Below are 144,179 nucleotides of genomic sequence, written 5' to 3'. Positions count from 1 at the left end.
GTAAATGTGAAGGACTTTTTGTCTGATGTTTAGTGTGATGGAATAAAAATTGGATCAATTAGGGTGGTGAATGACCAGCGGTGAGGGACACATGCATAGGATAGAGACTATGGCTGTAGACATACTGGTAGACTTACACCAAAACTTGGACGGGGGGCAGAAATGCAACATCTCTCTGAAGTTCTAATATGAAACTTGCCTCTGTGCAGAGGGCCAGCCAGCCTTTCAGCTAGCACATTGACGTCACTGGCAATTGCGGCTGCTCATGACCTTTGAAAATGAAACCATTTATTTCAGTGGTTAAAGATATCTGTACGTGTCTAAAGCTTTGTTCTGTCTCAAATTTTAGGTGCGTCACAAACATACATTTGAGGCAGGAAAGCATTATCAACCCATTTTACAAATCGGTAAAGTGAGACTTGCCCTGGTCACAGAACAAAGTCAGTGGCAGAGCTGGTAATAGCTCTCCTAAGGTTATGTCTACACTGCATTGTAAGCCCAGGGTTAGAACTCAGACTCAAGCCTAACCCCTCTCCTGTCTACATACACCATGCTAACGCAGGGCTCAGACCTAGATCCAAGGACCCCATGGGGAAGGAGTTAAGCAGGAACCCAGGGTTCAAGCCCTATTGCTTTGCAGTGTAGATGCAGCTCCGCTCTACTCGTGATCTGGGGAGTCTGCCAAAAGTATTCCACAATCCCATGATCTGACTTTCTTGGTCCTCTGGACAGTCAAGATTTTCCACACTGCACCATGAACAAAGGGCTAGAGCAGCCACATTTCGGGAGAGTGCTAGGAAGTCTGGGATATGGGTGGTTGAACTCGGGCCTGCATAATTCAGTGTAGCTGCTGAAGCCCCAGGTTGGGACCCATAGTTCAACAATTCCTAACCTGGGCTTACAAATGAGTGTAGACACTCAAGCCTTAGGTTAACAAACCCAGAGTCTGCTAACTCAAGTTCTAACCCTGGGCTTATGTTGCAGTGTAACCATACCCTATGAGACTTGATGACTGGCTCCTGGCTCCAACCACTAGGGATTAACTGAGTTGGAGCATGGTTTTTGGAAGAACACTGGCCTTCCGCATTAGCATGACTGGCCCTGCAATGTTCTTCATGACCTTCAGAAGAATTGGGGCCTAATTGGCTCATGATGACCAGGTGGCTACACCTGGGAGCAATCAGGTTCCAGTGATGTTCCTCTAGTTGATTAGCGGTGGAGCGGCTGTGGTAGGAGGAGGCTGTTGGAAAGTATAACAAGGAAGTTGCCCTAGGCAAAGAAGAGCTCTCTCCAGGTAAGTTCTGTGGCTGTGCAGGAATGAGGAACCTACAAGAGGGGAAAAATAGGCCTCTGCAGGGGGAACAAACCCTGAAGGAGGACTCGGGTTCACAATAAGGGCCTCCAAAGGGCAGGGCTGCCCAGAGGATTCAGGGAGCCTGGGGCAAAGCAATTTTGGGGGCCCCTTCCCATAAAAAAAAGTTGCAATACTATAGTAACATGTATTTGGAAATGTAATAAATAATCAGTGAAATACATTCAAAAATTAATTTTTAATAATTTGAAAATACACAAAATACATTATTTAAAAACATGAAATGCTTTAATGGTATGTATACATTTGCAGTTACATAATGGGCTGTCGCTGGGTGATGCTGATGGTTGATGCCAATGGGCTGTCGCTGCCTGGGGGTGGTGCTACTGTTGCCCAGAGCTGGGTGGGGAGCTGGGCTCTGGGTCAGGGAGTGCCCATCTCAGAGGGGCTGGGCTCAGAGCTGGGGGTCAGGGCTGTGGGGGGGATGGGGTTGGGGGGTGTCCGGTTCAGAGTGGCTGGTCTCGGATCTGGGGTGCGCGGCTCAGAGGGGCTTACCGTGCCGCCTCCCCCGTCTCCCAGAGCCTCAGCGAGCCGCGTCCAGGAGCTCCTGCTGCTCGGCCCACCAGAGCTCGCAGCCCCGCCCCCTTACCACGCGGCTCCGAGTGGGAGGATCTCGGGCCCCACCCGAGCCACGCTGCTGCAGCGCTGTCCAGGGCTGCTCCTGGACGCGGCGCACTGAGGCACTGGGGGATGGGGGGAAGCGGAGGCGGGGGGGGGGGAGCCTCTGACATTTTTGTGGGGCCCTCTGCAGGGCCCGGGTCCTGGGGCAAATTGCCCCACTTGCCCCCCTCTCTGGGCGGGCCTGCCAAAGGGCTGTCAGAGACCCTGGGGTAGGGTTGCTTGGTGTTCAGTTTTTGACTGGAACACGTGGTTGAAAAGGGACCCTGGTGGCTCTGCCTGGGCTGTTAAAAGTCCAGTTGGCCACTGCGGTCGACTTTGCGCGGCTCCCGGAAGCAGCAGTGCATGTCCCTCCAACGCCTTGGTGGAGGGGCTGCCAGGGGGGCTCTGCACATTGCCCCTGCCTGCAGTTGCTGCAGCTCCTATTGGTAGGGAAGCAGGTGTGAATCTGTTGCGCTGTGGCCATGGCCAATGGGAGCTGCTGAGCCAGTGCTCAGGACGGCACCTGCGGGTGGGAGGGGCAGTGCATGGAGCCCCCCATGCTGTTCCTCCACCTAGGAGCCAGAGGGCTATATCGCAGCTTCCCGGGAGCTGTGTGGACTTCCTCCGTCCCCGGGAAATGCCAAGGCAGCGCTGATGAGGCTGCTAAGGGGCTGCTTCAGGTTGGTGTTTCCTGGAGTCCCTGTTTGAACTGCATCAGCCAGAGCTGCCCAGAGCCTGCACCCCAACCCCCTGCCCCAGCCCTGAGGCCCCTCTTGCACTCTGAGCCCCTTGGCCCCACCCCCTAGCCTGGAGCCTCCTCCTACATCCAAATCCCTCATCTCTGGCCCCACCTTGCAGCTAGGGTGACCAGACAGCAAGTGTGAAAAATCGGGACAGAGGGTGTGGGGTAATAGGAGCCTATATAGGAAAAAGACCCAAAAATCGAGACTGTCCCTATAAAATTGGGACATCTGGTTACCCTACCTGCAGTCCCAGCCCAGAGCCCCTTCCTGCACCCTGAACCCCTCATTTCTAGCCCCACCCCAGAGCCTGCACCCCCCCAGCCTGGAACTCTCACCCTCTCCTGCACCCCAACCCCAGCTAAAGCACCCTCCTACACTCCAAAACCCTCTGCCCCAGCCCGTAGCCCCTTCTGCATCCCAAACCCCTCATCCCTTGCCCTACCCCAGAGACCACACCCCCAGCCAGAGCCTCACCCACACCCTGAACCCTCATTTCTGGCCTGGGTAGTCCCTAGCCAGGGGCCTCCATTTCAGCCCCTCTGAGCTCTCTGGGGTATGTTTACACTGCAATTAAACACCCTGCTGGCCTGGCTCAGCGGACTGGGGCTGTAACACTACTGTGTAGACATTTGGGCTCTCTGAGTCCCTCCCACCTCGGGAGTCTCCGAGCTTGGGGTTCAGCTAGCCCAAACTGCCCCACAGTGAGCCAAAGTCAGCGGACACAGGGCAGCCAGCTGTAATTGCTGTGTAGAGACACACCCCACGCCTCCTCTCCACAAGTGGGACACAACAGCTGCTCGCCTAGGTGGCTGTGCAGGCCAGTCCCTCCCTGCAGGAGGGGCATGGAGGTTAATGTGTTTTTGGGCATGTCTCTGTCGGTGCATCCAGGGGCAGTGTACTGGGGCTAGTCTGGCCTCTGCCACTGAGGTGGCCACTGTAACCCATCCAGTCAGCGGGGCACATCAGGAGCCATGCCTGCAGCCAGATATTGCTGTGCACACAGCCTGGCACTTCACACTGGTGGTGCCCACCGGAGTCTGCAAAAAATAAGTGGGTCATATGGTCTGATGGTGCTAACACCACAGGCAGCACAAAAGGGGTCTGGCAACAGGGAATGCATGGTTTCACTAGGACTGATGTTCTTGAAACAGAAGAGCTAGTCCCTGGTAATCTCCCTCACGCCCATATACAGACCATTTATGTTTCAAATAAAAGACAACTTGGAAATTATAGGAGACAGTTTATTTTTAAGGGCACCTCCCCAATGTTTTATTTGTGACACACACTCGTATACAAATAACACATTGTATTACAGGGCACAATCCTTTGCATGATTATTGGTGTATACAAGACAATATTTATTGATTTGATGTGTAATGTGGAACATTGGGCACCGAACAAAGATCAGGTGGTCACGCTGCGTGTCACATTCTAACATTCCCTCAACCTACTTTGGCACAAATCTGGGACTCGGTACAGGTGAAAAAACTTGAAACAAAGAACACTAGAAAATCTATTGGTTAGCTGGATGGTAAAATAGGGAGAGGTCAGTTTCTGTAGCATGAATTACATTTTATGCAACCTCACCTTCTTAACATTAAAGAGCTATAATGAATTCATAAAATAACATCAGTGCAATATTAAACTTGTATATTTAAACAAGTGTCAGGAAATGTTAACATTAAGATTCCCATAACATTAATTTGTCCACATTGCATATATTGTCTATTAAAGCATACATTACATTTACACAATTAAACTAGTCATTAAACCTGGAACAGCGTCACTTTCCCCTCTGGCTAGACAGCTGATTGTCAGGTAGGGAAGGAGTCAGTCGGTGGCTGCAGCACTACTGGATCTCCTACCAGGACAGTGGGCTGAAGGCAAGGAAAGCCATGCTCCTGCAATAGTCTCTTTAGTCTAACTCATTGTGAGTGGGACTCTTTTGGGGGGGCAATTAATTTCACAATAGTGTTTAGAATCTTTCCCTGGTGAGGTGAAGGGCATTTGAATCACACATTCCATCTCCCACATTCAAACTGTTGCAGCTCCCGACCTTCTCCTGGTGCCTGCTTGGGCCTTGCAGCATAGGCGCCAACTCTGTGGGTGCTCCGGGGCTGGAGCACCCACGGGGAAAAATTGGTGGGTTCTCTGCACCCACCGGCAGCTCCCCACCCCGCCTCAGCTCGCCTCCGCCTCCTCCCCTGAGCGCGCTGCCGCGTCCTGCTTCTCTCCGCTCCCTCCAGCTGTTTCGCGTGGCAAGCAGTGGGAGGGAGGGGGAGGAGGAGGAACGCGGCGCTCGAGGAAGGGGCTGGGGCGGGGATTTGGGGAGGGGTCAGGGGGGCGCGAGCACCCACCGGTGCCAAGGAAAGTTGGCGCCTGTGCCTTGCAGTGAAAGTGAGCGAGGGGGAGAGTGAGCGACTGAGGGAGGGGGATGGAGTGAGTGATGGCGGGGCCTCAGGGAAGGACAAGGGTGTTTGGTTTTCTGCAATTAGAAAGTTGGCAACCCTACCCCAACCCTGGGGGAAGGTAAACAGTTGGGAACTCCTGTCAGTAAGCTCCAGGAAGGGCGCTGGTGTCTATCCTAGAACAGAGAGGCAGACAGTCTGAGCCTGGCTGAAGAGGAACAAGCGTGTGCTGGTAAAAAGAAAGTTACTTGCCCCCCCTAGGGAATCTAGCTCTCCAAGAAAGATTAGCTAGACTAGAGACTGAAAGCCAGTGTGAGAAAGGACCAGAGCCATTGAGTTTGTGAGCCAAGAGGGGCTGCTGGCTATTTACTGATGCGAAAGGGGGAAGGAGAAGAATAAGACTGGTAAGGAACAAACAGAAGCCATGGATTATGTCTTTATGTTGATTTAGTGGTTGTTGATCAATAGTGTCCCCTGAATAAAGGATTGACTGAGGCAAAGCCCTGGGCAGAGTTTGATTTATATGATGGGGGAAACTGAGGCACAGCACAGGGCTTGGCTGGGACAACTCTCATGGTCAGTCCGCTTCTTTCTTCCTTTCTCTGTCTGCTTGGCATGTGTTACATGGGGATGTTCTAGGACTTACTGTACCAGCAGCTACCTAAAATCCCAATAGTTTAAATAACTTTAAATATTGTAAAAAGAACAGGAGTACTTGTGGCACCTTAGAGACTAACAAATTTATTTGAGCATTCGTGGGCTACAGCCCACTTCATCGGATGCATAGAATGGAACATATAATAAGAGTGTATACACACATACAGAGAAGATGCCATACCAGCTCTAAGAGGCTAATTAATTAAGATGACCTATATCAGCAGGAAAAAAAACTTTTTGTAGTGATAATCAAGATGGTCAATTACAGACAGTTGACAAGAGGTGTAAGGATAGTTATCATAAGGAAATAGATTCAAGTAGTGTAATGACTGAGCCATTCCCAGTCTCTATTCAAGCCAGAGTTATCGGTATCTAATTTGCAAATCAATTCAAGCTCAGCAGTTTCTCGTTGGAGTCTGTTTTTGAAGTCTTTCTGTTGCAAAATTGCCACCTTCAGGTCTGTTACTGAGTGGCCAGAGAGGTTGAAGTGTTCTTCTACTGGTTTTTGAGTGTTATGATTCCTGATGTCAGATTTGTGTCCGTTTATTCTTTTGCTTAGGGACTGTCCGGTTTGGCCAATATACATGGCAGAGGGGCATTGCTGGCACATGATGGCATATATCACATTGCCTAGCCACTCGGTCCCTTGTCTGTAGCAGTGCATGGGATTTTTCTGTCCTAAGTGCAGGACTCTGCACTTGTCCTTGTTGAACCTCATCAGATTTCTTTTGGCCCAATCGTCTAATTTGTCTAGGTCCCTCTGTATCCGATCCCTACCCTCCAGATATGTACCACTCCTCCCAGTTTAGTGTCATCTGCAAACTTGCTGAGGGTGCATCCATGCCATCCTCCAGATCATTAATGAAGATACTGAACAAAACCGGCCCCAGGACCGACGCTGGACCACCAGAACCCCTGCTGGAGCTGGGATTGAGTTCCATAGACAGTGTTACATTTATCTACCTAGGTTGCAAGCAGAGTTCAAACAGTCATAGCAAACTGGACACTCTTCATTCTGGAGGCAGCAAGACTTATGGACTTCATCAAATATCTCACTTATGGATGCAAACACATCTTTGCACTGAGACAAAGTTCAGGCTCTAACAAAGCTGTATTACCTGTGTAATGATCTTGGGGTTCAATAAACAAACTGGAGAGCTTCTGTAGTGAGCTTCTGCACACAGCCCCCTCATAATTTTTAGCTCTGGTTAGGGTACTCACATGGGATGGGGGAGACCCCCAGTTCAAGTACCCCCTCCACATGAGGAGGGGAAGAGATTTAAACAGGGATCTGCCACCTCTCAGGTGAGTACCCTAGCCACTGGGCTACGGAACACTGTTATGTGGGGTCCGTCATTCTCTCCTGCTGAAGCTGTTCCACTGTGGATACATTTTAAAAAATTAATTGGAGCCGAGGGCCTGGATCCTGGGATTCTCACAGAAGTGCTCTAATCACCAGGTTACAGATCCATTGTCATGCTTTCTCTTTCTCTGGCCCAATGACTTATTTATCCACAGTGGAAAAGCTTCAACAGGAGAGACAGAGACCCTAGATCAGAATATCCAATAGCCCAGTGGCTAGGGCAGTGAGAGGTGGCAGATCCTAACCACTGGGTTCAAAGCTATGAGGGAAGTTGTCATGGTCTTTTCTCCTTACTCTTCCCCCCACACTTGTGTTTTTTATAAGCTTCTCTACAGGGGCCCAATCAGGTAAGTGAGCTTAGAACTTGCCTACCAGATCAGGTGTTGCAGATGCGTTAGGCAGGGAAGATAGATGTTCCTCCCAATTTATGCATAGGTCTGAGGCTTAGCCAACTGGATGCATGGCGTGGGGCTGTGTTATGCATGCTCAGAAGCAGAAACATAGGTGCCTGGGGAACTTTTACTGAAAAAATTTAGGCGCAGAACACTTTTAGATGCTTACAGGGCTTGGGGACAACAGAACAGGGTGAATACCAGTGGGGTTGAATCTGGGATTTAGGCACCTCAAGTGGCAGTTAGGTGCCTAAATCCTTTTGTGAATCTAGCCCCAAATAGTAAATGTTAAAGATGTAACATCTGAGTAGTGGTTATTACCAGTGTTTTTCTCTTTGAAGTGGAGTTCTACTCTGATACACTGCAGTATGGGGTTCAACATGCATTGTCTCTCAATGGCTCCATATCAATTTTGCTTAGTTAAGAGTCTTCAGAAATGCCAACCCTATCAACTCAGCCTGGGAAAAAACAGACTACTCTCTGGCTCAGCATCCGCGCCACTAGTAAATATAGCATAGGCCCAATTCTGCCCTCAGTTACATTTGTGCAAACTCCATTGTCCTCACCGAAGACTTTTCTGTGGTCAAAACTTCTTGAAAAATCCTGAAATGATAATGAAAAATAGTGGGTGGAAAAATCATGATTTCCACACCCAGGACTCATTTTCTGACCAACTGAGGACAACAAAGTTACATAGGCATAACTGAATGCAGGATTTGGCCTTGCATTTAATAATTCTGTTAATGTGTGAGCTAGAATAGAATCCAAATCAACCTCCCTTAGTTGTATAAGCTCCGCTGAGCTTTCAAAAGTAGTAAAAACTTAGCCCCTGATCCAGAAAAACACACATGCTCAAGTAAAGTAGGACCTTATTTCCACAGGTGCCAGTGTCCTCTGGATCCTGGGGGTGCTCAAACCCCTGCTCTGCCCCAGGCTCCACCCCACCCCTCTCCCAAACCCACATCCCCACCCTGCCGCTTCCCACCCAGTTCTGTTCCTTCCCCTGAGCGTGCCCCGTCCCTGCTCCTTCTCCCTCCCAGTGCCTCCTGCATGCCACGAAACAGCTGATTGCCATGGGGAGGAGGCACTGGAAGGGAAGAGGAGTTGATCAGCGGGGCTGCTGGCAGGCAGGGGATGCTGGGGGCAGGGGAGGGACAGGTGGGTGCTAAACACCTACTAATTTTTTTTCCATGGGTGCTCTAGCCCTTGAGCACCCACAGAGTTGGCGCCTATGCTTATTTCTGTCACTAACATAAACAGACAGGAGAGCCAGATCTGATGAGTGAGAAATTGCTATTTTTGAACCGCTTTTCAGAGCTGAACCACAGTTTACGATGACAAATTACATTCACTGGTCCTCCCTCACAGAACACTCACTGAGATTCAGTTCTGCTGATCGTGAAACATTAAAATCACAGCGTAGACTGAAAGGGTTTCCCCTTTGGGTTTCATCCCAAATGGAATGAATCTAAGAAGGCTGACTAATATGAACTAATAAATAATAAATAGTTACAAGACACCTCGACACACTTTATTCCATCTATAAGCATGTCTCTCCCACATGCAATTTTAAATGAAATAGGGGGAAAGATTTGACTTGTATTCTGTCACCCTAACAATGCTGTTCCAACAGCATTCCTGTTCAGGTGAGAGCTGCCAGCGTGTGTCTGCTGGTGAACAGTAATTTGCTGTCTGCAGAGTGGCTCTCTGAGTAGTGCTACAGTAAGCTGTGCACAAAGAAGCTGATCATTCCATGCTGTTCCGTAAACATCTTCACACTTTTTGAAGGTGACCTTTGATATTAATTATCCCATTCTCTCCACATTGTCATGTCTGTATAAGATCTGTTTGGTTTGATTAAAGAACTTACTTCGAGATTTCTTTTAGTTTCTAAATGGCATGTGCAGTAATTGTATACTGATATGGTATTCAGTTATAGGAAATAATTCAAACATAAGGGGTTTTATCTCCACAACAATCAGGGTGGACTACAATTGGGAGTGGACCACATCCACCCTGACTGAATTGACCTTGTCAACACTGGTTCTCCACTTGTGAGGTAACTTCCTTCTCTTTATGTGTCAGTATATTTATGCCTGCATCTGTAATTTTCACTCCATGCATCTGAAGAAGTGGGGTTTTTTTACCCACGAAAGCTTATTCCTAAATAAAATCTGTTAGTCTTTAAGGTGCCACCAGACTCCTTGTTTTTTTAGTACAACCTAATTTCTTCTGTGAGGGTAAGTAAGAAAACTGCACATGACAGGTGTGTGACCTATTGTATAGATGATGATTAAAAGGAATGTAGTTGGGTGACTAGTAACTAATATTAGAACAATATGTAGAGTACTGGTAAACACAGCAAAAAGGAAATGAGTTTTGATTCATTCACATTATATAAGGTCATTGTGGGTAGCTTCTTAATTTTAAGTCAAAATACACATCTTGATCTGTGTAAACATTAATATCTTTGTCATCCTGTGGCAGTTCCTGAAACAAGCTGGCAGAGATGAAAACAAGTTTCCTTGTGTATAACTGTTTGTGAAATTAAATATCTTGGTCTTACTGAACAAAATAAACAGTGACTGTGCCACACAGCCAGTGTGGCAAATGAGAATAAATAAATAAGCAAGAATGTAAGAACATAAGAACGGTCATACTGGGTCAGACCAAACGTCCATTTAGCCCAGTATCCTGTCTTCCGACAGTGGGCAATGCCAGGTGTCCCAGAGGGAATGAACAGAACAGGTAATCATCAAGTGATCAAGCCCTGTCAGCCATTCCCAGCTTTTGGCAAACAGAGGCTAGGGACACCATCCCTGCCCATCCAACTTCACCTTCCTATTGCAGCCTTGTTCTAACTAACGAAAACCCATGCCATCTCTAGGAGGGATATATCGGAATTACTTCATATAACTCTGCAGTGAAACACAGCAGTTGTTTCAAAGTGCACAGCAATAGAGATGGATGGGAAATGATTTTCCCATACCATGAAAATGTCTCCATTTTCCATTAGGACAAAACAAAACCAAGTTATTTTGATGAATAACTAGAGGGGGAGACCCCAACCCAGAGTAGCCAATAGCCCCATGGTTAGGGCACTCTCTTGGGATGTGGGAGATCCGGGTACCACTGAGCTACTGCCTGGTCTGGGAAGGTGCAGGAACACACCCTCCCCCTACCATCCCAGACTTGAGAAGTCTTTAATTGAAACTGGTATGCTCCCATGAAAGTTTTGGTTTCAGTGAAAAACTGTTTCATAAAAAAAATTCCTGACCAGATCCTACACTACACAACAGATTAGGATCAGAAGTGAAGACTGGAAAGAGATGAGGAGTGCCTCGCATCAGTCTACAACCTCACCAGTAGCTGAACATCTGATTCAACTCCTACTGAAATCAATGGAAAGACCCCGACAGGGTCTGAACTGACTCCCACTGAAGTCTGAGTAATGAGCAGTGAGGGAATCCAATTAGATGCTTCTTGACTAGAAAGCTGGTGGCTGTGTCCAGAAGGGGGGTGAAAATGGGGAATTTTAGGAGTTCAGCAAATATAATGGACAACTTTTAGTGGGAAAACAAGAGAACATTACAACCTGGTGCCAGGGGATTTTGGTTCATGCTTTCTCTGCTGCTGAAGAAGTCTTGAGCTACACTGCTTGAGAAACCTGGTACTGCTATCCAATGTATTGTGCACATTTATGAAAAATCAAACCTGGGTAGGCTGGTTTTAGTTTAGCATTGAACGGGAAATAGGTCATTGCACTTACTGCCTTCTTTCAGAAAATTGACCAGGAAGGCAGATAATGGAAATTTAAAAACAATCTCTGATTGGGGAAAAAAAGTGTTTAGGACCAAGTCACTATTTTCTTTCCCCCCATTTTATAGTGATAAATAGAACAGAGATGGGGAAAAATCTGTTAGAAGTTAGATCCAGGATTGTTCCCTACTGGAGATATTCTAGTGTTCTCCGGTCTAGGGCTGCTCGTGTACGCATACTCACACTAGCTCTCATCAAGGACAGCAAGAATGAGTATGTGTACATGAGTTGAGGAATTTCCCCCCCTAGCTTATACAGTATATAGACGTAGTATCAGAGGGGTAGCCGTGTTAGTCTGGATCTGTAAAAAGCAACAGAGGGTCCTGTGGCACCTTAAAGAGTAACAGATGTATTGGAGCATAAGCTTTCGTTGTGAATATGCACTTCGTCAGGCGCATGTAATGGAAATTTCCAGAGGCAGGTATAAATATGCAGGCAAGAATCAGTCTGGAGATAACAAGGTTAGTTCAATCAGGGAGGGTGAGGCCCTTTTCTAGCAGTTGAGGTGTGAACACCAAGGGAGGAGAAACTGCTTCTGTAGTTGGATAGCCATTCACAGTCTTTGTTTAATCCTGATCTGATAGTGTCAAATTTGCAAATGAACTGAAGCTCAGCAGTTCCTCTTGAAGTCCACATCCTTGGCATTAACATTCTTTAATTGTTTGTAGATTGGTATCCTTTAGTGTTCATTGTTGCCTAGCTAATATTCTTATTTTACCTTTTGAGTCTTTTCTCCTAAATCAGATAATCTTTGTTGATGTTCTCTGATCAATATCAAATTTGTTACTATATTGTAGGTTCATGCACACCAGTATCAGAGGGAAAAGGACTATTACCTTGTTGATCTGGGAAATGTTACACAGCCCAAATCTGCATTAGCCTTTTTGTGCACACATCCCATTGGAAATACATACGTAACTTGCAACCCTTATCATTCTGTCAGGTCTTTCAGTATTAATACTTTCTAAGTTTCTCCATCCCAGTGGTGGTTACCTCCACTCCCATGTTAAATTCACTTTCAGCCCATTACTAACACTGCTCCACAGCCAAAATGCTTCTGAAATTAATGTAGTCAAACTTTACTAATTCTGGGTCACTGAGAACGAAAATTGTGCTTAAAATTGTTGATTGGCTCTAGTTTTCAAGATATGCTATTGAGTCAGTATATACGACCCTTGACTTGGGAATGGCGGAGGTTAAGTGAGTTATAAAGGGAAGGGATCTCAATTTAAACCAGAAATGACTAAAATACATCTTTGACTGGATCTATGAATAAATCTATGACTGGGTTTGGACAGTACTTGCTTTTTAGGCAAAACAATGAATGATGCAATCTGAAGCTGGTATTGCGTCATACATGATATGAATTGCATCATGTTATTCCTAGAAGTCATGGATGATGCAATCATAACGAAGCTTACATCACTCTGCTGAACAAATTGCCCTATATCGGCTCTAGAAATCATACAGTGTCGTGCTCTCTTATTTGTCAGTGTTTGATTTTGCAAAGGGACACATTTCTGTTTAGCCAAAGTGAGCAGAGATGCCTCGTACTTGTGTGAACAGTGCAGATAACTTCTGCTATGTTTGTGGTGAAGTGACTTTTGCATCACAAAAACGCAGTATAACCACTATGGTTAAGAAAGCCTATCACCTTTATTTTGGCTGCAAAATTGGAGATCAGGACAAGAGGTGGGCCCCACACATATGCTGCAACATTTGTGCAACAAATCTTCGCCAGTGGTTGAACAGGAAAAGGAAATCTATGCCTTTTGCGGTGCCAATGATTTGGAGAAAGCCAACAGATCATATCAGCAATTGTTACTTCTGCATGGTGCCTCCAGTTGGGAAAGGTGTGTCAAAGAAGAAAAAGTGGACATTCCATCAGCTATATGCCCAGTACCCCACGGAGAAGGACTGCCGGTTCCTGATGCACCAGAATCATTCTCACTTGAGTCAGACGAGGAAGAGGAAGAGGATGAAACTTCTGGTCCTGAACCATCAATGTCACAGGACCCACATTTTCTCCCATCCTCCTCCTCTGAACCACACCTTATAACACAAGGTGAACTGAATGACTTTGTCAGAGATTTGGAACTACCCAAGAGTAAGGCAGAGCTGTTGGGCTCCAGACTACAGCAGTGGAATCTCCTGGCAGATGATGTTAGGGTTTCCATGTTCCGTGATCGTCAAAAGGATCTTGTCCCATTCTTCTTCATGGAAGGTGATCTTGCAGACTATTGCTGGACAGTGACAAGAGATGCTCCATTTAATGAATACAAAAGACAAGCCAAGAAGCGCCGAGTAGACACTGAATAGGACTAAATTATGTACATAATAGTTTTTTGCCTTTTGTTTCATAATAAATTTTATTTATATAACCCTTGTGCTGATTTTTAAAGTGTTACATAAACAGGACAGGTGAAATATTATCATGTAAAGCAACCATAAACACATGTAAAGACCTAGGTTTACAATTTATGATTAAAACTCTACTATCTACACAATATACATAGACATAAAACGTAAAAACTTAAATATCTTAGAAACAGTAGCCAATCAGTTGTTTTAATTGTCATACTTGAATTCAGCACATCAAAATACATAATAAATAGCACATTTTATCTCTGAAGCAGATGACTTCTCAAAAATTGTAGACCAGTGTAATCTCTCTAGGTCTCTTAATCTTCCTTCTCTCCTTGTGTTCTACCTCTTCCCAATTTAGTATCAGCTGTGAGTTTCATTAAAGTAGGGTATAGACCCTCGCTGTCAGACAGGGCTGGCTCCAGCTTTTTTGCCACCCCAAGCGGCGAAGTGGAGGAAAAGAAAAAAAGAAAAGTGCCGCGATCGGCGGCACTTCAGTGGTAGCTCTTCATTCTTCGGCAGCAATTCGGCGGTGGGTCCTTCGCTCCAAGAGGGACTGAGGGACTCGCTGCCGAATTGCTGCTGAAGACGCGGACATGCTGCCCCTTTCCATTGACCGCCCCAAGCACCTGCTTTCTTTGCTGGTCCCTGGAGCCGGCCCTGCTGTCAGATCTTGTAATCAACATGTTCAACAGGCATGCTGAGTGAACACTGTTATAAAAAATGCAAACACCTTATGTGCCAAAATAATTCGTGGTATGACTCTACCTTCAATGAAGTTACACCAGGGGTACACTTGATCTGGAGCTAAGGATGTGACTTTATTCAGATAACTACAGTAAATCAATTAGTATTAATGTCAAGGATTTTAAAAATCCAACAATTCCATATGATCTGAAAAGTTTCCACTTCTAAGTGCTGCGGCTTCCCGTGAAGTGAAGGCTCTTGGGACAAGATAAGGCGGGCTTTGATTTCAAAACAGAAGCTGTAAGTAGATTGAAGGCTAGTAAAGGTAAATATCCCCAAATGGTCATTGTCATATATAAAGTTTTCCACACTTTACCTACTCAGCTGACGAAGTTAAAATAAAACAGCCAGATCGTTTAGCTCACCTCTGGCAGTTAATGAGGTGAGTCATGCTTCTGCTTGAATAGGTTTCTTATAATTCATGGCAAAACACATACATTATGTTGCAGCAGGTACATGCTAAGGGTCTGATTTTCAGAAGATCCAACCATCTACAACTCCAGTGAGAATCAGTGGGAACTGTAGGTGCTCAGTACCTCGGGGGTGGGGGGGAAATTCAAACCTTATGGACCTGCGCCTGTAATCACTTAAGCATGCAGATAACTATGCTTGTGTGAGCAGGGTCATTAAATTCAGTGAGATGCCTCAATGAGCAAAGCTACTAACATATGTGTTTGATGGATTAGGTCTAGTACATTTCAGTCCACAGCAGCTACTGCAGATTTTAGTGGGGTTGCATTAGATATGAATTAGGCCAGAATGTCCCACTCTATTTAAAATGTAACTCACACAGCCAAAAGGTAAACCCTTCAGATGGCTTTGTAAATATTCCAACTCTTGTGATACATTTATCTTGCTTGTGACGGGTTATAAATACACTTTATCCAGACATTAAGTTTATAGAAACTCGGGTTTGAAAGCAATTGAAATCAGGTGATTGGTCATTAATATTTTACACTCTATATTCAATTAAATGTTATGAAATTAACAATAAATTGTATGTGCAAGGGCAAAGACAAAGTTTCTTAATGTTTATTTAAGAACAAACAGGAAAATAATACCTGGGCCATGCTTAGTAATTAATCCTCATAACTATCATAACTCAGGGTAGAGGATCAATTCCTTTCTTCCTTTCAATATCCTCTAGCTGCAAACAGACCACCTGCCAGAGTTTTGCTCTTCTGTAACATAATTAAGGGGGGGAGGGAGGGGGAAGTATAACTTTCTCACCTTCATCCAGGAAAGCTTTTTTTAGTAGGCAGTATCTAACATTTAAGGTAGTACAGGAATTACTGCTAAGCACATAGACCATCATACTGCAAAAACTTGTCACATGAATGAAGTTATGCATGTGTTTAAGTCCCATTGAAGTTATAGGAACAATTTAGCTGCATAAAGTATTTGCTTTGCTGGGTGTAAGCCATTATACAGTAGCTGTGCCTAGATAAGAGAGGGGAAATTGCTTTTATAGTGAGCCAGCCACTCCCAGTCCCTATTCAAGCCCAAATTAATGGTGTTAAATTTGCAAATGAATTGTAGCTCTGCAGTTTCTCTTTGAAGTCTGTTTTTGAAGTTTTTTTTGTTGATCCTGAGAACAATTAAGCATATACATAACTTTATTCACCTGTGCAATCCAATTTCCATGGGACTACTCACATAAACACACACCTGATGGACTTTCCTGTGAACCTGCTAACTAGAGTATGGGTAATGGCTTCTATTATGACTAAGCGAAGCATGCATGGACATGTGACTTGCCCACATAACTCCAAACACTATCTTGTTCCCTGTAATTTTCCACAGTGAGAAGAATGGGTTTCCCTTCACTTGGCAGAAGTTATAAAAATTGCTTCTTTCCTGCTCAAACCTTTGAACTATGAATTTATACTAATGGGAGTATTCTAACCAAGGGACTGAGAACTTTCCAATGATTTGGAAGCAACCAGACACTTAATAAGCCAGCAGTTTATTCCATCACTGCTACAAGCCTGAACCAAGAACTTTGCAATTGTTGTATGTATTTGACTCCTTTAGCCAATTTTAATTCTCACCTTTCTTTCTTTATAAATAAACCTTTAGATATTAGATACTAAAAGATTAGCAACACCGTGATTATTGGGTAAGATCTGAGTTATATATTGACCTGAGGATGTGGCTGGTCCTTTGGGATCAGAAGAACCCTTTTGTTTGATGAAATTGGCTTTAAATAACCACTCATCATTAAGTCTAGTGTCTGGGTGTTGAATCCTGGACTGGAATATCTAAAGAGGCTGCATTTCTGACTTCTTGTTAGCCAGTGTGGTGAGACAGAAGTTTACTTTTGTTGCCGGATTGATATATCTCATGGAAGAATAACCACTGGTTTGGGGGGGTGTCTGCCCTTTTTCCCAGCAGCTTGTCCTAAATTTGTTGTTCTCAGTTGTGAGAATAGCACATTGGAAAACATAATCCCAACTATATATATAAAATGATGGGGTCTAAATTGGCTGTTACCACTCAAGAAAGTGGAGTCATTGTGGGTAGTTCTCTGAAAACATCCACTCAATGTGAAGCGGCAATCAAAAAAGCGAACAGAATGTTGGGCATCATTAGGAAAGGAATAGATAATAAAACAGAAAATATCATATTGCCTCTATATAAATCCATGGTATGCTCACATCTTGAATACTACGTGCAGATGTGGTCAAAAAAGATACTCAAAAAAGATATATTGGATTTGGAAAAGATTCAGAAAAGGGCAACAAAAATTATTAGGATTATGGAATGGCTGCTGTATGAGAGATTAATAAGACTGGGACTTTTCAGCTTGGAAAAGAGACGACTAGGGGCGGGGGGAATATGATAGAGATCTATAAAATCATGACTGGTGTGGAGAAAGTAAATAAGGAAGTGTTATTTACTCCTCATTACACAAGAACTGGTGGCCACCAAATGAAATTAATAGGCAGCAGGATTAAAACAAATAAAAGGAAGTATTTTTTCACACAACGCACAGTCAACCTGTAAGACTCCTTGCCAGAGGATGTTGTGAAGGCCAAGACTATAACAGGATTCAAAAAAGAACTAGATAAATTCATGGAGGATAGGTCCATCAATGGCTATTAGCCAGGATGGGCAGGGACCAAGTCCCTAGCTTCTTTTGCCAGAAGCAGGAAATGGGCGATGGGATGGATCACTTGATGATTACCTGTTCTGTTCATTCCCTCTAGGGCACCTGGCACTGGCCACTGTTGGATGACAGGATACTGGGCGAGATGGATCTTTGGTCTGACCTAGTATGGCTGTTCTTATGTGACCCACGGAGGCACGGTGACAAACTCAATGTGTGGACACTCTTATTATGGAATAAGAGCACCTTCCCCTGTCCTCCAGTTAGTTTAAATGGATTAAGATAATTCAGAATAAGGCACTTTTATTCTGGAATAAGAGCAGCCACATATGGATTTAATTAGGTGTAATCAGGGTCAGGATGAGCTCTACCCTGACATCTGGTGGTGAATTATGGCGAGTGTGGAAAAGAACTCCAGGGGCTGATCTGGTTTGCATAGGCACACCCACCCGCCTGGCATGAAACAACAGCAACTGAAAGTGGTTACTTTGGCTGGTGTGGGATCCCCAGTTTCTCTGTTATTGGGGCAGGAAGAATAAAGTATTGTTACCCTGATTCTGTGAATCAAGGCCAGTGGAACTGTTGTATGACAGAAGGACTCACCATTACCTAAGTAGCACTTGCTTGACAAGGAGCATGGGTTACAAAACCCACTGAATTGAGAGAGAGAGAGAATGGAACTGGAATGTATGCTGCCTCTCTTTTTATTTGAGAGCTTGAAACACCGATTGCACCACTGCCTCTCTCCACTGTTGAATGTCAGAGCCACCTTTGATTCTATTAGGAGTCTAGTTACAGACTGCTGAGCTGAATTCACTTTGGGCCAATGGTGTACCAGCACTGGGGCTCCCCTACTATGAGCTGAAATCACAAAAGAGCTAAAGTTATTAAGAGCTGAGATCACTGAGTGCTGTGTTAACTAGTGGGGGTGCCTGAAGCTATATTGCTAAGCAGCTGGTGGAGCAATTTGCGGGGATGACTGGAGGAGCAGCGAGTGGAGCCTTGCGGGGATGGTTGGAGCACCCCAAGGAACGGCAAGCGGAGCTGTTTGCGGGACGGCTGGAGTGGCTCACAGGTCGGTGAGCGGAGCAGAGCCGTTTGCGGGGACGGCTGGAGCGACTCACAGGTCGGTGAGCGGAGCAGCTCGTAGAGCAGAGCAGTTTGTGGGACGGCAGGAAGTGGACTGGCTCGTGGTGAAGGCTGCGGTGGAACCCCACGGAGAGATGGCTGGCTGGCCTCGGATCATGTAAGATGCCCCTTAACACCCTGTGTCCCCCCCTTTTACTCTGGGGCTGCACTGACCAGGGACAGAGACTTTGGGGGTTCTTGGACTTTTGGGACTTTGGGTGGTTGCTCGACCCAAGAGACTTTGGGGGTGTTGGACTTCGGGGACTCTGGGTGATTTTGGGTTGCTGGATTTGTTGTACTTAAAGTACTGCACAGGATCTTTTCAGGGGGAATAAGGCAGAACGCCACATTTATTAGTAATACATGTATTCATTAACCCTGTATTATATGCATATAATATATTACACTTACACTCACACACACACACACACACACAAACCCATTCCGTCTTGTTGTTACCAATTAGTTGCTCCCCTTAACTTCACTGGCCAGGTGAGTTAGATGGGGGAGGGGGTGGAGCCGGGCTTCTGCCGATCCGGATCGATGCTCCCATGTTGACAAGACGAGACCCGGGGGTCCTTTGCAAGACATCTCACTTTTATAGCAGCTTTTCTCTTATGCAAATCTATACCAGATTCAAACTCTGTGTCTGTGTCCATTGGTTCTTTGTGCTGCTTTTTTTTGAGTGTTGTCCCAATGCTGCAAAGAGGGTGTTTCCAAAAGAAGGTGCTTGCTTCTAACCCCGGAGGCCGTCAGTATGTCTGCTTGTCTTTAATGAGCCCACTTGACACGTTTTATTGTCCTTGGGTCTGGCTCCCAGCCCCTCTCCAACAGTTGAGGCTGTCTGGAGGTGCTGCCTTCCATGCCTTGCTCATCCACACCTCATTCATTCAACAGGGCAATTGATTAAGAGTGGGGGGGTGAGAGCTCTTGTTCTACTGCTAGCAAAAAGAAATTTTCTTCTATCTTATTCTATCTTTAGGGGCTATAATATTATACCAAGGGCAATGCAAAGTTTCTAAATGAGGCTTTGATACAAAGTTCCATGAAAACAGAGGTTACAAGTGGGTAGACCCACCACAAGGTTATATGAAGAGGCACAATGTAAAGTCATATGAAAATTATCAGAGATTGATCTACAGATTCAACTACCAAAGGGAAAGGACACAGCCCAATTTGCTGGGGTGGGTCTTTTGCTCATGGTTTGTGTTATGAATCCTGTTTGTGGTGTTTTTCCAATTTAATGCTGATGTCATTTACCTCATGTTATTAAACATTTTCTGCTACACTCAGACTCCGTGCTTGCGAGAGGGGAAGTATTGCCTCATAGAGGCACCCAGGGGGTGGTATGTAATTGTCCCAGGTCACTGGGTGGGGGCTCGAGCCGGTTTTGCATTGCGTTATTGAAACGGAACCCCTAGATACAGAACCCGGCCCTTGTTGTTGCCAACTTAGATGGGCAGAAGAGTTACATAGGAATAGTTAATCAGCTTTAAACTCACATCTTAATTTATTCTGAATACATTTTCATGCATGGACAAACCCTAATTTTTAATATTAACATTATTACTTGTTTAATACCGATAATATACTTCTTACTATGCACAACAGATAAAGACAGCAGCTACCCAGAAGAGCTTACAGTCTAAGCCAGGGATCGGCAACCTGCGGTCCGCCAGGGTAAGCCCCCTGGCAGGCCGGGCTGGTTTGTTTACCTGCCGCGTCTGCAGATTCGGCCGATCACAGCTCCCACTGACCGCGGTTCGCCACTCCAGGCCAAAGGGGGCTGCGGGAAGTGGCGGCCAGCACATCTCTCGGCCCACGCCGCTTCCTGCAGCCCCCATTGGCCTGAAGCGGTGAACCACGGCCAGTCGGAGCTGTGATCGGCCAAACCTGCAGACGTGGCAGGTAAACAAACTGGCCCGGCCCACCAGGGGGCTTACCCTGGCGGGCCACGTGCCAAAGGTTGCCGATCCCTGGTCTAGGCAGACGGGCCTAAAGAAGGAAGGACAAACTAGGAAAGAACTGACAAGTTATTTCCATCCCACATTTCTCTGTAGAGCTTTTGTGTGCAGCACAGAAAAAGTGAATATTTGGAAGGGATTTAAATGAGGAGATATAGTGATGACCTTGCAAACCCAGGACTGGGATGATTTTCCATGCATAGAAGCAACAGGGGAAAAAGGCATGGAGATAGGAGTGAGGAAAAAAGAACAAACATAGACTCATAGACTTTAAGGTCAGTAGGGACCATTATGATCATCTAGTCTGACCTCCCGCATGATGCAGGCCACAAAAGCTAACCCTACCCCTTTCCCTTGACTCTGCTGTTGAAGTCCCCAAATCCTGTGGTTTAAAGACTTCAAGTCGTAGAGAATCCTCCAGCTAGCGACCCCCGCCCCATGCTGCGGAGGAAGGCGAAAAACCTCCAGGGCCTCTGCCAATCTACCTGGAGGAAAATTCCTTCCCGATCCCAAATATGGCGATCAGTAGAACCCCGAGCATGTAGGCAAGATTCTCCAGCCAGACCCTCATTGGCCATTGATACTATTTACCAGCGATACCAGGATCCTAACAAAGGCAGTCAGAGCCAAGGGTCAGAGCAAGGGAAAATCTGAGGCTGGGAGTAGCAGAGGAGTTCATAGTCAGGTCCAGGTCAGGGTCAGGGTCAATACCAAGGGTCAGAGTCCAAGTCAGGTTTCAGGGTCTGAGTCAGGAGGCAAAGTCCAAATCAAGCTGATGTCAAGCCAGAAATTCAAGACCAAAGACCAGTTATGGTGGCTACAGAAGATCCACACGGTTGCCTGGAATGCCCCTTGGGTTTATATAGGGCAGGGAGCCAATCAGGAGCCATGAGGCTGCTGTCTGTCAAACCCTTAAGGCAGAACATCCCATGGGCTGTGTCCACAGCCGGTCATGGAAAGTGGAGCACAAATTGGTTACAAGTGCTGCTGTGTGGCAGCCTGGAGCTGTCTACTGCCTGATTGCTCTATAGGCCTGGGTTCTAGATCTCTAAGGCCTAACAAAACAGGCCATTAAGACTGCCAGAGCAGAATGGTTGTGGGGAATAGGGCATGGGTGGCACGTGAACCACCTGTTGGTGGAGGTTAGCCCCTGGCTCCACCCCTTCTGCCCAAGGCCCAGCCAGTCCCCCAGCCCCAAGCTGCCCGAGTGCCCCCAGTGCCGGAGCTCTGGGCCGGCAGCATGGCCCTACCACCCCCAACCCCAGAACACTGGGCGGGTGGTGTGGCTCTGGTGTCCCCAGCCCCAGTGCTGGGCAGGCGGCGTGGCCCCAGTGCCCCCAGCCCTGGAGTGCCAGGTGGCGTGGCCTGAGCCACCCCAAGTTCCAACTGCAAGCCACTCTAGTCCCAGGCGGGGGGAAGAGCGGGAAGCCAGAGGGCATCTGGGGTGGAGCGTGGGTGGGGCCACACCGGGTTGTTTGGAGAGTTTTAGCCTCCCCTGGCCTGTGATACCCACCCCCCATGGAATAGGGCTAGCCATAGATACAAGCAAAGCAGATTGTCATTTGGATCTCTGCATACAGTTCAAGTTCAGTCACTGATGGACTGGCATATCTTACCCTCTGGCAATTGACCAATGTCATGACCATATTACTCATTCCAGAAGAAGAAGTCACCAAGGCTGATAACCTTCATCTTTTCTGCCTGCCTGAGCCCTCACAAATTGTTAGGTTGGCCTTGCTTATTGGTATAAAAGCATATCCTATATATTATAATACCACAGGACAGGAACAGTACAGTTATGGAAGAGTGAACCCAATTCTATTTCAAATTGGGGGATTATCAGCAAAATAGCTAAGTATATACCACTACTTTTATACCAGGTACTTTTACTTTTTATATTTCATGAGCCACACAGAAACCAATTTAGCTTTCTGATTGCAGGCTGAATTTGCAGTTAGAAATAGAATTTTAAACTTGATAACAATGTGGATTTCATCTGCAAACTACTGAGATGCAATAAATGCCAACTTTAAGATAACTACAAAATGCCAAATTTAAGAGTAACTCTTTAAAGTAAAACTGCACTCTAAATGTGGGGAAAACTCTTATCTGTTTCAATGGGGTTAGGATTTCATCTTAGGTGTTTTGTAGAGCCAGTCCAAAATATGGGAAAATCTGGCATGAAAATTTTTGTGAAAAATTTGTCCCCTTTTTGTTGGAAATTTTTAATATCATGAAGTTTATTTTAGCAGCTTTAGTGTTTTTATTTTAGACAGACATACACCATTTCTGCAACTTTTTCAACAAAAGGCTCATCTCAACAATAGACTCTTATTCTTACACAGAGCTAAAACCAATGCTTTTGCCAATGACAAGCCCAATTATGTGATATGGTGAGTGACAGGCTTAAAATTGGCTGGTGTGCTCTGTTATGGTGCATGTGTATTTTTCTCTAGACTGCTAAACACAATGGTTTGAGAGAACTGCTGAACATGTTGCTTGGTTCTGCTAACTGACCCTCCCTCGACCATACCGGATCTAATTGCAGAACAGTCCCTGCTCTGACGTGTATATAATGGATCAAGTATGGTGAATGCCAGAAGGAGGAACAGAAGAATGAACTCCTCCCCGTGGCACAAAAACAAGAGTATAGCGTCCGTTCTTCCACCAGTCAAATGGGAGAAATGAAGGCACGTCCCATTCCTCCCCCAGCAACCAGAGGAAAGCACTAAGGAATATAGGCAGGCCTCTTGTTATTTTAATCAGGAGTAAATGATTACAAAATATTACACCGCCGGTATAGTTTTATGCTTCTTAAACAGCAGAATGAGGTGGACATAGTTCCTGGGCAGCGCTGCGGATAAAAATTAATCTGTACTTTTTTTGTGTTTGTACCATTTCCACTGGGATGGGGACAAAGAGAAAATAGTTTGCGCTGGCTAAACACTGGTTTACTTATTGTACAGTGTGTAGTGCAGAGCTAAATGTTCTAGTTCCTGCTGATGGCTGTGTGATAAATAGAAGTGTAATTAAAGAGAGCGAATGCTGGTACCAGGAAGTACACATTGTTCCGATAGCCTGCACCGCAGAGGTTTGGAGAGAATGCTAGTAGGGGAGTATTTTTGATCAGTGTTGGCTCATGTTTGGCAGAATAAAAGAACTCACATACAATCATCTCCACCAGGAAAGAGCATACATTAGCCTGCTACTCACTAGCTCTTGTAACACCGACCATCATGAAATCCTATTTCCCTCCCTATTAAAAGTAGTAAACCCAAGCACAAAAAGGTGGGAAACAAACAGCAGAGAAGCACAGGTGCATGCACCACCCAGCAGGTAGTGACAATAAAACAAAGTCTTGAAAGAGACCTAGAAGCAAAAGCCACCCCTCCTTTATTCAGTACCCAGGGGCTATTAAGTAGTTGAAAATCACAACTATGCCATTACCATCTGCATCTTGATGTTGGTGCGATTCTATGCTGCTACAATGAGGGACCCATTTTTCAGGATCGAGACCAAAATTCTGTTGTTTTAAAGAGACAAGGTGGGTGATGTAATTCATTGAACCAACTTCTGTTGGTGAGAGAGACAAGGTTTTGATTTTGCACAGAGCTCTTCTTCAGGTCTGGATAAGGTACTCAGGCCTTGGCTACACTCGGGAATTCACAGCGCTGCTGCGGCAGTGCTGTGAAGCGCGAGTGTAGTCGTGCTGCCAGGGCTGCGAGAGCTCTCTCGCAGCGCTGTATGTACTCCACCTCTCTGAGGGGAGTAGCTTGCAGCGCTGCGAGCGAACATGCAGTGCTGCAGGCTCTGATTACGCTGGCGCTTTACAGTGCTGCACTCGCTGCGCTTGGGGGAGAGGGGGCGTTTTCACACCCCTGAGCGCAGCAAGTTGCAGCGCTGTACAGCGCCAGTGTAGCCAAGGCCTCAGAGTGTCACAGCTAAATACCAGGGAACAGATAGTTAGAGTATAAGGAGTTAACATGTTGTAAGAGATCATTCAAGGTGAAGTGGGCAATTATCACATTTCCAGTTGTAGGACATAGGAGGGCTAGTTTGTTGATTGTAGTAATTTGCCATAAATCCCATGCCTTTAAATCCATGATTTTTAGTGTCTAGCAAAGTTATGAATTTAAGCTCTCAGGCTCATCTTCTGAAAGTGTGCAGGTTTCCTTCAAGGATGAGGACTGATAGGTCAGATATAGAGAGATGGTTTTGTGAAAGGTGTTTGCCCACTGATGGTATGTTGTTTTTGTCTTTTACCATTTTCCTGTGTGAGTTCATTTGAGAGCATAGCAACTGTCTGGTTTCACCCAAATAGTTGTTATTGGGGCATTTAGAGCACTGGATGAGATGCACCACATATTGTGATATGTAGGTTTAGGACCCATGGATGTTGAAAGGTGTTTTGTGGGGGGTGTTGATCATTGTAGCAGTAGAGATATGCTGCAGGTTTTGCATCTGTTGTGGCGGGGTGTGGTAGCGCTTTGAGCTGGTGTGTCCTGATCTGTGGGGAGCTTGCTTTTGATTATGAGCTTGGTGAAGTTTGTTATGTGAAGGCCAGAAGAGGGGGTTCAGGAAAGATTTATTTCAGGATGTGCTCCCCATCGAGTATGGGTTATCATTCTTTAATATCTCATATGTGTTCCAGTGTTAGATGGTAGGTGAAAACTAGGGGTGTGCAGTCTGAGGGATTTTTTTCCTGAATTGAATCATGTTGTCTTGGGGTATTTGGGTGGCCCATGCCATGATGCAACCTACTTCTCTGTCAGAGTGGCCTTGTTTGGTGAAGCAGGTCTTAAGTGCGTTAAGGTGCATACCCCAGACTTTCTCCTCAGTGCATCGTCTGTAGTATCTGAGCGCCTGGCTGTAGATAGATGTCTTGGTGTGTTATTGGATCTGTGAAGGTAGGTGTGGTGATTCCTTGGTTTCTTGTATACAGTTGTCTGTAGAGTTCCATTGATGAAGCTGATCATGGTTTCCAGGAAACTGATGCTGGTGTGGGAGTATTCTAGGGAGAGTTTGATGGATGGGCAGTGGTTATTAAGAAGCTGTCGTGGAAATCTATGAGGAAGTTTAGGCCATCTGTCCCGAGGATGAAAATATAATCTATGTATCATTGGTATATCATTGCATTTAAGGCAGTGATATACCAAATTTCACTAAAGCATGTTAAGGAATTTCAAGAGTCTTCTCTTAAAATTCTTTTTGCAGTACCAGGAACTTGAGCTCATGCTTTAAATATGTTAAGTCCACTTATCACAACTTTGGCTTGTTTAGTTTTGTGCTCTTTTGTGCAAAGCTGTAACTGTTTGATATTCATATGTGACTTCCTTATCATTTGTCTGGATTTACCTACTGGTCTATATCAGTATTTTGGCTGCAACAAGTCATTAATGATTTACAGTTTTCTGATTTAAGCTATATAGTTTATCATGGAATTAAAACAATGTCTGATTCTCGATAAATGAACTGTTGTAACTGATGTAGACAAGGGACATAAAAGCTTGAATGATAACAGTATATACTAAAATACGAAACTACTTTGCACTTCAGTAGCATATTCCATTTAAGAATCTCTGAGCTCTTTACAAATATTAATATTAAAACTTTGTCTCCAAGGGTGGTAATATTTTGGACTAATTTTGGTTGTTGGGTTGTTTGTAGGTGCTGGGTGGTTGGTGACCTGTGATATACACGAGGTCAGAGTATGGATCTGGTGGTCCCTGCTAGCATTATAATGTATGATTCTATAAATTAAGTATCACAATAACTTTGTAGGCAGGTATTATTAACCCCCATTTATGAGTGGGAGACTGCTGCACAGAGAAGAGAGTTGCTCCAAATCACGCAGCAAGTCTTTAACAGAACTGGGGGGGGGGGAACACTGCTTCCTGTCATGTTTTAGCAGAAGACCATACTTTCCTGCCACAAAACATCTCTGGTTTCACTGGTCTACAATTTTTGAGAAGTCGTCTGCTTCAGAGATAAAATGTGCTATTTATTATGTATTTTGATGTGCTGAATTCAAATATGACAATTAAAACAACTGATTGGCTACTGTTTAAGATATTTAAGTTTTTACATTTTATGTCTATGTATATTGTGTAGATAGTAGAGTTTTAATAATAAATTGTAAACCTAGATCTTTTCATGTGTCTATGGTTGCTTTACATGATAATATTTCACCTGTCCTGTTTATGTAACACTTTAAAAATCAGCACAAGGGTTATATAAATAAAATTTATTATGAAACAAAAGGCAAAAAACTATTATGTACATAGTTTAGTCCTATTCAGTGTCTACTCTGCGCATCTTGGCTTGTCTCTTATCACTTTCCAGCAATAGTCTGCAAGCATTGATGGGCTCCATTTGCCCTGATAGCGTTTCTCCATTGTTGCAATGTCCTGGTGAAATCACTCACCGTGCTTGTCGCTCACTGCTCCGCAGTTCGGTGGAAAAAAATCTAGATGAGAGTGCAAAAAATGTATCTTTAGTGATATGTTGCAACCAAGGCTTTTGTATGCCTTGAGGAGGTTTTCCACCAACAACCTGTAGTTGTCTGCCTTGTTGTTTCTGAGAAAATTTATTGCCACTAACTGGAAGGCTTTCCATGCCGTCTTTTCCTTGCCACGCAGTGCATGGTCAAATGCATCATCTCGAAGAAGTTCACAAATCTGAGGACTAACAAAGACACCTTCCTTTATCTTAGCTTCACTTAATCTTGGAAATTTTCCATGGAGGTACTTGAAAGCTGCTTGTGTTTTGTCAATGGCCTTGACAAAGTTCTTCATCAGACCCAGCTTGATGTGTAAGGGTGGTAACAAAATCTTCCTTGATTCAACAAGTGGTGGATGCTGAACACTTTTCCTCCCAGGCTCCAATGACTTTTCCTCCCAGGCTCCGACGAGTGGCCAGTCTTTCTTGATGTAGTGGGAATCTCTTGCACGACTATCCCATTCGCAGAGAAAACAGCAGTACTTTGTGTATCAAGTCTGCAGACCAAGCAAGAGAGCAACAACCTTCAAATCACCACAAAGCTGCCACTGATGTTGGTCATAGTTTATGCACCTCAAAAATTGTTTCATGTTGTCACAGATTTCCTTCATATGGACTGTATGACCAACTGGAATTGATGGCAAAACATTGCCATTATGCAGTAAAACAGCTTTAAGACTCGTCTTCGATGAATCAATGAACAGTCTCCACTCATCTGGATCGTGAACGATGTTGAGGGCTGCCATCCCACCATCGATGTTGTTGAAGGCTACAAGATCACCTTCCATGAAGAAGAATGGGACAAGATCCTTTTGACGGTCACGGAACATGGAAACCCTAACATCATCTGCCAGGAGATTCAACTGCTGTAGTCTGGAGCCCAACAGCTCTGCCTTACTCTTGGGTAGTTCCAAATCCCTGACAAGGTCATTCAGTTCACCTTGTGTTATGAGGTGTGGTTCAGAGGAGGAGGATGGGAGAAAATGTGGGTCCTGTGACATTGATGGTTCAGGACCAGAAGTTTCATCCTCTTCCTCTTCCTCGTCTGACTCAAGTGAGAATGATTCTGGTGCATCAGGAACCGGCAGTCCTTCTCCGTGGGGTACTGGGCATATAGCTGATGGAATGTTTGGATAATGCCCAGTCCGCTTTTTCTACTTTGACACACCTTTCCCAACTGGAGGCACCATGCAGAAGTAACAATTGCTGGTATGATCTGTTGGCTCTCTCCAAATCATTGGCACTGCAAAAGGCATAGATTTCCTTTTCCTGTTCAACCACTGGCGAAGATTTGTTGCACAAGTGTTGCAGCATATGTGTGGGGCCCACCTCTTGTCCTGATCTCCCATTTTGCAGCCAAAATAAAGGTGATAGGCTTTCTTAACCATAGTGGTTATACTGCGCTTTTGTGATGCAAAAGTCACTTAGCCACAAACACAGCAGAAGTTATCTGTACTCTTCACACAAGTACGAGGCATCTCTGCTCACTTTGGCTAAACAGAAATGTGTCCCTTTGCAAAATCAAACACTAACAAATAAGAGAGCACGACACTCTATGATTTCTAGAGCTGATATAGGGCAATTTGTTCAGCAGAGTGATGTAAGCTTCGTTATGATTGCATCATCCATGACGTCTAGGAATAACATGATTCAATTCCTATCATGTATGACGCAATACCAGCTTCAGATTGCATCATTCATTGTTTTGCCTAAAAAGCAAATACTGTCCAAACCCAGTCATAGATTTATTCATAGATCCAGTCAAAGATGTATTTTAGTCATTTCTGGTTTAAATTGAGATCCCTTCCCTTTATAAATCGCTTATCCTCCGCCATTCCCAAGTCAAGGGTCGTATATACTGACTCAATAGCATATCTTGAAAACTAGAGCCAATCAACAATTTTAAGCATCATTTTTGTTCTCAGTGACCCAGAATTAGTAAAGTTTGACATCATTTATTTCAGAAGCATTTTGGCTGTAGAGCAGTGTTATCACATGCAGGTGCTCAGTAAAATAATACAGCAATTAAAAAGTCTGGCACTAACCAAACTTTGGACAACACTCGATGAAAAAGTGATCCAGAAGGACAATTGGTCCATAGATCTTCTTTCTTCAGTAGAGAAATTATCAATGGAATTCCAAGATTCCATTATTTCTGGATTGGCATTTGATCTTTTTACAAGTTCTAAATGTCTCCTTATACAAGCTTCAAGCATCTAGACTGATAGTTTGATTCCATTGAAATCAGTAAGAGTGTTGCCACTGACTATGCAGGGGCAGAACTTCACTCCTAGTTTCTACTTGTCAGAAGTTATCCTTATTCAGGAACTGGTAGTTTTCATTTTACTGGGTTTACTTTTATTTAGCTTTTTAGAATATTTGTCTGAGTATGTATCACTGATGCCAGTGAATTTGCTCCCATAGTAATTAATTAGAACTGACAATATTGCTGTTTTGATTGAGATTAATTCAATTTAAATTCCAGTTGCTTTCTTTTATTTAAAACACATTTTAAAAATTCACTTTTCAAATAACATTCAAATGTGCACTGACTCTGCATCAGAGGTCAGATTTACTGGTGCATTCCAGTTGTATCAAGCCACTCTGACACAAAAGTAGCCATAATTGACCAATTATGCTGAATTAATGGCTGCTTTGCCTTACTGGAGTAGAACAGAGCAGCCAGAGCATATCAGTGAAAATGGCCCCAATTATTTGTAAATGTATATGATACATACAAGTTGTTCAATGTTTGTTTTCTTTATAATAAACACCAGTATTTTGATTAAGGTTGCAGGCTTTGTTCTGTTCTCAGTTACAACAATGAACACTGAATTTCAATGGATGTAAACCAAGGACATTGTTTGAATTTTTATTCAGTCTCGTTTTTCTAGTTTTAGATAATAGATAAGCTGCTCACCAAGGCAGCCTTAGTGGTATGTACGTAGAGAAAAGGAAAGGTTGCTTATGACGACTCCTGACAGTATTGTTCTTCCAGGGCAGGGTGAGAGGAGTTTCATCCCCACCACCCTGCGATATTCTTTGCCTCTGAAAATTGAAAGCCTCTAAGATCTCCATCCTACTCTTTGGTATAGCTGTGGGATTTACTTTTGAGAATGCCCTTTGGTTTACTTTTATTCTAATATTTAAGGAAAAGCTATGGCAAAAAGGTGGGTCTTGACCTGAAAATGGCAAGGTTATATTCTTCCTGATTTTCTTTGAAGCAGTACTTGGCGGCCTGGGGCCTGCTATTGAGAAGTCTTTACTTCAGGCTCTCTTGAGTCTTAACCTAGACTCTGTTAAACATGTGTGCAAAATTCAGCAGTGATGTAAAGAGTGGAGTAAGTTAAAAGTTGGCTGCAAGTTGATTAGCAAATTAAGTAGGTATTAAGATAATGTAACCTGTATTGCTTTGATGATCAATGGACATGCGAAATGAATGTAATGTGCATGCTAAGAGTATGTCACAAAAAAGGCATGAAACAGAAGAGTGTAAGACATAGTAGGATGATGGCCTATATTGGCATCTCTGAAAAATCAGGCCACTTGTTTGTATGCCTAAATATGAATTAAAGTACCTAATATTTGGTATACATGTTTAAAAATATTGGCCTGTATATTTGTAAATAATGGAGACTAAATGGGATGCTGATAATTTAGATTTCACCTATATAAATGAGAGGGAGAGTCTGGCACAGTTACTGTTGCTATGGGTCAGGTCTGGTCACCACTTTCCACTCAGGATAAATGTAAAGAAACCATTGTAATCAGGTGGTTGAAACAGCCTAGCAGTAGCATTCCAAAACACAGGCACATGGAAAAGCTGAGTAAATGCTCAGTCATGTGACCCAAGGGGTTTGGTCTGTTTGTGAGGGCCCAAGGAGAGACAAACAGAGCACACACAGAGAGAGAATGCAAACTGGACACAGCCTGGAAGCACAGAAATGGAACTGTGAGATAAAGCAAAGAGAAAAAGCTTTTTGGGTATATAGTGTTGGCTGGAAAGGCTGCCTTGGTCAGCAAACAAAGGAACTGGTTCCTTCTTTTTGGTTCTTTCTGCATTTGGGAAAACAGGATTTTGTACATTTCTTGTAAATAAACAAGATTTCATCAAAGGTACCAGCCTTCAGCCACAATTTCTCATCCCAACTGGAACAGCCCTCAGGGCCCTGAACTGTGACCAGCTGCTTGGGTCAAAAGGGATAGCAACATATTCTTTGATTGGATACATTCCCTCGATTCTAGATATCTGACCAATTGATTGTTACTAGAAATGTTACATTTTTCTTGAAAAACTCTGAGAGAATATGTCGACATCTCACTGGCCCAGATCCTCAAGTGATGTAAATCGATGGAGCTCTACTAATTTCAGTAGAACTGCATTGAGTCACTCCAGCTGAGGATCTGGTCCATTACTTGTTCATTCACAAAGCAACATGGACACCAGTTAAAATGTTTAAAGCTGTTCTGTCAAAAATATGTCGTTCCTGGACAGGTCAGACAACACAGGTCATTCTTGCTTTTATGCTGCCCCTTCACCTGTTTGTTCTGCCCCCTAAGGTGGTTGTACTACTTTGGAAACACCTGTACAGATGCACAATACATATTTACACACCGACACAGATATAAAACGTAAGGGTATCTTACACCACCAACTACAACAATCTGTAGTTGTCAAGTAAATTGTCTGGGCAAGCCCAGATTGAGAACTAACACTTAAAGAAATACTCTTAGGTACAGTTATTAGAATACACCTACCCATTTCCAAAATTTTCTTTGGGGCAATTATTAGAATATACCTGGTGATTTCCAAATTTCTCTCTTTTTTTAAAAATAATGTGATTAAACATATAACTGGACACAATGACAATGTAAAATTTTGAAGAAAAGCAGGGTAAACAAGAATTGAATGTCTAAACGTAGAAAAAAGTTTTTTTTTTTTTTTTTTTTTTTAAATACAAACTATTAGGCCTTCTTTATACATCATAAAGAAACCAAAATGGACAAAATCCCATTTTACAGGTCACCTTTAACATGTGTCATTTTGCTGTGCAGTTTCTTGGGGAGAAGAAAAGGAATATGCAGAATGCCATCAAGAGCAACCATCCCACTCCAAATCCATAGGCTGCCTGTGCAGAGCCATCCATAGTGTTGGGGGAAAGGGAACATGTCACAGAACTAGGATTCTAGAGGAATCAGAAAGGGGGAGGGAAAGTCATTATGGCTGTAGGTATAGATTGATCATATATGTCCTTTACGGTGAAATATAAGGCCCAAATCCTCTAATTGGATCCACACTGGCAAACATCTGTGTGGATCCATATGGTCTCTATTTGGGATCTGTATGGGTGCAAGGATGATTCTGAACCTAAGATTTCAAGACATGTCTACACTCTTGTCACATTCAGACATGTTTTTATACCATTGGGGCAAAATAAATGTGTCCCTTTAAATAAACAGGTGCTGCCAGTCCTAATTTTAGGGTCCATCTTGCATTCTTTATGCACCCAAAACAGCCAGCCATTTCAAGGAAAGTGGGAAATGTCCCTTTGTCAAACAAAAGAATGACAATTAACACTGTGCTAAAAGAAGAACAGGAGTACTTGTGGCACCTTAGAGACTAACAAATTTATTAGAGCATAAGCTTTCGTGGACTACAGCCCACTTCTTCGGAAGCTTATGCTCTAATAAATTTGTTAGTCTCTAAGGTGCCACAAGTACTCCTGTTCTTCTTTTTGCGGATACAGACTAACACGGCTGCTACTCTGAAACCAAACACTGTGCTAGTTTCTATATGCTGTAAATAACAGGAAGAGAAACCAGGCTTTTCAACTTGGAGGTCTGCGAAATTCCTCTCTCCCACTAGATAAGATGTTGTTATTGACTTAACAGCAAGGAGAGATGTCCAGACTTAAAAGAACAATTCATAGACCTCACATAGTAAAAAGTGAAGCATTTAAGTGTCTTATTAGTAATATAATGTAAAGAGTTATTAGTAATGTAACTTATTTCTGGAAGGTCACTTAAGTCACAGTTTCAAGACCGATAGAACCCACATCTAATCGAAGCCATTTTGGACTCTGATTTAAAAGGGTTCAGCATACGTTTTCCAAGAACCCAATGACCTATTTGCGAAATTCCTGGAAGGCAGGGAAGTCAAACTAAGGGCCCGGAGCTGCGGGAGGTGGCAAATAGCATGTTGCAATGCACTTAACATATGCTAATGCAAATGACAGAATAACGTATAGAGGAACTAGAGACAAATAAATTTCCCGGGGCAGATAAATTACTGAACTTTAGAAGGAAGACAGCTAAAAAAAGGAGCAATCTTCCTCCATATCCTCCTCAGGTGTGAGGCAAGCTAATTAACGATCATTCTTCGTCCTTTCCAAATGCAAAAGGCAGCCCATTAAAAGCAAAGGGCGGAGACGGTGAGGTGTCAGGAAGGGCTCTGATCTTTCCTGGGATGAGTGCGCTTTGCAAATCGCCCGGGGGTGGAAGAAGTAGCTACACGTGGTTGCTCGCTAGGAGAGGACCCAAGTCACAGGACCACCTGCTGCACCCGGCAGGGTTCCTGGTGTCGCTGATCCCAGGCGCTCCTCCAGCTGAGCCCTCGCCTGCCTTCTCAGAGAGGAAACCCTGAGCTCCCACTCGCCTGCAGAGGGTTACACCTGGCACCAGGATTTAACTCACCGGTGCAGTGCGGCTGTAACGAGAGCTGGGCTGTTCCAAAGGCTGAAACACAAACACCTGCACAGCCCAGGGAAGGCGAGAAGGGAGCCACAAAGCCAGTCGGTGGCTCTCTGTGTTTCTTTAATCGCACCAAAATACGCATTTAGCTTCAGCCGTCAGGGCGCCTTATCCCCCCCTCTTCAAAGATCTCGCAGCAAGCCCCTCCCCGCCCCGGAGCAGTGGGGACGCGTTACAAACCACCGGCCTTAACACCCCCCGGCAGCAGCCCGGGCGCCCTAGGCGGGAGAGCTGGCTGGGGCAGCCCGCGGGGAGCGGCTGGCTGGTTTTTACGCCCCGGGCATGAGCTGACTGGTGCTCGTCGCCTGGCCGGCTGCAGCCCCTGGACTCCCTGTCTCCGGCCCCCTCCCCGAGCGCGGTGTGTCACCCGCGCCTGGAATCCCGCCCCGGCTCCTGCCCGCGCCTGGGGGGGGGCGATGAAGGGGAGGGCAGTGACTCCGCACCACGCCGCCACCTGCCCCTTTGGCAGCCGCTCCCTCTCCCCCCGCCAGGCTCCTCCCCGCCCGCGGCCGCCGCTCTTTCCCGGCGCGGCTGGCTCTGGGCAGGGCAAGGGGCGCAGTCCCGGCTCCAGGGGAGCAGCAGCAGCTGCGGGGCAAACTCCACAGCTAGCCCGGCCCGGCTGGAACAGGAGCGCGGCGGGCGCCCCTGGGCTCGGGAATCCCGCCCCACCGCGGGTTAGAGCAACCGGGGAGGCTTCCCCGCGGCGGCCGGCGGTGAGTGGGTTGCGGTGGCTCTGGGGGTGGGCGTGTGACGGGGGCTCATCGACCCCGCCCGCAGCCAGCGGCGACTCGTGTGTGTCCTTGGCAGGGATTTGGCAGCTCTCTTTGGAAACTCGCTTTCAACGTATTGGCTGGGTCGAAGGCAGCGCCTCGGGTGGCCCCGGCGGCATTGCCAATGCCGAGATCCCAGCCTTGGAATTGCATGCCGGCTCCGGTCGGTAGTGGCTGGAGCAGGTTCGTCCCTTGGCTGGGATAGTGGGGGTGGGAAATCAGCACAGAATGTAGTTAGTGGGTGGTTAGATATTGCCGAAAAATAACCCTGCCCATATGCAGGGTGTTGGGAAACCATTCAAGAGCCCTGGCTCCCCTGGGAGTTTATGTGGAACAGCAAATGTCGCCTTTCCAAAGGGATCTTTTGATGCCCCTTCTAGTCCCCCTTATATGACAGCTGGTGCTTCATAAATAACCCATCCTTCATGCTAGGCAGGTGTCTCAAAAAGCGGTGTAATTAGACAAGGATGGGATGGCTTTTGTTTCTAGGATCACAAAGGAAATGAGAGAGTTGTTACCTGCCTTGTCTTAGCTGGTTGAAATTTGGCAGCTTTAGGCTCATCTTGATGTTCTCGGGGAATACAGATCGTATGTGAACATAGAACTGGGTGCTAGGAACTCTTGAATTTTGCAACAGACTTGCTACCTGCTATTGGGCGATTCATGTAGTTGCTCCATGCCTCAGTTTCCCCATCGGTAAAATGGGGATAACGGATATTTCCCTTACAGGGGTGTGGTGAGGCTTTACTTAGCAAAACACTTTGAGGTCTTTGGATGGAAAGCATGATGTAGTGCAAAACAGTAACGGGCATCCTGATCACTGTATGTAATAGTAGTGTCATTAGTCGATATGGTGTCTTAAAGGAAAAAAAGACACTTCCTTATATTGTAATCATTTCAGAGGAACGTCTAATTTATGAAATTGTGCAAATAGTCTTTACGCATGTGAGTAGCTCATTGGTTTCAGTGGGGCTACTAACAAGTGTGACTCAAATGAGTAAGGATTGAAGCATTAGGCCCTAAATTGCTTAGCCACCCACCACTGTATGTCCTTGCCCACCACACACATCTCTTGGGTACCACAGTGGTTGGTGAGCACAATACACAACCCTGGATAAATACATTTTCCCATCCTCTGTCCCACAGTAGGTAAGAGGAATGGGAAAGCGTGAGTGAATACTGTGGATGGAATAATAGAGTACTTTGATATCCCTGGGGAAAAAAGGCCATGAGTGCTCTACAAACACTAAATTAAACCTCCTTATAACTCCTGAGTAAATATTATCTACCTTTCACAGTTGTGGGGGAGGGGAACTGAGGAACTGAGAGATTGAGCAATTTGTCCAAGGTCACGCTGAATGGCTGTCAGAGGTGAGAATAGCTCAGAATTCTTTACTAGTCCTGTAACCTTCTCATTCAATATAAAAATACGTTGATATTGCTATATTTGTACAAAAGACCCCATTTCTGGGGACACATTTCCTGCATTTTCAGCTAAATTTATATAAAGTAATTCTCCCCACCCCCAAACTATCTCATCTCTTCCCCCCACCCCCCACCTAGCCCAATTTAAAAATGGATTCCAGGGGTGAAATTTTTGCTCCCTTTGAAGTCAATAGCAGAACTTTCTTTGATCTCGGAAGGGCCTGGATTCACCCCTGGGTTTTTCAGCAGTAGACCAAAAAGAGACAAGTATATTCCAACTTAATTCTTTTAAATATCCAGTTTTTAATCTCTCTTATTCATTAAGTGCTAACAATGTCACTAGCTCTGTAGAAAGCATGAAATGACAGTCCTTCTTTTGCAAGCTTATATTCTAACAGACCTAGAGGAAATACCAGCACAATTGGGAAACTCAGAGGCGGGAACAACTCTGAATTTTGATTTCAGTGGTTTGTTACTTCAGATGAGCATCACAAAAGAAATGATGCTGTAGAGGTAGATGAATGAAGATAGGGAATTTGCTATAATCATTGCCGTTATACAAACGTGTATGGGACACTGTCATAGGAAAAACATAAATTCAAATTAGGTTGGGCTAAAACATAAAAGCCAAGAAATACAAATTAAGTAAAGTAAACACAGGCTGAGAAATGTAACATTTAATTTGACAATTTTGTCCTTCCTGTGTGTCAGTATAATTTTAAAAACTATTAATATAGATCAAATATAGCACAGTAGTGCTACCAGGAAAGCCCCCACCAACTTTAAATAGCAGGTTAGGGTGTTGGCCAAGGTAACTTTTTGGAGGAACCCACCATCTTTAAGGTCCCAATCCTTCAAGCTGATGTTCATGGATGAGCCCCTACTCCCATGTATGGTTCAAGTAAAGTCAATGGATGACACATAGATGCAGGGGTCTGTACATGCAGAGCAAGTTGCAGGATCAAGGTAATAAATTTGCCACCTGTGGTGGTGGCATAATTAATCATAAATAGAACAGAGCACATTTATTTGGATTTAGCCTGTTTTTCTGCTCCTAAAATATGCACTAGTAAATGACAATTACTGATTACCTATTTATTGAATGTATTCAAATATTCTTGATTTTTTTCACTGCCCCCCATGCTTCCCATTTCTGGATTCCTTGTTTGGAATAGTATTGCAAGGCCAATAGAGTTGCATGGTATTGTTTCTGTTCCCTACCAGAATGAGCACACAAGTACTTCTGGCATGAACACTGGCTGTTGTGTGTGATGGGTTGTTCTTTTGCTTAAATTGGACGTTTAACTGGACTTTGCTACTGCCATATGGCTCTCTAGTTCCTCCCTGTGGCACTTAGTTGGAGGGGGCAGAGTTCTGGTAATGTACATGTGCAATATAAATAGAACCATTTCCATTTTGCATGATGCAGAATAGTTCAGCAGTTTAACGACGTCCCAGAAAATACTCTGGTCTGGAACAATCAAGGAACACAGGAGGAGCATTTACATTTTATTGGCAAAAAGAACAGGAGTACTTGTGGGACCTTAGAGACTAACAAATTTATTTGAGCATAAGCTTTCGTGGGCTACAGCCCACTTCTTTGGATGCACAGAATGGAATATATATATATATATATATATATATACATACACACACACACACACACACATACAGAGAGCATGAAAGGTAGGAGTTGTCTTACCAAATCTGAGAGGCCAATTAAGTAAGAGAAAAAAACTTTTGAAGTGATAATCAAGATAGCCCAGCACAGACAGTTTGATAAGAAGTGTGAGAATACTTACATGGGGAGATAGATTCAATGGGAATGGCTGAGCCATTACAAACAGTCTCTATTTAAACCTAAATTGATTGTATCTAATTTGCATATCAATTTCAGCTCAGTTTCTCCTTGGAGTCTGTTTCTGAAGCTTTTCTGTTGCAAAATTGCCACCTGCAGGTCTGTCATTGAATGACCAGACCGGTTAAAGTGTTCTCCTACTGGTTTTTGAATGTTATGATTCCTGATGTCAGATTTGTGTCCATTAATTCTTTTGCGTAGAGACTGTCCGGTTTGGCCAATGTACATGGCAGAGGGACATTGCTGGCACATGATGGCATATATCACATTGGTAGATGTGCAGGTGAACGAGCCCCGGATGGTGTGGCTGATGTGATTAGGTCCTATGCTGGTTTCCCTTGAATAGATATGTGGACAGAGTTGGCATCGGGCTTTGTTGCAAGGATAGGTTCCTGGGTTAGTGTTTTTGTTCAGTGATGTGTAGTTGCTGGTGAGTATTTGCTTCAGGTTGGGAGGCTGTCTGTAGGCGAGGACTGGCCTGTCTCCAAAGTCTGTGAGAGTGAGGGATCATCTTTCAGGATAGGTTGTAGATCCTTGATGATGCGCTGGAGAGGTTTCAGTTGGGGGCTGAAGGTGACAGCTAGTGGTGTTCCCTTATTTTCTTTGTTGGGCCTATCTTGTAGGAGGTGACTTCTGGGTACTCGTCTGGCTCTGTCAATCTGTTTTGTCACTTCAGCGGGTGGGTATTGTAGTTTTAAGAATGCATGATAGAGATCTTATAGGTGCTTGTCTCTGTCTGAGGGATTGGAGCAAATGCGGTTGTATCTTAGAGCTTGGCTGTAGACAATGGATCGTGTGGTGTGTCCTGGATGGAAGCTGGAGGCATGTAGGTAAGTATAGCGGTCAGTAGGTTTCCGGCATAGGGTGGTATTTATGTGACCATTGCTTATTAGCACAGTAGTGTCCAGGAAATGGACCACTTATGTGGATTGATCTAGGCTGAGGTTGACGGTGGGATGGAAATTATTGAAATCATGGTGGAATTCCTCAAGGGCTTCTTTTCCATGGGTCCAGATGATGATGTCGTCATGAATGTAGTGCAAGTAGAGTAGGGGCGTTAGGGGACGAGCGCTAAGGAAGCATTGTTCTAAGTCAGCCATAAAAATGTTGGCATACTGTGGGGCCATGCGGGTTAGCTGTGACTTATCGGGGATAGTGTTCCTGAAAGCTTGTAGTCCATCTTTGTGTGGAATATTGGTGTAGAGGGCTTCTACATCCAGAAAACACCATCTGGGCCACTATGGATGTAGAAGCCCTCTACACCAATATCAAACTGTCTGTACTGGGCTATCTTGATTATCACTTCAAAAGTTTTTTTTCTCTTACTTAATTGGCCTCTCAGAGTTGGTAAGACAACTCTCACCTTTCGTGCTCTCTGTATGTGTATATATATCTCCTCAATATATGTTCCATTCTATGCATCCGAAGAAGTGGGCTGTAGCCCATGAAAGCTTATGCTCAAATAAATTTGTTAGTCTCTAAGGTGCCACAAGTACCCCTGTTCTTTTTGCGGATACCGACTAACACGGCTGCGACTCTGAAACCTGTCATTATTAATTTGACTAATGCAAAATGCTAATGCTTGTTAAGTAGGGACATTGGCCTTTCTCCATGTATCTTGCCCATGCAGTAAGGACTGAAGGATTGGGGGATGTGTGAAAAGACCACACAAAGTGAACCTGTAAAACAATTCCTTTTCCTGTTGTTTTCTCCTTTCCCACTCAGCTAAAATTCTTCGGTAATCTTGTTTACATATACACTGTTGAAAACTTGTAGGGGGTCACAACTGAATGATGACAGGTAGCAGTGTTAGTCTGTATCAGCAAAAACAACGAGGAGTCCTTGTGGCACCTTGGAGACTAACTAATTTATTTGGGCATAAGCTTTCGTGGGCTAGAACCTACTTCATCAGAAGCATGAAGTGAAAAATGATGGGGGTGCTTTACCAAGTGTGAGGTCAGTCTAACAAGATAAATCAATTAACAGCAGGATACCAAAGGAGGAAAAATAACTTTTGAAGTGGTAAGAGAGTGGCTCATTACATACAGTTGACAAGAAGGTGTGAGTAACAGTAGGGGGAAATTAGTATTGGGGAAATTAAGTTTAGGTTTTGTAATGACCCAACCACTCCCAGTCTTTGTTCAGGCCTAATCTGATGGTATCCAGTTTGTAAATTAATTCCAGTTCTGCAGCTTCACCTTGGAGTCTGTTTTTGAAGTTTTTTGTTGTTGAAGAATTGCCACTTTTAGGTCTGTTATTGAGTGACCAGAGAGATTGAAGCGTTCTCCTACTGGTTTGTGAATGTTATGATTCCTGATGTCAGATTTGTGTCCATTTATTCTTTTGCATAGAAACTGTCCGGTTTGGCCAATGTAAATGGCAGAGGGGCATTGCTGGCACATGATGGCATATATCACATTGGTAGATGTGCAGGTGAACGAGCCCCGGATGGTGTGGCTGATGTGGTTAGGTCCTATGCTGGTGTCCCTTGAATAGATATGTGGACAGAGTTGGCACCAGGGTTTGTAGCAGGGTTTGGTTCCTGGGCTGGTGTTTTTGTTGTGTGGTGTGTAGTTGCTGGTGAGTATTTGCTTCAGGTTGGGAGGCTGTCTGTAGGCGAGGACTGGCCTGTCTCCCAAATCTGTGAGAATGAGGGATCATCCTTCAGGATAGGTTGTAGATTCTTGATGATGTGCTGGAGAGGTTTTAGTTGGGGGTCATAGGTGATGGCTGGTGGCATTCTGTTTCTTTCTTTGTTGGGCCTGTCTTGTAGTAGGTGACTTCTTGGTACCCTTCTGGCTCTGTCAATCAGTTTCTTCACTTCACCAGGTGGGTATTGCAGTTTTAAGAATGCTTGATAGAGATTCTGTAGGTGTTTGTCTCTGACCGAGGGATCGGAGCAAATGCGGTTGTATCTTAGAGCTTGGCTGTAGACAATGGATCGTGTGATGTGGTCTGGATGAAAGCTGGAGGCATGTAGGCCAGTAGGTTTCTGGTCTAGGATGGTGTTTATGTGATCATCGCTTATTAGCACTGTAATGTCTAGGAAGTGGACCTCTTGGGTGGACTGGTCCAGGCTGAGGTTAATGGTGGGGTGGAAATAGTTGAAATCTTGGTGGAATTCCTCAAGGGCCTCCTTCCCATGGGTCCAGATGATGAAGATGTCCTCAGTGTAGCGCAAGTAGAGTAGGGATGTTAGGGGATGAGAGCTGAGTTTTTCTACCTGTAATGTTTTTTGTTGTGTATTTTGTTTTGCCATGACTATAAATCAGCACCATGATTTTGCATAGTTTACAGTTTAGTTTGTTTACTTGTTTTATTTTATACTTACTTCCTTGTCTTTTATCCTTCCTCATCAAAGTGTTTGCTCTTACGTAGCTAGACCTATAAATAACTGGTCTGATTTATTTACTGCTGATTCGTATCTCAGAAACTTGGCAAACAACTAATAAGTTTCAGGACACAAAATTGCTAAAACGTATAGTGAGTACAAAGGTGGAGGACATATACTGTCGTCATGAGGCTGTAGATATCTAGACTAAGGTGAGTGAGTTTGCTTAAATTAGGCTTCTGAAAGTACTAGCACAGTACTGGTTTCCATACATGTTGTGTTGCTATCAAAACTAATGCTGTCTTTCCTTTTAGGTTATATCTACGCTACCACTTATGTCGGTATAATTTATGTCGCCCAGTGGTGTGAAAAACCCACCTTCCTGAGCAACATAAGTCATACTGACCGAAGCACTGGTGTGGACAGCGCTATGTACTGGTGAGAGAGCTTCTCACACCAACATAGCTACCACCACTCGTGGGGGCTGGAGTATGTTGGCTTTGAGCAGCTACATTAGAGACCTTACAGCTGCACTGCTGTAAACTCTCTAATCTAGTGTAGCCGTAGCCAATTACAGAGTCTGAGGAAGGTAATGTAATTAATAATAGCACTTTTTGTTTCCAAAGCTCTGTACAACTATAAAGTAATTCAGAATGCTGTGTGTGGCGTGTAAGCATTATTGCCGTTTTTCAGCTGGGGAACCAGAGACAGAAAGAAATTAGAAGAACAGGAGGACTTGTGGCACCTTAGAGACTAACAAATTTATTAGAGCATAAGCTTTCGTGGACTACAGCCCACTTCTTCGGATGCATATAGAATGGAACATATATTGAGGAGATATATATACACACATACAGAGAGCATATTACTTACTGTTGAGCTATGAGGAAGTCATTGGCAGAGCTGAGATTAAAAATCAGGATTTCCTGACCCCCAATTCCTTCCTATAGAGACTATTTGCTTGTTTTAGTAGTAATAGAGTAAAGGCTCCTAACTAGTGGGACTTTTGGGGACATTATGTTGTGAGAGATCTTTCTTACAGTGTGCAATAAGCTCTCAAATACCACACAGTGATTTCAAATATTTAAAGTCATTGATCACTGTTAGTTTGCTCCTAAATTTATTAGCTTCTTTATATTTGAACAATGACAGGTCTTTTCTTTTACTTTTAGTTTAGCTACAGATCTATGTTTCAGTTGTGACTGATTAGAACAAACAAACAGGAATTTGATGTCCTCTTTCCTTAAATATTTGTCTCAATTTCAAATTGAGGAGACTGGGAGGAAATGACTGATTTTGTTTACTGTATTTTTTGAGGTGCAAAACTTATTGTAAAACTAAATTAAGCTATTGCTAGCTTTGACACTGAGTAGCTTCAGGCTTCCCATAGGGTGAAATCAGATGGCTAGAATCTTTTTGAGGAATTTCCCCCAATTTCTTAAGAGCATTATTGAGGCACCGCGTTTTATGTGTTAAACATTAGAACCATTAAAAATGCCATATCAGTAACTGTACTGTGAAAATGCAAATGCAACTGGACTTGATCTTCCCTTTCTCCGGGTCTGTGATTGGCTGGATATTGTCAGTGTCTATGCTGGGTGTTCAGGGCTAAAATTCCATCTTTGTTATTGCACAGTGTTTTGCCAGCTACCTGGGGCAGCAAGTTCTAGTGGTGACTGAAGGGATGCTGGGAAGGTTGATGGCTCAGATTTAACAATATAATAGGAATATGTCTAATGCCCAATTAGTCTTGGAAAATTTATCTACTGCTCTAAAATAAGCTTTGCAGCATCTGCTGCCTGGCAATCCTATGATAACAAGCACAATTGCACGTATGTGACATTCTTCTACTCTGGAGGAAGTGCCTGGGGGAGAAACTTTGGGAGAAGGAGGTCAGAGAGGTGCCAGTGAAAATATTTAAAAAAAAAAAAAAAAGCTTTCAAAATTCTTTCGGGTGACTTCTACTATGTTGACTATTCAAACACTTTTAGTATTTTGATCCACAGTTTTGTTTCTGACGGTTGTGAGGTCATCTGAGTAAAAAGTTCTGAATTGTGTGTCATGATCAACTCTCTGCACAGCCAAGGAACTACCCAATAACAACCTAAACTTTCATAGAGACTATTTTAATAGTCTCTATTAAGGGATCTAGCTGTTTCTAATAGCAAGGAACAGTTATGAGACCATTCCCCCCCCCCTTTTTAATAAGCTATCTCCTGTATATGCACTGAAAATAAACAAACTCTTTACTTTTGCATAACACTTTTGGAAAGTTTCCGGTTCAGTCATAGCAATTTTTATTTACACAAACATTTCTGATTCATGCTTTGAAATACCCTCTTACTGGTTTTATTTACAATATGCACTGGCAGGCCTGCAAGCTGACAAAACATCTTTCAAACTGAACAAAAACAGATTTTGGATTGATCATATAGTCACAATATCATAATTAATTTGATCTATAGCTTTAATGGAAATTTTAATAGGTAGAAAACTATAAATGTGCCCATTATGCAGGTAAAACTCTTTTTGGACAACCCAAGCTAAGGAATGTCCAGTGTTTTACCTTGGATGGCTGGTCTTGAAGATAAATCTAGAGTGCTTCAGGAAGTGTTGCTGGTGGTCTCCCAAAAGGTTTCACTCTTCCCTGTAAACCATCAGCTAATGATACAGCATTTTGAGGTCATCAGCTATTCCAGGGCACTGTTCCTGAGCGTGGGTGTAGGGCAGAGGAAAAGAGTTCTAAGAGGGCATCTGGTTGGTGACCACTCCATCTTCCATAAAGTCAGTGGAAGTTTTTCTGTTAACTTCGATGATTATTGGATCAGGCCCCAGGTGCACAACCTTTCTTCAGAAGGAGTCAAAGGATAACTTAAACACCCACAATTCCTTCAGACAGAGAACTGCAGTATGATGAGCAGCCCCAGTGAGTTACATGGAGGTTGTATTGGCATTTTGATCCAAAGCCATTGGGCGGTGTGTGGCGGGGGGAACTCCCACCCATCTTATGAATAAGGATATGATGGAAAGTTATTTCCCAAGTGAATACTGAGGCATTTATCACCGTTATCAACATGCAGAGATACAAAAGTTAAACTTTATTAAAATTCAGTTATCCTAACATCTTTTCATCTGAAAGTATTTGTGCCGCTTCTTTCATGTTGTTAGAAGAAAATTGTTCTTTGAAAGTTGACACTATACTCTGGAAAAAAACATGAGTTGGTTTTTACATAGGATGGAAATCAAGTACAGCTTTAATTACTAGGAGACTAATAGTCTCTCCGTAATAGTAGCTAGCATGTTAAGAACATGAGAATGGCCATACTAGGTCAGACCAAAGGTCCATCCAGCCCAGCATCCTGTCTGCTGACAGTGGTCACTGCCAGGTCCCCCAGAGGAAGTGAATCTAACAGGTAATGATCAAGTGATCTCTCTCCTGCCATCCATCTCCAGCCTTTGACAAACAGAGGCTAGGGACACCATTCCTTACCTATCCTGGCTAATAGCCATTAATGGACTTCACCTCCATGAATTTATCTAGTTCTCTTTTAAACGCTGTTATCGTGCTAGCCTTCACAACCTCCTCAGGCAAGGAGTTCCACAGATTGACTGTGTGCTGTGTGAAGAAGAACTTCTTTTTATTTGTTTTAAACCTGCTGCCCATTAATTTCATTTGGTGGTCCCTAGTTCTTCTATTATGGGAACAAGTAAATAACTTCTCCTTATTCACTTTTTCCACAGCACTCATGATTTTATATACCTCTATCATATCCCCCCTAGTCTCCTCTTTTCCAAGCTGAAGAGTCCTAGCCTCTTTAATCTCTCCTCATATGGGACCCATTCCAAATCCCTAATCATTTTAGTTGCCCTTCTCTGACCCTGTTCTAGTGCCAGTATATCTTTTTTGAGATGAGACCACATCTGTATGCAGTATTCAAGATGTGGGTGTACCATGGATTTATATAAGGGCAATAAAATATTCTCTGTCTTAGGCTAGGTCCACACTACCCACCTGATTCGGCGGGTAGAGGTCGATCTTCTGGGATCGATTTATCGCGTCTCATCTGGACAAGAGAAATTGATCCCAGAAGCGCTCCCCCATCGACTGCGGAACTCCTGCTCGCCGAGAGGAGGAAGCGCTGTCGACGGGGGAGCTTGCCTGCGCCGCGTGGACCCGCAGTAAGTAAACTTAATTCCATCTAGGAAACGTCGACTTCAGCTACGCTATTCTCGTAGCTGAAGTTGCGTTTCCTAGATCGATCCCCCGCCCCAGTGTGGACCAAGCCTTATTCTCTATCCCTTTTTTAATGATTCCTAACATCCTGTTCGCTTTTTTGACTGCTGCTGCACACTGCGTGGACGTCTTCAGAGAACTATCCATGATGACTCCAAGATCTTTCCTGATTAGTTGTAGCTAAATTAGCCCCCATAATATTGTATGTATATTTGGGGTTATTTTTTCCAATGTGCATTACTTTACATTTATCCACATTAAATTTCATTTGCTATTTTGTTGCCCAATCACTTAGTTTTGTGAGATCTTTTTGAAGTTCTTCACAGTCTGCTTTTGTCTTAACTATCTTGAGCAGTTTAGTATCGTCTGCAAACTTTGCCACCTCACTGTTTACCCTTTCTCCAGATCATTTATGAATAAGTTGAATAGGATTGGTCCTAGGACTGACCCTTGGGGAACACCACTAGTTACCCCTCTCCATTCTGAAAATTTACCATTTATTCCTGCCCTTTGTTCCCTTTTAACCAGTTCTCAATCCATGAAAGGATCTTCCCTCTTACTACCCTTAGGACATTTTTAAATCTAGTACAGTTTTACATGAGGTGGGGTAGTATTTTAAATAGACCTTATTAATTAGTTTACCATCTGGCCTACTTTAAAACTTAGCAAAATATGATGTGATTTTTAATACGTTTGTATAAATATTGATTAATAAATAGACACTGTATCACTAGGGCCTATATTTAGTGATTTGTTAACACAGAACAATTATCAGCCAGCAAAGGGAGGGCAAGCTAACGCAAACTGCATTGGTAATTCTGGTGCAAAAGCCAGTGACTGATGAGGCACTATAACTTCATCTCTTTCTGCAAACACAGGAGGAAATAGTTGGTGAAATAACAAAGGATAAAGTGGGTATGAGAAACTTACTTTAAAAATTCCTAGCAGTATCTTACACTATGGAGAGTAAAAATGCCTAGTGTTTTTTGTAGTGGAAGCATTTGGCCTGGTCTACCTTACAAATTGGGGTTGGCATAGTTACAGCACTTATGGTGTTAAAAAATCCACACCCCTGAGCACTATCCTGCCCTAATTCTTGCTGTAGGAGCAGCTAAGCTGACAGAAGAATGCTTCTGTTGGCCTAGCTACCGTCACTTAGGGAGGTGGAGTTCCTACAGTGATGGAAAAACATCTTCCGTTGCTGTAGTCTTATGTTTATTCTACCAGGTCACAATGGCATAGCTACCTGGCCGTAGCTATACTGCTGTAGTGCAAACATGGCCTAATCCTGGTCTATACTGAAAATTTAGGTCAACCTAGCTATGTTGCTCTGGGGCTTGAAAAATTCACACCCTCAAGAGATGTAGTTAGGCCAAACTAAGCCCCAGTTTAAATGCCATTGGGTTGATGGAAGAATCCTTCTATCGATCTAGCTTAGCTACCACTTCTCAGGGGGGTGGATTAACTACAGCAATGGAAACCCCCCTTCTGGTGCTAGAGCAATTGTTTACACTATGGTGTTACAGCAGCACAGCTGCAGCTTCATAGCTGTGCCACTGAGGCATCTGTAGTGTAGACATAGCCTAAGTCTTTTATTTAAGAAGCTGACCAAGCAGCAGGTATTTCTAAGGTTGCGTTGATTACCATTCTGTTTTCATATCACCTTTTCCAGAGAATAGAATAACCCCTTCTGCGAAGTGTTACTCAACCAGTGAGGTGGGGCAGAACTGCATGCCACCATTATATGCTGTGAACATCTGAGTAAGAATGGATGAGACGTAAAACAGAGGTACTGACGACTTGTGTTCACTTGATTCATTGCCTTTCCTGTAAGTAAGAGTAAATGGTTTTAACCCCAGTGTCCTGCCCAAATAAGACTAATAGCATTCTGCTGACCTAAATTTCTCCTGTAGCTTTGACCAGTTCTGTTCCCGCCCCCACCCCCCTGGCTTTCCTATTCTAAATTGCTGTGGAGTGTTGGTATGTTCTAACTGTTTATGCCATTGGTGCAATCCGCTGAAGAGATGGCTGCAATTTAGTCCTTGTCATAACTATAAAGGGAAGGGTGTAACAGCTGTCCTGTGTACAGTACTATAAAATCCCTCCTGGCCAGAGACTCCAAAATCCTTTTCCCTGTAAAGGGTTAAGAAGCTCAGGTACCTGGCTGGCATCTGACCCAAAGGATCAATAAGGGGACAAGATACTTTCAAATCTGGGGGGGGGGGGGAGGGGGAAGGCTTTTGTTTGTGCTCTTTGTTTGGGAGTTCGTTCGCTCTTGGGACTGAGAGGGACCAGACATCAATCCAGGTTCTCCCCATCTTTCTAAACAAGTCTCTCCTATTTCAGACTTTTAAGTAAATAGCCAGGCAAGGCGTCTTAGTTTTACTTTGTTTTCTCAACTTGTAAATGTACCTTTTACTAGAGTGTTTATCTTTGTTTGCTGTACTTTGAACCTAAGACTAGAGGGGAGTCCTCTGAGCTCTTTAAGTTTGATTACCCTGTAAAGTTATTTTCCATACTGATTTTACAGAGATAATTTTTACCTTTTTCTTTAATTAAAAGCCTTCTTTTTAAGAACCTAATTAATTTTTCCTTGTTTTAGATCCAAGGGGTTTGGATATGTATTCACCAGGGAATTGGTGAAGGTCTCTCAAGGCTTCCCAGGAAAGGGAATTAGCTTGAGATGGTGGCAGCGAACCAAAGCTAAGCTGGTAGTTAAGCTTAAAAGTCTTCATGCAGGCCCCCACATTTTGTACCCTAAAGTTCAAAGTGGGGATACAGCCTTAGCAGTCCTATTCTTCTCATTACCAATCTTCCTATGCCACGGTCCCCTATGCCAGGGCTCTGTGCAATCCCATCCTTCCTTCCCCTCCCCGCTCGTGGGCTCCAGCCTGAGCCTGGACATCTACACTGCAATTTTATAGCCCTGTGAGTCTAACACAGGCCTGCTGCGGGTGTTTGACTGCAGTGTACCCTGAGGCAAAAAATTGCCCCTTTCTCAGAGGCGAGACAAGGCCTGGCAGTATCCGTACTCTTGTTTTGAGAGTGAGCACGGCACTCAGTTCACTTTCTTGGGCTGTGGGGCACTTATGCAGCTGGCTGTTACTTGCTGCTGTGCAATAGTTAAGGCTGCATCAGTGTGTTAAGTTTTATAGAAGCATGTTTGTTTGCATTTTGCTTGAATGTAAAGATGAACTTTGAGCTGAAACTTGCACAGGAACATTCCTTTCTGCCTCTCCTTCAGTGATCTCAACAGGAGTTCATTTTTAATGTTTGGCCCCTTAATGGAGAGCAAACTTGTTTTCTTTTCTGGGTGTGCGTGGTGGTCTAACTGAACTTGAAATTGAAAATTTCCATGCATTTTATTCTTAGTCCATAATGTAGCCTAGAACCAGTGTTAATTTTATAGTGTAGCGGAGGAGGATGGCTCTTTTAGTTTTGTCTCTTGTTGGTTAACAGTCACTGCCTACCCTCCGCAACAATATTATTACATATTTGAGAGCTAGAGCCTAACAGGAAAACTAAGGTATTAAATCTGTAGTGCTGATAGGTTTACTTCATGCTGTTATATTTAGTTATGTTAGAGGGTTGAGAAACTAATTCTCTTTAATTTATACAATACATTTCTAGACAGAAGTGGATGAGTTAAGAGTGAAATGACAGTCATAACTAAGAACATCACTGTGCTTGTTGGTTTGCAGCTTAACTAGAGATAGTTGAAAAATGGTATTTCTGTCCTGCAGGAAATTCAGAGACTTTGAAATTCCCAAAGTGGGACAAAAAGTTAATCTCTGATTTTGTTTTTGTTTTTTTGTTTTTCAACAAATGGAATATTCTGAAAAATTTAGTTTTAACCTTTATTTTGACAAGATCAAAACATTCTTATATAATATATACATATTTCAATAATTTCCCATTACGAATTTTGAAATCCTATGTTCCTGCAGAATGTTTTGATTCTGTTTGGAAATGGCATTTTCCAACTGAAAACTGCTGTCACAACTTTTTTCAGCCAGCTCTAATTGTAACACTATGAACGCATGTGTTTTTGTTGTATATTTACAGGTTATCCCAAGTTTTTCAAACACTTGAGCGGTCTCGGTACTGTTGACAAAGCTAAGATGGCTGTAAACTCAGTAAGTAGTTAAATATTCAATTTTATTTTCTGTGGGTAGCAGCCTACTGAGTAATGAATTAATAATCAGGTTCATTAAAAGTGGACATAGGTATACATGGCTTTATTTTTTTTAAAAAGTTTCTTGACTTTAGTTTCCTAATCTATAAAATGGGGAAAATACCTGCCTGCATCACAGGGTATTGTGGGGATGAATGAACTAATGCTTCAAGTCTCTGATATCACAGTGATAGATGTAGTTTATGAATCTAGCACTCTGCCATTCTCGGAGGGTACTATGAGAATACAAACCTACCTATCATACAATTACAGTAGAACTTTGTTAATTTACATTAATCATTGGGTGACCAGTTATTGGTTATTGTCCTATGGCTAGAAGGAGAAAAAATACACAACATAAAGTATTCTGCATGACAAGAGATACCTTGCTGATTATAATGAGTAGTTTTCATTATAATTCAGAATGTAATGGTATTTGTTCTATAGTGTATTTGGTAAAAGTAATGAAGTCTTAGCAGAGTGCTGTAGTGAGATCTGATAATTAGCACTGAAGCGATGCTGTCAACTGGAAAATCAAATTTATCACTGAAAAATTTGCACCTAACATAGTAACTACACCCTAAATTTTTACAGCTGAAATATGTTATCAGAAAAAAATACGCAATTTTTCCAGTTTTGTTTTTTATTTTCACTGTTAGTTTCTCTTTTATTGAAAAAAAAATGTGCAGAAGAGACTCTTAAGGAAGCAAAAAAATTTCTCTTTATAAAGAAATTTGAAATCTAAATTTAAAACATATTTAGAGGGTGATGTGATCTATTGGAAACTAGTTGTATTTTCTTTTTAAATTAATCCCTCAGTTGAATGTCTCTAAGCCTCTCACTCCACTTCTCAGGAGACTTTGTATATCTATTTTTTGTGCGTGTGTGTGAGTGTAATGAATTTATGAATGAGTGCAATGAGAATTAGTGGGCTTTTACTGTATTTACACGTGACACTTAATGTTTTTTTAGAAATGATTATATTGTTCTAACTTTGCAATATGAATGTTTTTTCCCCCCTTCACCTCAATTTTGCTATTTAGGAGCTACCACCATACTATGAAAATCATGGTTATCAGCCAGAAAACGTCTATATTTCCAGACAGCCTGAGGATGCTAATGTGTATCCACAGTACCCTCCTCCATATTATCCTCCGTCAGTGCCACATTATGTCCCAAGAGTTCCTGTTCATCAGTCAGCTCCCCCAGTAGTACAGCCAAAGCCTCCATCAGCGAAAATGTGCACATCAGGTAAGATTTGTCTGGTTTTCTTTTTATGTAGATTGATTGCAATCTGGCATGTGTTTAACAGATGAAACTTGTTTCCTTTCAAGCTCTTATGTTGAGGGACTATCCCAGGAGTACCTCTTTGTCCCTGAGAGTGCTAGGTAACCAAACAAGTCAATTACACTATTATACTTTTTTGTAAAAGGTGTGAGGAGTTGAGTGGTTCTTTGAAGTGATGATGAGATGGGGAGACTCTGTAACATCTGAATTGCAGATTCACACCTGCTTAGTATAATAGATGGACAGTTTTCAATCAAGGCAGAGGTTCCCAAAGTGGGCGATACCGCCCCCTGGGGGGCGCTGGAACGATCCAGGGGGGCAGTAGTAGCCTCGGGTGCAATTGGGGGGCGTTGAATAAAAATAAGGGGGCGGTGGAAGCATAAAGAAACAAGAGAATATAAGAAAATTTTGAAAAACCGTTCGTACATGTTTCATCTGTTGTGTAACATAGAGTTAAAGTTGTACTGATTACTTTATTTTCCAAATAAATTCACAAATTATAACCGATCAGGTGTCAAGTCCGCCAACAGCTCTTAACAAGCAAGTGTTGGCAGGCGAGCGTGTCGCGCATTGTCGGGAAGTCCAGCATGCATCGGCAGGAATATGTGCGTGTAATGACTTGTTTACAATAGGATACTATAAATAGGCGACATGTATGAAATCTAATTTAGATTGTTTCTGAGTTGTGTAAAAAGCAGTTAACAATAGTGCAATAAGTATTTAAAATTTTTTATTCATATTCAATACCTTCGATCTTTACGGATTACGGATCACATACAAAGCAAATTGTATTATTGTTGTTTCAATAAAACAGCAATTTACACGTGAGTATTTTTATACATTTTCTTACATATCTACCGTACGTTTCTGTGTCTCTAGTGCTTACTAATAATAAAATTGTAGCAGGCTTGTGTTGGTACAGTACTATTTGAAGTGTACAGTCAATATATTTGTCATATTTTTTATTACAATATTAACAAAAACGGGAATGAAATCATAAAAAAACTGTTAGATATAAATAAATGTTAATAGTTATCGAATCATCTGTGTTAATTGGTAAATAAGGCGTGTGTTAATAAGGAACAATTATTTAAATAAGGGCAAACTAAATTAAAACTATTAACTGATTTTTAATTGCATATTATTTTTTAAATTAATTATTTCTTGATAAAGTTAGTTTGATATTTGACAATTTAATATCAAATACATATATCTAATGCTAAGCAAAGAACAAAACCCAGTTTATTAGTTTCATTAGTATTTTAGTTTGGTTGTCTTTTGCCGTCTTATGCAAAAACCACTGTATACCTGATGTTGTGGGCGATATTCTAATAACACATCTTTCTTTACTATATTGTAGGACGTAGGTAGAAATATAGATACATAAAAGAATGCAAATTTGTCACTGCATCTTTCTGTTTGTTCGCTTAAAGAAGGTAGATTTCCAGGGGGGCGCTGAGTAATTTTTTTTCTGAAAAGGGGGCGGTAGGCCAAATAAGTTTGGGAACCTCTGATCTAAGGGCATGTCTTCACTAGTAATGTTAAAACGCTGGCTTTAACACCACGGCATAGCACTGGGAGAGAGCTCTCCCAGTGCTATAAAAACCCCACCTCCACGAGGGGAATAGCTCCCAGCGCTGGGAGCGCGGTTCCCAGTGCTGGGGCACTGTCTACACTGGCGCTTTACAGCACTGAAACTTGCAGTGCTCAGGGGTGTGTTTTTTCACACCCCTGAGCGAGAAAGTTGCAGCGCTGTAAAGTGCCAGTGTAGACAAGCCCTAGGTTTACTTGCAGGGAGATAGGGATGGAGGCTAGCCTAGTAAAATAATTTGTTTGCAAACCTAACTCTTCGTTTTCTCCCTTTTTAATTACAGAAGTTAAGAAAGCTCTATGCATCATTTTATCTGTTGCCATAATACTATCGGGTGCCATAATTGCAGCTATCCTTATCTGGTATTTTGGTAAGAATGCATTGTTTGTGTTGATAGAAATCTTTTATTCAAAGCTAAAATGTCTTGAGATTTTCCATTTCCCAACATAAGTGTGTCATCTTCCAGAAGGGTAAGTTAGAACAGGAAATTCTTGTCATCTATCTCTTTTATGAATGCAACTTATTTTAATATCTAAAAGCTTAATTATTTGTCATAACCAGTGTCACTGTTGCTGTTGTCCTTTCCTTTAACTTCAAATATATTTACATTTGATAAGTGTCCTTGACTCAGCAGCACCCTCTTATTCATCTGAATTCTCTGAGATCCCACAAACTGTTTAGCAACAGTTGGTCTAGGACAAGCTTTTGTACAACTATTTTAGTAATGTGATATCAAAGTATAACTGTGCCTCAGTGGGTCACAACTTAGGATGCCAAATTCAGGACGAACTGCTGAGAAATAGGGCAGATATACCCCAAGACTGGTGGCTAATCCCCCGTAGGATTTACCAATCCAACAACAAAAGTAAACTTCTGTTTCACCACACCGGCTCACAGGAAGCCATAAAAGCAGTTTCCTTGGGCTTTCCAGTTCTTATGTCACCACCAAAAACGCTGGATTTAAAAGAGAGTGGTTCTTTACAACCAGTCTCATCAAATAAAGGGTTCTTCTGATCCCAAAGGACCAGCCACACACCCAGGTCAATATACAACTTAGATCTTACCCAAAAATCATGCTGATGCCAATCCTTTAGTATTTAAAATCTAAAGGTTTATTCATAGAAAGAAAGAAAGGTGAGAGTTAAAATTGGTTAGAGGGATCAAATACATACAGTAATTGCAAAGTTCTTACTTCAGGCTTGTAGCAGTGATGGAATAAACTTCTGTCTTGATAAGTCTTTGGTTGCTTCCAAATCATTAGAAAGTCCTCAGTCCCTTGGTTAGAATGCTCCCATCAGTATAAATTCATAGTCCAGAGACTTGAGCAAGAAAGAGGCTGGAGCAGGATAGAAGCAAAATGGGCCTTTTATAGCTTCTCCCATGTGGAGGGAATCCCATTGTTCTTACTGTGGAAAATTAGAGCAACAAGATGGAGTTTGGAGTCACACGGGCAAGTCCCATGTCCATGCATTTTGCCTAGTCGCATCAGGAAATTCCATTAAGTGTAGATAGGCATCTCCCATGGTCCATTGTCAGTGGAACGTTCTTCTGATGGGCCACTCAATTTGAATAGTCCCTCCAAGACGTGCTGGCTAGCTACCTTGTGGGCATTACCCCAGGAGCAAACATTTCAAATCCAGGTATAGAGCCAATACTCATAACTTTAAATACAAAAATGATACATGTATACAAATAGCAGAATTATAGTCAGTGAGTCATAACCTTTCCACAGACACCTCACATGACAACTTTATACAAGATTTGTTGCAAATATATAACAGTGGTTACAACAATGATCTATATGGTCATATTTTAATCAGATAATGTCACACTAGGATTAAGAGTGCAGTTTGCCCCAGAGCAAAGGGCTTTTATAAGGTCTAAATGACACTGGGCATAGAAGTTTTAAGTTATACAGTTTCCCCCTAACTGCAACCCTGAAGGGAAAGGGAAGAAAGGAAGGATCGGGTATGTGTAGACATATTAGGCCTGACTAATGTTTCACAAGTGCTTCGTAGAACTGATCGGAGCACTTCATTGCCATGAAATATGCTGTTTTGTCAAAGCTAAAATGTTTTGTGGAGATGTATTGGTTTTCACTAAACTTTTGAAGGGAAGGTTTTTGGGTCTGGGGCAGAGGCAGATAGTTGGAGGTGCAGACACACCCAACACCACTTCCTATGTCAAAAGTGAACGCATTTCCGTAAAATTTCGGCAAATTGAATAGACCAGGGGTGGCCAACCTGTGGCTCTTCAGAAGTTAATATGTGGCTCCTTGTGTAGGCACCAACTCTGTGGCTGGATCTACAGGCGCCAACTTTCCAATGTACCGGGGGTGCTCACTGCTCAATCCCTGGCTCGGCCAGAGGCTCTGGTCCCATTCCACCCCTTCCCGTCACCTCCCCTGAGCCTGCTGTGTCCTCGCTCCTCTCCCCCCTCCCCCACCCCGAGCCTCCTGCACGCCACAAAACAGCTGATTGGGAGGTGCAGGGAGGGAGGGGGGAGGCGCTGATCGGCAGGGCTGCCGATGGACGGGAGGCGCTGGGAGCGGGGTGGGGGAGCTGATGGGGGGCTGCTGATGTATTACTGTGGCTCTTTGGCAATGTACATTAGTAAATTCTGGCTCCTTCTCAGGCTCAGGTTGGCCACCTCTGGAATAGATCTCCTCTAGTCCACTCTGGTGCTAAACACCAGCAGCTCCCACTTGCTTCAAGTGGAGTCGGGAGAACTCATCAGCTCTTTAAAAAATATAAAATAAAATCAGACCCTCTATTTCATCTTCTAATATTAGAGCTGGTTCAAATAGTTTAATTGAAGCATTTTTTCAATGAAGAAACTGATTTCCACTAAAACACAAATGTTCATTTTGGTAGAAGTTTTCTGGTGGGAAGAACTGGAAAAACCTGCAGTTTTCTGGGGCTTTTTGCCCTCTCTTCTTTTTCCTCCCCACACCTTTTTTGTGTGAGTGAGTGAGTGATGGTGATAGTGGAAGGAACAAGTGTGAAGAAGAGTGAGGGGGAGAATTAAAAAAAAGAGAATATTTCAACTCTCAAACTGGAAGACCAAAGAATTCTGGGGTTGGGTGTAGGAGAGGGAAAAAACGTGACACCGCACGCCCCCTCCCCAAGTTTGAAGTTTTTAATAGAGGAAAATATAGCACTTTTTGACCGGTTTTAATGAACATATACCAAAAAATTGCAGAATGACACATTCAGGACAGAGTGGATTTTGCTTAATATTGAATTCACTTCCTCCCCACAAGAAAGAACTTTCTCATTTTTATAGTGATGATTTGAAATGGAACAAGCTGACTTAATTGACGTCCTAACAGAAATCTGGCTCCCAAGCAGGCTGTTTGAAGCCTGTGTTTAAATTTAGTCAAACACCTGTTGTGGGCTCAAAGCAGGGGCACCTGAGTAAAACTTAATGGATTGTGTTATTCAGGAGGTCAGTCTAGACGGTCTAATAATTTAATTGTGCCACTTCCCGCAGCTCCCATTGGCTGGGAACAGCAAACCGCGGACACTGGGAGCTGAGGGGCTCTGTGCCAGCAGACGTTCCAAATAAACAAAACGTCCCAATCCGCCAGCGGCTTACCCTGATGGGCTGGGAGCCAAAGTTTGCCACCCTCTGAAATACAGGGTCGGCTTATGAAATGATCATACAATTTTTGCTATTTTTACCTAACCATCCTGGGGGTCGGCTTATAAATGAACGGGTTAATGAACGAGTATATACGGTACATTCTTCCATTTTACCATCCCTCTTGCCCATATTTCTTTTGTATGTGCTCTCCCCAAATTGTACGAACAATCAAAAGCTCTTTCAACATATGCCTTGATTAAATTCATATTCTCCTAGAAAACTCAGCAGAAATCATAAAAATTGAGGCTCACTCTTAACTTAAGGATCCATTTTAATAACCACACACCTATCTCCTTTCCACTCTGATCCCCTTGCAGTGGCCAATAGCTGTCTTGGCTCATCAATAGAGTGTGGATCTTCAGGAACATGTGTCTCACCATCTCAGTGGTGCGATGGAGTGGCCCACTGTTCCAATGGTGAAGATGAAAACCGATGTGGTAAGTATTTCAAGTATGCAGAGGTAAAATTGTTCTTGGAAGCCTCTTGGTGACATCTCCTTTCTTAGCCCTTGTCTACAAAGTGGCACTAGCTGAGTTTAAGGTGTGACTTTAACCAATTTAGTTAAACTAGTGCAAACCCCTGTATGGACAATCTTTTTTGGTCTTAGAATGGCTTAATATCAGTTACCTTAAGTCCATTGCTAATCGAGTTGCTGGACTAAAATAACCCATACTTAAACCAAATCAAAACGTCCCGCACTGGATTTTGTGCCAGATCAGTTTAAATCACACCTTAAATTAAACTCGTGCAACTTTTTAATATAGACAAGGCCCTAGAAATGTCTGCATTACCTATTGTGTAGCTGCTTTCTTACAACAATCTCAGGGGTGGTAGTGGTGGTGGTACTATCTGCTTGAGTTCAATGACATGGCTTGGCTCATTCTTATTAAACTTCCTTTTCCACCAGCTCCCCTCACTTTTCAACCTCTCCCTAGCACGCCTCCCCGGTGAAAAAATCCACCTGTCTCATATTAGTGTGTGCCAGTCTAACAAAAGCAAAACAAAGCTGGAAGCTTACTACCGCCACCAAAAAGCTTCACCTTCCAAAGAATGCTTTACATAACTTTCAGTGTAGGAGGCTGTCTAACTCAGTGGTTCTCAAACTAGGGCTGCCGCTTATTCAGGGAAAGCCCCTGGCGGGCGAGGCTGGTTTGTTTACCTACTGTGTCCGCAGGTTCGGCCAATCGCGGTTCACTGCTTCAGGCCAATGGGGGCTGCGGGAAGCGGTGCAGGCTGAGGGATGTGCTGGCTGCCCTTCCCGCAGCCCCCATTGGCCTGGAGCGGCGAACCGCGGCCAGCGGGAGCAGCGATCTGCTAAACCTGCGGACACGGCAGGTAAACAAACTGGCCTGGCCCTCCAGGGGCTTTACCTGAACAAGTGGTGGACCAGCTTTGAGAACCACTGGTCTAACTGATTTAGTGACTTCAGCTGAAGAGATGGAGAGAGGGAGACTTTCGTGATGAACTGGTTGTAGTCACCAGAGAATATTTGGTTGTAAATATCATTAATGTGTACACTCAAAAGCCACATCCATCTTGTTTTTAATATCTGTGTTCTGTAATACATGACTTCCAGAAAATGGTCTTGAAGAGGGCAGACTGTTCCATTTGATCCTATCATTAAAGCTGGGCAAGAAACAGTTTTCCTGTCCCATGAAAATTTTTGAGATTCCAAAGAGACACCTTTGAAACAGACACCTTTCAAACTCTTGAGAGAAACAACTAGCTATCCAGCCCAGAATAGTCCACCTGTGAGGTAGGAGACCTGGGTTCAAGTCCCTGCTCCAATTTAGGCAGAACAGGGATTTAAACTAGAGTGCCTCGCATCCCAGTTAAGTACCCCAACTACTTAGGGTAGTGGTTATCCTCAGTCTCTTCCTGACCAGAGATTCCATCCTGGACTATTGAAACTGAACCTTTACTGGAAAAGTTTCAGTTTTAACTAATCAGAATTTTCTGACCCCAAAAAAGTTTTTTGTCAATTAAAAAAAACCCACACAATAATAATAATAATAATAATAAAAAAAAAAAACACACCAAAAAACAAACACCCCAACTAGCACATTCCCTATATGTGCTTTTGGAACTCTGCTCTTCTGACATAGTCTGCATAGTACTGACACTTAGCTGATGATTTTTCCTGTTTGGTTGTATAATTGGGTCTCTTTACAGTAATATAGCTTATTCCTGCCATTATCTTGTTCTTGAACTTTTCATATTGAACTCTTTTCTGTCTTCCCTCTGTGACACGCTATCTCTTCAAATCAGATACATAATAGGGTTTGACGGTATAGGGCAAGCTGTTCCATGTTAAAATCTTTGCTTTGTGATCTTCTATACTAGTACAGGATATAATTTTCTTACCCTTTGATCAGCTTATCTGTTATTGCCAATCACTCAGGCTGAGGGTGGAGCATGGGAAAGAGTTGTGCTAATTTTAAAATGTTCATACAGTAAAAAATGAACATTAAAATGTAAATACAACTTAAGGTAATAACTCATTTGAACGGCTTTAGAAAAAGGAATTAAAATGATATGTAAAAATCCAGTATATGAAAACTTCATAAAAAGTGTGTCAAAATATAGCATCAACTGGAAGTTTTTCTTTAAAAGCAAAAAGTAATTTCAGGTGCTACACCTGTCTGTGGAGCCCGTGACAACTTTTGTGGTTTCACAATCACATTTTTTATTTATAGCTTTAAGAAAATGAATATACAGGAAAAACCCTGAAACTAGCTATCCACAAAGTGCTGTCAAATGAAGAAGTAAACTGAAACAATATCCTTCTACCTTTTCTTTAATCTTGCAGCTCTAGTACTCTTAGAGCTTGCTTGTAAGAGTAGTAGGTGCAAAATACTTTTTAGGAATATGAAAATCGTAGGCTTCGAACAGGATGGTCAGCAATGTTGTCTTCTTTGATTGCAGTTAGACTCTATGGACCAAATTTTATCCTAGAGGTCTATTCATCTATCAGCAAATCCTGGTATCCAGTATGCAAAGATGACTGGAATGAGAACTATGGAAAGATAGCTTGTAAAGACATGGGATACAATGTGTAAGTATAATAATCTAATTGTGAAAGCTGTACAGCCAGTACAACTGTTTCATTGGAGGGATAGCTCAGTGGTTTGAGCATTGGCCTGCTAAACCCAGGGTTGTGAGTTCAATCCTTGAGGGGACCACTTAAGGATCTGGGACAAAAATCTGTCTGGGGATTGGTCCTGCTTTGAGCAGGGGGTTGGACTAGATGGTCTCCTGACTTCCAACCCAGATATTCTATGATTACATTTTCCAAAGAATGGACACCTGCAGCAAAAACTCAGTTACTGCTTTTTCTGTTGCTAGTCTAATTTTGATGAATAGAAAACAGTCCCAGTTAAAATAAAAATCAGTAGGTGTTGCTGAATCAAAGTGACATTTCTTCAAAACCATGTAATGCATATGCCATATATAATAGTTGTGGGATGGGTTTGTGCATCAATACATGCACAGTGCTTAGGATCCTCTTGGACTGAGAGTAAAACCTTATAAAAAAAACCTATTCGTTGTGACCAATATTACATAGACAACCCTGACCTCTGGAGGACATTAAAGGTTTTATTGTGCTCTTTCACAAGAGCGTTGACATTTAACCAGTTTCTGGACAAATTCCAACCACAGTAACTTATTTTTATCTACCTGAAATCCTCTGCAGCTATAATTACCTATGTTGTTGCTGTTGGGAGTGAGGGGTGGGGGGAGGGAAAGACTCACAAATGTAGATGGGCTGGTGGTGCTACATTTCTATTCATGAGGTGGTTGGAGTGATGGATTAGTCTGGTCAGAACGTGGCGATCTTCAGCATGAAAAAGTGTTAGATGAAAGCTAAGTCTTATTTGATTGTAAAAGTGGACATAGCAAATAGTTACTTAGAAACTAAAATTTAATTCTGCCATGGTACAGCACCTTTGTGGTTCTTATGATATAGTATTCCATAATATTATTGTTCATGTTATATGCTTTAGATTGGTGGAAAGTTTTACGTTACTAAAAGGAACTTTCTGATAGGATTTGAAATATCTGAGTTTCTTACTAAATATTTTATTTTATACAGAAATACTTATTACTCTAGTCAAGGAATAACGCCTGAAAGAGGTTTTACAAGCTTTATGAGGTTGAATACAAGTGCTGGGAACATAGACCTATACAAAAAACTGTATAACAGGTATTTATATTTCATATAAGCATTTTTTATATTTGTTGCTTTTAACTGTTGGAAGCAAGGTGGCTTCCACCATCACCATGATGCAAACACCGCTGATGGGAATGATTAGAGCTGGATAAATTTTTTTGTATAAAGTCTTTATCAGCAAAATATGCAGATTTGGTGACAGTGAAATATTTAATCAATTCATGTAGATTTTTGTCAAATTGTTTTGGGTGGAGGGAAAAAACAAAGCAAAAAAGTGCCAATAAAATCAAAACATTTGTATGGGTGTTTTATTTTGTTTTTGTTTTGAAATCACTTTGTTTCAAAATTTCCTTTAAAAAAATAATAATAAAATGGTCAAAATTTAAGTGCAACAGTTTGTTTCAGGTCAAACAAAATATTTAATTTAACCCCAGACAAATTTTTGACATTTTTTTTCAGACTTGCCAGTGAACCAAAAAATCCATTATCCACCCTGCTCCATTTCATTTTTTTTAAATGGGGGGAAGAGAAGTTCCTGTGGCTGATCACAATAACTGCTTTTCATTAAATTAAATCCATAACTTTTGAATAATTCCTGGCACTGTCTCTTTAAAGGTTATTTTTCAGTGCCCACTTAATAAAGCTTGATTTCTTGAGGACACCTGATTTTTCTCTCTCGCATTCAATCCTACACCATCCAAAAGACTGTTTCGGAGAAAACTTATGATGTGAGTTACTATATGAAAATTTGCGTTCATAGTGGTAACAACCATAAAATATTAAAAGACCCACAGCATTATTTTGGTATCACTTTTTTAGAGTTGTATTAATATGCATGTACCAGAGTTAAAAGGACACCTTCTAGAGTGGCAGACCCCAAGTTAAACTACACCTCTACCTCATTATAACACTGGCCTCGGGAGCCAAAAAAATCTTACCGCGTTATAGGTGAAACCGCATTATATCGAACTTGCTTTGATCCACCGGAGTGCGCAGCCCTGCCCCCCTGGAGCACTGCTTTACCGCATTATAGCCGAATTCGTGTTATATCGGGTCGCATTATATCGAGGTAGCGGTGTACTTTACGAAACATACATATGTTCTCATTTCAGTTCCCTGGTATGTGGGCAGCTGCACTTACAAAATTCACCAATTCCCTCCCCTTTTTATTTTTTAAAATATTGCTGTATGAAGGATTGAGGGCCACTCCACCCCATGAGTAATAGGGACTGGTGTGATCACACCTCTCTTCCACTGCCCTTCACCTCAATCTCTTCATTGTACTGATATATCTCACAGTTCTATGTTTCTGCCGGTTACAATCAGAGCTGCATGCTTCCTACTAATGGAGGAAACAGAAGTGAAGGTTGTGTGAGCACCGGCAGGACAGTCAGAGAGAGTGAGTGGGGGAAGGAGACAAGTGTGGCTGGATGGAGGACACAATGTATTGCTGTGGCTGGAGAATTCTCTGACTGCCATTTGCTAAGCAGAGTCTTTATATGCACTAACTATATGCACTATAAAGACTAACTGTATGCTGATTTATTTTAGTGACTCGTGTGTGTCTGGAGCAGTGGTATCTCTGCGTTGCACAAGTAAGTGTTTTCTGTTTCTTTAGAAGAATATAACTTTTTCATTTGTCTTGTTTCCAGTGACTGTCTAGAAAGCAGCTGTGCAAGGGTTCTGCATGTTGAAGCACATCTTATTCTGATGGGATAGGCATCTTAGTTGTAGTTTAAATGCGGAATCTGGAGCGGGGGGGAGGGCTAGCAGATTGGGGGAGAGTTAGGGGAGACGAGCAGGATATTGGATCCCAAATTTTCTTTGTCTAACTGTATTGTTGCTGGCTTTATCAGAACCTTTGAATAATCTGCCCAAGATTAAATTTATATAGAAATTGCCATATAAAAATCAGACCAGTAGGGCCATTTAATCCAGAATCCTGTTTGATAGTAGCCAGTATCAAATGTTTTAGAGGCAAGTCCAAAAAACCCTGTAATGAGCAATTGAGGAATAACCTGCCCATAGTGTAATTTTTTTTCATGAATCCCTGACAGTTAGTGAAACATTTATCCCTTCTAGCTTCTTTTATTCCTATCCTATCTGTGGATGTTCTCATTATCCCTAGTAATATTTATTCTCTGTGGCTCAGAGGGGAGAAAAGTGCTCTTATGGTAAGGTACCTTGTTCTATATAAATAAGGGACATTTGATTATATAGTTTTGCAAGGACAGTCTCCCATCCTGGCAAACATCTAGGGACAGATTCTTGTGTCTGTAGTAATGATACTTCATACCTGTTATGTCTTTTATATATTGTATGATAATCCATATTGTATGATGGGGTTGTCTGCAATAGAGGAGGCTGAACATAACCCAGGAGATCCTTTCCAGTCCTATGTTCTTATATTTATCCCTACAATTATACATAGAATCCAGAATGATTGGAATACGATGATGTCTGGCCTTTTAGCCTATATTTATTAGTGTGGGAGCTCCTTTTTTCTCCCTTGTGCAGGCTCTAGTACAGGAACACTAGTGTGTGTGACAGCGTGGTACAAATTCATCTAGTTATGCAGTTGTTCTAAGCCCACCCCAATCGTCATCCTTCGGTCAGTCATTTACAAGTAATCCTGCATCCACCTCCTCCACATACCGGCTCCAAGTTTGATGGAAAGAAAGGTGGAATGAAAAATTAAGCTAGTCCCATGTCATTTTGTTAGAGAAGTAACCTGGTGACTCCTCTTCATTAGTGAGATTTTTAAGGATGCAACTTGGAGACCAAGTACCTTGGGGGGTGGAGGAGGAGGGGAAATCTCTGAATTGTTATGTATTCTAGTGGTAAGCGGACAGCAACAGCTCATATAGACTTACCCTCTTTCCCCAGAGTTTGTTTTGAAATGTAAGCAATCCTACATACTGGGGGTATCCCTTACTTAGGTTTGTTTGTCTTCCATCTGAAATGCTGATAGTTAAAAGGACCCACCTTTTCATTTCCCATCCAGAGATCAGCAACTACTTGCAATAGTTCACACTGCAAGAGCAGTGTAAGTGAGAATTGGGCCTTTAGTATGGAATTTTGAACCCGTGAATTTGTTAGACTGCTGATCCTGACTAATTTAGACACCCTGGCAGACAATTAAAAAAGCTACCAAATAAGACACCAAGAGTAGAGCAGCTCTATGGGGGGAGGGATAGCTCAGTGGTTTGAGCATTGGCCTGCTAAACCCAGGGTTGTGAGTTCAATCCTTGAGGGGGCCACTTAGGGAAGCGGGGGCAAAAATCAGTACTTGGTCCTGCTAGTGAAGGCAGGGGGCTGGACTCAATGACCTTTCAGGGTTCCTTCCAGCTCTATGAGATAGGTATATCCTCTAGTGGGTGGACCACCTAAGGAAGTTTACAGGTCTGCTACTGCCTCTGACCCTCTAATTCAGGCAGTAGAGGCTTATGCTTTCAGAGCCAAAGGACCTGGATTCAGTCTCTTCAAAGACCCATCCAGAGGGTCATGACCTATTTTTGTTGATAAACTGCATTTAAAAGCTTCAGCCTCCAGAGTTCCAGTTTTCCACCTTGTTAACTGGTGGTGGTTTTTTAAATGGGAAAATCCCAACATAATTTTGAATTATCGTTATCTTGAGACTTGTAGCCAATAATAGTTGAAAACAATCTCTCTCTCACACACCCCATCTTTGTGTTTGGTTTTTTTCAGAGTGTGGAGTATCCCGTAAAAATTCGAATCCTGCCGGCAGAATTGTGGGTGGCAGCGCTGCAGTGCTGAGGGACTGGCCGTGGCAGGTCAGCCTTCAAGTCCAAGGCTCCCATGTATGTGGAGGCTCCATTATCACCCCAGAATGGATAGTGACAGCTGCTCACTGTGTAGAAGGGTAAGTGCTAAGATACTGCATTCTGTCAATTGATTCCCCAAAGAGAGGGAATTCTGGTACTGCACAACATATACGGTTGAGTGTAGATTTTTGGGATGGTGGACATACTGACTTCAGGTTGTAGGGGAAGTCAAATCTAAGAGAACTCCTCCTGGGTTTCAAACTGAATTGATCAATTTTTTCCCTCTTTTACATACAATCCGTGCAAGATGTGCATGTGCATGTGGAGGGTGGGGAGAGACGATCTGGTTGTATGTTCTGTGGTATTCTAACTTCTTACCATTTAAACCTTATTAAAGGAAAATCATTTTGTAAGAGGGTAGTTGGGAATTTGCTGTTTGCTTTCAATAGGAAGCATCTGTTTCCATTCATGTCATGGGTGGGGCCTGTCCCCCCCGCTCCACCCTCCCTTTTTTAAAAAATTGGACCTCCCTATATGTCATAGGGATGCAGATACACTTGAAGATACAGAGGACTTTGGGTAATTATGCTGATTATTTAGGGAACAAAAACCTACACCAGAAAGCACAAAGCTAATTCCAGTTAAAACCATACAAAAGACTGGTTAAATCTGTTTTTCAATATACTTAATTAAAAAAAAAATCTGTCTCAGAGGTGGGCAAACTAAGGCCCGTAGGCCACATCCAGCCTGCGGGATTGTCCTGCCCGGCTCTTGAGCTCCTGGCCAGGAATGCTAGCCCCCGACCCCTCCCCCTCAGCCTCAGTTCGCCGTGCTGCCAGCGCTCTGGGTGGTGAGGCTGCGAGGTCCTGACGGGCAGCATGGCTGCGAGAGCCGCCGGTTGTAGTGTATTAAATTGCTCCCTGTAGGAATGTGTTACTTATGGAGCATCAGGACTGGCAGCCATGCTGCCACAGTAAGTAGAACATTCCTATGGGGAGCAATTTAATACACTACACCTGGGTAGGGAAGGCTGTGCCTCTCCAAACAGCCTAGCCCCCACCCCCTATCCGTCCCCTCCCACTTCCCATCCCCGACTGCCCCCCTCAGAACCTATGACCCATCCAACCCCCCCCCCCCCGTCCCCTGACTGTCCCCCCCCCGGGACCCTACCCCCTATCCAACCATCCTCTGCTCCCTGTCCCCTGACTGCCCCGACCCTATCCACACCCACGCCTCCAGACAGGCCCCCCGGGACTCCCATGCCTATCCAACCCCCTCATCCCCCTCATTTTGTTTGGGTACAGCAAGTCAGATACTTTATTTTCTCTAACAATTGCTTAGAGGGAGAGAGCTAAATAGGTCTCTCTACAGGTAAACAATTACAGCAAACCTTTATACCTTTCATTACAGACAATAATAAGCAACAGCTGCATTTTGTTTATACATAGGCCATCTTGATATCTTATTTTTCTCACTTGTTTTGACTCTAGTCTACATACAATATTTTCTACACATTATCTACACAAGGTTGCAACAACTTCTCACTCAGTTCTTTCCCACTCACTTCACACAATCCTCGCTTCTACAAATCTCGTGTTATTAGGGTTACAGTTAGCCTGACTCTTGCTAACGAACTGTCATGCATTGCATCCCCTTCCTGTCAGTTCTTTCTCTGCTTCCACAGTACCTTCATGTATCACTGCCACCAGCTCCTCCTCAGCCCTGCACATAAGTCTATCTAGATGTCTTGAGAGGTCCGCAGCCTTTGCTCCAAGCAAGCAATTCACTCTGCAGTTCTCCTGGTCATCACAAACCCAACTATCTGTATTTCTAATAATTGAATCCCCCATTACTATTGCCTGTCTCTTTCTAATAACTGGGGTTCCCTTCCCCAGAACTACATTTTGGTAGTTAGGCCCCCTTGTGAATCCCATCATTGTGATCTGCTGTCTTCAGGGTCAGTCATTGAAATGGCACCAAGACTACAAAAATGTGACTGTCTCTTTCTTATATTGTATGTCTACATCTTCACACTGTGGGTAAATATGGAATGTCTGTGCCAGGATTTCCGTACTCTTTGGGCTTGTCTACATTGCCTGCCGGATCAAGGGGCAGTGATCGATCCAGCGGGGGTCGATTTATCGCATCTAGTCTAGACGCGATAAATTGACTGCTGAGCACTCTCCCATGTCAACTCTGGTACTCCACCAGGGCGAGAGGTGCAGGCAGAGTCGATGGGAGAGCGTCAGTTGTCAACTTACCACAGTGAAGACACCGCGGTAAGTAGATCTAAGTACGTCGACTTCAGCTAAGTTATTCACGTAGCTGAAGTTGCTTAACTTAGATCGATCCCCCCTCCCCCCAGTGTAGACCAGGTCTTTGTTTCTTCTCTCACTACCATCTCCATTGTGAACACTGGTTTTCCCAGCTTCATTGCCACATATAGATTAAATGTATTAACATTCTTCTTGCTGTTATTTTGGCAACTGAAGGAGGATTGGGAGCAATGGGTATCTATTGTTTACCACTCTCTTAGGATATAATAGTTCTATGTTTGTGCTTATCCATTCACAGTAAAAAGTCAATGAGATCTGAAATCATTTGACTGCTGCAGGAGAAAGTATATGGGGCTCTGCTTAATACAGAAGCAAATAATCTAACCTTATTTTACTCTCCAGACAGTTTTCTTCTCCATACTACTGGAACGTGTATGCTGGGATTCTGAAGCAAACGGAAACGCGCTCCAGAAGTGGATCCAGAGTGCAGAAAATAATTTCCCACCCAAATTATGATTCGGATACTAAAGACAATGACGTTGCCCTGATGAAGTTACAGACACCGCTGAGTATTACTGGTAGGTATTCTCTTGTTGTGTGCTTAAGCCCAAAAACTCAGCTGCAGAAATTGCCCACCCCCTTTTATTTATTTTTTAAATTGTGTCAGCCATTAAAGAGGAAGGGCTTGCTCTGCAGACACTTAAAAAACATGAGAAAAATACAAAGCATGGGAAGATATTTTAATAACCTGTAGTCAGCGAGCCAGGATTGAACACTAAGCTGCTACAAAATAGAAACTGTAATAAAACGTACTTTTTTTAATTGGGTGTCAATTTATCAGCTATCAGAGGTCTGCAGGTATGGCAGGGATGTCATGTCAGCACTGCCCTCTTCAAAGGACACTTAAATGACCTGCCAGCTCTACTGGAACCCAGGATTCTTCATGAATGAGAAATGAAATCCTTGCTGTGTGTTGATGACCTGATCATTCTATTAACTACCCATAGTGGCCTTCTAGAGAGCCTATACATGCAAGGAATATACTGCAACATATGGGACTTACACATCAAATACAATGAGTGATCTTTTTATGAAAAGAGGAGGTACCTAAGGAAACACTCTAAATCCAGTGTGTGTGTACCACATAATCCATTCATCAGGGATTTTCAGACTAGCTATAACTCCTAGTGTCCTCTCCATCAAAACAGCATACAGTTCTTCCACTATAAAGCACTTGAAAATGAACTACTAAAATCAAACAGATAGTCCATTCTGGTGCACATAACTCCCAGGCCTTGCTACTAACTTCTGTACCTTGCCCTAAGCTGAATAGTGCACAATGGATCAAGACCTAAAACAGTTTCCAGAAAGAAGCAAAACTATTTCAGACCCCGGAAGAGCGTGCAAAACTGAAGTGGGCTCTTTTTGAAATGAAGCGCAGTGGCCAAACTAGAAGTGAAAACTGGAAGACAAGGCATAGTGCAAACCCAGAGAGAGATGGCAGAGAGGATGCTCTCAACTACAGTGCCCTGAATTTGAAGGCATTCAAGAGACTTTTCAAATTACCTGAAGTCCTAAGACTTTCTAATAAGATGCAATGAAGAAAAACAACGTATAGTGCTTGGAGAAATGGCAAAAATAGCATGAAGAAAACTCCCCCTTGCTGCTGGTGGTAGGAATAGCATGAGCCCTACATGCTAAGAGGCAAACAAAGGTTTGTTTAACAGATATTTTACTGCTAGTTTGCATGCTGTGCACAACCTATTTGGAATCTGTGGAAGAAGTAGCATGCTAATTTCAATAGGACTTTGCATGGAAAGTACACAATGCTCATGGGAATTAAGCATTCTTGACCAATGTTTGCCCTCAGTCTGTGTCCTAGTGGATAAGTGTCTCATCTCCATGTCTTGCTCCCTCTGCCCCCTTCTCTCCTACTCACTCTCCCCCCACCCCCCGAAAATAAACCCTATCAAAACAGTTGGCATTAACTTGTTAATTAAATGTTACTTGAGTGATGGAGAGGGAACTAACCTCCCTCTGAATCCCCAGAGGCTGAAACTTTAGGTCAAGGCTTAGAAACATTTGGAAGCCTACACTTCTTCTACCCATCCTGTACTACTTGTGGATAAAGAGGTCTTCAGTGTTCTCAGGCTGGCAGCTTTTATGACCACAATACTTGCTTAGATGCTAGGAAGCTAAATGGACAGGGGAGGAGCCTTTATATTTAAAAGCGCTAGTGTGTACTTGGAGTTCCTAGTATTCAGTGTAGCATGGGTCTCCTCTTGGGTGGAAGACCCTCTAATAGATTTTTATTTTTTTTTATTTTTTTATTTATGTCCTCTTACTTAGGCTTGCTAATCACCAGTATATTCTTACTTCACAGACACTGTAGCACCTGTTTGTTTGCCTAACCCTGGAATGATGTTCCAACCTGATCAACAGTGCTGGATATCTGGATGGGGAGCAGAATACCAAGGGGGTGAGACTTTTAATATACTTGATGGCAGGAGAGAGATCACTTGATCATTGCCTGTTAGGTTCACTCCCTCTGGGGCACTGGGCATTGGCCACTGTCGGCAGACAGGATACTGGGCTGGATGGACCCTTGGTCTGACCCAGGATGGGTATTCTTATGTTGTTTAGGATAATGTATTGTCATCTTCAAACTGGTTTTTAATATCTGTGTTCTACTTTTAATCAAAGGTCCGTGTTTATGCCAAGGCATTGCTGACTGGTTTTTGATTTTGTGCACCACTGAAAGCAAATTTAGCTGCTGGGATTTGTAACCTTTACACATGACAATCTGAGACCTGTTCTAACTTCATTTTTGTGTGTGTGCGTGTTTCAACTTTAGGTAAAACTTCAGATGTCTTGAATGCCGTAATGGTGCCTTTAATAGAACGTTCTGTGTGTAATTCTGCCAAATTCTATAATGGCTTAGTTTTGCCTACCATGATATGTGCTGGGTATATAGAAGGAGGAAAGGATTCCTGCCAGGTAATAATCTGTGTTTATTTTAGCTCTTAAAGATTAATTTTTTGATTATTCTAACACTTGCAGGAAAGGGTATTTAAAATGCTAGTGACTATGACAGGTCTAGTTAAATAGACAAGTGACTGTCTTTGGAGCATTGCAGTCGGGCTTCCAGTTTTCATCATGCTGAGAGAACTGCTAGAGGTAGGGCTGATAGTTGGATTCTCCCATCCCAGTTCCTCAGTCTTCGATGCCAATATCGACTTGTTGCTAAATTTGTGCAAAGTGCTAGCCCCTCATTTTCAAATGCAAATCTGTAACAATTTCATGGGAACACTGAAAATGAGTGACTTTTCACAAATGTAGCAACACTTTTCTCATGCTTTTGAGAAAAGGGAAAACCAGTCTCTCCCACCCTTAATACGCAGCCAACAATATATGAGTTCTTGCATTTTTGGTGGGTAAGCTAACTATGTAGTACTGTAACTGAGGTAGCCCTTGTTTTAGATCATTTGCTTTTTAAACCGGGGCGTGGCCTCCCGGGGTTGGGGGTGGGGCAGAACAAGGTTATCGGGGAGGCAAGGACCTGGCTGGTTAAGAATTGTCTTGTTTCTTCAAAACAGCATTGATAAAATAATAATTTCTTCCAACAGCTGAGCCTCCCGCTCAGCTCCTGCTGCCAGGCTGAACTAACAAGGAGGAGGGAGGGATGGACTGAGAGGGCATGGCCTCTTCCCTTGTAGGAGGGGTGGGGTGGGTGATTGCAGCTCTCTGGCCTCTCCTTGGGAGGTAGTTCCTCTCTGCCCACATAGGCTCTTGCACATGCATGCTGGGGATCATGCTAAGGCCAGAGGAGCCTGCAGCATGTTAGTGATTCTGGCGGGGACACAAGGAGAATGCATAGCATGACTGGCTGTGTCCTGCTGAGGCTGCCTGCCTGAAATGTGTCCTGGGCAGGGGAGGCTTGTGGGGTGGGGTCCTGGACCCTAGGTGTCCATGGAATACTGTTTCTTAGAAAGAGGAGGGCATGCTTGGACATGACTCTCCACAGGGGATTGCAGCAAAAAAAGTTTGGGAACCTCTGTTTTAGATGCAGTGTGGAAGCAATACTTAGTGGGTTTTATTTTTTTATTGTTCCCTCTGAGACTTAAATACAGATTCAAACACTGTAACCATCAGCTCTTTCTAATGGGCACGGTCACTAATAGCATGCTTGTGGGCTCCTATTTTTGCCCAGGGTGACAGTGGAGGTCCGTTAGTAACTGAGAAAAACTCCGTGTGGTGGCTAGTTGGTGACACAAGCTGGGGAACTGGCTGTGCCAGTCGTAGAAGACCTGGAGTTTATGGAAATATGACTATGTTCACCGACTGGATTTACAGAAATATGCAGGTAAAATATATATTCATGCTCTTTCTTCAACATTTTAAACAAGCTTATAGAGTTTAAACTTTAAGGCCAGAAGGGACCATTGTGATCATCTACTCTGACCACCTGCATGTTGCAGGCCACAGAACCTCACCCACCCACCCCTGTAATAGACCCCTAACCTATGGCTGAGTTACTGAAGTCCTCAAATCATGATTTAAAGACTTTGAGTTAGAGAACCCCCACTATTTATTATTCCAAATCCCCATTATTCATATTATGAAAAGTAACATCACCTTTTTAATGACCTTGAGAACCATTAGCTGACTCTATCATAGCAAGTAATTGAGAAAACTGAGACATATGATACTCACCACTTTTTTTCTTTTCTTTTTTTTTTAAACAGGCAAATAGGTGATCTTGCTGAATCATTTTCAAGAACAATCCTAAATGGAGCTATGGCTTTCTTGGCTACCTTATTATGTACTTTTAAAAAGAATTTCTAGATGCTTACAATTTTTTTTACTACTTGCAAATAACCTGAAGTTTTGCACACTCAGTTCTGTGCTGGCTGCAGTGACTGAACTATTTAATGAAGTAGAAGACTCACAACAAGCACCTTTCTCATTATGGTGCCTGGTGGCACAAAGTTGCTGTCAACTGGTAACTGACATGTTCCTTTAGTTTTGTAGCTTCCAAGTTTATAGGGTTTTCTATTATTTCTGTAACTGAAATAATCACTGTTTCAATTACAAGCAGGGTGGTTTGACACTTGCTTTACTGGCGTAATTTAATTTAAATGTAAATTGTGGTGTAAATCTGAATCTCTGGGGTCCTAGTTGGTGACTTAAAGAGGAAAACACATGATGAATGTCAGTCTGGGCATTATAGGTAAAGGGAAACTGTTTCATGCATTGGAGACTAGAGGCAGGGAGAGATGTCTTGGCATATGTTCAGGTGGTTAAAAATCCTCAGGATCTTTACAGGTGCGGTAACAGCCAGGGTGATCTCTTTGGCTTTACCCCAACATAAATAGGATCAGCATTTAGCTCAGTAATTGAAAATGTGCCATTGTTCTTCACGGTTACCCTTCCTGGGTCCCACATCTAGCATGCAGGAGAAATACAGTAACTACTGTTCTAAAGCTAGTCAACACAGGTAGGCTGCTGAGAACAGCTTGTAGCAGGACACTGTGTACCAGTAGCATGCTCAGTTTTATGAGCTGGGAGCTGCTAACTGATTCCGAGAACTCTTCCCTCTGAAATGCAAAGAACAAAGCTTTGCTGTGCGGTTGCCTTCCATGTAGTCATTCTCTGTGATCAAAGTGTAGGTACGGAAGGCTGGGAAAGTGTGGAAATCAGAGATGCAAAAAAACCCATTTCTACCAAACACATGACTACCTCAGTTTTAAAGTAATCTGGCTTTTAATTCCGTAGAAAGTTCTCTGTACCTGTCCATGTGACGATTTTTAGCAGGAGACCAATCACTTAAGCTTTTTTAAAAAAAACAAAACAAAACACAAAGTCACTAACCATTCACATAAGTCTCATGATTTTAATGTTCTAAGAGAGGAAAAATAAAATGCTGTAGTTCTAGATGTGTACAAAAAGACACTGGTATGGTGCTGACAAATTGACCAAAAGTAATGAGACTCAGTACATCCCTTCTGCTTTATGTGCTCTCCAATTCTAATGGAGTGAAATGACCAAGTTTGCTGTTACTGAATGGTACCTTAATTCCCAAAGCTTGAGTTGGAGAAATTTCCACTTCAGTTTTGGAACCATAATCTGTTATATATCAGAGTGCCACTTAAATAATATTTTAAAAATGGTTGTAAAGGCTAGAATGTTCAGGGGGACACAAAAGCCATAATGAGTCACTTTCTATAGGAATGACAAATCTCTTCAGGGGAATGACTTTTTTTAAAATAGCAATGTATACCAAAACAAGGCAAAATTTTCTTAAGAAAACAAATGCAGTTGTCTTGCACATAAGTGGTACAACTAATAAATCTTTTACAAATCATTTCTCCTTGCAGTAATTTATTACAGCATTTCTACCTCTCTCAATCTTTTGATTTTGACTGAAAGTCTATAAAGCACCTTGAGAGCCTCAGAGATGAAGGATACTCTTCTGATTTAAGCACAAGATGGGGCACCTAAGGGAGCTGGTTTTTTCTCCAACCTTTCAGCAAGCTTCCTGGTAGTTCTTTAAACAGGTTACTTGGCTTGACTTTCAGAAGTGCTGACTACCCCCCACTGCTAAATAACTTCAGTGGGAAGGACAATTTTAGTGATACTTAGTGGACTTACAAGTGGCAAGGAAGCTCATCTTAAAGGCAGTAAGGGCTGAGGGGAAGTATCTATTTTGCTATTTTGACGGATAAAAGGTTGGATTTGAGTCAGTACTGGACTTATCTTTAGTTGTAACAGGCATGTGCTGTGTTCTGATGATACTTGAAAGAAAAGTATTCACCAAGTTCACTACTGAATGCATATGAAGGATAACAAAGTTTAATCAAAGAAAACTTGTGTCCAAAAGTGTTTCTTTCAGGGCTTTTTTTCTTTTAAGACCATAAGCTCACATTACTGTTGATGGAATAGCAGCAGAGTAATGTACCTCTTTTTATAAATAGAGACTTCAGTTTCTGGAGTTGAGTAGGGCCAAGAAAGCTTCCACACCACACAGCTGTGGTATATACTAAAGAAAGCTCAATCTATGCCCATTTGCCCCTCAGCTCTTCCATCGTGTCTAACAAACAGGTCAACATGAGCTACATATGCTTCTCTACCACTCCTTTGGGTAGGCCATTGAACCCTCTGATGGGATCAACCTCAGTTGCTTTACCAGAACAGTATAAAAAGTTTTAATAGAGTTTCATAGAAGCATAATTACAGTACACACTCACAGAAACAACTTGGTCTCAACTCATGATTTGTTGAGCCACATTATGATTAGGTTTTTTGCCAGTGATTGGGCCAGGACATCAGGTGACATACAGAGGATCTAAGTCCAGCATCTAACAACTTTATATCCTACACTACACTTGCAAAGTGACATTTACTTTTTTTTTTTTTTTTTTAATATGTACCATAATTTCAAAATGTTAAAATAGACTAACTCATTTCCAGGGCTGAAATAAAGCATGTGGAAGAACACAACAAAAAATGTAAGAAGGAAAGCACACATTTAAAATATACTTACACTTTTGATTCAGTCTCTCATGCAATATGGTTTAATTCATTTGCTTACTGAAGGTTGTATGGTCTGTACCAGAGAGCTCATGTCCTCACTTGTTAAAATGAACACATTCAGAATGTTTCCCAGTAGCAACATAATTACAAGGAAGCATAGGAAACTAAAACAAAATAAAATGGTTCACAGGTGAACATGTGAGACACACATAACTGATGCGGTTAAAGCAATTACGTGATTTAGCTAAACTCTTAGTTAATTCAGTTTTTAAGGCCAATGTAGACAGATGCACAATTTCTAAAGGGTTATACAAAGCTCTGATTATAGATCTTTTCAGTACCAAGAACTGACATTTGAAACAGACCATTTAAAGCAGAGAGGCTACAGCACAGATTTTACTAAGCGAAGGCGAGCTTGTGTAAGACGATGAATTCGTCCACTCAGAAAATGTCTCTGATCGGCAGCATCTTTCTGTTCCTGAAGAAAGAAGCTCAATTTTTCTCTTTCTTGTAAAAGTTGCAGCATTGAATTCTGTAATTTATCTCCAAAGTCCTGAAGGATGTAGAATTGGATGATCAGAGGAATTTGGCTGGAGAGACGTTTACCTGCACTCTGAAAACAGAAGATGGTTATAAAACAAAGAGAGGACACAGGAAGGGCTCTCTAGTGAAAGTCAATAAGAAGCTACAAGGTTCTGTGGCAAGTGATTGTTCCAGCATCTTCATGAATTAGCCTGTAAATGGCTCAGAGAGCTGAGATGCAACTTTTCCTTTTTAATCCCATTTGAAAATATGAATGAGATGTGCTCTTAATTTGAACCACAAGTTTTCTCAGGAGCATAAACACCAGGCAGACCAGTCACTACTTGTATAACCTAATTAATGCTGACATTTGCCAGCAGAGGGCCATCCAGTAAACAACACTTACAGTAACTCCTCACTCAAGGTCGTCCCGGTTAACAGTGTTTCATTGCTGATCTATTAGCGAACATGCTCATTTAAAGTTGCACAATGCTCCCTTATAACACTGTTTGGCAGCTGCCTGCTTTGTCCACTGCTTGCAGAAAGAGCAGCCTGTTGGAGCTAGCTGGTGGCGGCTTGGAGCCAGTGTGGACCAGCAGCCCCCTATCAGCTCCCCACACCCCAAGGTTCCCTGTGCAGCAGCTGCCCAGCAGGCTATCAATTGCTGGGCAGTTCAGCTGTCCCTCCCCCTACTGCCATGGGCTGCTCCTGGGAGTCTCCTGCTTGCTGTGCAGAGGGGAGAAAGAAGGGTGGTAATGTCAGGGTGTCCCCCTTGCCCCCCCATCTCCATGGAGCAGAGTGGGGACATGACAGGGCTCAGGACGGAGAGAGCTTGCTGGCAGCAGCTGCTGTCTCAACTTGCTGATTTATTTAAAAAGGCAATGTACTTAGAGTGCTGCCTTGTAGAGTGTGAAGCTACATTAACAACAATAAAAAAAAAAAAACAGGAGTACTTGTGGCACCTTAGAGACTAACAAATTTATTTGAGCATAAGCTTTTGTGGGCTACAGCCCACTTCTTCGGATGCATAGAATGGAACATAATATTGAGGAGATATATATATACATATAGAAACAACAAGGAGTCTGGTGGCACCTTAAAGACTAACAGATGCCACCATTAAGGTGCCACCAGACTCCTTGTTGTTTTTGTAGATACAGACTAACACGGCTACCCCCTGATACATATACATATAGAGAGACAGGTGGGAATTGTCTTACCAACTCTGAGAGGCCAATTAAGTAAGAGGGGGGAAAAAAAAACTTTTGAAGTGATAATCAAGATAGCCCAGTACAGACAGTTTGATAAGAAGCAAGTGTGAGAATACTTACATGGGGAGATAGATTCAATGTTTGTAATAGCTCAGCCATTCCCAGTCCCTATTTAAGCCTAAGTTGATTGTATCTAGTTTGCATATCAATTCCAACTCAGCAATCTCTCGGAGTTTGTTTTTGAAGCTTTTCTGTTGCAAAATTGCCACCTGGATGACGGACCTCTGTATGTGTATATATATCTCCTCAATATTATGTTCCATTCTATGCATCCGAAGAAGTGGGCTGTAGCCCACGAAAGCTTATGCTCAAATAAATTTGTTAGTCTCTAAGGTGACCCAAGTACTCCTGTTTTTTTTTTTGCGGATACAGACTAACACAGCTGCTACTCTGATACCTGTCATTAACAACAATGTGTTAACCCTTGAGGGCTTAGCCGATTGCTAGTTCATCATTTAGCCTCAAGACATTCCCTGAGAAATATCCCACCCTCTGACTCCACCACCTCAACCAAGCTTCACAATCATCATTGCTATGTATAATATTAAATTGTTTGTTTAAAACTTATAGTGTGTGTGTGTGTGTGTGTGTACACACACTTCCCTGGAACCTAATTCCCCCCCCCCCGCCTTTACATTAATTCTTATGGGGACATTAGATTTGCTTAACATTGTTTTGCTTAAAATCACATTTTTCAGGAACATAACTACACCGTTAAGCAAGTAGTTACTGTACTGTTGTAAAGAAAACTCCTTCCACAGAAGCCATAGTGTGTGGCTGACTTGCTTCCACAAACTGCTGAGGGGTAGTAATGGAGTGGCTCATAGTACATTAGGTTTTGTCCTACCTACTTACTTATCACAAACTTCACATCTTAGGATTCTAGCTTGAACCTCTTTAACATTATCAACTCATCTGGCACAAGCAGTCAAATGGGCACAGCCCAAAGTCAATTCCCAGTATCCAGAACTTATTTGTACTAGTCCTGTGAAGTACAGGGCTGCCTTAGTGCTATGCCCTAGCCTTAACGGATGTCATCGTGGGGATTTGATCATTTATTTAGAACCATGAAAGCTAATTGCATTTTACTGAGCTAGTTCCCTCTTAATCTAACAAATGAGAGTACAACAGAGGCAGCGATTTATAATTCAGACAAGCTATTCAAGGTGACTGACTAGCAGAAGGAACTTAAATGAAGGACACTTTTGTGAGAAATCTCAGTCTATTGCCCAACATTTCTCCTTTCAAATCATTAAGCTGAGGGTAAAATTTTCCAAGAGTACTTAGGTGCTTAAATCCCATTATCAGAAGTGACAAACTTAGGAGCCTAATTCTCATGGAAAATTGATGGTATTTAACTGCATAGTGTCTCTTGAAAATGTTGCTTAGTTAGGGTTGCCAACTTTCTACTCTCACAAATCTGAATATCTTTGCCCAGCCCCCACTCGTTCATTTTCACTAGGCTGACTCAGGGGGTTGGGATGCAGGAGGTGGTGAGGGCTCCAGCAGTGGGTGCAGGCTCCAGGATGGGGCCACAAATGAGTTCAGGGTGTGGGAGGGGGCTGTGGGTTGGGATGCGGAAGGGGCTGAGGGCTCTGGTGGGGCTGGGAAATGAGGGGTTTGGGGTGCGGGAGGGGGCTCTGAGCTGCAGAGGGTTGGAGTGGGGGGGGGCGAGGGCTCCAGCTGGAGGTGTGGGCCTCTGGGTTGGGCCTGGGGATGCAGGGCTTGGGGTGCAGGAGGGTGCTCTGGACTGGGATCGAGAGGTTCAGAGGATGGGAAGGGGATCAGAGCTGGGGCAGGGGGTTGGGGCATGGGGGAGGGTAGGCTCCGGGCAGTGCTTACCTCAAAAGCTCCAGGAAGCAGCAGCATGTCCCTGTCTGGCTCCTACGCCGAGGCGCGGCCAGGCGGCTCTGTGCTCTGGCTCATCTGCAGGCGCCGCCCCCACTGGCTGCGGTTCCCAGCCAATGGGAGCTGCGGAGCTAGCACTTGGATTGGAGGCAGCGCACAGAGTCCCCAGGCTGCTCCTACACCTAAGTGCCGGAGGGGGGAGGGGGACGCGGAGCCAAGGCAGGCAGGGAGTTTGCCTTAGCCCCACTGCGCCGCCGATTGGACTTTTAGTGGCTGGTCAGCACTGCTGACCGGAGCTTCCAGGGTCCCTTTTTGACCAGGCATTCCAGTCGAAAACTGGACACTTGGCAACCCTATGCTGAGTGTCTAATGGCTCTTTGCTGCAGATTTACTGCTCTAGTGTTATTTAACCTATTGCCAAGTGAAGCACTTTAGGATACCATAAGTATGTGAGAGATGATGTAAAAGCAAGTTCTCTTTTGCCTTTTCACCCTACCTCATAGCATCTATGGCTAAAATAACCACTTCTACTAACAGGAGCTACATGTAGTTTCCATTTTGTTCTGAGAGAGAGAGAACACAGGCCTGGTTGTTCAATAGCTGCCTCTAGTATTATGAATGCATTGATTTGTATCTCCACATGCATCCATTTTGTGCCATTGCACTTGAATTTTGCCGGTAGTGCATCGCTACAGACCAGGCTATGACTCACCTAAAAATCAGGGCCTTAATCTCTGAGTTGATGTAGGGCTAAATTCAGAGGTGGCATAAATTTTGTCATTAAGTTGATGAAAGTTGGGGTAATTTGAAAAGTGAGGTAGACTTATGGCAGGAAAAGCAATCAAAAGGCAGATGCTACGCACTCAGCCTGTAACTACCCCTACATAATGATTCTGTACATTGATACTGTACATGCCTTTCACATCACTTCTGAATTTGCCCATAGACATTTTACATCGGCTGTTCAAAATTCCAGTTAATGCAAAAAGATGTTAGCCATGGACAGCGGGGAGGGGGGAATTATATGCCTTATAAATGGTACCAGGGTTTTCTTAAATTAAAAACTCTTCCTATTGACTGCAAAGGGAACGGGATTAGTACATGCTGAAGGATTTGGAATGGAATAAAAACTGGTAGGAATCCATAAACTCACATTGAAGTATGCCGCCAGGTGATAACCCATTTCCATAATGGCAGAGTGGTTCTGGGTTGGAACAGTTCCAAAATTGAAACTCAAGGAGGCCGGGTTCAGACCGTTGGCTGCTTCCTTTGGTGTTTCTTCCCTGATAACTTTTAAGTCTTGGCTGTAAACATTGTCCTGGCAGTATACAAGCTGCTCCATTTTAAACTGGACTCGGATCATTGTTTCAGCTTCCTCTGCTTGTTTGTCTTTAATGTCTTCAATTTTGTCCTGTGAAGGGAGAGGGAGGGGGGGAAGCAAACTATCAAAATCTACTAAGCAACAGGTGGTACAGGTGAGTATAGGACCAGCCCCATGTGACAGGTAACATGTGACATGGTGTCACACAGTTCTCAAGAGCACACAGTAAGTGCTAGATTCTGGTTCCATGTCAGCAGGCAGGAGAGGCTGCATTGCTCTGTGTCCCCATTACACTTGTGGACATGGACAGCCAAAAGCCTGCCGTTTGAGTTCCCTGAGTACAAACAACAGAGGAGTGTTTGTGCTGCCAACTATGTGAGAAACCCCCCGAGGGATGAGTTTGCAGGGCAAGGGAAATATTGACGGGATCATTCAATATGTTCTGATACAGCATGTAGTGATTGTCGATGCTGTATTGAGCCTCAACATAGTCATAAAGGTGATATGTCTGCAGGAATCTCCACAAGTTGCTTAAAGGTACAACCATCAAACAACTGACTGATCAAGAGTGAAGGAGTAACATGATGTTCTATATACAATATATTATGCCATTCAGTATTGCTGGTCTTATATTGGGTTACATAAAATCATAGCAGTGTCAGACTGGAAGGGATCTCAGGAGGTCATCTAGTCCAGTCCCCTGCACTCAAGGCAGGACTACATAATAACGAGACCATTCCTGACAGGTGTTTGTGTAACCTGTTCTAAAAACCTCAGATGATTGAGATTCCACAGCTTCCCCCAACAATTTGTTCCAGAGCTTAACTACCTTGACAGTTAGGAAGTTTTTCCTAATGTCCAACCTAAACCCCCCTTGCTGCAATTTAAGCCCATTGCTACTTGTCCTATCCTCGGAGAAAAGGAGAACAATTTTTCATCTTTGCCTTTATAACAACCTTTTATGTACTTGAAAACTTATGATGTCCTCCCTCAGTCTTCTCTTCTCCAAACTAAACAAACCCAATTTTAATCAATCTTTCCTCATAGGTCATGTTTTCCAGATCTTCAATAATTTTGTATGTTTTCTGGGCAGCATGTGGTGTCTCACCTTAGCAGCTCTGTTAAGATTGTGAAAATCCTCAAAATGATCTTTGGCAACTTCTGTAAAAGATTTTCGGACAAGTTCTGAGGGGAGAAAAGAGACATAAAATAAAGGTAGCAGTGTAAACGTGATTACTGAGCTACTGGTCATACAAGATTTGTGAAAACTGGTCATTCACCATATCTATCCAAATGACACTGCCCTGGAGCTATGCCTCATCAATGCAGTTTTTAATCCCTCCTGGTCATATCTATGATGATCTTTCATTTTCCTATCGTGGTCGATTTCTAACTTTTTCAGAAATGTCGATTTAGGAATTTGTACTTTCAAAGTCTGAAGGTCAGGGATTGAGGTCTAGAGATCTGTCTCATGCCATGAAATTGGTTTGATTCAGATTCATTTTCCCCTGCCTGAAGCAGCCAAGATACGGCTCTTGCCATGTCAACCAAAATGTAGACAACCCAATATTTCCAAAGCTTAGGATAAGCTTAGTAAATGAAACTCACCAATTACTTTCTTCAGTATCTCAATAGCTGGTTCTTCTAGTGCCATGATTTGCTGTCTTACAATGGTCTCAAATGCTTTGTAACTGACAAACCCTGGGAGCTCTCTTCCACGATACTGTTCTTCAAATCTCCATACTTCATGTTGTATAGTTTTTCTAACTATAACATTAAAACAACAGCACTATTTAAAGACACCAAATCTGATGAATTGATAAAAGAAAATTATGGATTTAAAGTGAAAGTTTAGTTCTTTTTTCTGAAGACACTTGACTGGAAGAACTAGTACACAGCTGATCATTTAAGCAAGTTGATTTCTGTAGAACTGAGCCAAAATATGCCATTACTACTTTTAAGAATGAGCTGTTTCATTCACTGAGATGAACATATAAACTAATGGAAACAGGAACAATGGTCATTAGTCTGATCCAGTACAGCAACTCCTATCAGTCTGATATCTTTTCTGCAGCTGAAAAACTGCCACAGATAAGTCTACTCTAGACCTTCTAGTACACTCAGACAACACCATCACTAAAACATTGTCAACACTGGAGAAATTTGCCATCCTACATAATATTTGTTCCCCTTTTTGATACATGTGTACCTCACATCCGCATGTACAAGTGAAAATGAACTTTTTTATAATTCCCATATCTGCTGATGGAAACAGCTCAATTCAGACACACTAACTGAAAGAAAGACAGGAAAAGCCCTGAGAACTTTTGAATTTCATTTCCTGTTTGCCCAACGTGGAGAGCACAGGTGACCACGCAGAGCTCATCAGCACAGGTAACCATGATGGAGTCCCAGGATTGCAAAAGAGCTCCAGCATGGAGAACACAGGTGTGCTGATGAGCTCTGCGTGGTCACCTGTGCTCTCCATGCTGGGCAAACAGGAAATGAAATTCAAAAGTTCGCAGGGCTTTTCCTGTCTACCTGGTCAGTGCATTAAAAAGTGTCCAATCTTGATTGATCATGTGTGGATTTAGAAATTATAGCATAATCATGCATGACTGGAGGCAGGAGGTGCACAGGTAATGCTGCATTCAATTCTTAAGGACCATTCCTCCTAGAAGTTCCAAGAGATTCCAGAAACTTATGGGCTTGACACAAACTACACTGCAATTTTTTTTTGCAGTGTTTAATGATAAGTAGACTGGAGTTTGAGAGGCAAAACTTTAGAAGGAAGGTGTATAGGGGTTTGTAAAATTAATCAGTCAACCAGAAAAACATCTTCCAATGTACTTTACAATAGAAAGTCCAAAAACTTAAATAATTTAGTAAGTCTTGTCTATTCCATGTATCTGCTATGTTTAATATTTATTCCAGCTCTCTAATGATCTGCAGCTAGAACTGTTAGATGAACTTACTTTGCAATGACTTCAGTTATATAAACAATAATACCTGCCTCATACACCGTGCTTTTCATGGGTAGATCTCAAGGAAGGCGGAAGTATCATTATCTCCATTTTACATGCAATGCAGGTGCACCTCCCATTCACACACACACAAGCATTTCAACTGATTCTTACAGGGAATAAGTAACATCATAAAGAAACTAGTTTTTACTGGCTTTCTCCTCTTCTCTTTTCCCTGTGTTTGTGTTCACCTGCTATCTCCTCTTTCCATCTGTTTTCCTACTTTTTTCACTCACCTAATACCTTTAGATTAACTGGCTCTGGGTATGTGGTGGGATAGGACAGATTAGACCATAGAAAACACCTGTGTCTAAATGTAGTTGCCCCTCAGTGACATGTACCCCTGCATCAATTTTGTAACTATTCATTTAGAATTACATTTAGCAATGTTTATGTAGACATGCACGGACAGCTAAAAACATACAGTAATAGGTGCTGCTCGACAGAAATGTGTGCTACATGTTCACCAAGAGGAAGAATTAATGGGTAGTCTGAGAGGTTTAGAAATGTTTTGAGCTGATGTTAAAGTTCAATTTCTGTGAGACATTCTTCTCCTTTTAGATCTGGATTCAGTAAGCAATTAGCAGACTGGGTTATCTGTGAAACATGGGTGTTCTTTAGGTGGTTATTTTATTACTCATAAATTGCTAGACTTTAAACCATAGACTTTTAGAAAAAAAATTTATGTAAGGTCTTCAAAGAATCAAGAAGGGCATATTGTCAGCTGGTGAAATTGTCCTTGCATCATTGATTTCAATGGAAATGGAGGGAATCTATTGATTTCAGTGGAGCTATGTGAGTTCACACCAGCTGAGACTCTTGGTAGATAAGTTCTCATCACTTCAAGTTTTAATCTTGATCTATTAGCTGTCTTACAACTTCAGTCAAAATAAATATTTCATAGCAGCTTCACAGGCAATCCCCTGTACTTACCAGTCAATGCACTGTCATCAAGTATCTTCCCCCATTTTTGAAACTCTGTGCGGATTTTTGTAAACAGTCTAATTTCATTTTCAAACAACTTTTCTTCTCCCACCGCTGAACTCACGATGTCTTGATTAAACAGTTTGATTTTCTGTAATGAGATTTAGAAAAAACACTCTGAGTTCTGTAAAGGCAGCATAGCTAAGCAAGAGTGAACTTGATTCTGTTTTCCTTGTGGATAAAGGCAATCTTTTATTAAATTCCAATTGGTTAGATTTATGCAGAGCCAATGAAGGTACAGGTACAGTGTACACAGGTATCAAAGCTGAGGGCCTATTTTTGTCTGCAGAACCAGCATCTTATATTTGTAAACTGAGGACATGTGTTATGGAAATCATTGAGACGTATAATGTCATATTGACCAAGTTCTGTCCAGCGTTGAACTGCTCTACAAGTCAATGGGATTTGTGCTGCTAACTCACGTTGGTGCTTTTGAAAATCCCAACCTAAATCTTAATTCACCTCCTTTGTCCCTTTCTCTTTACCCTAAAAGCTGATCTAACATCAGCCAAGATTTCCAGAAATGGTGCCTATAACTGGCTCCTAAATCCAGATTCAGGCACCTATACAAGTGGCCTGATTTTCGTGGCAGTGGGTGGGTGCCCAGCATTTTTGAAAATCAGACCATTTGTTTGGGTGCCTATATTTGGCTTGAGGTACCTAATTTTAAACACCTACTTTTGAAAAAGTTGTTCTTTTTTTCTTTTCTTTTTTGTTTTAAATTTACTGCTCCTGACAGCCTTTGAGTCTGAAGTTGTCTAGTTATCAGCCAGGACAGCAGATGTACGAGCGTCTCCACCAGCATTCTGTCCATGTGCCTCAGCCCTGTTCTGGAGGGGTAGTTCCTTCTCCATGCTCATTTAGTCCTTGGTTTTCTTTGCTGAGAGAGCTAGCAATCAGTATGGACTGTGAGGTTTCTTTTTTCCTTACTGTGGCCACTTGTCCCCTGAGAACTGCTGAGACCACCAACTCATTTCGTACAGACCACTGAGCAGCCATCATAGCAATTAGCACTAACGATTTTTCAGAGCGAGCAATAGAGCCCGATGACAATAGCGAGGCTGGGTAGAAGCTGCCATACATTATCCTACTTTTGTTAGTTTCATTTTTCATACTGGGAGATGTGCTTTTGTTGGGGGCCAGCTAGATATGTGGATATGAAGATTAAAACCTTTGAGTAAATGTAGTAATCTCAGCTTCCCCTATCCTGAGTTGTCCTGAAACTTATATTATGTGACCAAAGCCCTTGGCTTTCTCAGGAGCTCATTGTCTGTATTATTTCTACTGAATATTATGTTTGACCTGGTTTCCCTGTTCCATTTTGTTTTGCTGCCTGCTTGAACTCAAACGGTTAAATCAGACTGGAATTGGGGATTGTCCTAGGCAGAAAACAAAACTAGGATTAACAGATCAGACAGCTTCAGGTACCACACCTTCATAGCAACTAAGAGAGCAATGGGGCCATTACTGGGAGATGCTACTTCCAGATGCCAGTGAAATAAACAGGTTTTATTTTGCTAAAGCTGAGACCTCACAGACTATATCAAAGGGAGGGAACTTCAAGTGACGGGGGGAGGTGACCCTGAGAGTGTCTGTAAAACAGCTGACAGGCTGAGAGGTCTCATTCGGAGGCAGAGGAAGCTTGTTGCAAGCAGTGTAGACTGGTTCTCCCAACTCAGAGATGAAAAAGAAGCCCCAGACCTGCCTGAGCTGTGGACAGAGAAGTTAAGCTTGGGTAAGGGAATATACGTGTAAGTTATTTTATATCCACTTCTCTAAGTTCTGTGAACGTTTCGGGCAAAATACATCATCAGACTGGACACCATGAGCAAAATGCATCCATGGTTTAAATCCAGGGATGCACTTAGGCTTATGTGTGTTGTAAGCAATGAAAGCCCTACAAAGCGTTGATGGCGGAAATTAATTTGTTTCATTTGAAATTCCTGATTTTGATAAGCTCAGGAAAGTTTAGTAATTGTTCAGCTCTCTTTGCTGTGCCACACAATCAAATACATATTTATACTTACATCTATTAGGAAAAACAACTTCTCGCCTTCTGCTTTTGGTGTGCCTTTGCCATATTTGCGTAACTCTTCAGTGGCTTTTTGGAGTTGAAAGTTTATTTGCTCTTCTAAAGCGGGCAAAGATTTCTAGGGGAGAAAAAACAACAATACTTGTACAGTTTGGACAATTGCATTCTTTGAAAGAAATAGAACATTTCCGAGTGAATCTTGCACTGCCCTTAAAAGTCCAGGTATGCTCTGCAGGCTAAACTAAACTGTACTGAGAAAAAAATGGGGAAGGTTTAAAGAGTGTTGTTCTTCGGTGCTTCTCTTACATTAAAAAAAAAAAAAAAGCAGTGTTGCTTTGCTGGTCTAGTACAGCATCCTATTTAGAGGACCAGTGCATCTCAGGAACCTTTCCATTATTATTAACCAGTTGTTTATAAAAAGCACACATAGTATCTAAAATATTTCATATTTACTGTATCTAAATTATTCAGGCTTCCAAAAGTTGACAATTATGAAAATAGTTTGCTCTAGTTAGCACTATTCATCCATAGATTTCAAAGCGCTTTACAAAGGAAAGCAAGTATCAGAATCCCTACTTTAAAGACAGGAACACTGAATCACAGAGTGATTTATCCATGTTTAAATAGTAGGTCAGCAGCAAATCTGAGAATAGAATACTGGTCAACTGACTATCACTGAGTAAAATTTTTTGGATGAATAATTTATTCACTCTAAAAAGCAGTTTCGGTCAACCCAAAACTATCTGAATATGACCCGATAGTTTCAGCTGGGGAACAGCTGGACTTTTCTAATTTACTGACAAACTCCAAACTTTATTGGAACCAAAATGAATATTTCCCTGATTATACCCCCGGTTTGGCAGCTGAACTGAAAAATCAATTATCCGCCCAGATCTACACCTGACTGCCAAGCCAAGGCTCAGTATAGTGGACCATATACTTCCAGATTGCCATCAGGCGGGGTAATTAAAGGCTATTCATAGAAATAATTTTTACAGGCTCAGTCCTCCAAAACTGCAGGATCGGGTCCTATTTTTTTTTTAAATGGTTACTCATGTAAAGTGTTTCTTTGTTAGCTTACATTAATGTGTTCCACAAGCTCAGTTGTAAGTTTCTCTGCCAAAATGGGGATAGTAGCCTTGTTTTCATCCAGAAGAACTCTGAAACAGAATAAAGAATACAAATATAGACTCGCATTTGCCAAACAAGAGAGCAGTGTCTTCCCTAGTTCTGCAACACAAAGCAGGTAAATACAGTTTCTTCAGATCAAGCAGGGGAATGCTAGTGAAGGTGCAGCTGTAGCCTCACTACATCCTGCCAAATCTTCTTTTGTGCAAGATTAGATTTGAAATGATGAGCTGTTTGCTGAACAGACTGAGAACAGAAAAAGGTTCAGATCCATAACTTCAGAAAAAGATCATGAGATGAGAATATCCACATAAATTGCTGTATTATAAGAACGTATGTACTGCTATATATGGTAGGGATACTCATTCAGAACCACTTTCGGGTTCAAAAATTATCTTTATGCATGAAACGCTGAAGAGCAATAGTTTGTGGAGGACAGCGTTCTCCTGACACAGACCATATCTTTCCTGTGAGTTTTCCCATACTTTCCAGTGAATAGAACGATATGCGTTAATGCCCGAGCCAACAAAGCACTTTAAAACAAGTGCTTTACTTGACTCCTTTGGGACTACTTCAGAGTTTACTGGTCACCATGTTTTTAAATGGTTTTCTGAATCAGGGCTTAAATCAAACTTGAATCTGAAAAGAAGTTGCATTTAAGAGAAGTTATTTAACATGTAAACTCTTTCTTGCATTTTGGAAAAGACTACCACACAGACAATGCAAACAAACAAAAAAACCCATCCCAAACTAAGCTTGAGAATAATTCTCATTGTGGACCTAATCCAAATCCGATGGGAGTCAGCAGGAATCTTTCCATTGACCTCAATGGACTTTGGATCAGGCCCTTTTTGGCCTGTTTGAAAACTACCTGAAGTGTTCATGCTGCTCAAAGAATGCTCTCTCCTTCTGGATTGCAGAGGCCAGGGTGAGCTTGTTATGAATATCTTGCTGCCCACGACATTTAACAATCATATAACCCTTCCTTAGGTGGATGACAAGGTTTTGTACGATATCGACAACCGACGACTCAGTTCCTCTGTCCACCAAATCTGGTTTTGTTAGGATCCCTGGGAAGTAATATGATGAGAAGATTAGACAAGCACAGAAATTAATGATGGGAAAGATCTATTGGGGGTATCTTGTCACCCAATGCAGGTCTGTTCCCTGTAACATATGCTAGGGTTACCATATTTCCACAAACAAAAAAGAGGACACTGGGGGGGGGGGGGGGGAAGCCCCGCCCTAGCCCCGCCCCATCCACTCCCTCCCACTTCCCACCCCCTGACTGCTCCCCTCAGAACCCCAACCCCCCCTGCTTCTTGTCCCCTGACTGTCCCCTGCTGAGAACCCCATACCCTAACTGCCCCCCCCCCAGGACCCTACCTGTCCCCTGACTGCCCTGACCCTTATCCACTCGCATGGGTGGCAGGGTTGTAGAAATTTTGGTGGTGCCCAGAACCCCCCACCCCACCTGCCTAAGGCTCTGGGAGGGGGGTTGGGTGGGGGGAGGAGGTCTGGGGTGCGGGTCCTGGGCTGGGGATTAGGGTGCAGGAGGGGTGCAGGTTCTGGGATAGAGTTTGGGTGCTGGGTGCAGGCTCCGGGCTGGGGCAGGGGGTGGGTGTGCAGGAGGGGGTGAGGGGTGCACGCTCTGGGATGGAGTTTGGGGGTGAGAGGCGGTGCAAAGGGAGGGGGTGCAGGCTTTAGGAGGAAGTTTGAGGGCAGGAGGGGGTGTGTGGGAAGAGGGAGGGGGATTGGGAGGGAGTTTGGAGATAGGAGGGGATGCAGGGGTGAGGGCTATGGGTCTGGGGATGAGGGGTTCATGATGCAGGAGGGGGCTCAGGGATGGAGCAGAGGATTAGGGTGTGTGGGGATGAAGGCTGGGGGGTTTGGGGTGTTGGAGAGGCTCAGGGCTAGGGTGGAAGGGCAGGGTAAGGGCAGCCTGTCTTCCCATTAGTGGTGGGGGCACTAGGACCCGGGGGCAGCAGACAGCAGTTGTCTGCGTGTACTGCCAGAGCCAGCACACGCAGACAAGGGAGAGGCACTGAGGGGACCCACCGAGGGGGGGATGCACGGAGGGGGGGTGGCAGGTGGAGGCTGGGGACCCATCCAACACTCCCCCACTCCCTGACTGTCCCCCCCACTCCTCTTACCATTCTGGCTCCAGGTGGGTCGGTTTGTGTGTTACACAGGACTACAGAGAGAGGGAGGAGGGAGCAGGGGAGGGCTCTGGCTGCTGGAGGCCAATGGGAGTGGGTCAATCTGCCTAGCCGCCCAATCAGCAGCCACACTCTGCATGGAAGGGAGGGAGGGAGGCGAGGGAGAAAAACCCCCCGGACATTTTAACCTTGTTACCAATTCCTCCCGGACGGCTATTTAGAGACGCAAAAGCCGGACATGTCCGGGGAAATACGGACGGATGGTAACCCTAACATATGCTAAAGTGACTTCTCCAGTGGTCCTGTAAAGTTTCCCCCCCACTCCCAACCCTTATCTCCTCCCCCCACCTTTTCCAGGAACACCAAATTAATAGCAGTGCTTTTACAATATTAACTTTTAATCTTTTCAGTTTTCAATATATTTATAGCCATAATATCAATGGTGGCAGGACCCCAAATTATGCTATCCCTTTAGATATCGGTTCCCTTTTATCAGTGTGCAAAATTCATGTTATTCCATAGAGCTTGTTTTTTCCTTATAGCAGGTAACTCTTTGCAGGGTTGGGGCAGGGTGGGAAGAATTTAGAACTCTATGACCTAACTTCCCCCCATTTGTATTTTTAAAAGTATGTCTCACCTAGCGTTCTCTCTCCATCAGGGTCTACCTCTTGAGCCATTTTCAGTGCCTCTGTTGTTGCGATATCCACATTACTTGGCACTACTACCAAATTTATAGTCTCTTGCTTAGCAATAAATTTTTTAATTAATTTTTTGATCTGTAATAAAATATGGTAAGAAAGAAATGCAGTAAAGTTTGATGTGACAAATGTCATTGGATGCCAGGCTCCTCCTCATCTGACTAGGTGGAATGTCATACACATGATGGATACAATCATACAATAGAAGCTAATGTGCAAATTTCAGCAGCTGAATTCAGCCTGATTATCTAAAGGTAATCCAAATGTGTAACATGCCCCAAAACAGATTGCTATTATATCAGCCTTGGAAAATTATCATAAAAATTTACTAGGGCAGGTACACAATCTAGTTGATGAATATGCTAATAATATTTTACCTGCATTAGAGACAACCAAATTATATTGTCTAAATGCACAGCTAAGAAATAAAAAATCAAGTTGGATTATATTGACATGTCAAGATCAGATAAAATGTAGAGCTAAATACATCCATCTCAAAAGTGTATCTATCAAAATAAAACAAAATGTCTTTTCTTTGCCTTTCAATGAGAGATTTGTAAAAAGTAAAAAAAAAAAACCGACATGAAACTTGGCTGTTTCCCCGCCCCCCCGCCCATGTTTGAATCCCAAAGATCAGAGTTTCTCATGGTTTTGTGTTGTGTTGCCAAAAGTTCACACAGCTCTACTTATATTGAATTCATGTCACTATTATCCTATCTGAGTTTCCATAAATCTTCCCTTGTCTTCTATATTTCCCTTCAACAACATTTTCTGTCACGTTCAAAAAGTAAGATGCTATATCTCCCTTATTTTGCATCTGGAGAACGTGGGCCATTCAGGACAATTGACATGTGCAGCTGGTGTCACACCAACCATTTTATTCTGGATAAAATGAGTAGAGTTGTACAAATTACTATAGTAATTTCATCGCAAAATAAAGTGATTGTTTTCTTGCATTCTGGCTGGATAAGGGAGCCCACTTGTATTATCTTTGACACTGTTGCAATACATGGCCAAACCCTTCTCATTTAATTAACCTTTGATGACATTTGTCAAGTCTTTGCAACTCTCATTACAGTTTACCATTTACATGTATTGTGGAGGAGGTACTAATACACATATCTACTGTATACCACCATCCATCCCTTAAGCTCCTGCTAACACTAGGGCTACATTATAAGTGGCCTTGTTTTTGCAGAATTCTTATTTGAATTAAAAATATTTTAGTTTGTTACTTTTTCTATAATAAAGACGGGAAAATCATCACTCACTTCTACTTTATGCATTCTCTCTTTCACTCCATAAAGTGTTCTACACGATTCAGAAAAACATAGGTCCAATACTACTCTCATTTACACTGCTGTAAATTCGCAATAACGCCGCTGAAGTTAGAATTTGATCCATTATGTGGGGAAGCACTGAGAGACAGTAAAATTAATGGAGCCAATTTGTCTTTTCCTTACTACACAACATGATCCTCAGTTGTAGAAGAATACACTAGATAGAATGAAACATGCTGGTCGGCTCTACAGACAAAATTCAGCAAAAGGATAGCTCAAAACTAAAGACATTTCTAAGTGGCCACCACACTTCTTTTCAGCACTTCCTCCATCAATAACTGTCCTGTCTGTTATCTACAACATCTTTAATTCTGGTATGAGCTAAGTGAACTGTATAGAACATTATTGTCTAGATCCTCCAGTAAAACCTTCTGTTTAAGATAATTTGTGCATTAGATCCCTACTAATGTAACTTTACTGTTTCCTAGCTCAGAACATGTATGTGCATTACCTGTTCTCCAATGTCTTGTGGCTGATTCCCCACAGCCACCCTAGCAATCCCTGGAAGATCAATCAGCGTCAGATCTGGAACATTCGGGGAGTTAATTTCTAGGGAAATTAATTCCTGGCTAATGCCCACTCCTTCACCAGCCATTGCATCCTGGGCTACAAAGGAGGAAAGGGAAAGAGAGGAAAAGCAAAGTTTAGAAACTCATCATGGGAATTTCAGATTAGCACATATCAGAACTGGAAAGCTCCTGTTGCCACCTGTTTTTTTTGTATTTTTAAATTTTTTTTTTAGAAAAGCATTTTGGGGAACAATCCCGCCCAGGCAAAAATCCTATGGAAATCAATAGACTCCTTTTCAGGATTTGAGCCTTAATAAAAATTGAAGAATACATTGTCTGTGACAGGGATCGGCAACCTTTGGCACTCAGCCCATCAGGGAAATCTGCTGGTGGGCCGGGACCGTTTGTTTACCTGCAGCATCCACAGGTTTGGCCGATCGCAGCTCTCACTGGCTGCGGTTCGCCGTTGCAGGCCAATGGGGACTGAGATCAGCCGAACTTGCGGACGCTGCAGGTAAACAAACCATCCTGGCCCTTCCAGTGGATTTCCTGACGGGCTGCGTGCCAAAGGTTGCCGATTCCTGGTCTCTGAATTAAACTTTCAGAAATCTCAATGTACAAAAATCAAATATCTGGAGATGGCTTATAAAAATAATAATATAGTGATACAATAAACTACTTAGCATTTACACAATTGCTTCCTCATCTTCAAAATGCTGGACATGCATTAATTAATCCTTGACAACCATGCAAGGTAGCAAAGGATTATTATACACATTCTATAAATGGATGAAGTGAGGCACAGAGATTAAGTGACCCGTCCAAGGTCATATAGCAAATCAGTGGCAGAGCCATGAACAGAATGGAAGGATATTGAGTGCCAGTACTTTGCTTTAACTATCAGACCACACTGTCTAAATCAAACACCATCTCACAGAAGCCTGCTAGTACCTGCAACTGATTTGTTAATTCAACATAACTACATCATTTCATAGCTGTGTGTTGCTGCTATTTCTTGATACCAAAGTAAATAATTTCTCATGAGAAACCTTCAGATGCATAATTAGCTTATTTGACTTTTATGTCACTTACCTCGCTCCCGTACCAATTTTTTTTTTTATTATTTCTTGAAAACCTTAGAGAATAAATGTACACTATATGCAGTATAAAAGGAAGGTGACCATGTAGATCACTGTTGTTACCACTGTTAGAAAATGACCATAAATTTGTACAAAGTATTTCATGTAAAGTATTCTATTGAAATACTTTGTACAAATTTATGGTCATTTTCTAACAGTGGTAACAACAGTGATCTACATGGTCACCTTCCGTTTATACAGCATCATAGTATACATTTAATAGACTTAGACAATAGACTGCTAAGTATAATAATCCTGTTTATATGCATGTATCATATTTGTATGTGAAGTTATGAATATTTGCTATGTATTTGTATCTCAAACATGTGTTGTATTCCTGGGTAACCTCCCGCCCCCCAAAATCAGATTTCCATCAGGTCTAACCATCCATGTGTTGATGGGCCATTGAAGAGACTCAACTCAGCCAGTGAGTTCCTCCTGTAGACATTTCAGAGGGCACTGAGTACGGTGACCATATTTCCAAAAAGGAAGACGGGATATGGCGCAGGGCTGGCCCTCTCTCTCCTCCCCATGAAGCTGGCCCAAGCCGCTTGCCCAAGCCCCCCTCCCCACGTGGGGGGCAGGCAGGGCTCAGGCGATCAGCAACACACTTACTGGATAGGGTGACCTTATTTGCCAAAGGCTAGGGCTGGTGTCCGTGCTTGCCCCCCCCCCCCTCCACCGCCCCAAACATTCCTCTGTACCCACCTTTTTTGACAAAAGCGGGAATTTGTCATGTTTGCTCTTGCCAACTGATCAAGTTGACAAGAAGAAATGGGACAAATACCCACTTTTGCCAAATAAGTCGGGACAGCTGGGACAGGGCTTAAAAAAGGGACTGTCCCTGCCAGAATGGGATGTATGGTCACCCTAGCACTGAGGCAATCATTGCCCAGTGACTCAGCAAGACATGTGATAAGGACATGCGACCTAAGAATCCATCTTATTGCTAGTAACTTTCCAGGCACATGGGCTGAAAGTATAAAAGAGGATAACGTGACATCACTACTTTGTCTAAATTCCTACTTCACCCCTCTGGACTGTGATTTCTAACAAGGAAGCTTTGAACAAGGGACTGATGACCTCCAACTTGTTTGGGTGATCCAGAGAGACTTTTTGCAAGCTAGCAGACTTACCATCACTGCTATGATCCTGACCTACAGACTCTAAAATCAGTTGTATATGCTCCTTTAATCATTTAATAACTCTCTTCTTTTATATCAATAAACATTTAGTTTTAGATTACTAAAGGATTGGCATTTGTGTTGTATTTGGTAAAATGCTAAAGTTTATAATTTGACCTGGTGTGTGTGTCTGACCCTTTGGAATTAGAAGAACCTTATGTATGGTGAATCTGGTTTTCAGTAACCTTTCATCATAAAGTTCAGTGGTCTGGGTGGTGAGCCAGGGACTGGAATGCCTAAGGAGACTGTGGTTTTTGGCTTCTTGTTAACCAGTATGATGATACAAGAACTCACTTTTTGTTACTGGTTAGATAAACTTTAATGACAGAATAACCACCAGTTTAGAGTGTGCCTCCTCTGTTTCTCAGCAGTCTGTCCTGAGCTGGCATTTGCAGCTATGTCCCACTTAGGCACAGTGACATATACTTAAAACCAAACAATGTTATCACCAGTAACGATGTATGTAAGTATGCAAGCTACGACAACAAGGACAATGAAACGTGAAGCTTGGGAGCATAAGTTGATAGCCCTTAGGGGTAGGAGAGATGTTTTCTCCCATCAGGTGGAACACTACAACTAGCTAGCTACATGTTTTTTTGTCTTCCCTTAGAATACTAGGTATTGGCCAATGCCAAGTGCAAGGATACACTATGGCCTGAGCTGGTCTGAAAACTCCTGGAGCAAATCACTTCTGATGTAAAATGCTGCAACACCACTGTGAATGTGGCTCCCTGTATTCTTGGCATTCTCAGCACTGATGATCAGGGTGTTAATTTGGGAAATGTTATGCTGCATAACAGAAGGGAATAAAGGATAAAAAGGAGGATCTGATGAATTAAATCAGAATGCAATAAATAGCACTTACCTTTTCTTATTTCATTATCCACCACTGAGGGATCGTGGAGTTCTTCATCTATATCCCGGTAACTAATTTTCCCTTTCCATTCCTGCTGAGGAGCCAGTTTTTTCAGTTTGAGTGCTAAGGGACATCTGGTAACAATACCTGCAGTTGTCCATAAAGAGAGTTAATTCTGTTAACGATCATCCTTGTTACTTTGAATGGGTACAGAGCACACCACAGAATGTAGCTTTTCCCACAGTATGCAGAAGAATGCTCAAAGTTCTTCAGTTGTTAGACAGAGTAAAGTGGCTCAGAATAACAACACCTTTTGCAGAGCTTTAACATAGTGTCTTTCGTAAATACCTGGAGGGCAATGCATGTGTCTCCCGTTTAGACACTAGCTTCAGCATATGCTGTCAGAAGGTCTTTTGCATGCCCATACTGCTGCCTGGGTCATGAGAGCTGCAGGTGGGTGTCCTCCTGTGTAAGCACAGGGCTCATATTCTGCTTCTGTACCAAATGACTGGAGGATAGCTAATGTGATGCCAATTTTTAAAAACGGCTCCAGAGGTGATCCTGGCAATTACAGGCCAGTAAGCCTGACCAATACCGGGCAAACTGGTTGAAACTCTAGTAAAAAACAGAATTGTCAGACACATGATGAACATAATTTGTTGTGGAAGAGTCAGCCTGGTTTTTGTAAAGGGAACTCATGTCTCACCAATCTACTAGAATTCTTTGAGGGGGTCAACAAGCATGTGGACAAGGTGGGATCCAGTGGATATAGAATATCAGGGTTGGAAGGGACCTCAGGAGGTCATCTAGTCCAACCTCCTGCTCAAAGCAGAACCAATCCCCAATAGTGTACTTAGATTTTCAAAAAGGCTTTGACAAGGTCCCTCACCAAAGGCTCTTAAGCAAAATAAGCTATCATGGGATAAGAGGGAAGGTCCTCTCATGGACTGATAACTGGTGAAAAGATAGGAAATAAAGGGTAGGAATAAATGGTCAGTTTTCAGAATGGAGAGAGGTAAATAGTGGTGTCCCTCAGGGGTCTGTACGGGGACTGGTACTATTCAGCATATTCATAAATGATCTGGAAAAAGGGGTAAACAGTGAGGTGGCAAAATTTGTAGATGATACAAAACTACTCAAGATAGTTAAGTCCAAAGCAGACTGTGAAGAGCTACAAAGGGATTGCACAAAACTGGGTGACTGGACAACAAAATGGCAGATTAAATTCAGTGTTGATAAATGCAAAGTAATGCACATTGAAAAACATAATCCCAACTATACATATAAAATGATGGGGTCTGTCACGGGGCAGCCCAGCCCCGCCCCAGTAGCGTCAGACCAGTAGCTCTGACGGAGGAAGTCCCGCCCCATTCGTACTGGGCATGCTTCAAGTGCTCTGGGAGTATAAAAGGAGGGACTTCAGCTCAGTCTGGGCTGGCGGCTGCAGGGGAAGCTCCTGCAGAGGACCAGCCACCACCCTTAGACTTGCTGGGAAATGAAGCTTCCCCTGGCCAGCACGAAGCCCTGCTGTGGGAGGAGCCCGAGGAGGTGACGGACCTGGAGACCCGCGGAGAACCTTGGGACTCATGGGAAACCCCAACTCTCAAGCCGGGAGGAAGCTATACACACCCGGGGGTGTGTGATGGACTGGTACCTTGCCCCCAGTAAGCCTCCGTGTGTTTTGGTAGGACCCCCCTGCTAAGCCAGTGGCAAGGTCCTACGTCGTCGTTAGGGCCGCAGGCCGGGGCCCGGTCGAGTGGGAGAGACTCTGGCCATTTGGCCGTACCGCCCGGCAACCAGGGACGATCCTATAGACTCTGGCCATTGGGCTGTACTGCCCGGCAACCAGGGGCGTAAACCCTCACAAGGTCTAAATTACCTGTTACCACTCAAGAAAGATCTTGGAGTCATTGTGCATAGTTCTCTGAAAACATCCACTCAATGTGCAGTGGAAGTCAAAAAAGCAAACAGAATGTTGGGAATCATTAAGAAAGGGATAGATGATAAGGCATAAAGTATCAGGTTGCCTCATATAAATCCATGGTACGTCCACATCTTGAATACTGCGTGCAGATTTGGTCGCCCCATCTCAAAAAAGATATATTGGAATTGGAAAAGGTTCAGAAAAGGGCAACAAAAATTATTAGGGGTATGGAACGGCTTCTGTATTAGGAGAGATTAATAAGATTGGGACTTTTCAGCTTGGAAAAGAGACGACTTAGGGGGGAATATGATTGAAGTCTATAAAATCATGACTGGTGTGGAGAGAGTAAATAAGGAAGTGTTAGCCAGGATGGGCAGGGATGGTGTTCCTAGTCTCTGTTTGCCAGAAGCTGAGAATGGGCGACAGGCAGGGTGACCAGATGTCCTGATTTTATAGGGACAGTCTGGGGCTTTGTCTTATATAGGCACCTATTAACCCCCACCCCCTGTCCCGTCTGGTCACCCTAGCGACAGGGGATGGATCACTTGATGATTACCTATTCTGTTCATTCCCTCTAGGGCACCTGGCATTGGCCACTGTCAGAAGACTGGATACTGGGCTAGATGGACCTTTGGTCTGACCCAATATAGCCATTCTTATGTTCTTTGGGACAAAGGTTCCTATTATCTGGCTAGGGAGCAGTGTTGGCACCACAGTGCTCGGGGTGGGGGCAGTGTGCAGTGCCCCATGGCCCCCCTGCCTAGGAGCTGGACCAGCTGCTGGCTGCTTCCAGGGTGCAGCACGGTGTCAGAACAGGAAGGGACTACTAGTTTTTACTGGCCGGCCACCAGGGTCCCTGAGTGCTGAGCAAGGCGACCCAGTGCCTTGCATTCTGTGATCCAGTACTGGGTCACGACCCAAAGTTTGAAAACCACTTTTCTAAGGCATTGGTCGGTGTTTAAAATCTTTCTGTAGTTCTGACCAAGGAAAACTTTATTTTAAATATGAAAATAGAGCCTCTAGAAAACAAAATTAAAAGCTGCATCTTGGCATAAGGGATGGTGTAGAATACACTAAAATACCGGATGTTATCAGAAAATAGTTTCATGTGCTTGAGACATTACTGCCCACCAAATATGAGCCACCCTGAAACTGTGGAGGTGTATTAGATTTCTTGGGGAATTTCAGTAACATACTCACTGAATGCGGCAACCCCCCTGAAAACATGACTAAGCTAAAGTATCAAGTCCCCTTTATATTCTTCAGTGATTGGAATTGGGTGCTGGTTATGAAGAGATCTAAACAAATGCATTTCTTGAACTAAAAATGTTTCCTTAATATGTTTCCTGATCTGTGTAGATCAATCATAATGATAAAGCAAAAATTAGATATACTATAGCAAAAGTGATAAAAATTCAAGTATTTACTGAGGAATTGAGAGATTTTTTTCAACTGGTAGGGAGTTTGCAGTTTGTTTGTTTTTTATTTATTGTAATGAGTAAGGATGGGCATCCTTCTGAACCACAAATAGTCCCTCTTACCTAGTAGAACACTTCTAGATGTTTCCCACCTGACTGGAAAAAGTGACTTACTGCTCGAGGATATAGCCATAACTTGAACTGGTCAAAAATTTTCTGACAATTTCCAGCAATGTTCTGAATCAGAAAATGCTGATTCAACAAAATCAAAATGTTCATAGAATCGCAGAACTAGAAGGGCCCTCAAGAGGTCATCTAGTCCAGTCCCTTGCAGGATTAGGTATTATCTAGTTCTAAACCATCCCTGACAGGTGTTTGTCTAGAGGTGGGCAAACTACAGCCCGTGGGACCCTCCTGCCCGGCCCCTGAGCTCCTGGCCTGGGAGGCTAGCCCCCAGCCCCTGCCCTGCGGTTCCCCCTCCCCTTCAGCCTCAGCTCGCCCCGCCGCTGGTGCAATGGGCAGTGGGGCTGCCAGCTCCTGGGGCAGCGCAGCTGCAGAGCCCGGCCTGACCTGGTGCTCTGTGCTGCGCGGTGGCGTGGCTGGCTCCAGCTGGGCGGCGCAGCTGTAGCACCGCCAGCCACCGGTGCTCCAGGCAGCGCGGTAAGGGGCTGGGGACAGGGAGGGTTGGTTGTCGCTCTTCTCTGGACTTTTACCAATTTGTCCACATCTTTCCTGAAATGTGGCTCCCAGAACTGGACACAATACGCCAGTTGAGGCCTAATCAGCACAGAATAGAGCGGAAGAATTACTTCTCATGTCTTGCTTACAACACTCCTGCTAATACATCCCAGAATGATGTTAGCTTTTTTTGCAACAGTGTTACACTGTTCACTCATATTTACCTTATGGTCCACTATGACCACCAGATCCCTTTCCGCAGTACTCCTTAGGCATTCATTTCCCATTTTGTATGTGTGTAACTGATTGTACTCCATTTAGGAAGGAACAAAAGTCATTAAGCACCTCTGCTATTTCCACATTTTCTGTTGGTATTCCTTCCCCCCTCATTGAGTAACGGGCCTACTCAGTCCGTGGTTTTCCTCTTGCTTCTAATGTATTTGTAGAATGTTTTCTTGTTACCCTTTATGTCTCTAGCTAGTTTGATCTCGTTTTGTGCCTTGGCCTTTCTAACTTTGTCCCTACATACTCGTGTTATTTGTTTATGTTCATCCTTTGTAATTTGATCTAGTTTCCACTTTTTGTAGGACTCTTCTTTGATTTTTAGATCATTGAAGATCTCCTGGTTAAGCCTTATCTTTCCTATGCAGTGGGATAGTTTGCTCTTTTGCCATTAATAATGTCTCTCTGAAAAACTGCCAACTGTCTTCAATTGTTTTTCCCCTTTGACTTGCTTCCCATGGAATCTTACCTACCAACTCCCTGAGTTTGCTAAAGTCTGCCTTCTTGAAATCCATTGTCTTTATTGTGCTGTTCTCCCTCCTACCATTCCTTAGAATCATGAACTTTTATCATTTTATAACTTTCACCCAAAACTGCCTTCCACTTTCAAATTCTCAACCAGTTCCTCCCTATTTGTCAAAATCAAATGTAGAACAGCCTCTCCGCAGTAGCTTTCTCCACCTTCTGAAATAAAGAATGGTCTCCAATACATTCCAAAAACTTGTTGGACAATCTGTGCCCTGCTGTGTTGTTTTCCCAACAGATGTCTGCGTAGTTGAAGTCCCCCATCACCACCAAGTCCTGTGTTTTGGATGATTTTGTTAGTTGTTTAAAAAAAGCCTCATCCACCTCGTTAGGTGGTCTGTAGTAGACCCCTACCATGACATCACCCTTGTTTTTTACCCCTTTTATCCTTACCCAGAGACTTTCAACAACTCTGTCTCCTATTTCCATCTCAACCTCAGTCCAAGTGTATACATGTTTAATATATAAGGCTACACCTCCTCCCTTTTCCCCCGCCTGTCCTTCCTGAGCAAACTGTACCCTTCTATACCAATAGTCCAGTCATGCATATTATCCCACCGAATCTGTCTGATGCCAACTATGTCATAGTTGTGTTTATTTACTAGCATTTTGAGTTCTTCCTGCTTATTCACCATACTTTTCACATTAGTATTCAGACATCTAAGACACTGATTTGATTTCCAGCCCCCGAGTTCTGTGTCATCTCTCCTTTATGTTGCAGGGGGATTCATAGATTCATAGATTCTAGGACTGGAAGGGACCTCGAGAGGTCATCGAGTCCAGTCCCCTGCCCGCATGGCAGGACCAAATACTGTCTAGACCATCCCTGATAGACATTTATCTAACCTACTCTTAAATATCTCCAGAGATGGAGATTCCACAACCTCCCTAGGCAATTTATTCCAGTGTTTAACCACCCTGACAGTTAGGAACTTTTTCCTAATGTCCAACCTAGACCTCCCTTGCTGCAGTTTAAACCCATTGCTTCTGGTTCTATCCTTAGAGGCTAAGGTGAACAAGTTTTCTCCCTCCTCCTTATGACACCCTTTTAAATACCTGAAAACTGCTATCATGTCCCCTCTCAGTCTTCTCTTTTCCAAACTAAACAAACCCAATTCTTTCAGCCTTCCTTCATAGGTCATGTTCTCAAGACCTTTAATCATTCTTGTTGCTCTTTTCTGGACCCTTTCCAATTTCTCCACATCTTTTTTAAAATGCGGTGCCCAGAACTGGACACAATACTCCAGCTGAGGCCTAACCAGAGCAGAGTAGAGCGGAAGAATGACTTCTCGTGTCTTGCTCACAACACACCTGTTAATACATCCCAGAATCATGTTTGCTTTTTTTGCAACAGCATCACACTGTTGACTCATATTTAGCTTGTGGTCCACTATAACCCCTAGATCCCTTTCTGCCATACTCCTTCTAGACAGTCTCTTCCCATTCTGTATGTGTGAAACTGATTTTTCCTTCCTAAGTGGAGCACTTTGCATTTGTCTTTGTTAAACTTCATCCTGTTTACCTCAGCCCATTTCTCCAATTTGTCCAGATCATTTTGAATTTTGACCCTGTCCTCCAAAGCAGTTGCAATCCCTCCCAGTTTGGTATCATCCGCAAACTTAATAAGCTTACTTTCTATGCCAATATCTAAGTCGTTGATGAAGATATTGAACAGCGCCGTCCCAAAACAGACCCCTGCGGTACCCCACTCGTTATGCCTTTCCAGCAGGATTGGGAACCATTAATAACAACTCTCTGAGTACGGTTATCCAGCCAGTTATGCACCCACCTTATAGTAGCCCCATCTAAATTGTATTTGCCTAGTTTATCGATAAGAATATCATGCAAGACCGTATCAAATGCCTTACTAAAGTCTAGGTATACCATATCCACAGCTTCACCCTTAACCACAAGGCTCGTTATCCTATCAAAGAAAGCTATCAGATTGGTTTGACATGATTTGTTCTTCACAAATCCATGCTGGCTGTTCCCTATCACCTTACCACCTTCCAAGTGTTTGCAGATGATTTCCTTAATTACTTGCTCCATTATCTTCCCTGGCACAGAAGTTAAACTAACTGGTCTGCAGTTTCCTGGGTTGTTTTTATTTCCCTTTTTATAGATGGGCACTATATTTGCCCTTTTCCAGTCTTCTGGAATCTCTCCCGTCTCCCATGATTTTCCAAAGATAATAGCTAGAGGCTCAGATACCTCCTCTGGGATGTGTTGACTTAACCAAAATTTAATTTAGAAAAATCTAAACTATTGACTTTGGGTTTTTTTTTTCATTTCAAATGACTTTTTGTTTCAATTTTTATTTTATATTCTAAGTTATAATAGAACATAAAGTCAACATTGAAACAAAACATTTCGATGTTATTGAATCTAAATGTTTCAATTGACCCAAAATAACATTTTTCTGTATGATGGGATTGGGAAAATACAAATTCTTTTGGGTTGTGCCAAGCATGAATCTTAACCCAACTTTCAGTGTGCCCAAACTGACATGAAGTACAGAATATCAGATAGAAACACACCACTGCAACTCGGGGAAGAGTCAGATTTCTGAGATGAAAAGGTGAAAGGTAAATTCTTACCACTGCCTCTAGGAAGAGCGACTCCGGACAGGGCTTCTAGAACTGAGCTTTTTCCAGAACTCTGGTCTCCAATCACTGCAATTGCTGGCAAAGCCAGGTCCTTTTCTACTCCGAGCGCTCTCAGGGAGTCAATGAGATCAATACAGGGACGGATTTTCTCCTCATAGTAGTTGTACAAGGTGTGTTCTGTGTTCTGTAAGAATAGTGTTTCATTTAATTTGAGCTTGTTTCACAGAATCAGGCGAAGTTAAACATGTCTATGCCATAAATGATGTACATCATCAGCAAACTATACTTCACACCACCAGACCACTCGCTTTGTACTGTGAGCTACAAGCCTTCTGTAGTATTCTTGACAAGGTAAACACACTTCTGTAAGTTCAGCAAAATTTAGCTAATTTGCACCAATGGCTGAAATATCTATTGCAAATTACTGAATTTTATAAATTAGCAAGTAAGTGAATATGCAATAAGAAAAGTAAGAACAACACCCCATCAAATGTACTTTGTTCAGTTATTTTTGGTAACTGCAGTTTTTTTTCTTTCATTTATTTATAATGCATCATACATTTACAGTGCAAATATTTGTAATAAAAAATAAATATAAAGTGAGCACTGTACACTTTGTATTCTGTGTTGTAACTGAAATTAATTTATTTGAAAATGAGTAAACATCCAAAAATATTTAAAATAAATGGTATTCTATAGTTTAACAGCATGATGAATCACGTGATTAATCGTGATTTATTTTTTTAATCGCTTGACAGCCCTAATTTTATGATTTAACAGGTCAGGCAGCTTCCTATTTTAATCTAAAATTTGGTATCTGTGTATAGAGATAAAGAGCTAAATTCTTATCTCCCAGCCTGAATTAAAAACACTATTTCAGGAAATAAATATATGAAAAGACAAATACAGAATAGCTATCTTTAGTGATAAGTAAAACAATACTTATCACCAGAAGAAAATATTTTTGAACCCCCGGAGCATAACTGCAATGCTTATTATCTAATAACTTTATTTAACTGTTTTATTAACTTTAGTATAAATTTTTCAAAAGTCTATTCTGGTTTTCTCAGTGTTAAACATAGGAAACATTAAATAAGAGTCTTGGTATTTCTACCAATTTCTGTTGAATGCACTGGAGCCTCGTGTAGAAGAACAAAAACCCAAATCCCATAATATCTGTTTAAAGTTTCTTATTGTGAATATTCATTAAGGTATACATTCTAGGGGAAAGCTGGAGTTAGGCTGTGGCCCTTCTATTTTCGATGCCTACTTTTTTTTTTTTTTTTTTTTTTAAATCTGTAAATGAAATGCAGGTGCAAATCTTAGGGCTTGGCTACACTTGCAAGTTAGAGCGCATTAAAGCAGCCCAGGCGCCCTAGCTCTCGACCAGTCTACACTGGCAAGGCACTTAGAGTGCCTGGACTCTGCAGCTGGAGCGCTCCTGGTAATCCACCTCCACAAGAAGCATAGCGCTTGCTGCTCCTTGGCTGAAACACCCGGGCGTCAGTGTGAATGAGGTGTTGCATTACTGCACTGTGATTGGTCTCCAGAAACATCCCATAATTCCCTTAAGTCAAGTGGCCACTCTTGTTATTGTTTTGAACTCGGCTGCAGGCATGCAGATATCCCCTTTCAAAGCTCCGTTTCTGACAGCCGGCATGCTTATCTGCTCCGGGACAAAACAACCATTACTGTGGAATGCTGCTTGCTGTGAGTGTGTGAGAGAGGGGGGAGCGAAGGGGGTCTGCTGCTGTCTGCACTTACAAGACAGCATGCTGACACATTCTCAGCACCCCAAGAACCCACTCTCTCTCCCCCCACATACACACAACACACTCCCTGTCACACCTCACCCCCATTTGAAAAGCATGTTGCAGCCACTTGAATGCTGGGATAGCTACCACAATGCACTGCTCTCTGTGGCGTTGCAAGAGCTACTAATGTGGCCACACCAGTGCACTTGAATCAGACAGTGTGAACACACTGCAGCACTTTCCCTACTGTGCTCTCCGAGGGCTGATTTAACACACAGCGCTCTACATCTACAAGTGTAGCCAGGGCCAGCTCCAGGGTTTTTGCCGCCCCATGCAGCCAAAAAATAAATAAAAAGCCACGATCATGATCTGCGGCACTTACGCCGTGACTCTACCGCCGCCGCTTCATTCTTCATCGGCAATTTGGCAGCAGGTCCTTCCTGCCGAGAGGGACTGAGGGACCCGCCGCCGAAGAGCTGGATGTGCCGCCCCCTTCCATGTGCCGCCCCAAGCACCAGCTTGCTATGCTGGTGCCTGGAGCCGGCCCTGAGTGTAGCCATGCCCTTAGTAATTACATGACTGAGCACCTGACCCCGATCCTGCAAAGATTTACACATATGATTTACAAAGTATTATACGAGTCAAAGGGATTTACATATGTGCATGAAGTTAAACATGTGCATAAGTATTTGCAGGATTGGTGCCCAGACTTTTTCACACAGAGACAGAATTATTTTGATCCGTGCCTGCAAATCATGTGTGCAGAAGTGAAGTCAGACTGCTGAAAATTCAGCCCTAAATGACAGCAGCAGCTGAGCATTAAAATCTCAGAAGAGGTGTCAGTTTTCACTCAAGTGCCAAGTATCCGACTTGCCTCATTCTGTTGCTCTTCGAGATCAGAGATTCCCCCTTGCTGTTTCATCTCTTCTTGATATTTCTCAGACTCCGCACACTGGGCTGCTGCTATCTGTCTCTGAATCATCTCATTCCACTCTGGAGGTGCACTCTGCATGCAAGGGTGTGGCACTGCAGTAGCTCCTTTTGACTCTGTTGGTTGCAGTCTTGTTAAAGCTTCTTTTGACTGTGTTGGGAGTGATCCTGGAAAAACTGCTTTAGACTGTGGGTCAATCAGCCCAGCCGCCCAATCAGCAGCCGTACTCTGCATGGAAGGGAGGGAGGGAGGCGAGGGAGAAAAAACCCCCGGACATTTTAACCTTGTTACCAATTCCTCCCGGATGGCTATTTAGAGACGCAAAAGCCGAACATGTCCAGGGAAATACGGACGGATGGTAACCCTAAGGTTACCCTAAAGTAGGAGAGATGGGGAGGAAGGCAGAGAGCATATTAGTCAGTTGAGAGACTGCATTAGCTTAGTGGGGTCTGTCCTCAGCCTCTTCCCAGGGAGAGGTGAGGGTGCTCCCTGCTTCTCTCAGGCAAACAGACCCCAAGACCCACTTAACTGCTCCTAGCCCCCCCTTTTTAAGCTCCCCCGCCCTCAGGATCCTTGCCCCAGTGTCTTTTCTCCCTCAGGGCACAGCCCTGGGCCCTCACCTCTCCCTAGAGTGACTCCCCTTTCCCAACCCACCGGTTCCAACCCCCCTGGCCACTGGGGATTCTCTGCTTCTTCCCCTCCACAACTGGGGCCCCTGTGCTTCCCCTCCCACCTTGACTGACTCTTTACTTGCCTGCCCCATCCCCAGAGGCCCTAGTGCAGTGGAGGAAACTGACTGTGGGTGTCACAACCAGACAACCCCAGCTCCTGGAGGAGGGGACCTGCCTGCATGGTGCAGCAGGTAAGAGCTCTGACTGGGGCTGGGGCGTGTGCTGCGACTAGACCTCTGGAGCAAAACTCGGGAGGGGAAGGAGGAGCCTCTCCACCCTCCTTAAATTGCGCCCCTGGCCAAGGCTCCCACACAGCCCCAGGGCATTTCATTTTTCAAAAGGACAAATCTGGACAACTAGTGGCTGGCTTTGCTTCTTAGGGACACTCCCTTTGCTTAAAAATGGCCTGTAAAAGAACAAAAAAGGGGGTGTGGCCTTTCTGCTGCATTATATTGTGAAAAGCAGAACTGGAAGTTTTTTCTTTTTTCTTTTCCTGTTTAGTTTTAATGTAGTAAAAATTCAGGTTTTGTCTCCCCTCCTTTTCCTGGAAAAATATCTGAATGGCTGGAGAAACAGGAGGTTTATGATCTCAGTTACTATGGCAATTAGACTGAGAGAGGCAGTGATTTTTTTTTTTCTTTAATGTGGTTGGTTTAAAAATGGAGGGGGCGTTTGTTTTTATTAAAAACCTACTTAATTGAGATGCTTGAAAAAAGGAGTAAGAAGAAAAATTCTTTAGTGGAAGTATCATAACCCTCATCCCTTTAATCAATGGCTGATCCAGACTTCTGGGTCTTCTAAAACAAGCCTATAGCAAAATGGGGAAGACTAGACTTGACATTAGTTACAGTTCTAATGCATGAAACCAGCAGGGGAGAAAAAAAATAGAACTTTTTAAAAAAACCCAACCATTTAGGGTTTCTTTATACTTCATAAACAAGAAAAAGTTGTACATGTCCAACTTCATTGTTAAACTCACCTTAAATCAACACTTTGCCGGCCTTCAGTCCTGGCCCTGAGGCAGCTGAGCTAGACTGGGTAGCAATCAGTCCCAAACTGCTCCTGAAAACCCATGTTAATCAGTGGAGATATCTCATCCAAGGAAAAATACATGGTTGAAATAGGGACATTTGAAAATGAAAAAAATAAACAAACGAATAGAGGAATTTTTTGAAAAAAAATGTCATTTTTTAACTAGCTATAGAGCTGGCTGAATTTTTTTCAAATTTTGTGAAAAAAAGTTATTTTTCAAAAGTATTCCACAGTTCTCTCCTCCTTCTTTCCCTCCCCTTTGTTGTTGTCGACAGGACTGCTGCTAGTAAAGTCACACATTATTCCCTTCCAGAGCAACCTGTAACCCCATTCATCAATATAATACTGGATTAATTTTTTCCTTCACCTTTATGTATTTATCTCCCAGTGTGTCATGAATCCATTCCTAAATATACTGAAATAGCACCCACTGATTTCATTATTAGTAATGAAAATTAAGCATTAATTAACAAGTTTTTTTTAATATGTGACCCTAACTAGAATCCTGCTCACTTTCCGATGGCTGTTTTGGAGCTGTGGTGCTAAAAGAAAGGGCCTAAATTTAGGCCATGTCTACACTACCACTTATAATGATAAAATTTACGTCGCTCAGAGGTGTGAATATTCCAGCCCCTTGAGTGACATAAATTATGCTGGCATAAATGGGAGTGTGCACAGTGCTATGTTGGGAGAGGAGTTTCTCCCATTGCCCGTTAGGGGTGGTTTAATTATGCCAAAGGGAGATCTCTCTCCTGTCATCTTAGGGCTTGGCTACACTTGCAAGTTAGAGTACATAAAATCAGCCCTAGGCACCCTAACTCCTGAGGTGTCCACACTGGCAAGGCACTTAAAGTGCCTGGACTCCGGGGCTGGAGCGCTCCTGGTAATCCACCCCCACGAGAAGCATAGAGCTTGCTGCGCCCTGGCTGAAACGCCCAGGTGTCAGTGTGCACAATGTGTTGCATTACTGTGCTGTGATTGGCCTCTGGAAACGTCCCATAATCCCCTGAAGTCAAGTGGCCACTCTGGTCATTGTTTTGAACTTGGCTGCAGGCATGCGGATATCCCCTTTCAAAGCTCCGTTTCTGACAGCCGGCATGCTTATCTGCTCCGGGACACAAAGCAAACCATTACTGTGGACTGCTCCTGCTGCAGAGGCAGGCGTTTCTGCGTGTGTGTGTGTGTGTGTGAGAGAGAGGTGAGGGGGGTGGGTCTGCTGCTGTCTGAACTTACAAGACAGCATGCTGACACACTCTCTGCCCCCCAAAACACACTGTCTCTTCCCCCACAGACACACAACACACTCCCTATCACACTCCACCCCACCATTTGAAAAGCACACTTCAGCCACTTGCATACTGGGATATTGCATACTGGGATAGCTACCATAATGCACTGCTGAGCTCCCATGTCCTGGGCAGCAGGGGCAGATTTACCATGAAACACAGTGCCCTGGCATGAGGCCCCCCAACAACAGGGGGCTCCAGGGCCGGGCACTCGGGCAGCTCAGCATCGGCACACCTCCTGCAGGGGGGCTGCTCCACGGGGGGGGGGGGGGCTGCGGGGGTAGAAGCTGTGGGGAGCAGAAGAGCAGGGAGGGAGGCTCACCCACAGTCTCAGGGGAGCATGCAGAAGGTGCGGGTGGCAGAAGGAGCATAGGGCAGAGGCACAGCCGGCCAGAGAGAAGCGGCGCTTTGATGGGGAAACCGCTGCTTCTCTCCGGCTGCGTGGCTGCCCCTGCTCCACTTGAGTCCTCCAGCCCGTGCTCGCAGGGCCAGATTCAGAAAGGGGGCGGGGTTTTAGGGGCTGAAGCCTGCAGCCCAGGGCTCTGGGGCCCACTTAGCCTGGGCTGCAGCCCCTAAAGCCCCTGCGTTCCGGCCCTTCCTGGCGGGGAGTGACTCCGAGAATTACAGCCAATGGTAGGGTTACCATACGTCCGGATTTTCCCCGGACATGTCCGGCTTTTCGGACCTCAAATCCCCGTCTGGGGGGAAATCCCAAAAAGCCGGACATGTCTGGAAAAATAGGGAGGGAGGGCCCGGCGGTGCTCGGCCGGGGCTGCTGGGGCAGGGGCCGGCGGCGCGGTGCTCGGGAGGGGCCGGCGGCGCGGTGCTGGGCCGGGGGCCGGAGCCGGGGGCTGGCACGGTGCCGGGCCGGGGGCGCGGTGCTGGGCCGGGGGGGGGGGGGGGGGGGCGCGGGCACTTGGCCGGGGACCAGTGCCCCAGGGCCCGAGCCAAGCCGGGCGGGAGACGCCGGGGCCAGAGCCTCTTGGCCTGGGCCGGCCGACCGCCGGAGGGGGCCGCTCGGCCAGGGGGGCCGGACTGGGCCGCACCCCACCCCAACCCCAGTTTACCTGCTGCCTCCCTGTTTCAGGCTTCCCGCGAATCAAAAGCAGGGGAGGGGGAGGAGCAGGGGGCGGAGCGTTCAGGGGAGGGGGCAGAGTTGGGGCGGGGCTGGGGCGGGGAAGGGGTGGAGTTGGGCGGGGCCGGGGCCCCATGGAGTGTCCTCCTTTTTAAAAATTAAAATATGGTAACCCTAGCCAATGGGAATTGTGGGGGGTGGTGCCTGTGGGCAAACACAGGGCAGCACGGAGCCACCTGAACTCCCTGCACCAAAGGGGAGCTGTCCCAGGTAAGTGCCCTGAGCCCCCTCCCACACCCTAACTCCTGGCCAGACCCCCCATCCCCAGTCTGTTCCCACACATGAACTCCCACCCAGACCCTGCACCCCAACCCTGAGCCCCCTCCCGCACCCTAACTCCCACCCAGACCCTGCACCACCAGTCCCAGCTCACTCCCACACCCTAACTCCCTCCCAAACCCTCCACCTCCAGCCCTGAGCCCCAGGAGGAGAATGCAGAAAAAAATGAAGGGGGGGGGCAAAAATGAAGCTGAGCACAGGGCCCCACTAACTCTAAATCCGCTTCTGCTGGGCAAAGTCCTTTGAGGCTGGGGACTCCACTCCCCAGCAATGCTACCGCCAGTGCCAGTGCCCCCCTGCCTTCCTGGGGTGACTCTTGCAAGGAGGCTGCTGCCCCACTGAGAAGCCCAGGAGGGGCAGAGACTCCCCAGTGGTGGCAGTGAGGAGAGAGGTGAGGAGTCAGGGACTGGAGAGGTATCACCCTAGCTACCAGAACATCATCCCTGGGTAGGGGGATGTAGAGAGCATCGCCACCAGAGATTGTGGGGGCAGGGAGTGGGGGATGCATTACTCCAGATGTGTCATCCTTAGGTTATGGGGAAACATGGGAGGCATCCTTCCAGATGGGTGGGCAGGGACTGGTGAGGGGGATGGCACCCTCGGATAAGAGGGGCCATGGCGGGGTGTCACCCCCCCCAGGTGGGGGGGGCAGGGACTTGTGGGGGCATCACTATCAGATAACAGGGGACATGGGGGGGTGTCACTCCACCCAAATGGGGGGGACAAAGACTGGTGGGGGGCATCACCCCCAGATGGGGGGCCAGGGAGAGAGATTCTCCCCCAGCAACAGGAAGCGGGGGGGAGGAGTGTGGGGTCAGGGAGGGGATCCCCCTGCTCTTCACCACCTCCCAGTTGCCTGGCAGGGGGAATCCCCCTGTGGGGTGGGCAGGTGGAGGAATCCTAGTTGTGGGGAACTCACATTGGGGTCCTGCCCCTTTCCTGGTGGCAAAAGTGGAGTTAGCCAGGTTTGTCCCTGCAGGGTGCAGGAGGGTCCGCAGGGAGGGGTGCATCTATTGGGCCCTCCCTGGAGTGGGGGGAGGTATCTTGGGGGGAATCCCCATGGACAGTATGGGGGGGGGGCTCTATCAGTCCCTCCCTTGGTTAGGAGGTATGGGATCGTGGGGAGGTTCCCTATGGGGCGTGGGTCTGTCAGTCCCTCCCCCAGGCAGGTGGTGCGAGATCTGGGGGAGGGTCCCTTATAGGAGGGTGCTGGATCCTGGCGGCTTCCCTAAAGGGAGTGTGCGGGCAGGGGGGAGTATGGGGTTCTGTCGAGCCCTCCCCAGGATGTGTGTGGAACCCTGGGGGATTCCCTGTGGAGGGGTGCAGGGAGGGTGTCACTGGGTGGAGTGTGTATTGGTGTCCATTGGTCCCTTCCTAGGGCAGGGGGTGCTGGAGCTGGGGGGGGTTCCCAATGGGAGTGTGGCAGGGGTCTGTTGGTCCTTCCCAAGAGTGAGGGGATGCAGGGTTGGCCTGTCAGTCCCTCCCCGGGATGGTCGGGGTCCATGGGGGTTCCCTATGAAGTATGGGGGAGTCTGCAGGAGTGCAGGATCTGGGGGGGTTCCTATGGGCATGCGAGGGGGGGGGAGATAATCTCTGAGAGTGAGGGGTGGGAGGGGGCAGGATCTGGGGAGGGGATCTGTTGGTCCCTTCCCAGGCAGGGCTACAGGATCTAGGGAGGTCCCTATGGGGTGCAGGGGGTTCCTGGAGGGTGAAGGGGAGGTCTGTTGGTCCCTCCTTGGGGCAGGGGGGATGGGATATGGGGGGGTGGTTGGTCCCCATGCAAGTGCAGGGGTGTCTGTGAGGCTGTGGAGGGGGTCTGTCAATCGGTAAATCTGAAAGTTAGACCTATACCCACTATTAATAATATTAAGCCCCCACCTACACCTCCCAAAGATAGAAGTCAACCTATGCCTATGTCTAAAGCCCATCCTTTTTGCTATACTTTAACTTCTCACAGCCTCCCACAGGAGATGAAAGTTGGACCAGTGTTCACAGCACTGAAAACTATTAGAGGATTATCCAGGCTGTCTCTCTCTCACACACACACTCATCTAAAAATGCATCATTACTTTAACAATTTAAAACTTTGGCTCCCAGCACATCCTCATAAAGAGGTAACAAACTTTGTATTTATTTTGTATCCTGAATCTGTATGCTGATAGAGATACTGATAATTTTATAGAGGAAATGCCTATGCCCAGTAACTCATTTAGTCTTCTCTCTTATTTCAGATTTCCTTGCAGTGTCTACCAGCCTACCCACACTTAGCTATGAAAAGAGATGAACTAAACATACCCACAAACTTTTAAATACTTACTGAAAAGAGGCAAAAGAAAAATTCCTACCTGTGTTGAGCTCGGTTCAAGAGGAAACTATCTAATACAGAATGTCTTTGTTCTTCAGCTTGTCACCAGCTCCACCCACAATACATGACAGAAAACAGGAGAAATGAAAGTAACTCAAAAGCTTACCACTGGTAGCAGCACTGTGAATTGAGTTTGCAATGCAATACATTTTCTTTCTTTTACACTTTTGTCACTCACTCCATCCACATTCTCAGGCAGTAACCAGGGGAAATGAAACTAACTGGAAAGAGTATCCTTAGCATCACTGTAAATTAGTTTCACAATGGAATTCATGTTTCTAGAATCAGTGTTGCATTTACTCTCACATGTTGTATTTATATAGGGCAGGGGTGGCCAACCTGAGCCTGAGAAGGAGCCAGAATTTACCAATGTACATTGCCAAAGAGCCACAGTAATACGTCAGCAGCCCCCATCTGCTCCCCAGCCCCAGGTGCCTCCCGCCTGCCGGCAGTCCCCGCCAATCAGCACCTAATCAGTCTTAATGCCCCCCCGCACATTCAAAAACCAATTTCTTCAACAATCCCAGTCAATCTCCCCAAACACACAAACTTGAGCCTACTCCCCTCAATCCATTGTCTCTTCAGCCTCCAGCCTCTTTTGTCCTGGTCGTCTCCTCTCCATGCAGCATCCCTAGCTCCAGGTTCCTTCTCTACTTCCCCTTACTCCCATCCAGGCTCCCTGGCCTCTTTTCTCTTCTTTCCACACTCCCCCCAGTTCTCCACCCAAATTCCTTTTTTTCCGCCGGGCTAATCTCCCATTGAGGGTCCCCAGCACCAAGGTCCCCAATTCATTCCCCCTCTCAGATGCAAAAGTATCATTATTATTAGCGCTGGGTGGGAAATGTTTTTTCCCTTCCCATGAACATTTCAAGATATTGAAAAATTGTCCCATCCTGAATCCGGATGTGTAGGGTTCCTCGGGTCTCCTTGGAGGAGCCCCCTTCAGTGGCAATGGGGAATTGGTGCTCGCATTAAATGGGGTGATCAGTTATTATGGTTTGCAGCTGAGCCATGGGGCAAGTGGCAGTTCTGGCCTCCTGGATGGGGGATAGGCTAGGCTAGTAAGAAGTCTGTGGCTCAGGGCTCCTGCCCAAGGGCTAAACTGACAAATAGTCAATAGCTCAGGCCTTCTGCAATGCGCTCTCTGTGGGATATTTAACTAGTATTTTAATTCCTCTGCACAGAGGCGAAGCGGCGGGGGGGGCGGCGGGTACATAGGGTCACATGCCCCCAGACTTCTGTTTCTATTTGCCAGCCCCGCTCGGTCACATGGTGCGGCTGGGCCTCCTCCTGGCGCAGCAGCTGCTGGAGCTGGTGAGCTGGGAACTGCACCCAACAGGGAGAGGCAGGAGCAACAGCTGGGAGCTGCAAGGAGGGAAGACTGAGGGTAATGGGGAAGAGCTGCTTGCGGAGGGGACGGGGACATTTAAATTGTGGCCCTCCCCCACTATTGGCAGGTACAGGTTGTCTCTGCCTCTGCTACTTTGGCCTTGTAGAAGTTGGGAGGGCGAAGGTTCTGGCGCCCTTGTCATAAGGTCTTAGATCGTCACACGAAGAGGAATCCCATTCTGCTTCCTGTGTCAGGAAGCCCATCAGATGCGGGGGTGGGCTCTGTCCCCCAGGATGTTCCAAGGTGTCGCTCACATAGTGGCGAGGGAGAGCAGTTCAGCTGCTGAGCCATCTCCCTCCGTGATGAAGAGCCCTGGCTTCATCCATGGTAGATCTTTTCCAAAAGAGCTGAGGAACTCAGGTGAGAGCTGGACCCTCCCAAGAATGAGGGACATTAATATGGGACAGCACTTACAGGGACATTCCTGCCCCTTCCCCATATGTGTGCAATTATGCCCCCTGCCATATGTATCCCCAGTCTCTCCCACTGTCACCCCCCCCACACACACACACACAGTGTGGGGGAAGACAGAAGCCATCCATGCCCCCCACATCCATGAAACCCTTAGTAATGTTCTCCACGTAGGCCTTTTGACTCCCCATCAGCAGAGGGGAGACATGGAGCTGAAGCTGTCTGAGACACTGTCACCAGCTCTATTCCAGTGGCTCCATCCTTGTCTGGTGAGCCTTCTGCAGATCAGCAACAGGGATTCCCACTCTGCCAAACCTGACGTGATTCATCATCACAACAGGAAGGCAGCAGGGAGGCTGATGATGTCCCTTGGAGCCGGAATGCTTATGAGGGGAGCCAGAGATGTGTCCCCAAACTTCTCTATAATTGCAATCTTCCCAGCTGCCTGCGTTTGATCTCATTCTCCCTGCCACACACCCCTCCTCTCTCTCCTCCAATTGGGAGGATTCAGTCAAGTCTTTGGCTGGGGAAAAAAAATCTGTTTCTCCAGTGAGTGGGTTTGGGATCAAGTTACACTTTGGGCTCTATCTCTGCGGTGAAAAAGGCAAGAGAACTACTTTTTGTTTAAAGGAAGTGTATTGTTCCTACTGTGCCTGACAAGGTCTCCTAAGCATACCAGATATGAAGAACCACAGTATCCTCCCAAGCTGTATGGCCCAGTAGCTAGGAAACCAGAGTGGGACACAAAAGAGCTAAGTTCTAGTCCCAGCTCTGCCAATAAGCTTGTGTGACCTTAGGCAAGTCACTTCACTGCCTTGTGTCTTCCAACTCCCCCCATCTTTGCTGTCTTCTCCAGTTCAATTGTAAGCTCTTTGGAGCAAGAACTGTCTCTCATTATTTGTTTGCACAGTGTGTAGCACAATGGGGGCCTAATACCTTTCGGCACCTCTAGGTGCTACAAATAATTAATAGTAATGTTGATGATTAGCTTCATAAAACTATATTTTGGTATTGTACACCAGATAACATCTAAGGGAATCCATCCAGTGACATTAATTTTATTTCTCTGTTTTTTTTTCCACTACAAAATTGCCAAAAAAACCCCAAAACTTTAGAAACTGAAAACCCCCTCTATTGTTATGGCATTATAAATCAGCAAGCCCATGTACAAATCACTTTACATTTTCCAGAAGAATTCAGTGGCAGCCCAAGACTTAACCTATCATCAATTTGGAGGCTAAGCTGTCTTTCTCTTTTTAGTATTATTATTAAAGGGGGGGGGGGGCAAACTCAGACTTCTTATGAAAACTCAGCAGCATCTTTATGTAGCAACTGGTATAGCTGCATAACAGGAGCAAACATGAGGAAAAAAGGATGTGACAGCTAGCAGTGAGTAAACAAAAATTACTCTGTGTATTGCAATTTAATGAGACGCTCCTCACACCTTCTCTTTTTCTGCTGTTGGATTGCTCCCTTTAACAGCAATTTCACAAGAATTCTCGTTTGGCAGTTTATAATTTTATCCATTCTTCCCTTTTAATCACCTCAAAATGACATGGATGCAAACTTCTCTGGGGCTCATGCACATTCGGTCATTCATGGGAGTTTTTCCTCTTTGCCTACATCAGTTTCAGTTTCCGTGCTTCAGACCCAAGAACAGAAACTGAAATTTAGCAGAGTGGAAGAAAACAGAAGTAAGAAGACAGTGATGGGGGAGGTGAGAAGAGAGAAAAAAGAGTGGGTGAAAGAGGGTGATAGAAAATGAGGTGGAGAGAAAGGAGGGAGACTGGAAAGAGAGGGAAATGTGATAGAGAAAGATAGGGGAAAGGGAAAAGGAAGAGGAAAACAGGGGAAGGCAAGACTAAGAACAGGGAGGGGAAGTTATAATCCCTGAAGGAGAGAGGAAGGAAATGGAAGGGGAAGTGCTGGTATTCCCCAGTGCTAGATGGTTGGGCTTGTTGTTGTCGAAGATGAGCTCTGGGGCATTTATTCCAGTGCTCCTAGTATAGGGAGGCAGCTGCAGACATTGCGGGGGTGCAATGTGCTGCGCTCCCAGGTTCATTGCCAAGAATAAGGTACACATCTGGCCCCCTACAAGGCCTTTCCAGCAGTGACTTTTATTGACTGTTCCAGGAGGGCCTCCCAACTCAGTAAAGAATCTGCTCTTAAGCCTACCTGCCTTTCCCAGACTTGAAGTATGAAGGGTAGTAGCTGGGCTAGGAATGGTGGGAGCCTGGTGTTGGTGTTTAGAGGGGAAGCCGAGAAGGTTGGCACATCTTGGAAGTGACTCTATAAAGGACCGTAGGAAAAGCTTCTGCTGGGAAATAGTTTCATACAAATGAAGTAGTGCACCCTTCATTTTAGAGCCTAAGGAGTAGCAGCAGGCCAGGAAGGTAGCTTGTCATTTCCTCCTGAGAACTAACATGTTCATAACTATCAGAGAGACACTTAGGCACTGATCATAAAAGAGGCAGCTGTAATTTGCATGAATGAGCCACTCCCTTTGGAATTGCTCTACAAAGACCTGAGACCCTTGATAAGGGGATTGTATATGCTTGAAAAAAATAGCATTAATGGAAACAAAGTTAGAATATCATGTTTTCAAAGGCCAGGACAAATTGAAAGCTAAAGGCTGTCACTACCTCTTTAACGTGGCTATGATCTGCATCTTTTTATATAAATACATTTTTATAAACAACAATATTTTGAAGTTAACATTTAAAAAGGAAAACAAGAATAGAAAACATACATCTGTACAAAGTAGCTGAGTTAACATTGGTGGAGCATCCTTAACTTCAGGAATTTCATAATGACCCCAGAGTGCTTGAATAGTTCAGCCTTAACATTAACTGTTTATTATTATTATTTCATTGCACTAGTATTTGAATGGGGTAAAAAGAAAACTGAGGGTTTTTGGCTTCACCAATGGAGTTTGTAGCTTCTTGGCCCTGAGTTTATGCTAAATGCTCCCTGGCTCAAACAATGGTCTCCTCTGTAGAATTTATAAACATTGCAGGATACTGGCCATAGCAACTCTGAGAGCGGTTTCTAAAAGGCCTCGATTCAGGAAAGCTCTTAAGCAAATTGTTACATTCATCTCTATTCAGGACTGCACTTAAGCCTATGCTTAAGCCCCACTGATGTCCCCACATACAAATAAGCTAAGTTTCTAGCTTCTGCCATTTTTCAGCTCAATGTAGCTAGCTGCTAAGACCAGATAGCTTAAAGTGTGTTTTCCTAGTACTCAAAATTCAAAAACAATTCAGCTGATTCTACTAACATTTGTCTAAAAGGGGAAATGTTGGACTTACCCCTCAGTTTTTCTTCTCTGATAAAGGCATGAGTCCTTTCCTTGCAGTCTCTGGAGGCAGAGTTCTTAAGTGTTACTCCTGTAATTCGGCACCAAAAAATTTAAAATTCTGTGCACAATATTTTAAAATTCTGTATGTTTTATTTGTCAAAATAACACAATATAATCATGCCACTTTCAATTATTTTGGTAATTTATTTCAAAATGCCTGTCAGCAAATATGTCTGTAACAATACAGACAACAAAAAAGATTCAGGAAATGTTTTTTGACAAATAAATTCCTTCCTAGGCAAATGAATACAGAACTCTGAGTAATAATTCATTTAAACTACAATACAGAACCGTATTTCCCACATCCCTCAGAAGCAGTGCAAAGGCCTGGGGAAGTCAGGGCTTTGGAGCTGTGCTCCGCCTCCGCTCCAGCTCCAGGCAAAAACCTGCAACTCCACTGCTCCGAAGCTGCTCCAGCTCCGGGCTCCGCTCCAAAGCCCGGGGCGCAGTCGGTGTAACAGAGGAGCTGAGGGAGAGGGAAGTAATTGCTGGGAAGGAGCCTGGCAGTGAAACTGGAGGGTTCTTGGGTGTGGGTGGGAGAAATATGAAAAAGGGTTTTTTTTTGGAGGGGGAGGGATGGTTAGGGAGTTGGGGAGCCTCCCCCATGCAGACCCTGGCTGATCTCTAGCCTCTCCCATTCCATCAGGCACATCTTCCTCGTCCCCATGTGTCCCTGGCACCCTCCTCCCCACCCTCCATCCCCATATGTCTCTGTATCCCCACTCAACCACCCTTCACCCCTCAGCCCTATACGGTCTTGCTTCACATGTCCATTTAGCCCCTGTCCCAGTCTGGCCCCCCCACTAGCCCTTTTGAACCTCAGTCGGTGACCCCCCCCAGCAGCCGCGCATGCATCATCCACCCACATGTCCCATGCTTCCTCACCTGGCTCCATGGGCATGGTGCTGTGAGGAATGCAGCCAGCTGTTGGCTGCTACTGCTGGTCAGCCAGCTGCTCTCTGTTCTGGTGCCACCTCATGGGCAAAAGGTGTAACTGCAGTGCCTCTCCAGCCAAATGTATTTTCTGCAGAGAAAAAAATTCTGCATGGGACATGAATTCTGTGCATGCGCAGTGATGCAGAATTCCCCCAGTGGTAAAATAAGACTTCAGTTTCTGGAGCTAAGTAGGGCCAAGAAAGCTTCCACACCACCCGGCTGTCACCAACACTAAAGATAGGTCAGTCTATGCCCATTTGCTCCTCAGCTCTTCCGTGGTGGCTAACAAACACAGGTCCACCTGAGCTATGTATACTGTACTTCTCTACCACTCCTTTGGGTAGGCTATTGAACTGTCTGATAGTATCAACCTCAGTCGCTTTATTAAAACTCATACTGTACTTGTAGAGTTTCATAGAATCATAGAATATCAGGGTTGGAAGGGACCTCAGGAGGTCATCTAGTCCAACCCCCTGCTCAAAACAGGACCAATCCCCAATTAAATCATCCCAGCCAGGGCTTTGTCAAGCCTGACCTTAAAAACCACTAAGGAAGGAGATTCCACCACCTCCCTAGGTAACCCATTCCAGTGCTTCGCCACCCTCCTAGTGAAAAAGTTTTTCCTAATATCCAACCTAAACCTCCCCCACTGCAACTTGAGACCATTACTCCTTGTTCTGTCATCTGGTACCACTGAGAACAGTCTAGATCCATCCTCCTTGGAACCCCCTTTCAGGTAGTTGAAAGCAGCTATCAAATCCCCCCTCATTCTTCTCTTCTGCAGACTAACCAATCCCAGTTCCCTCAGCCTCTCCTCATAACTCATGCGCTCCAGCCCCGTAATAATTTTTGTTGCCCTCCGCTGGACTCGTTCCAATTTTTCCACATCCTTCTTGTAGTGTGGGGCCCAAAACTGGACACAGTACTCCAGATGAGGCCTCACCAATGTTGAATAGAGGGGAATGATCACGTCTCTCGATCTGCTGGCAATGCCCCTACTTATACAGCCCAAAATGCCATTAGCCTTCTTGGCAACAAGGGCACACTGTCAACTCATATCCAGTTTCTCCTCAACTGTAACCCCTAGGTCCTTTTCTGCAGAACTGCTGCCTAGCCATTCGGTCCCTAGTCTGTAGCAGTGCATTGGATTCTTCTGTCCTAAGTGCAGGACTCTGCACTTGTCCTTGTTGAACCTCATCAGATTTCTTTTGGCCCAATCGTCTAATTTGTCTAGGTCCCTCTGTATCCTATCCCTACCCTCCAGTGTATCTACCACTCCTCCCAGTTTAGTGTCATCTGCAAACTTGCTGAGGGTGCAATCCACGCCATCCTCCAGATCATTAATGTAGATATTGAACAAAACCGGCCCCAGGACCGACCCTTGGGGCACTCCGCTTGATACCGGCTGCCAACTAGACATGGAGCCATTGATCACTACCCATTGAGCCCGACGATTTAGCCAGCTTTCTATCCACCTTATAATCCATTCATCCAGCACATACTTCTTTAACCTGCCAGCAAGAATACTGTTTCATAGAAGCATAATTACAGTACACACTCATAGAAACAACTTAGTCTCAACTCATTATTTATTGAGCCACATTAAGATTAGTTTCTTTGCCAGTGATTGGGCCAGGACATCAGGTGTCAAACACATACACAGGATCTCAGTCCAGCATCTAATAACTTTATATCCTCGCACGACACTTGCAAAGTGACATTTACCTTTGTTTTTTTTTAATATGTACCATACTTCCAAAATGTTAAAATAGACTAACTAGTTTCCATGGCTAAAATAAAGCATGTGAAAGAACACAACAAAAAAAAGTGAGTAGGAAAGCACACATTTAAAATATACTTACACTTTTTTGTTCAGTCTCTCACTGCAATATGGTTTAATTCATTTGCCTACTGAAGGTTGTATGGTCTGTACCAGAGAGCTCATGTCCTCACTTGTTAAAATGAACACATTCAGAATGTTTCCCAGTAGCAACATAATTACAAGGAAGCATAGGAAATTCATAATGCTATACATTAAACTACCTAAAACAAGACTTTAAAAATGAAATTATGAAATGGTTCACAGATGAACATGTGACATATACATAACTGATGATGTTAAAGCAATTATGTGATTTAGCTAAACTTTGACCTAGTTCCTTCAGTTTTTAAGGCCACTGTAGACAGATGCACAATTTCTAAAGGGTTATACAAAGCTCTGATTATAGATCTTTTCAGTACCAAGAATTGACATTTGAAACAGACTGTTTAAAGTAGAGAGGCTACAGCACAGAAGATTTCATTAAGCGAAGGCGAGCTTGCGTGAGACGATAAATTCGTCCACTCAGAAAATGCCTCTGATCGGCAGCATCTTTCCGTTCCTGAAGAAAGAAGCTCAATTTTTCTTTTTCTTGTAAAACTTGCAGCATTGAATTCTGTAATTTATCTCCAAAGTCCTGAAGGATGTAGAATTGGATGATCAGAGGAATTTGGTTGGAGAGACGTTTACCTGCACTCTGAAAACAGAAGATGGTTATAAAACATTACTATCAAAGAGAGAACATGGGAAGGGCTCTCTAGTGAAAGTCAGTAAGAAGCTATAACATTCTGTGTCAAGCGATTGTTCCTGTGAGTATATTCATGAATTCGTCTGTAAATGGTTCAGAGAGCTGAGATGCAACTTTTCCTTTTTAATCCCATTTGAAAACATGAATGAGACGCACTGCTAATTTCAACCATAAGTATTCTCAGGAGCATAAACACAAGGCAGACAAGTCACTGCTGACTACCTGTATAACCTAAATAATGCTGACATTTGCCAGCAGGGGGCCATCCACTAAATAATACTATTGTAAAGTACAAGCTCAGAAACTCCTTCCACAGAAGCCATAGCGTGTGGCTGACCTGCTTCTACTGCTGAGGGTAGTAATGGAGTGGCTCATAAGTAATTACATAGGACTGACAAAAACCTAATGTACTATCTCGAATTTCAAATCTTAGGATTCTAGTTTGAATCCCTTTAACATTATCAACCCGTCTGGCTCAAGCAGTCAAATGGGCACAGCCCAAAGTCAACTCCCAGTATCCAGAACTTTTTTTGGCATGTCTACTAGTCCTGTGAAGTACAGGGCTGCCTTAGTGCTATGCCCTAGCCTTAACAGATGTCATCGTGGGGATTTGATCACTTATTTAGAACCATGAAAGCTAATTGTATTTTACTGAGCTAGTTCCCTCTTAATCTAACAAATGAGAGTACAACAGAGGCAGCGATTTATAATTCAGACAAGCTATTCAAGATGACTGACTAGTAGAGGGAACTTAAATGAAGGACACTTTTGTGAGAAATCTCAGTCTATTGCCCAACATTTCTCCTTTCAAATCATCAAGCTGAGGGTAAAATTGTCAAGAGTATTTAGGTGCTTAAATCTCCTTTTCAAAAGTGACACACCTAGGAACCTAATTCTCATATAAAATCAATGGCACTTAACTGCATGGGGTCTCTTGAAAAATTTGCTGAGTGTCTAATGGCTCTTTGCTGCAGATTCACTGCTCTAGTGTTATTTAACCTATTGCCAAGTGAAGCACTTTAGGACACCACAAGTCTGTGTGAGATGATATAAAAGCAAGTTCTCTTTTGCCTTTTCACCCTACCTCATAACATCTACTAATAAAATAACCACTTCTAATAACTGACATAAAATGCAGGGGCGGCTCTATGTTTTTTGCCGCCCCAAGCACGGCAATCCGGCGGCCTTTGGCGGCTGGTCACGCGGATTTGGCGGTGTTTCTGTGGGTGATCTGCCGATTGTGCGCCTACCTGCCGCCGAATTGCCGCTGAAGCCGCGGGACCGGCGGACCTCCCGCAGGCATGCCGCCGAAGGCTGCCTGAGTCTGCTGCCCTCATGGCGACCGGCACACTGCCCCCCGTGGCTAGCCGCCCCAGGCACGCCCTTGCTGCGCTGGTGCCTGGAACTGCCCCTGATAATATGTTTGTTCTCTCCATGAGAACAAAATGGAAAGTAAGGCCTGCTTGTTCAATAGCTGCCTCTAGTTTTATGGATGTACTGATTTGTATCGCCAGATGCATCCATTTTGTGCCATTGCACCTGCATTTTGGTGGTGATGCATTGCTATAGACCAGGCTGAGGCTAAAGAACTTAGAGCAGGAAAAGCAATCAAAAGGCAGATGCAGCATGCATAGGCGCCGACTTCCCCACTTTCCTGTGGGTGCTCGACCTCCCCTCTGCCCCTGGCCCTACCCCCACTCCACCCCTTCCATAAGGCCCCGCCCCTGCCCCACCTCTTCCCACCCTTGCCCTGCCCCCATTTCAACCCCTTCCCCAAAGTCCCCACCCCAACTCTGCCCCCTCCCTGCCCCTATTCCAACTCCTTCCACAAATCCCCGCCCCGGCCCCGTTTCTTCCCCTGAGTGTGCCACGTTCCCACTTCTCCCCTTCCCTCCCAGAGCTTGCTAATGCTGCCAGACAGCTGTTTGGTGGTGGCTGGGTGGGAAGTTGGGTAGGCGGAGGAGCAGGGACGCGACCTGCTCAGGGGCGGAGGAGGAGGAGCAGGAGGTGGTGGGGCAAGGGGTGTGGGGTGAGGGGAGCTTGGCTGCCAGTGGGTGCAGAGCACCCACTAATGTTTGCCTGTGGTTGCTCCAGCCCTGGAGCACCCTCGGAGTCAGCGCCTATGGCAGCATGATGAAGCAAGCCTCTGTTATACACTCAACCTGTAACTATACCTACATAACAATTCTGTACATTGATACTGTACTGTACATGCCTTTCACATCACGTCTAAATTTGCCCATAGACATTTTGCATCGGCTGTTCAAAATTCCAGTTAATACAAAAAGATGTTAGCTATGGACATCAAGGGGGGGGATTATATGCCTTATAAATGTTACCAGTGTTTTCTTAAATTAAAAACTGCAAAGGGAACGGGATTAGTACATGCTGCAGTATTTGGAATGGAATAAAAACTGCTGTGGTAGGAATCCATAAACTCACATTGAAGTATGCCTCCAGGTGATAAGTCATATCCTTAACGGCAGGGTGGTTCTGGACAGTTCCAAAATTGAAACTCAAGGAGGCTGGGTTCAGACTGTTGGCTGCTTCCTTTGGTGTTTCTTTCCTGATAACTTTTAAGTCTTGTCTGTAAACATTGTCCTGGCAGTATACAAGCTGCTCCATTTTAAAATGGATTCTGATAATTGTTTCAGCTTCCTCTGATTGTTTCTTGCTAATGTCTTCAATTCTGTCCTGTGAAGGGGGAGAAAGGGGGGGAAGAAAACTATCAAAATCCACTAAGCAACAGGTGGTACAGGTGAGTACAGGACCAGCCCCCTGTGACAGGTAACATGTGACATGGTGTCACAGGGTTCCCATGAGCACACGGTAAGAGCCAGATTCTGGCTCCTTGTCACCTGGTGCATGGGGGCAGGAGAGGCCACATTGCCTTGTGCCCCCATTACACTTGTGGACAGGAAAAGACAAAAGCCTGCCACTTGAGTTCCCTGAGAACAAAATCCACACCTTTGGCCACGCCCAACCAGCCAATCTTCAGCCAGGCACTGAGCATCTAATAGTTCAGCTATAGCAACCCCTCCTCTCTGGCCTTCCAGATTCCTTACCCTTTCAATCCACCCAAAACTTTAGTGGGAAAATCATCTACCTCTCCTCAGTGCTACAATTACATTCAACCCTTCTTAAAATCCTTTCACAGGATCCACATTGCCTCCCGAGCCAAATTCAGCTTTGTTCTCAGCTTCAAGGACTTCCACAAGGTAGTGCCTTCCTTCTTCCCCATCTGCTCTTGTCTCCCTCTAATCTCCCTGCCCTCTGCTTTGCTCAGACAAAGTCACTTACCTAATTGCTGCCTGATTTTTCAAAGCTGTTGAGCCCCTGCATCTCCCAGAGATTTCAAAATGACTTTTGAAAATTAGGCCATAAATGTCTCTATCTTGTGTATGCCTCTGGGCCTTCTTTCAGGCAGTTCTCTGTGAGTGGCAGCCCTTTCCTGACTGTCCATTTGTGGCTTCCAAACTCTGTCTCAAAGTCTTTTCTCAAAGCTTAGTTCTTCAGTGACCATAATCACATTAAAAAGGAAAAAGAAAAAAAAAAGAAAAAAAAAAGAGATTCCCCCCCACATGATATATATAAATCTCCTAAGCAGCCCCATCATCATATTGTCTTTGGCCTTTCCACTCCCTGTGGTATTGTTTTCTGTTCCTGGCTTAACACAGGCACTGCAAAGACTTATACGCATGCTTGACTTTAAGTAGTCCCATTTAACTCTCTGGGAGTACTTACATGCTTAAGTCCCTGCAGGAATGAAATCTGAGATTGTAAACTCTTTGGGGCAGGGACTCAATCTTTGTTGTGTGCAGTGCTATGCACATATATAGTGTAAAGTATAGTGCAATCCATTCAAGAAACTGGGAAATGTACAGTTTATAGCAATGACAATGTTAGTGGATGATGTAACAAACCTTAATTTCTCCTGTGTATAAAAATTTCCATTTATTTACAGTTTCTCTGTTACCTTATTGCACAACATATTCATAAAGGTGCAGGAATCTCCACAAGTTGCTTAAAGGTACAACAATTAAATAAGTGACTGATCAAGAGTGAAGGAGTAACATGTAGTTCTATATACAATACATTATGCCATTGAGTATTGCTTGTCTTATATCAGGTTACATAAAATCATAGAAGTGTCAGATTAGAAGGGACCTCAAGAGGTCATCTAGTCCAATCCTCTGCACTCAAGGCAGGACTACACAATAATTAGACCATTCTTAACGGATCTTTGTGTAACCTGTTCTAAAAACCTCAGAAGATGGAGATTCCACACCTTCCCTTGACAATATTTTCCAGTGCTTAACTACCTTGACAGTTAGGAAGTTTTTCCTAATGTTTAACCTAAACCTCCCTTGCTGCAATTAAAGCCCATTGCTTTCTGCCCTGTCCTGGGAGGTTAAGGAGAACAATTTTTCATCTTTGCCCTTGTAACAACCTTTTATGTACTTGAAAACTTCTGATGTCCTCCCTCAGTCTTCTCTTCTCCAAACTAAACAAACCCAATTTTATCAAGCTTCCCTCATAGGACATGTTTTCCAGACTTTTAATAATTTTTGTTGCTCTTCTCTGGACAGCATGTGGTGTCTCACCTTAGCAGCTCTGTTAAGATTTTGAAAATCCTCAAAATGATCTTTGGCAACGTCTGTGAAAGATTTTCGGACAATTTCTGTGGGGAGAAAAGAGACAAAAAATAAAGGACTGAGCTACTGGTAGTACAAGTTTTATGAAAACTGGTCGTTCTCCATATCTATCCAAAGGACACTGTCATTGAGTTATGCCTCATCTATTCAATTTTTAATCCCTCCTGGTCATATCTATGATGATTTTTTTATTTTCCTATCGTGGTCCATTTCTAACTTTTTCAGAAATAATGTCCATTTAGGAATTTTGTACTGTCAAAGTCTGAATACCGGGCATAGAGGTTTGAGGTCTAAAGATCAGTCTCATGGCTTGAAACTGGTTTGATTCAGATTCATTTTCCCCTGCCTGAAGCAGCCAAGATACAGCTCTTGCCATGTCAACCAAAATCTAGACAAAACAATATTTCTGAAGCTTGGGATAAACTTAGTAAATGAAACTCACCAATTACTTTCTTCAGCATCTCAATAGCTGGTTTTTCTAGTGCCATGACTCTCTGTCTTACAATGGCCTCAAATGTCTTGTAACTGGTAAACCCTGGGAGCTCTCTTCCACGATACTGTTCTTCAAATCTACACACTTCATGTTGTATAGTTTTTCTATCTATAATATTAAAACAACAGCACTATTTTAATATAACAAATCTAATGAATTTATAAAGACAATTATGGATTTAAAGTGGAAGTTTAGTTCTTTGTTCTGAAGACACTTTTAACTGGAAGAACTAATACACTGCTCATCATTTAAGTAAGTTCATTTTTGTAGAATTGAGCCAAAATATGCCGTTACTACTTTTAAGAATGAACTGTTTCACTCATTGAGATGACCATATAAACTAATGGAAACAGGAACATGGGCCAGTATTCTGATCCAGTACAGCAACCCCCATCAGTCTGATACCCTCTCAGCAGTGGCCAATACATGATGCTTTAGAGGAAGATGTAAAACAATTTGACAGCCACATATAAGGAAGTCTAATCTAAACTTCCTGGAACACTCAAACAACATCGTCACTAAAACATTGTTAACATTGAAGAAATTTGCCACCCTAAATAATATTGTTCCTCTTTGACTGATACATGTGTACCTCACATCTACATTTACTAGTGCTTTAAAGGTGTCAAATCTTGACTTATTGTGGATAGATATAGGAATTGTAGCATAATCATGCATGACTGGAGGCAGGAAGTACACAGGTAACGCTGCATTCAGTTTTTAAGGACCATTCCTCTCAGAAACTCCAAGAGATTTCAAATACTTATGGGTTTATAGTAAAACACTACAAAAAAAAATTGTGGTGTAGTTTCTGTCAAATAGATTGGAGTTTGAGAGGCAAAACTTTAGAAGGATGGTGTATAGGGGTTTGTAAAATTAATCAGTCAACCAGAAAAACATCTTCCAATGTACTTTACAATAGAGAGCCCAAAAGCCTGCATAATTTAATAAAAGTCCTGACCGTTCCACTTATCTGCTATTTTTAATATTTATTCCAGCTCTCTAATGATCTGCAGCTAGAACTGTTAGATTAACATACCTTGCAATGACGTCAGCTATATAAACAATAATACCTGCCTCATACACAGTTCTTTTCGTGGGTAGATCTCAAATTACTTTCTAAAGAAAGGCAGAAGTATCATTATCTCCATTTTACATGCAATGCAGATGCACCTCCCATTCACACACACAAGTGCTTCAATTGATTCTCAAAGGGAGTAAGTAACATCATAAAGAAACTAGTTTTTACTGGCTTTCTCCTCTTCTCTTTTCCCTGTGTTTGTGTTCACCTGCTATCTCCTCTTTCCATCTGTTTTCCTACTTTTTTCACTCACCTAATACCTTTAGATTAACTGGCTCTGGGTATGTGGTGGGATAGGACAGATTAGACAATAGAAAACACCTGTGTCTAAATGTAGTTGCCCCTCAGTGACATGTACCCTACATACATTTTGTAACAATTCATTTAGAATTACATTTAGCAATGTTTATGTAGACATGCACGGGCAGCTAAAAACATATAGCAATAGGTACTGCTCGACAGAAATATGTGCTTCATGTTCGCCAAAAGGAAGAATTAATGGGTATTCTGAGAGGTTTAGAAATGTTTTAGCTGATGTTAAAGTTCAATTTCTGTGAGACATTCTTCTCCTTTTAGATCTGGATTCAGTAAGCAATTAGCCGACTGGGTTAACTGGGAAACATGGGTGTTCTTTTGGTGGTTATTTTATTACTCATAAATTGCTAGACTTTAAATCATAGACTTTTAAAAATCTTTTTAATATAAGTTATTCAAAGAATCAAGGGCATATTATCAGCTGATGAAATTGTCCTTGCATCATTGACTTCAATGGAAATGGAGGGAATCCATTGATTTCAATGGAGCTATGTGAGTTCACACCAGCTGGGGATCTTGGTAGATAAATTCTCATCACTTCAAGTTTTTAATTTCATTAACATGATCTATTAGCTGTATTACAACTTCAGTCCAAATAAGTGAAGTTGAGTATTTCGTAGCAGCTTCACAGGCAAGCCCCTGTACTTACCAGTCAATGCACTGTCATCAAGTATCTTCCCCCATTTTTGAAACTCTGTGCGGATTTTTGTAAACAGTCTAATTTCATTTTCAAACAACTTTTCTTCTCCCACCGCTGAACTCACGATGTCTTGATTAAACAGTTTGATTTTCTGTAATGAGATTTAGAAAAACCACTCTGAGTTCTGTAAAGGCAGCATAGCTAAGCAAGAGTGAACTTGATTCTATTTTCTTTCAGAATCAAGGCAATCTTTTATTAAATTCCCATCAGTTAGATTTATGCAGAGCCAATGAAGATTGGTGGAGTTACACAGGTATCAATGCTGAGGGCCTATTTTTTTTCTGCAGAACCTATATTACTGGGAGGACATTCAAAAAGAAAAGTATCCAGATTGACTTGCAGATCTCAGGTTGAGACTGCAGCCTGGCAGTTAGAAAAAACAACCACCATCTTATATTTGTAAACTGAGGACATGTGTTATGGAAATCATTGAGACGTATAATGTCATATTGACCAAGTTCTGTCCAGCGTTGAACTGCTTTACAAGTCAATGGGATTTGTGCTGCTAACTCACGTTGGTGCTTTTGAAAATCCCAACCTAAATCTTAATTCACCTCCTTTGTCCCTTTCTCTTTACCCTAAAAGCTGATCTAACATCAGCCAAGATTTCCAGAAATGGTGCCTATAACTGGCTCCTAAATCCAGATTCAGGCACCTATAGAAGTGGCCTGATTTTCGTGGCAGTGGGTGGGTGCCCAGCATTTTTGAAAATCAGACCATTTGTTTGGGTGCCTATATTTGGCTTGAGGTACCTAATTTTAAACACCTACTTTTGAAAAAGTTGTTCTTTTTTTCTTTTCTTTTTTGTTTTAAATTTACTGCTCCTGACAGCCTTTGAGTCTGAAGTTGTCTAGTTATCAGCCAGGACAGCAGATGTACGAGCGTCTCCACCAGCATTCTGTCCATGTGCCTCAGCCCTGTTCTGGAGGGGTAGTTCCTTCTCCATGCTCATTTAGTCCTTGGTTTTCTTTGCTGAGAGAGCTAGCAATCAGTATGGACTGTGAGGTTTCTTTTTTCCTTACTGTGGCCACTTGTCCCCTGAGAACTGCTGAGACCACCAACTCATTTCGTACAGACCACTGATCAGCCATCATAGCAATTAGCAGTAACGATTTTTCAGAGCGAGCAATAGAGCCCGATGACAATAGTGAGGCTGGGTAGAAGCTGCCATACATTATCCTACTTTTGTTAGTTTCATTTTTCACACAGAGAGATGTGGTTTTGTTGGGGGCCAACTAGATATGTGGATATGAAGATTAAAACTTTTGAGTAAATGTAGTAATCTCAGCTTCCCCTATCCTGAGTTGTCCTGAAACTTATGTGACCAAAGACCTTGGCTTTCTCAGGAGCTCACGGTCTGTATTATTTCTTCTGAATATTATGTCACCTGGTTTCCCTGTTCCATTTTGTATTGCTGCCTACTTGAAATCAAGCGCTGCAGTGGGTGGTGCCTTTTTTTATGTCCACTGCCCCGCTTTGCCCCAGGCCCCCTGAATCCTCTGGGTGGCCCTGTCAAAGACTCTAACTGAGACTCGGGTGAACTCAACCTAAGCTTTTGGGAACTCTCAGTTCCTTCTTCATACTGTTTGTGTGGGGACTGAACTGTTCAGATTTTAAGTTGTTTTCATTATTTATGTTAATGTAAAACTGTGAAGATAATGCCTGTGGATTATAAAATAGCCATGTTAGGCTGTAAAAGTTAAATTACTGTTATTTGTTTCTTTCTCATAAGATTTTATAAAGTTGTTACTTAAATTAATTTCTTTGGGGATTTGAATGTGGGGAGGTTGACCCTGTGCAATCCTTGCTGAAAATCCTTAGAGACTGAATTCTGGGTCTCCAGCTACTTTTCTATGGGAGTTGGGTTTTTTAGGCACTGGAGAACGGCAATGAAGTGAACTCGAGCTCGCTCAAAGGTTCTGTTAAGAAGTTTTGTTTTGCCAAAGCAGCGACCTCACAGACTATATCAAAGGGAGGGACTTCAAGTGACAGGGGGGAGGTGACCCTGAGAGTGTCTGTAAAACAGCTGACAGGCTGAGAGGTCTCATTCAGAGGCAGAAGAAGCTTGTTGCAAGCAGTGTAGACTGGTTCTCCCAACTCAGAGATGGGGAAAAAGTTAGATCTGCCTGAGCTGTGGACAGAGCAGTTAAGCTTGGGTATGCTGCTGGAGCCTGAGCTGCACCCCACAGGGAAAGGCAGTAGCAACAACTGGGAGCTACAGGGAGGGGGCCGCTGCTTTCTGGGATGGGGTGGGGAGGAGAGACTGAGGGTAAGTGGGGGAGCCTTCCTCGCTGGGGAGGCATGACTTAAGCTGTTCCGGGGATGGCCGAACCTTTAAATTGTGCTCCCCCCACTATCAGCACTTATGGGTCGTCTCTGCTGTCTCCCTGCAAACATATGGTAACACGTAATCCCAGAGGAGAACTTTGGCAGGGCCCAAGATCAGCTGGACCTGCTATGTAGTACGGTTCGCAGCCAGGGAGGTGTAACATAGAGACCCAGTCAGAGAGTGATTGGATCACAGCATCCCACCCCAAAGAGAAGTGGAGGCACAGGCCTGCATCCTGATGGGAGTGCACTTGCGAGACTGGAAGAAGGTCTTTGTGAGAGCAGCCTGTACAGGGACAGTGGGAACAGCCATTCACCATAGCAGGTCTCATAGACTTTAAGGCCAGAAAGGATCGTCGTGATCATCTAGTCTGACTTCCTAGACATTGCAGGCCACCAAATCTCACCAACCCACACCAGTAATAGACCCATAACCTCTGGATGGGGTTCATAGTAAAGAGATAGGTGGAAGAGCTTCGTCAAACTGGACACCATGAGCCAAGCACATCCATGGTTTAAATCCAGGGATGTACTTAGGCTTATGTGTGTTGTAAGCAATGAAAGCCCTACAAAGTGTTGATGGCAGAAATGAATTTGTTCCCTTTGAAATTCCTGAGCTTATCAAAATCAGGAAAGTTTAGTAATTGTTCAGCTCTCTTTGCTGTGCCACACAACCAAATACATATTTATACTTGCATCTATTAGGAAAAACAACTTCTCGTCTTCTGCTTTTGGTGTGCCTTTGCCATATTTGAGTAACTCTTGAGTTGCTTTTTGGAGTTGAATGTTTATTTGCTCTTCTAAAGCGGGCAAAGATTTCTAGGGGAGAAAAAACAACAATATTTGTACAGTTTGGACAATTCCATTCTTTGAAAGAAATAGAACATTTCAGAGTGTGATATGGAGATTTATGAATCTTGCACTGCCCTTAAAAGTCCAGGTATGCTCTGTAGTCTAAACTAACACTGCCTGTACTGAGAAAAAAATGGGGAAGGTTTAAAGAGTGTTGTTCTTCGGTGCTTCTCTTACATTAAAAAAAAAGCAGTGTTGCTTTGCTGGTCTAGTACAGCATCCTATTTAGAGGACCAGTGCATCTCAGGAACCTTTCCATTATTATTAACCAGTTGTTTATAAAAAGCACACATAGTATCTAAAATATTTCATATTTACTGTATCTAAATTATTCAGGCTTCCAAAAGTTGACAATTATGATAATAGTTCGCTCTAGTTAGCACTATTCATCCATAGATCTCAAAGTGCTTTACAAAGGAAAGCAAGTATCAGAATCCCTACTTTAAAGACAGGAACATTGAGTCACGGAGAGATTACGTGATTTGCCCATGGTTAAACAATAGGTTAGCAGCAAAGCTGAGAATAGAATACTGGTCAGCTGACTATCACTGGGTAAAATTTTTCAATGAATGATTTATTTACCTGAAAAATGAAGTTTCAGTCGACCTGATAGTTTCAGCTGGGGAAGACCTGGACTTTTCCAATTTACTGACAAATTCCAAACATTATTGGAACCAAGCTGAGTAATTCCCCTGGTTGGCAGCTGAACTGAAAAATCAATTATCTGCCCAGCTCTACACCTGACTGCCAAGCCAAGGCTCAGTATAGTGGACCATATACTTCCAGATTGCCATCAGGCGGGGTAATTAAAGGCTATTCATAGAAATAATTTTTACGGGCTCAGTCCTCCAAAACTGCAGGATCGGATCCTATTTTTTTTAAATGGTTACTCATGTAAAGTGTTTCTTTGTTAGCTTACATTAATGTGTTCCACAAGCTCAGTTGTAAGTTTCTCTGCCAAAATGGGGATAGTAGCCTTGTTTTCATCTAGAAGAACTCTGAAACAGAATAAAGAATACAAATATAGACTCGCATTTGCCAAACAAGAGAGCAGTGTCTTCCCTAGTTCTGCAACACAAAGCAGGTAAATACAGTTTCTTCAGATCAAGCAGGGGAATGCTAGTGAAGGTGCAGCTGTAGCCTCACTACATCCTGCCAAATCTGCTTTTGTGCAAGATTAGATTTGAAATGATGAGCTGTTTGCTGAACAGACTGAGAACAGAAAAAGGTTCAGATCCATAACTTCAGAAAAAGATCATGAGATGAGAATATCCACATTAATTGTTGTATTATAAGAACGTATGTACAGCTATATATGGTAGGGATACTCATTCAGAACCACTTTCGGGTTCAAAAATTCTCTTTATGCATGAAACGCTGAAGAGCAATAGTTTGTGGAGGACAGCGTTCTCCTGACACAGACCATATCTTTCCTGTGAGTTTCCCCATTCTTTCCAGTGGATAGAACAATATGCATTAATGCCCGAGCCAACAAAGCACTTTAAAGCCCGCGCTTAACTTGATTCCTTTGGGACTACTTTAGTGTTTAATGGTCACCATGTTTAAAAAAAAAAAATTGGATCAGGGCTTAAATCAAACTTGAATCTGAAAAGAAGTTGAGTTTAAGTTGAGAAGTTATTTGACATGTAAATTCTTTCTTACATTTTGGAAAACACTACCACACAGACAATGCAAACAAACAAAAGCCCCACCCCAAGCTAAATTTGAGGATAATTCTCATTGTGGACCTAATCCAAATCCGATGGGAGTCAGCAGGAATCTTTCCATTGACCTCAATGGACTTTGGATCAGGCCCTTTAACTGTTTGAAAACTACCTGAAGTGTTCATGCTGCTCAAAGAATGCTCTCTCCTTCTGGATTGCAGAGGCCAGGGTGAGCTTGTCATGAATATCTTGCTGCCCACGACATTTAACAATCATATAACCCTTCCTTAGGTGGATGACAAGGTTTTGTACGATATCGACAACCGATGACTCAGTTCCTCTGTCCACCAAATCTGGTTTTGTTAGGATCCCTGGGAAGTAATATGATGAGAAGATTAGACAAGCACAGAAATTAATGATGGGAAAGATCTATTGGGGGTATCTAGTCACCCAATGCAGGTCTGTTCCCTGTAACATATGCTAAAGTGACTTCTCCAGCGGTGCTGTAAGTTCCCCCCCCACCCCAAGCTCTCTCTCTTCCCTTCACCTTTTTCAGGAACACCTCAGGGATATCAAATTAATAGCAGAGCTCTTACAATATTAACTTTTAATCTTTTCAGTTTTCAAGATATTTGTAGGCATAGTATCAATGGCAGTAGGGCCCCAAATTAAGCTGTCCCTTTAGATATTGGTTCCCTTTTATTGGTGTGCAAAATTCATGTTATTTCATACTGGTTGTTTTTCCCTCATAGCAGGTAATTCTTTCCAGGGTTGGGGCAGAATGGGAAGAATATTAGAATGCCATGAAAAATGATCTACCTTCCCCACATTTCCATTTTTTTAAACGTATGTCTCACCTAACGTTCTCTCTCCATCAGGGTCTACCTCTTGAGCCATTTTAAGTGCCTCTGTTGTTGCGATATCCACATTACTTGGCACCACTACCAAATTTATAGTCTCTTGCTTGGCAATAAATTTTTTAATTAGCTTCTTGATCTGTAATAAAATATGGTAAGAAAGAAATGCAGTAAAGTTTGATGTGACAAATGCCATTGGATGCCAGGCTCCTCATCACCTGACTAGGTGGAATGTCATATACACGATGGATACAATCATACAATAGAAGCTAATGTGCCAATTTCAGCGGCTGAATTCAGCCTGATTATCTAAAGGCAATCCAAATGTGTAACATGCCCCAGAACAGACTGCTATTATATTGACCTTGGGAAATTATCATAAAAATTTACTAGGCCAGGTACACAATCTATTTGATGAATATGCTAATGATATTTTACCTGCATTAGAGACAACCAAATTCTATTGTCTAAATGCACAGCTAAGAAAAAAAATCAAGTTGGATTATATTGACACGTCAAGATCAGATAAAATGTAGAGCTAAATACATCCATCTCAAAAGTGTACCTATCAAAATAAAGCAAAATGTCTTGTCTTTGCCTTTCAATGAGAGATTCGTAAAAAGTAAATAAAACTGACATGAAATTTGGCTGTTTCCCCCGCCACGTTTGAATCCCAAACTAGCAGAGTTTCTCATGGTTTTGTGTTGTATTGCCAAATGTTCACACAGCTCTACTTATACTGAATTCATGTAACTATTATCCTATCTGAGTTTCCATAAATCTTCCCTTGTCTTCTATATTTCCCTTCAACACCATTTTCTGTCATATTCAAAAAGTAAGATGCTATATCTCCCTTATTTTGCCACTGGAGAACGTGGGCCATTCAGGACAATTGACATGTGCAGCTGGTGTCAGACCAACCATTTTACTGTGGATAAAATGAGTAGAGTTGTACAAATTACTATAGTAATTTCATCGCAAAATAAAGTGATTGTTTTCTTGCATTCTGGCTGGATAAGGGACATGGTTATCTTTGACATGGTTACAATGTGTTGCCCAAACCCTTCTCATTTAATCAACATTTGCTGACATTTGTCAAGTCCTGCACCTCTCATTACAATTTATTATTTACATGTATCGTGGGGGAGGTACTAATACACATATCTACTATACATCACCATCCACCCCTCAAGCTCCTGCTAACACTAGGGCAGTGGTCTCCAACCTTTTAACGCCTAAGATCACTTTTTGAATTTAAGGGCAACCCAGGATCTGCCCTGCCTCTTCCCCGAGGGCCCGGCCTGACCCCAAAGCCCTGCCCCACTCACTCCATCCCCCCGCTCCATTGCTCGCTCTCACCACCCTCACTCGCTTTCACCAGAGTGGGGTAGGGTGTTGGGGTTCGGGAGGGGGTGCAAGTTCCTGCTGGGGCCGAGGGGTTCACAATGTGGGAGGGGACTTTGGGCTGAGCCTGGGGCAGGGGGTTGAGGTATAGGAGGGGGTGAGAGGTGCAAGCTCTGGGAGGGAGTTTGAGTGTTGGAGAGTGCTCCAGACTGGGACAGAGTGTTGTGGTGCAGGAGGGGGTATAAGATGCGGGCTCTGGGAGGGGGCTCTGGGTTGGGGCATAGTGTTGCGGTGCTAGTGGATTACCCTGACAGGCTGTGTGTGGTCCGTGGGCCGCAGGTTGCCCACCACTGGTCTAGATCCTCCAGCAAAACCTTCTGTGTAAGACAATTTGTGCATTAGATCTCTACTAATGTAACTTAACTGTTTCCTAGCTCAGAACATGTATTTTGCATTACCTGTTCTCCAATGTCTTGTGGCTGATTCCCTACAGCCACCCTAGCAATCCCTGGAAGATCAATCAATGTCAGATCTGGAACATTCGGAGAGCTAATTTCGAGGGAAATTAATTCCTGGCTAATGCCCACTCCTTCACCAGCTATTGCATTCTGGGCTATAAAGGAGGAAAGGGAAAGACAAGAAAAACAAATTTTAGAAACTCCTTGTGGGAATTTCAGATTAGAACATATCAGAACTGGAAAGCTCCTGTTGCCCCCTGGGATTTTTTTTTTTTAAGAAAGGCATTTTGGGATCCAACCCTGCCCACACAAAATCCAATGGAAATCAATGGGGCATGATTGGACTCCTTTTCGGGATTTGAGCCTTAATAAAAATTGAAGAATACACTGTCTACAAATTAAACTTTCAGAAATCTCAATGTACAAAAATCAAATACATGGAGATGTTTTTATAAAAATAATAATATAGTGCTACAATAAAATACTTAGCATTTACATAATTGGTTCCTCATCTCCAAAATGCTGGACATGTATTAGTTAATCCTTGACAACCTTGCAAGGTAGCAAAGGATTATTATACACATTCTATAAATGGATGCAGTGAGGCAGGGAGATTAAGAGACCTGGCCAAGGTCACATAGCAAATCAGTGGCAGAGCCATGAACTTACTAGAAGGATATTGAGTGCCAGTACTTTGCTTTAACCATCAAACACCACCTCACAGAAGTGTGCAAGTACATACAACTGATTTGTTAATTCAAAATGACATCATTTTTACAGCTGTGTGTTACTGCTATTTCTTGATATCAAAGTAAATAATTTCTCATGAGAAACCTTCAGTCGCATAATTAGCTTATTTGACTTTTATGTCACTTACCTCGCTACCGTACCAATTTTTAAAAAATTATTTCTTGAAAACCTTAGAGAATAAATATACGGTATATGTAAAAACAAACAATGTTATGACCAATAACAATGTAGGTAACTACACAAACTAAGCCAAGGACAATCAAACCTTAAGCTTCAGGTCATAAGCTGATAGCCCTTGGGGTAGGAGAGGTGTTTTCTCCCATTATGTGGAACACTGTACAACTAGCTAGTGTCATGTGAGTACATTACATGTTTTCTTTTTGTCTTCCCCTAGAATGCTAGGTATTCATCAAAGCCAAGTGCAGGATGATGACTTAAATACACTATGGCCTGAGCTGGTCTGAAAACTCCTGGAGCAAATCACTTCTGATGTAAAATGCTGCAACGCCACTAAGATCAGCTGAGGTGTGCTGGTTTATTCCAGCTGTGAATGTGGCTCCCTGTGCTCTTGGCATTCTCAGCAGTCATGATCAGGGTGTTAATTTGGGAAATGTTACGCTGCCTAACAGAAGGGAATAAAGGATAAAAAGGAGGATCTGATGAATTAAATCAGAATGCAATAAATAGCACTTACCTTTTCTTATTTCATTATCCACCGCTGAGGGATGGTGGAGTTCTTCATCTATATCCCGGTAACTAATTTTCCCTTTCCATTCCTGCTGAGGAGCCAGTTTTTTCAGTCTGAGCACTAAGGGACATCTGGTGGTAATACCTGCAGTTGTCCATAAAGAGAGTTAATTCTGTTAACGATCATCCTTGTTACTTTGAATGGGTACAGAGCACACCACAGAATGTAGCTTTTCCCACAGTATGCAGAAGAATGCCCAAAGCGTTTCAGTGTGTTCACACAGCTCACACATTAGGGAATCTCTTAGAGTTGGGAAAACATGCTGGGCATTGGTAGGGCAGTGAGGAAAACTATCATCCATCATTTTTATAGCTGTGTGTTGCTGCTATTTCTTGATATCAAAGTAAATAATTTCTCATGAGAAACCTTCAGTCGCATAATTAGCTTATTTGACTTTTATGTCACTTACATAGCCAAGTGGGTTTGTTAGTATAATGGGAACAGATAAGAGCAGTTAAAGTGTTACTGGGCCTGGTGGGAGTGTAATATACAAGCATACACTTGAAGACTGTAATATACAAGCATACACTTGAAGACTGACACAACTCTTATCTCAAGGCAAGGTCAAGCAACCAGTCGGGAGTGGCAAGGGTGGATTGGGGAGGAAGATAAACACTAAAAGGCCAGAGAAATGCCTGCCCTTGACTGTAGCACATCCTCACTCCTTAGCTCTCCCTTGGGGTACAAAAATGGTTGGATGAAGACTCCAGACCCACGACCTCCCCCAAAATGGAACACGACCATAAATTGTAAGGGGTGAGCATGTATTTCAGGTATACTTATGCCTGCAGAGGAGTGGGAGACAAGACACTGGGAAACAAGGCTCTGCGGCATCAGAGTTATGGTATACATGCTTGCTGGAAACTAACCCAATAAACATTGCATTGCCTGCACTTTGGACTTCTGGTCTTCTGTTTCCTGTATGCGTGACAAGAACCAGGGGAGAGGGTGAAGGGAAAGCCCTCTAACAAACCCTGTTTAGTTTTAATAGATTTTTAAGGCCAGAAAGGACCATTATGACCATTAGTCTGACCTCCTACATAACACAGGCCATAGAATTGCACCCAGTGATTTCTGCATCAGGCCAATATCTTCCTGTCATGCTAGTGCATATCTTTTAGAAAAACGTCCAGTCTTCATTTTCATTTCACAGAACTCTATTGGTTTCAACTCTATTAATCTCCATGGCACTTTCCCTTTGGGAATAGCAGCCAAACTTGACGGATACAAAAAAGGAGGAGACTTCCACTCTGGCCTGCCTCACACCCAGAAGGTGTGAAGGTGAAGCAAGGGTGCTCTGGAAGCACTGTGTTTACCTGCCTTGTCCCTGGCAGTTCTTCTGTTGTTAGACAGAGTAAAGTGGCTCAGAATAACACCTTTTGCAGAGCTTTAACATAGTGTCTTTTGTAAATATCTGGAGTGCAATGCATGTATCTCCAGTTTAGACACTAGCTTCAGCATATGCTGTCAGAAGGTCTTTTGAGTGCCCATACTGCTGCCTCTGCTTGGGTCATGAGAGCTGCAGGCAGGTGTCCTCCTGTGCCAGCACAGGGCTCTCTGGAACAAAGGTTGCTAGTATCTGGCTAAGGAGCAGTTGATTCCCTCCACACAATTACCTCTGATGAATATAAAGGCAACATCGAAACAAAACATCTTGATGTTATTGAATCTAAATGTTTCAGCTGACCCAAAATGATGTTTCCAAAAGTTGCTTTACAATTAAGTCTGAAATATGAGGTTTTATTCCCTTCTGGAATGAAAGCAAATTTCAAAATAGTGTCATTTCCCACAAAAGGGATATTCCAGTTGCCGGACAGTTCTCATCATAACAGCGTTTTCTGTATGATGGGATTGGGAAAATACAAATTCTTTTGGGTTGTGCCAAGGATGAATCTTAACCCAACTTTCAGTGTGCCCAAACTGACATGAAGTACAGAATATCAGATAGAAACATACCACTGTGACTCGGGGAAGAGGCAGATTTCTGAGATGAAAAGCTGAGAGGTAAATTCTTACCACTGCCTCTAGGAAGAGCGACTCCGGACAGGGCTTCTAGAACTGAGCTTTTTCCAGAACTCTGGTCTCCAATCACTGCAATTGCTGGCAAAGCCAGATCCTTTTCTACTCCGAGTGCTCTCAGGGAGTCAATGAGATCAATACAGGGACGGATTTTCTCCTCATATTGGTTGTACAAGGTGTGTACTGTGTTCTGTAAGAATAATGTTACATTTCATTTGAGCTTGTTTCACAGAATCAGGCGAAGTTAAACATTTGTGTGCCATAAATCATGTATATCAGCAGCAAACTATACTTCACCCCACCAGACCACTCGCTTTGTACTGTGAGCTACAAGCCTTCTGTAGTATTCTTGACAAGGTAAACACATTTCTGTAAATTCAGCAAAATTTAGCTAATTTGCACCAATGGCTGAAATATCTATTGCAAATTACTGAATTTTATAAATTAGCAAGTAAGTGAATATGCAATAAGAAAAGCAAGAACAACACCCCATCAAATGTACTTTGTTCAGTTATTTTTGGTAACTGCAGTTTTTTCTTTTATTTATTTATAATGCATCATAATGTGCTAGTTCATGTATATATAGTAAAATAATGAAGGTCTTAGTAATAAGAAACCTCAGTACATTATCCCTATTAAATCGCTGCTGTGTGCTCTGGAGAAATTTACAGTTTGTATGTGAGTCAGAGTGTGCAGAAATAAGTGAGGTTCTGCTGTAATTTCTTTATGGGCTAACAGCTGGCCAATATCCTTTAGATTATTATGTTGATCCTTCCCATACCTCCTCCCTTCCAGGGAAGGTTATTGTGCCCAGGGAAAGAATGAATAGACCTGATTTTTTTAAAAAAGGTGATTACTTTGATGTCACTCATTTCACATATCACTGCTGTGTAATAACACATGAGGACTCCACTTTTATTGAACAAAACTGGCTGTTTATTAGAGCAGTTATTTACAGTGCTGTTCCAACTACATTTTAGCGTCCCTGACTGTGCATACAGACTGACTTCCTGCTGCCTCCACCAAATTCTTCCCTCAGGCAACCTCTCTCCAGGTCTCAGGTATCCGTGTCACTTTGAGAAAACTATTATTTTATGATTTAACAGGTCAGGCAGCTTCCTATCTTAATCTAAAATTTGGTATCTGTGTATGGAGATAAAAAGCTAAATTCTTATCTTCCACTCTGAATTAAGAACACTATTTCAGGAAATAGATATATATTGAAACAAAATACAGAATAGCTGTCTTTAGTGATAAGTAAGACAATACTTATCACCATGGGGAAAATATTTTGCACCCCCTGATCATAATTGCAATGCTTATTATCTAATAACATTATTTAACTGCTTTACTAACTTTAATATAAACTTTTCAAATGTCTATTGTGATTTTCTCAGTGTTAAACATAGAATATTAAATAAGAGTCTTTGTACTTCCATCAATTTCTATTGAAAACACTGGAGCCTCATGTAAAAAAAACCCAAAAAACTCAAATCCCATAATATCTGTTTAAAGTTTCTTAATGTGAATATTCATTAAGATATACATTCTAGGGGAAAGTTGGAGTTAAGCTGTGGCCCTTCTATTTTCTATGCCTAAATTTTTTTACACCTGCAAATGAAATGCAGGGGCAAATCTTAGTAATTACATGACTAAGCACCTGGCCCCAATCCTGGAAATATTTACGAATGTGATTTACAAAGTACTATATGAGTCAAAGGGATTTACACATGTGCATGAAGTTAAACATGTGCGTTAGTGTTTGTGTGTGCAAGTCTGGGCACCAATCCTGCAATCACACACAGAGACAGAACTGTTTTGATCTGTGTCTGCAGACTGTATACGCAGAAGTGAGCCCAGACCGCTGAAAATTCAGCCCTGACAGCAGCTGAACATTAATCTCAGAGTCGTCAGTTTTCACTCAAATGCAAATATGTGACTTGCCTTATTCTGTTGCTCTTGGAAATGATATATTCTCTCTTGCTGTTTCATCTTTTCTTGTTGATATTTCCCAGACTCCGCCCACTGGGCTGCTGCTATGTGTCTCTGAATCATCTCATTCCACTCTGGAGGTGCATTCTGCATGGAAGGGTGTGGCACTGCAGTAGCTCCTTTTGACTCTGTTGGTTGCAGTCTTGTTAAAGCTTCTTTTGACTGTGTTGAGAGTGATCCTGGAAAAACTGCTTTAGTCTGGGCTGGGAAATATCCTGGGAAAGGTTCTTTTGACTGGGCTGGGTGTGATCCTGTAAACGCTGCATTTGACTGCGTTGAGAGCAATCCGGTAAAAACTGTGTTAGTCTGTGCCGGTGCGGGCAATGTTACAAAATTGTCTTCTGACTCTGGCGGGAGGGGTACTGCAAAATCTTCTTCCGACTGAATTGGGAATGAACCCGCAAAAACTGCTTGAGACTGTGTTGACAGCGATGCTGCAAAAGCTGCATTTGACTGTGGAGGGTGTCTTCCTCCAAGGAATACTTGTGATTCTTTGGCCATCAAGTAAGTTCCTGACTGTGCCGGCATCTTACGCAGTGATGGTTTATACATTATTTGCCTGCTTCTTTGCTTCCCAGATGAAGATGCCCAGCAGCTCTGGGACTTGTTCATTAACTGTCACTGAAAAGCAAATGTCTAGTCCAGCAACTCCTCTATATTGCTCTGAAAACAATATGTGGGCTTGAGTGGATTCAGCTCTGCAGTAGTAATAACTATGGAGAAAGTCAAAACCACATTGTTATTGGTTGGGCCAGATCTCTGCTGGAACCGGCTGGTGTCGTTCTTTTCAAACCAATGGATCTATGCTGGTTTGTACCAGCTGAGGTTCTGACCCCTTATTTGTACTGCATCACTGTGCTGAGTTGGTCCAAAAAAAAAAAAAAATGCCAAAGACTTTTAATGGGAGATTTTGAAACATTTTAACGTTTTCCCAAATTTCCCTCAAAAATGCCTTTTTAACAATGATCAGCTCTCAAAAAATTATTTTCAATCATTTTTGTTTTTCGTTTAAAAAAAATCAGAATATTTTGATCAAAGTTTAAAAAAAACCTCGTTTTTCCCCCCACTATAGTTGAAAAACCATTTTTTCATCAATAGAATGTTTTGATGGAAAAAATTGTGAGCAGCTCTACCAGTGTGATGGGGATATGAGCAGAATGCTTCTGCCCCAAGAGTGTCCTATGTAAGGCCCAGATCCTGCAAATACTCACCCCTACACTTAAATTTACTTCGGTGAGTTGGGAGTTTAGCACGTGTGTGTCTACAGGAATGGGGCCTAAATGGACAGTTGGCAAACAGAGGTAAGGAGCACAAACCAACACTCCACTCTCCAGCCATTCTTTTTGTGGAGAGTTTCCATGAGCCTGTGGATTTAGAAAAATGACATTTCATTTTTCAAAAAGGCAAATCTGGCCAACTGGTGGCTGGCTCTTTACAAGTGGGCCACTCCCTTTGCTTAAAAGTAGCCTGTAAAAGAACAAAAAAGGAGTTGTGGCCTTTTTGCTGCATTATATTGTGAAAAGGAGAATTGGAAGTTTACTCTTTTTTTCTTTTCCTGTTTAGTTTTAATGTAGTAAAAATTCAGATCTTGTCTACCCTTTTTTTCCTGGAAGAATGTCTGGAGAAATAGGAGGTTTATGATCTCACAGTTATTAGACTGATTGAGAGAGGCAGTGTTTTTTTTTTTCTTTAATGCAGTTGATTTTAAAATGGAGGGGGTGTTTGTTTTATTAAAAACCTACTTACCTGAGATGCTTGAAAAAAGAGTAAGAAGAAAAATTCTTTAGTGGAAGTATCATAACCCTCATCCCTTTAATTAATGGCCGATCCAGACTTCCGGGTCTTCTAAAACAGTGGTTCTCAAATTAGGGCTGCCACTTGTTCAGGGAAAGCCCCTGGTGGGCCAGGCAGGTTTGTTTACCTGCCGCGTCCGCAGGTTCGGCCGATCGCAGTTCCCAGTGGCCGCGGTTCACCGCTCCAGGTCAATGGGAGCTGCAGGAAGCGGCATGGGCCAAGGGACGTACTGGCCACTGCTTCCTGCAGCCCCCATTGGCCTGGAGCAGCGAACTGCGGCCAGTGGGAGCTGTGATCAGCCGAACCTGCGGACGTGGCAGGTAAACAAACTGGCCCGGCCTGCCAGGGGCTTTCCCTGAACAAGCGGTGGCCCTAGTTTGAGAACCATTGTTCTAAAACAAGCCTAGAGCAAAATGGGGAAGACTAGACTTGACATTAGTTACAGTTCTAATGCATAAACGGGGCAGGAGGAAAAACAAAACAACAGACTTTTTTAAAAAAAAACAACAACAACCAACCATTTAGGGTTTCTTTATACTTCATAAACAAGAAAAAATGGTACATGTCCAATTTTATTTTTAAAGTCACCTTAAATCAACACTTTGCTGGCCTTCAGTCCTGGCCCTGAGGCAGCTAAGCTAGACTGGGTAGCAATCAGTCCCAAAATGCTCCTGAAAACTCCTGTTAATCAGTGGAGATATCTCACCCAAGGAAAAATACATGGTTGAAATAGGGACAATCTTTGGAAATGAAAAAAATAAACAAAAAAATAGAGGAATTTTTTGAAAAAATTGTCATTTTTTAACTAGCTATAGAGCTGGCTGAATTTTTTTCAAATTTTGTGAAAAAATTATATTTTCCAAAAGTATTCCACAATTCTCTCCTCCTCCCCCCACACCTTTTGTTGTTGTTGATAGGACTGCCGGTAATAAAGTCACACGTATTATTTTCCTCCAGAGCAACCTGTATCCCCATTCATCAATACTGTATAATGGTGGATTAATTTTTCCCTTGTGTCATGTATTTATTTCCCAATGTGTCATTAATCCATTCCTAAATATACATTAAATTTTACCCATGATTTTGTTAGTAATTTTTGCATAATCTTAATATGTGAACCTGAATAGAATCCTGCTCACTTTTCCATAGCTGTCTTGGAGCTGTAGTGCTAAAAGAAATAGCCAAAACTCACTTTAGTCACACTACATGCACAGGGGGCCTGACTGTTTAGTAAGAAGGTGCCATTTTCACATACCGCCTTTCCCAAACATAATTTTAATTCAATTTTTGTCCATCTGAAAAGTGGCACAGACTTCTGCCTGCGATATTGTTGTGATTGCCTCTGAATTATTGGCTCTAAACCCCATCCTCTTTGTTATACTTTAATTCCATGCAGCCTCCCACAGGAATGAAAGTCTGACCAGACACAGTGATCACAGCACTGAAAACAATTAGATGGTTATCCAGGCTATTAGGCTGAATTCCCGTAACAACTCCAGCATTCTCAATACACAAACACACACGCACCCCTAAAAATGCACCACACTTCAGCAGTTTAAAATTTTGGCTCCCAAATACATCCTCATAAAGAGGAAACAATCGTATTCATAACAACCTGTATCCGTATGGTAGTAGAGATAATGATAATTTTATAGGGAGAAAGCCTGTGCCCAAAAACTAATTTATTCTTCTCTCTTATTTCAGATATCCTTACAGTGTCTACCAGCCTACCCACATTTAGCTATGAAAATAGATGAATTAAAGAAACACACAAACTTACTGAAAAGAGAAGGAGAAAAATTCCTACCTGCCTTGTACTCAGCCCAACAGGAAACTATATGCATCCGAAGAAGTGGGCTGTAGCCCACAAAAGCTTATGCTCTAATAAATTTGTTAGTCTCTAAGGTGCCACAAGTACTCCTGTACTTTTTGCGGATACCGACTAACACGGCTGCTACTCTGAAACTTATTACCCAATATAGAATTTCCTTCTTTTCTTTATCAACAGCTCCACCCACGATACAAAACAGAAATCAGGAGAAATGAAACCAACGCAAAAGCAAGCCATTAGCATCACAATGAATTGATTTAGCAATTCAATACAATTTCTTTAGCCACTGACTCCACCCAGCTTCTCAGACAAAATCAGGAGAAACGAAACTATCTTGAAAGAGTTCCCTCAGCATCACCGTAAATTGGCTTCACAATGGAATGCATCTTCCTTCTCTCCTATGCCTTATGTCAGGCTGTGAGATCTTTCAACAGACAAGTGATTCCAGAATCAGTGTTGCATTTATTCTCACATGTTGTATTCATATATGGTTATTGCAACTTATATTTATAGAAGGTTGCATTAAAAATCAATAACTACAAGGTGGCAGGGTCTAGTGCAGGGGATCCAAACTTTACAGTAGTATCTACTGCCTCTCAGTCTCGCCAACCCCAAGAATTCAAAAATAATGAATCAAGTCCCCCAAAATCAAAAGATTGGCTTAAAAAATTGAGACTTTAAAAAATAATAAATGTTGGGTCTTTTTTTTTTTTTTTTTTGCCTTTGGGGTTTTTGAGCC

General features: G+C 43.3%; 3 protein-coding genes across 7 annotated transcripts; 1 reads left to right on the top strand and 2 right to left on the bottom strand.

The window, feature by feature from the left end:
• Positions 1-34,487: 34,487 nt before the first annotated feature.
• TMPRSS2 (transmembrane serine protease 2) lies at positions 34,488-72,825 on the top strand. 5 transcript variants are annotated; one of them, XM_065577629.1, is made up of 15 exons: positions 34,488-34,627; positions 47,205-47,361; positions 49,598-49,668; positions 50,750-50,957; positions 52,868-52,954; positions 56,547-56,666; positions 59,155-59,284; positions 60,323-60,433; positions 61,952-61,995; positions 64,109-64,283; positions 66,864-67,039; positions 68,845-68,940; positions 69,316-69,458; positions 70,672-70,824; positions 71,207-72,825. In XM_065577629.1, the coding sequence occupies exons 2-15, from the start codon at positions 47,304-47,306 to the stop codon at positions 71,216-71,218; spliced, it is 1,584 nt and encodes a 527-aa protein (XP_065433701.1). In that variant the 5' UTR covers positions 34,488-34,627; positions 47,205-47,303; the 3' UTR covers positions 71,219-72,825. The 5 variants fall into 5 exon arrangements, with proteins under 5 accessions (XP_065433701.1, XP_023956311.3, XP_065433708.1 ...); XM_065577636.1 differs by lacking the exon at positions 34,488-34,627 and adding an exon at positions 34,731-34,867; XM_024100543.3 differs by lacking the exon at positions 47,205-47,361 and having other exon boundaries at positions 34,490-34,627.
• Positions 72,306-110,998, bottom strand: LOC101943245 (interferon-induced GTP-binding protein Mx1-like). The gene is made up of 15 exons (XM_065577623.1): positions 110,875-110,998; positions 105,777-105,859; positions 104,070-104,354; positions 101,433-101,625; positions 94,018-94,155; positions 90,772-90,926; positions 88,920-89,058; positions 86,995-87,193; positions 86,077-86,155; positions 84,991-85,113; positions 82,913-83,054; positions 80,565-80,723; positions 80,065-80,141; positions 78,789-79,046; positions 72,306-74,607 (listed from the first exon to the last, which is right to left on the bottom strand). The coding sequence occupies exons 3-15, from the start codon at positions 104,205-104,207 to the stop codon at positions 74,377-74,379; spliced, it is 2,031 nt and encodes a 676-aa protein (XP_065433695.1). The 5' UTR covers positions 104,208-104,354; positions 105,777-105,859; positions 110,875-110,998; the 3' UTR covers positions 72,306-74,376.
• A 7,565-nt stretch (positions 110,999-118,563) lies between these two features.
• LOC101942955 (interferon-induced GTP-binding protein Mx1-like) lies at positions 118,564-143,739 on the bottom strand. Its single transcript, XM_065577612.1, has 14 exons — positions 143,417-143,739; positions 139,768-140,528; positions 137,821-138,013; positions 135,751-135,888; positions 134,307-134,461; positions 132,505-132,643; positions 131,820-132,018; positions 130,903-130,981; positions 129,828-129,950; positions 126,753-126,894; positions 124,657-124,815; positions 124,164-124,240; positions 122,002-122,253; positions 118,564-119,508 (listed from the first exon to the last, which is right to left on the bottom strand). Exons 2-14 carry the CDS (start codon positions 140,425-140,427, stop codon positions 119,275-119,277), a joined length of 2,550 nt encoding a protein of 849 aa, XP_065433684.1. The 5' UTR covers positions 140,428-140,528; positions 143,417-143,739; the 3' UTR covers positions 118,564-119,274.
• Between the last annotated feature and the right edge of the window lie 440 nt (positions 143,740-144,179).

The sequence above is a fragment of the Chrysemys picta genome, chromosome 1 (assembly GCF_011386835.1).
Source record: "Chrysemys picta bellii isolate R12L10 chromosome 1, ASM1138683v2, whole genome shotgun sequence".
Lineage (NCBI taxonomy): Eukaryota > Metazoa > Chordata > Testudines > Emydidae > Chrysemys > Chrysemys picta.
Note: the sequence above shows the minus strand (reverse complement) of the source record. Positions and strands in the feature narration are given on the sequence as shown.

Coding starts and splice junctions, on each gene's coding strand:
- TMPRSS2 (XM_065577629.1), top strand. CDS start 47,304: ATGAGACGTAAAACAGAGGTACTGACGACTTGTGTTCACTTGATTCAT. Junction 47,362..49,597: donor CTTGATTCATTGCCTTTCCT/GTAAGTAAGAGT, acceptor GTATATTTACAG/GTTATCCCAAGTTTTTCAAA. Junction 67,040..68,844: donor GACACCGCTGAGTATTACTG/GTAGGTATTCTC, acceptor CTTACTTCACAG/ACACTGTAGCACCTGTTTGT.
- LOC101943245 (XM_065577623.1), bottom strand. CDS start 104,207: ATGCAGAGTGCACCTCCAGAGTGGAATGAGATGATTCAGAGACAGATA. Junction 101,626..104,069: donor TCGAAGAGCAACAGAATGAG/GCAAGTCGGATA, acceptor CTATTCTTACAG/AACACAGAACACACCTTGTA. Junction 80,724..82,912: donor TGATGACAGTGCATTGACTG/GTAAGTACAGGG, acceptor TTAATGTTATAG/TTAGAAAAACTATACAACAT.
- LOC101942955 (XM_065577612.1), bottom strand. CDS start 140,427: ATGAACAAGTCCCAGAGCTGCTGGGCATCTTCATCTGGGAAGCAAAGA. Junction 129,951..130,902: donor AGCTTGTGGAACACATTAAT/GTAAGCTAACAA, acceptor TTTCTCCCCTAG/AAATCTTTGCCCGCTTTAGA. Junction 124,241..124,656: donor GATGCTGAAGAAAGTAATTG/GTGAGTTTCATT, acceptor TTCTCCCCACAG/AAATTGTCCGAAAATCTTTC.